General features: G+C 40.8%; 9 protein-coding genes and 2 long non-coding RNA genes across 19 annotated transcripts in view; 9 read left to right on the forward strand and 2 right to left on the reverse strand.

Annotated features, from left to right (window-relative positions):
- Positions 1–729: 729 nt before the first annotated feature.
- On the forward strand, positions 730–25,341 carry epha2b (eph receptor A2 b). 2 transcript variants are annotated; one of them, XM_061058749.1, is made up of 17 exons: positions 730–908; positions 1,531–1,610; positions 3,181–3,829; positions 15,920–16,075; positions 16,321–16,680; positions 16,856–16,986; positions 17,448–17,619; positions 17,722–17,821; positions 18,530–18,585; positions 18,679–18,804; positions 19,489–19,686; positions 19,791–19,852; positions 20,406–20,615; positions 20,743–20,892; positions 20,981–21,174; positions 22,441–22,596; positions 24,044–25,341. In XM_061058749.1, exons 1-17 carry the CDS (start codon positions 824–826, stop codon positions 24,150–24,152), a joined length of 2,994 nt encoding a protein of 997 aa, XP_060914732.1. In that variant the 5' UTR covers positions 730–823; the 3' UTR covers positions 24,153–25,341. The 2 variants fall into 2 exon arrangements, with proteins under 2 accessions (XP_060914732.1, XP_060914733.1); XM_061058750.1 differs by having other exon boundaries at positions 19,489–19,674.
- Positions 25,342–30,049: 4,708 nt separating this feature from the next.
- LOC132989810 (solute carrier family 25 member 45) lies at positions 30,050–34,467 on the forward strand. 2 transcript variants are annotated; one of them, XM_061057672.1, is made up of 6 exons: positions 30,050–30,105; positions 30,198–30,241; positions 30,332–30,403; positions 30,526–30,714; positions 32,198–32,432; positions 33,812–34,467. In XM_061057672.1, the coding sequence occupies exons 1-6, from the start codon at positions 30,069–30,071 to the stop codon at positions 34,090–34,092; spliced, it is 858 nt and encodes a 285-aa protein (XP_060913655.1). In that variant the 5' UTR covers positions 30,050–30,068; the 3' UTR covers positions 34,093–34,467. The 2 variants fall into 2 exon arrangements, with proteins under 2 accessions (XP_060913655.1, XP_060913656.1); XM_061057673.1 differs by lacking the exon at positions 30,050–30,105 and having other exon boundaries at positions 30,195–30,241; positions 30,606–30,714.
- A 13,344-nt stretch (positions 34,468–47,811) lies between these two features.
- fam131c (family with sequence similarity 131 member C) lies at positions 47,812–61,331 on the forward strand. Its single transcript, XM_061058215.1, has 6 exons — positions 47,812–48,059; positions 50,556–50,620; positions 51,831–51,915; positions 59,307–59,537; positions 59,815–59,904; positions 60,772–61,331. Exons 1-6 carry the CDS (start codon positions 48,029–48,031, stop codon positions 61,044–61,046), a joined length of 777 nt encoding a protein of 258 aa, XP_060914198.1. The 5' UTR covers positions 47,812–48,028; the 3' UTR covers positions 61,047–61,331.
- Positions 61,332–63,074: 1,743 nt separating this feature from the next.
- clcnk (chloride channel K) lies at positions 63,075–78,778 on the reverse strand. Its single transcript, XM_061058378.1, has 19 exons — positions 78,489–78,778; positions 77,213–77,344; positions 77,006–77,134; positions 75,568–75,707; positions 75,373–75,450; positions 73,731–73,806; positions 73,150–73,275; positions 72,276–72,360; positions 71,901–72,002; positions 71,093–71,177; positions 69,668–69,814; positions 68,885–68,954; positions 68,625–68,735; positions 67,902–68,118; positions 65,004–65,137; positions 64,525–64,595; positions 64,012–64,092; positions 63,695–63,781; positions 63,075–63,446 (listed from the first exon to the last, which is right to left on the reverse strand). Exons 1-19 carry the CDS (start codon positions 78,637–78,639, stop codon positions 63,408–63,410), a joined length of 2,061 nt encoding a protein of 686 aa, XP_060914361.1. The 5' UTR covers positions 78,640–78,778; the 3' UTR covers positions 63,075–63,407.
- On the forward strand, positions 71,946–73,318 carry LOC132990236 (uncharacterized). Its single transcript, XR_009676024.1, has 3 exons — positions 71,946–72,097; positions 72,222–72,315; positions 73,124–73,318. It is a non-coding gene; the product is annotated as an uncharacterized LOC132990236 (long non-coding RNA).
- Positions 78,779–85,029: 6,251 nt separating the features above from the next.
- hspb7 (heat shock protein family, member 7 (cardiovascular)) lies at positions 85,030–89,346 on the forward strand. The gene is made up of 3 exons (XM_061057626.1): positions 85,030–85,412; positions 87,860–87,984; positions 88,149–89,346. Exons 1-3 carry the CDS (start codon positions 85,247–85,249, stop codon positions 88,326–88,328), a joined length of 471 nt encoding a protein of 156 aa, XP_060913609.1. The 5' UTR covers positions 85,030–85,246; the 3' UTR covers positions 88,329–89,346.
- Positions 89,347–90,972: 1,626 nt separating this feature from the next.
- On the forward strand, positions 90,973–101,001 carry zbtb17 (zinc finger and BTB domain containing 17). The gene is made up of 15 exons (XM_061057375.1): positions 90,973–91,144; positions 92,650–92,901; positions 93,092–93,271; positions 93,740–94,075; positions 94,188–94,277; positions 94,566–94,861; positions 95,080–95,222; positions 95,310–95,610; positions 95,739–95,826; positions 96,497–96,613; positions 96,723–96,843; positions 97,521–97,651; positions 97,769–98,032; positions 98,173–98,262; positions 99,721–101,001. Exons 2-15 carry the CDS (start codon positions 92,697–92,699, stop codon positions 100,074–100,076), a joined length of 2,718 nt encoding a protein of 905 aa, XP_060913358.1. The 5' UTR covers positions 90,973–91,144; positions 92,650–92,696; the 3' UTR covers positions 100,077–101,001.
- Positions 101,002–101,940: 939 nt separating this feature from the next.
- Positions 101,941–107,126, forward strand: ddost (dolichyl-diphosphooligosaccharide--protein glycosyltransferase subunit (non-catalytic)). Its single transcript, XM_061057100.1, has 11 exons — positions 101,941–102,204; positions 102,938–103,048; positions 103,136–103,222; positions 103,307–103,410; positions 103,497–103,591; positions 104,010–104,103; positions 104,576–104,724; positions 105,632–105,779; positions 105,889–106,009; positions 106,097–106,198; positions 106,453–107,126. Exons 1-11 carry the CDS (start codon positions 101,970–101,972, stop codon positions 106,605–106,607), a joined length of 1,401 nt encoding a protein of 466 aa, XP_060913083.1. The 5' UTR covers positions 101,941–101,969; the 3' UTR covers positions 106,608–107,126.
- Positions 104,996–106,604, reverse strand: LOC132989453 (uncharacterized). The gene is made up of 2 exons (XR_009675914.1): positions 106,453–106,604; positions 104,996–106,198 (listed from the first exon to the last, which is right to left on the reverse strand). It is a non-coding gene; the product is annotated as an uncharacterized LOC132989453 (long non-coding RNA).
- Positions 107,127–107,809: 683 nt separating the features above from the next.
- Positions 107,810–126,513, forward strand: plekhm2 (pleckstrin homology domain containing, family M (with RUN domain) member 2). 5 transcript variants are annotated; one of them, XM_061056659.1, is made up of 21 exons: positions 107,810–107,900; positions 108,342–108,408; positions 109,858–109,964; positions 110,155–110,264; positions 110,373–110,472; positions 110,606–110,693; positions 110,786–110,960; positions 112,401–112,460; positions 113,789–114,083; positions 114,765–115,547; positions 115,632–115,701; positions 116,201–116,291; positions 117,053–117,117; positions 117,250–117,338; positions 117,588–117,720; positions 117,828–118,018; positions 118,881–118,946; positions 119,815–119,974; positions 120,830–121,009; positions 121,664–121,780; positions 122,320–126,513. In XM_061056659.1, the coding sequence occupies exons 2-21, from the start codon at positions 108,349–108,351 to the stop codon at positions 122,455–122,457; spliced, it is 3,078 nt and encodes a 1,025-aa protein (XP_060912642.1). In that variant the 5' UTR covers positions 107,810–107,900; positions 108,342–108,348; the 3' UTR covers positions 122,458–126,513. The 5 variants fall into 5 exon arrangements, with proteins under 5 accessions (XP_060912642.1, XP_060912641.1, XP_060912645.1 ...); XM_061056658.1 differs by having other exon boundaries at positions 107,814–108,408; XM_061056657.1 differs by lacking the exons at positions 107,810–107,900; positions 108,342–108,408 and adding an exon at positions 108,472–108,731.
- Positions 126,514–130,844: 4,331 nt separating this feature from the next.
- Positions 130,845–140,868, forward strand: part of ano11 (anoctamin 11) — a 20,772-nt gene continuing 10,748 nt past the window's right edge. Inside the window, exons 1-15 of one of the 3 annotated variants that reach the window (XM_061057807.1) lie at positions 130,845–131,060; positions 131,202–131,352; positions 131,854–131,980; positions 132,091–132,284; positions 132,386–132,493; positions 133,698–133,834; positions 133,934–133,991; positions 134,074–134,184; positions 134,280–134,445; positions 135,100–135,190; positions 137,448–137,544; positions 137,659–137,802; positions 138,324–138,461; positions 139,542–139,640; positions 139,828–139,930. In XM_061057807.1, coding sequence (XP_060913790.1) covers positions 131,221–131,352; positions 131,854–131,980; positions 132,091–132,284; positions 132,386–132,493; positions 133,698–133,834; positions 133,934–133,991; positions 134,074–134,184; positions 134,280–134,445; positions 135,100–135,190; positions 137,448–137,544; positions 137,659–137,802; positions 138,324–138,461; positions 139,542–139,640; positions 139,828–139,930 — 1,705 coding nt within the window. In that variant the 5' untranslated portion in view covers positions 130,845–131,060; positions 131,202–131,220. Of the gene's footprint in view, positions 131,061–131,198; positions 131,353–131,853; positions 131,981–132,090; positions 132,285–132,385; positions 132,494–133,697; positions 133,835–133,933; positions 133,992–134,073; positions 134,185–134,279; positions 134,446–135,099; positions 135,191–137,447; positions 137,545–137,658; positions 137,803–138,323; positions 138,462–139,541; positions 139,641–139,827; positions 139,931–140,868 lie in introns of all 3 variants that reach the window. The other 2 variants (XM_061057808.1, XM_061057806.1) reach the window with 2 other exon arrangements.

A 140,868-nucleotide genomic window follows, 5' to 3' on the forward strand; every position in this document is an offset into this window, starting at 1 on the left:
GTGTGGACAAGATATCATCTAACTTGCGTGCAAAAGTGAATATCTTGTGCAGAACATTATCTTACCTTGGGGTCTTTTGGTTGTGGGCATATTGGGACTTTTAGTTCCTTATAACAAGATCTGAACACACCATTGATTTTTTTTATAGTTATCTTAAGTGAAGTTGCATAGCAACGTGTAGTTTCTATGAAAACAATAAGGAGCAAAGGACAAGATAATGACAGGAGTACTTATAGAGAACCAGTTAATGATTCACACTGTAACATATTGTAGTCTTAATGATATTATCCTGCAGGCAGCTGTTGTTTCACTTTGTCCCTGGAAGATCGGCAGATAGAAACGTGTTTGAACAGGTCACAGAGCTGGTTGCTATTGTTTAAAAGAAAAATAAAGACTTGCTCAATAGACTTGCAACAGTGGTTTCTGGAATTTCAACTTTTACGACTTGTTCATGTGCCATGTTCCCAAAGTGCGACAAATACTAAAATTTCCAACAGTCCCTGAAGGTTGCAAAAGTTTCTCATGCGCTACCCTCGTCTCTCCACCCCCGCATGCACACACACACGCGCACAAACACACACACACACACACACACACACACACACACACACACACACACACACACACACACACACACACACACACACACACACACACACACACACACATTCCTGTAGGCGGAGTCAGTGACGTGGGGCCGTTTGTGAATGAGCAGCGCAGAGTGGAGCTCACCTCAGAGCAGAGCAGGGTCCCGGCAGAGCCTAGGAGCACAGAGAGGGAGAGAGAGAGAGAGAGAGAGAGAGAGAAAGGAAAAGTTTGCAAAATGGATATCTTCACAGGAGTTAGACCTTTATTGTTTTCATATGTTCTTATTAATGGTATTCTTATTACACTGCAGACTAAAGAAGGTGAGTGCAATTGTTAATTTATTTCCAAAAAGTTTCCTTGATTCTGCTAAAGTTGACGTGAAGCACGCATGCCATGCGGGGAGCCTCCTTTAAGAATCTTTAAAGCAGGAAACACACTTTCTTAAGTCTGTGACAGCCTAAAGTTGGATTTTAATATTGTAAATATTTTTGTTGTTGTTACAGTTATATGTGCTTTATTGACAATCAATTAAGTCAGAAGTTTTTTCCCTGCATGTGCACCCATGATCTAAACTTTGTAACTCCAGCAGGTGAATTCTGGAGAGCAATTTATCTCTGATATTTAAAAAGACTTTTTTCCCCCTCTAACACGAATTACTCACGCCTTCATAATTGTGCATGCAATGGCTATTTTATTTATACCCATATGTTTAATATAACTCAAGGGACTAGAGTTTTAAACCACCATTGTTTTAATTGTATAATGTTTGTAGTTTGGAATCGAAGCTTTTCAGCTTTGGGGTAAAACTCACTTCATTTTGAAAATACATTTATTTCTGTTTTTTTGAAGAATATCAGAGGATTTCTGTTATAGTCTAAATGAAACTTTCCTGGCGAGTTTGGTGTGTTCTTCTATATTTACGCTGCTCTCATGTCTTCACAGAGGTGCTTTTGGATATGAAGGCAACAGGAGGTGAACTGGGCTGGTTGACATGGCCCTTAGACCAGGGAGACAAGCCTGGGGTGAGTATCGTTCCTTCTTGTCCTCCAGCTCTCATGTTGCTGCTTGGAATTTGCCTTAAGGATAAATCTGCATGCAGAGAATGCACAGGAAGGGGCTCTTGCTGAACTTAGAGCCTCCTGTGCAAAGAAATATTTGACCATTCGACTTGTGTGGTTAGCTCCTCTGTGTTTGTATATGTCAGGTTTCTATCAAATCTGGCAGGAAAGCCTAATGGTTGCTTCATTATGGATCTGAAAAGGAGTCATATTAGGAGTTGCCTGCAGAGCATGTCTGAGCTACACCAAAGCGTAGGCAGACAGAATAGCTCCTAGCTCTCAACTGGGAATACTTGTGGCTTTTTGCGGTTTCAAGGCTTCAGCTCCAGAATTGTATGTTAGAGAGCAATTAACTTTTAGTGAAGTTTGCAGCATGTGGTACCTCTTTTTAGAGGGGGAGGGGTTTCAGACAGAGCCAATCACTCAGAGCTACCTTTTTCCTTAAGGCAGAATTAAATATCCACTTTAAGAGATGTGTCCAGAAGAGAGTTTCATTATTGCAGCCAAATGCTGCAATTTCCCTTTTCCAGCCTACAGGAGGAATATGTGCCTTCTTCTACAAAGAGGTTTCAAAGTAATTGACCAGTAGTGCTCATGCAAATTCTCTGTAAATAGCCACATTTCATGTGCTGATGACTCAAAGGCATGTGCAGGCATGCTGTTCACAGTAGCTCACCCAACATTTTCCAAGTTTCACTTCTTAAATTAACACTCTATTTTCACTTTTTTCCACTAATAAGCATCAGGTGTAGTTTCTTTTTCTATGGAAACATGGTTTTTATTGTGCCCACTTTCTCATGAAACTACCATCAGAATAATAATAATTATTCTAAGTTTTAAAGGCCACTTATAAAAAATGTTCACCAGCTGTTTAATAGAGGTGTCGTTTCTGCTGTTAGACATCAAGTTTACACACAGAGCCACACACTTAGCCAACAAAGCACATTCCTTTAATTAATAGCACAGTGGCTACATGCAGAGAACAAACCACAGGCTCTGCCCCTGTGGGGGCCGGTTGGTTCTCAAGAGCTAGTGTTAAAACACGCTGTCCATTTTTTTAGAAAAATATTTGTGGCCACATTTAGTATTCAAGCTAAAATAAATGGTTGGGAGAGATGACAGGAGAAGCAACAGTCCGTGAAAGACTGCATTTGAAATAATTTTGTATCTGCGAAAAGTTAGAAATTCCTCCACATACAAAGTCCTTGAGGATTCCTGTAATGTTTCACTGGTTCAGGGATTGGAGTTCTTCATGTTGTAGAAATGAGTAAAAGCTTTGAAGGATGGTTAAAATATTAAGGGGAAGTAATTAGCAGTATGTAAAGCCATGGCTTCCCCTACACACACACACATACACACACAGTGTTTTTGTTGCCAGGTTCTGATTACATGGGTTTAACCCTCATATGAAGAGCCGGGGCCCTTTTGTTTTTGCTCCCCCTTATTGCCTTGGTTCAGCCCGGTATGCCCCGGGGCTCCCCAGGGATCCGTGCTAGTACCTCTAACCTTGTTGGTTTGTGTGGTTTTGTTTCAGTGGGAGGTCGTCCAGAGGACCCTGAACGGCTCTCAGTTCTACACCTACTCTGTCTGCAATGTCGCAGAACGTGAGCAGGACAACTGGCTCCGTACGACCTTCATCCAGCGACGTCCAGCGGCTTCACGGGTTTTTGTTGAACTCCAGTTCATCGTCCGTGACTGCAACTCTTTCGATGCAACCTCCCTGACCTGCAAGGAAACCTTCAACCTCTTCACGTCTGAGTCGGATGCAGATGTGGGCACCACCTTTCGCAAAGGCCAGTTCAAGAAGGTGGCCACCATTGCACCTGATGAGATCACCAGCAAGAATGAGCTACGCATTAACACTGAGACACGAGTGGTGGAGAACCTGTCAAGAAAAGGTTTTTACTTGGCTTTTCAAGACATTGGAGCCTGCGTGGCTCTTCTCTCTCTGAGGGTCTACTACAAAACTTGCCCAGCCACAGTGAAGAGCCTTGCATCGTTCCCTGAGACTGTGGCAGGAGGAGAGAACCAGGCACTGAGGGAAGTTAGTGGGGTCTGCGTGGAGAATGCCGTCATTGAGGACTTGCCCCGCATCTACTGCACTGTGGATGGAGAATGGGTGGTACCAGTCGGTCAGTGCCAGTGCAAACCAGGCTATGAAGATGTCAAAGACACGTGTCAAGGTAAGGCCATGCTGTTGAATCTTTGGTATTTCTAAAGGTCTTTCTGCTCCCTGGATTTTTTACTTTGTTTGAGTGTAAACTCAGTTCCCATGAGTGTCTGATTTTAAACGGACCATTTGGCATTACTCACCATTTACCTCTGTTTCAATTACCTTAGGTTGTAAAACAAGTCCATATGGCAGACTGCAGATAGTTATAATGGGTGTTATTATCATTGTTGAGAGGAATTCTCCCCTTGGCTAAAATGACTCCTCTGCAATGGAAGGAATGCTGAGACCTTCTTGTACAAGTCCCGGCATCATCCCTGACCTTGGAGCGAAACCTATAAAATTAGGAAATGTGCTGTTGAGTTTCAGCCGTGATTCAACCTTTGTGTAGTTTTGTGGAGACATTTGAATGGACTTTGAACATCAACTTAGTGTTTTAAAATGATACAACCTTTGTGTTTGAAAAGGTTAAAGATGGGAAGTGTGAACAGTCTTTAGTCTATATTTGTAAAATGCTTTAAACCACTTAATTTACACTTCTTCATTTCAGTGTTTTGCATTTTATTCACCCTCATGACTAGCTATAACTTATTTAAACAATTGTTGAGTGAATGAATGTACATGTTGACATCCCTCCTAAACACCTTTTATAACATTTCACATAAAGTATCGCTTTAGTTTATGACTTTCAGCCTGTTGCGTCAGGTGATTTCCTGAACCCTCATCTGCTTTCTTATCTTGATCTGGCTCTGATATCCAACTATAACTCAGGCCTTTGACTTTGTAGCTGCAAAGAAGTTTTGTTTTAAGTTCAGTAAAGAGAGTTTCTATTGTTGTGGGAAGGGCTGTCACAGAGACTGCAAGTGATCAAAGAAGCTAGAGGGCTACTACTGTACTGTGATGGATTAGCATCTTCAAGGCTGCTGGGGTGCTGGAGGCGGGGGGGGGGGGGGGGGGGGAGAGAGCTGGTTGACTTTGTTCATCTCAAGCATCAGAGAAAAAAGAGGCCCTCCTGTTGAGCGTGGGCATGCTGGATACATGTTCCCCTGTCTGTCTGTGCATCCATCTCTCCCTCTTACCCCTGTGTTTCTGAACTACCTGATCCTCGGCTTTGGGGGTGTACCGTGTCGCCCCAGCTGTGTGTGTGAACACACAACACAAGCCAACATGTAAGGGCCTGTTGAAATCTGCTCCATGACAAAACATCTCAGACTCCCATTAGACTCAAGAACTCCACATTGACTGCTTTTTCTAAAACTCTCTTTTGGACACACAGTTGGTATTTATACCTTTAAAGCCACTTGAAACCCAAATCCACAATAGCCTTATAACTGTGTGATAAAGGGGCTGTTGTGTCCAGTTGAAATTCAAAGTATTGTTGTTCAAAGCCCTTTTCACACTTGCAAAAAACTACTGACGGTTTCTGGGTGAGCTGCTTGTGTGAACGCTAACAGCCGAATGTTTCACTCAGATTTCATCTGGAGTTTCTCCTGCCAGTCCCCTATAGTACTCTTTCAGCATTCAGTTCTAGTGAGCTGATGTGAGAAGGTAACATGATATAATCAGAATAATTCACCTTGAGTGGGTGGGACAGTGTGGTGAAGTGTATTCCCTGTTTTCACACATGCACTCCTTAAATTCTCAAACTTTCAGGAATGCACATGTGAAACCGCCACGAGTTTCTGCTAGGTTTCGTTCGTGATATTTATCACCTAATTAAGTCCGCAATCCAATTGCCCAATCATACGGAAGATATTTGGATGTTTACACCCAGCATTGGCATCATATGCATTTTCAAGCAAATTGAGGGTGACTGTGTTGATTACTTATGGCAGGTAGACACGGGCTATGAAGCCACCACAAAGCATTGCATTCATAACATCTGAGCTAACGAAGCAAATGTATGCTAAATGCTAATTGCATGGCTAGCAAAACATTTTGCAACTCAACATTCAGTCACATCAGATGTCAGCTTGATGTCATACATGTATTTTTCCATGTTAAGCCATATTTCCGGAGACTTTCATCACACCTTTAAACAGAACCTGGAGTGGAGTTGTAAATCCACATGAAGCATTCTCTATAATAGATTGCTTTCCCACTTAGTTTTTCCTCCCATTGGTAACGAAGCGATAAAAGCGCTGACGTTTTCTGTCAGTACATCATTTTACAGCTGCCAGGTAAGATGATTAGGCAGGAGGAATGAAAGAGGAGTCATACAAAAGCGAGAGAGAGGGTTGTGTTTAGCGGAGGGGTGTGATTTTAAAACAGAAAGAGGTGAGGAATGGAATGTAAAGGTAAGAGAACAATGAAGCACTGTGTTTCCCCCCGGTGAGGCTGGAGGAGCCCACCTCCATCTCCACCTCCACCTCCACCTCCTCTTCCCTCTTGGTTGGTACATTCCTGATCAGTTTGCTGAGGAGGAGCCTCCCTACATTACTCCAGACCTGAGGAATTCCCCGAGGGGGGAAGAGCAGCTCCGGGTCAGGCCCTCACATAAAAATGACTAAACAAAGCAGCCAGAAAAACCACCGAGATGAAGTCAAATGAGAGGTCGGGAGACGCATGAGGGCAGTTGTTGATGAAGGTGGAAATGAATCACAGGGTCGCAGCAGTGCAGGGCCAAGATGAATGGTTGGACGGGCTTAAAGAGGAATCTCATACCGACACACAGTTAATCATTCTCCCCACTTCTTTTCCTGAACTGCGTGTCAGTCCATGGAGAAAACCACAAGACTTCAACTGCGGTGTTTTTTCTTACTTAGGTTGAGAGTTTCCATGTTCACTGATGTGTTCACTCAGTTTTATGACTCCTCTGCCCAGTGAGACCTGTTAAAGTAGAAATCTGCGACGATCTGGTTTTTGTCAGTGTCTCCTCATCAGTCTCAGAGACCATTCATACGTCAGACTTTATTTCCAGGAGCTTTTTCTGTTTAAACTCCCGAGCTGAGGTTAATGTAGGCGGCGTATGGTGCATTTCTCCCCGTGACCGTCATCGCTCATTTTAACATGAGAGTCCATCTTTTTCACAAACAAACGCTAAAGATAAAACGCATCACTTCCTGAGCCTGCAGCCACCTACCACAGTGCGGCAAATGTAAAAGCTTTTATGAAGCGGTTGTAAATCATATCAGTCAGCTGTGGCGAGGAGCAGAACGGGCTTTTGTTTTTCATGGACGCAACACAGACTACAATAAAAGAGAATTATTTTAGCTCTCAAAATACATCAACCTCAAATGCAAAATGCTCTGGAACCAGTTTAAGCAGAGTTCAAGCTGCTCATAAAGTTTATGTTTATTACTGCAGTCAGCACATGAAGAAGGCCTGAGGAAATCTGTCACATTAATTACTTTCTTGTTTATAATATATGCAAGCTGTGTATATCTTCCACTGCTCTACAGCTAATGCAGAACTTAAACTATTTTGATATGGATAGAAATGCACCAATAAAATAAATATGTCCTAATAGGAAAAATATTCAAATTGTTCAAGTAGAATGTCAAACAGTGTTTTTCACACACGCACAAAACACCTGAAAAGGTTCTGAACATTTTAAAGGTTTCATCTTTTGCCCTGACTTTACCCAGAATGTGTCCTGCCAGCCCCCTGGCACATTTTCTGCTTGAAGTTATTCAGGAAATTATTAAAGAGTTATACAAGTGAGCAAGTGGGACGAGGATGATGACATTAATTTACGGCGACCAGTGCAGGACTGGTGCGTTGTCCCTGCAGGTAGTGCAGGGACAACGCCCCCTGAACGTCTCCTGCTGTGAGGTGCATGTGTGAACACGCAACTCAGGAAGATTTCCGGGGCAGCCTACCTGAAGTGTACTTTGAATTTTCAGGAGTGCTCATGTGAAAACAGCCAATACTTGTTAAAGTTGTGCATTCAGAATATAACCTTGTGAAAAACAGAAGTTTATCAGTAAATCAAAGTATCTAAAGACATCTTATTCATAATCCTGAACAAGTCTTACAACATACATTATATCACATTACTGGATTTCTCTCAGTGAACATAAAAGCAACATTTTCTAGTTAGTTTAGGTAGAGTATGGTTTCTATCAATTTTGGTTTCATATTAAAGACAATATTTATACAAATTGTAACTATACAAGTACAATTAGCAGGTTGCTATGTTTGATTGCAAAGCAACATAACATATAAAGTACAATCCCCTTTTAAATTAAACTCAAGCACAGCACTTAGGTATTGAAATCATTTTCCATGACTACACATTGGTTGTGTAAAAACAGATTCAGTAAATAACGATAATCGAAAAACAAGGTGGAGGCAGCTCTCAGTGTGTGTTCTATAAATTATTTCACTCAGCGTCTGCTTTATTCCAGGATTGTGCGCCTTTAATCTCTTCAGCGAGAAAATAAACGTTCTTATTTTTAAATTCTGGAAAAAAAATCTCAACTTTTGTGCAGCTAAGCAATTGGCTTTGCAAGGACAACAACGCTGTGGGTTTCCACTTGTGACTCACTGTTGACACTGACACAGTTTTTACTCTGTTCCCAATCACGCCCTTCCTTACCCATAATCCTCCCCGGCACAATAGAATGGCATACCATGTGTCAGCCCACAAAGGACCAGGGGCTGCCCTGGCTGGTCCTTGGGTTTGTGTTCAATGGTCCAGGTCCACACCTCACCAGCCGCTCTAATTCTTCAACAAATACGGCTTAATCCCAAATCATGGTTCGCACAGGCCTGTGTTTGAAAAGGGAGACACAATGTGGCATATACGAAGCACTGAAGACACTTTTTGTGTCTCGATGGAACGACTGTCCACTCAGAAGTTCCAGTAAAGATATTTTTCCTCTCGCTAAAAGAAGTTCCAGTAAACTCTTTTCTCTCTCCCCTCCTTCCCTCTGTGTCCGTGTCTCCGTCCTCATCCTCAGCTGATGTAACAGTCGGTGACTAAGTTGTAGCTGCATGACTGTATGCTGCGGCGAGTCATTTGTATAGGTAGTAATTGACTTGGGTGTGTTTGTGCTTTTTAAGTGAAGTAACTACAGGCTGTGCATACTTTTTTTCGCCTTTGTGTCGTCTCTTTTGCCCTCCTCGCTCTCTCTCTCTCTCCCCCTCATCAGGCCTGTCCCTGAAGACTCTTTCTGTTTTATCCCCAATTTTCTGCCTCTCATCTTTTATTTATTTGATAGTTTCTAATCCCAACACATTATTCTAAACATCATTCTTTACCCAATCACCTCAAGAAATGTACCCCGCTGTGCAAGCTTTCCAAGTACAACAAACGGACAAACAAGCAGTTTTTCCTTCGTGCGTTGTTTTCTTGTTGTGCATGAAGTCACATTGATACTGTTTTCTCTGGCTGCTGTGCAGGTCATGAATATGACACCAGTAGAGTTTAAACATCCCGTTTCACATGGCCCTGATGGGAGTATTTAGACTGTGCTGCGTTCTCCTCTCTCTCGATGGTAAATACATTTGTCCAAGACTGACTCGTAAAGATAAATAGAGGCTAAATTTGAACAATGCTGCCAGATGGAGAGTTAAAGCGGACAGACAGAGAAAAACAAATGGCCTGGTTCACATAGTAGTTAAGGCGAATAAACATTTAGTGAAGGTGAAATGTAAACTTCAGCTGTGAGTTTATTTTTTGTCTTTATATTGGAAGTTTGGATTAGGACACATTCTGCAGAGAGCTACATGTTGACTATGACAAGGCTTCAGTCCGTCAATTAGTTTGTACGTGCAGCATTCTGCTTTGTAAACCTTTTAAAACCAGTCTTGTGCAATTTCAGCCCAGCTGACGTTTAATATTCTGAGAGATGTGAACACAGCACCACACCTCAGTTTGACAGTGTTCTGATTTAGTTGGCTTACGCTGGATTTCACGTGATGAAATCGCCTCACTCCTGCAGGATAATCCTTGCATTGACATTATCTGCTCTACCTAACATCCTCCAATGTTGATCCCTGTAGCTCGTCTCCAAAAAAAAGGAGAAGCTGTAAGTCACTTAAACGTATCGGAAAAACGCTGCTCATGTAGCTGCACAGTCTGGATATATCCTCTCTTTAACTCAAAGCCGCCCTGATTACTTTGAATTTATGGTTCCCTTAGATCTCGTGCCAAGGTATCGTCTGCCTCGCGGGGCTGGACTTAAGGGAGTTGGTTAGATAATGGGGGGACTCTGGAGAAACTTTCAAGTGGTGTCATGCACCGTCTTGTTGGGCAACATTTGCAGAGAACAGTACACTGGTAATTACTGCGAGCAAGATGACAGGAAATGTAGCAAAGAGGAGATCTGGTGGCCCTACAACTATTAAATGTGGATTAGAGCAAATTGTATTCTTGTGGTTTAAGAGTGTGATCGGTGTGATGCTGCATCCTCTGAGGTGTTAGAATATCTGGAACACACTCAGTATGAGTTTTTAGATCAGATAGGGTTTTCTTTGGGTTTCTTTGACTCTAATAATTGTATTATGCTGTGACTGTATATTGTCCGTATCATGAACGCAGTTTAAGGCTGCTTTAGTTGATTTATTCATTTATCTTGTGTATGTCTGACGTGTAGTAATGTTCGTATGGCCAACTTGTTGATAACATAGTTAGCTACTTTTCAGGCCCAGCGGACATTAAGCATTTTTTTGTTCTTTATTGGATGATGGGTGGTCTAATATAAATGCCTCTTTCAGCTGATTTCCCAACACAAATTAAAAATTGTAAAATATCTGGAACTTCAGCTTTTGTTTAATAAACTGCTGCCGGTGTTGAAGCATGGAGTTTGTGTAATGAAAAGCTTAACATTGAACTTAAAATCGGAAAAGAAAAAAAAAATGTCGAGAATGAAAATAGACTTGGATTTATGTCAGATCTATCCTGCATATGACACCTTTAATATTTTTGCCACACATTTGGTTGATATTGAAGTAAAAGATATTGAGTAGAGCTCCATTTGGTGTTGTTTCTGTCAAATTTGAAGCACATGTAACCTGTTTAAATCCACTTTGGAACTGTGTTTGAATGCAGTCTGCAAATGTAGTATCTAAATCTCTGCAATTAGTTAAATAACCGAGCCTCAGCATTTCTTGGCTGGTTTGAGTGTGTTTTGGTTGTGGTCAGGAAGTTGGGACATTTTTCCTCTTTGTGACATTCCAGAGCCTCGAGGCTGTGTGTATATGTGTGTTGTGTTGGGGGAGTCCAGAGAAATGTGAGGCACATTGTATTGTACTTCTGGTGTGTGAGGTCAGCACTTTACTTCCCCCCTGTCAGTCAGTCAAGCCCCCCCCTCTTCTCCCATCACCACACAGCACCCACCCATGCCTTCACGGCTAGCATGACGAGTCCGCAGCGGAAACCGGAGGTCACCTAATCCCTGGTTGACTCCCCGACCGGTTGGCTCAGGGCTTTCCATTGTCACTCCATGCCGAGCGACCTCGCTCAGCCACTTTCCATTTTGTTGTCCTGCCTGATAAGTCTTTTTGTTTATGGCTGCATTTGGTCCCATTTTTGCCTCTTCCCCTGTCCAGGAAGCAGACGGCTGTCGGCATGCAGTGTGTGACAAGTCGGCCTCACAGTTGTGTAGTGAATGGTGTTGTGTTTGCCACCTGGCTGTCTGGGTTCAACCAGTTACATGGAGTCCAACCAGCCAAATGACCGACCAACTGAGGCGTCTGAAAGCTGTGACCTTCATGGCAGCCAGGATCGGTTTAAAACATCTTCTTTATCACATCTCATAGTGGAGGATAATCTGTGTCGCACTCTCACATCTCAAAATACTAAAATATTTGGTTTTGTGGGGGTGGGGGGGGGGGGGGGGGTTCTTTACTTATGGTTTCTTTTTCTACAGCCTTAGGACGTTTCCACAAGACAAACAGGTGAGCAGTAAATAGTAAAAGCGAAACTCCCCTACAAGCAAACAAGGTCATCACCCCTCCCACTTGCTCAGAGTAGATTTTCCTGAACATTACATCTGCTCAACACAATTTCTTGCAGGAATGTAACAATGAGATTTGCAAGAACAGTTGGCAAAAAGTTGGGGTGTAAAAATGTGTCTGTTTGCGTTCACACATGCAGCCCATGTGGATAATGTCCAGAAATTTTCCGAGTGCAGTGCATGAGTAGAAGAGGTTTATTTTAGACCATGTTAAATGGTTTTTTTAGCCTTTTTGACTCCACTTTTTTTTTCAACCTCTGTATCACTCCCTGTATCGTTGAGCCTGAGCGGACAGAGGGAGTGAGGGGAGAAAGGGGATCAGGGAATTTATTGTGTTTGTTAACAACCCCAGATGAAAGCCTGAGTGCAATTGTAAAACAGATGTAATGCCCTTACAGCTGCTCCATTGGCCAGCTAATCCTTTTGACTAATGTCCCCCTTCACACACATGCACACACTTCTAACAGCCCCTACACCTTTACTGCCCCCTGCCCCCCCCACCCCCTTCCAGTCCTCTACCTCAGTGACCCCTGGCTCATGTTACCGGCTCACCTCCCCCATCAGAGAGCCCCATTGTTCCACCACAACTCAACTCCCCCCAAAATGCTAATGACATGTTGTCACCCTCCATACAAACAAAATGACATGACATATTGCAATTAGGGTTCTGACTGACTCGAGGAATGAAAATAGGGGGTTGGGGAGGACAAGGTGAGGTAGACAAGGGTACGACCAATGACAGGACTAACTAGAATCCTGATTTGTTTGGGTAGCTGATAAAGATTTAGACATTGTATTTATTTCTAAAGGATTTATTTTTTCAAGATGTTTCGTGTTCCAGGCCGTACTTCTGACTTTAACTTCCACAGTCAACTCTTCCTCCCTCCTCCTCCTCTTCCTCCTCCTCCTCCTCCTCCTCCTCCTCACTGCGAGCATATGTTTGTTTTACTTGGCCACTGACTCCTTGTAAGCCATGCACAGTTTAACTCACATCTACCCTCAGGCAGACATGACCTTTCTGCCTTTTTAAAAGCCCAGTGCCGGACTCGATTGTGGGGGCCCCCCTACCACTTACTCACTTCAGTCCTGAGGGCGATTTGTGTTGTCAAGCCACCATGTTACCCCATTCATCCATCTATCCGACCATGCATTCATCACTGTCGCCATCTCATCCATCTTAACTTCTGCTGACAAACCCAGAGGGGGGGGGGGGGGGTCCTTGGGGGGGCTCCCACTCCAGAGCCACTCGGACTCCCAGAATATAACAGGCCTCTGCACTCAGTCTCAATAAACAAACACAGAGCCACTCAAGGCACACAGGGCCTCTCAAATGACAAACAGTTCCTTACTCCGAGGGAAAAATGGATGTTTTAAGTTCGTCATGTTTCACCTCAAAAGAGCGAGGAGCCCCACCTTGCATTTAGGACCCACGTTCATGTCAGGTCGACACATTTTGGCTTCCTCTACAGTTATTATTCCGTCTCAGGACTCTGGTTGTCTCAGCACTGGTTCGTCCTTTGGTCGCGCTCCGCTGTGTTTCCATGCTTTGATTGGCTGCTGAAGGAAGGAAGGCTGCATCAGCCTCGCACTTCCTGTTTCCTGTTGTGTCCAGCAACAATCCGCAGCCGCGCTCCACCTCCCCAGTGGAACCGAGAGATTTCCTTTCACCGGACTTCGCTCCTTTGTCGAGGAATCCTCTCGTTGAATACCTCAGCACAGAGTCATCTAGTCATTTCACTGTCACTTTGACTCGTTAATACACAAACACAGTCACCTTTATTACAGAGGACTTGGGCTGAAAGTGGAGCTGCAATAAAGGCGCTCTGCTACAGGGCTCCTGTTGGGTGGTGTGCACTGGAATGCATCTTGATTATAGAGGCGGCTCACAGTGTAAGGCCATCATCTCCACAGTCCTGACCACGATGCATTGCAGCCTGCACTGTAGCGCCAAAAAGAGGCTAGTCCGCCTCTATTCAGTTGCCATGTGGCATTTCGGCTATTCCCATCTGCAATGCTTGTGTGTGTGTGTGTGTGTGTGTGTGTGTGTGTGTGTGTGTGTGTGTGTATGTGTGTGTGTGTGTGTTTTCTCTTTCAGCACTTGAATGGCATGGCATTCTCTGTGCCTGTTGGTCAGTGGTGAATAGCAATGTTAATGGGTTAGCTGGGCGCCTTTTTAAGTGAAGACTGGGAGGAGAGAAAGGAGGGGAGGAAGGAATTCGGGGATTACGAGGAGGAGAGGTAGGGGTATGAATTGGGGTTTGCAGGCAGCAGCTGTTGCCCCTTCTCAATGGAGGCGCTCGCCCTGGCCTGTCTCTTTTCTTTCTCCCCTCTTTTCTTCAGTCCTCAGCAGGATACAGTATTCCTCTCTCTCTTTCTTTCTTGAACCTTCTGTTCCTCCACAGCTCCTCTCTTCTGCCTCGCCCTAACCTCTGCCTCGTTCACGTTAATGAGTACCAGTGGTTGTGAGGGGAACAGCTGGGCAGGGAGAGAAGAGATGGTTTCTTGAAATGAAGATTGAGTAACATGCAAGCCTATTTCAGAAACGAACTAATTCTTCTCATGCTGATTGGGGTTCTTTCTTCCATTGTTGTCATGCTCTTCAGTTAAAACACACCTCTTCACAGCCGCTCTATACGGCAACAACAATGAACCGCAATTATAGAAAAAGCTGAATAGATCTGAAGAGAAAGTCATGGTCGATCGAGTAAATCCCTCTGATATGACTTAAATGGAAGTGGAGCCTTGTGCTTTCCGTCTTGCGTGAGGTTTTTTGCTGCTTCCAAATGGACTTCATCTCAAATGAACCGCAATGAAAGACCAAGACAGTATCACTGAGTGAATCTGATATCGCCTCTGTCCTTGGCTCTTTATTCAACTAACCTCTGTTGGAATCTGACATAGAAGATGTGTGTTTGACTCTAACTTTTATTGCTCTGCCTTCATTTGAGCTGGCAACTGGTCCCTGTGTCTACCTTATCTGATCTTTCTCAAACCATTCTCTTCTTTGGTTTCAGTTCATTCCCGTCTTTTCTCTCTTGCATGTTTGTCTTCTATCTTCCTTGGCCTGCATGTTGGCTCTCATTTGCATTGTCAACATCTTATGACATGAGCTATGTAAACACTCCAGGCAACTTGGGCGGAAGGAAATGTGTGTGTGTGTTTATATATGTGAGTGTATCTGTGTTTCTGAATTGACTTGGCAGAAGGACATGAACAGGTGACAGGCAGCGGACATAATCCCTCTTCTGATGTCAGAATTACCCATGTGTCCACGGGTGTGCTTTGCATACATGTATGTGTGTTTTGTGCATACAAATGCATGTGGGTGCATGTGTGCAGTTCATGCATGAACTTGAATGTGTGTGTGTGTGCGCGTGTGTGTGGTTGGATGAATGTGTGATGGTGTGAGGACATGGAGCAGCAGCCGTTGGAATGCTCTTGCAGAGTTAAAGGGGGGCCGTCTCATTTTCACTCTCCTTTGTGGCGCGCTCTTTCCAAAATTTCACACCGCATTAAGTTCATGTTTCACCACCGCTACGCACAGCTGGATCTTCTACCTGCATTTCTTTATCCTGGACTGGACCTGTGAAATCATGTGTCATCGTATCTAGGTGATACAGTTACAAAGGCCTGCATGTTGGTCCCTGAAAGACATAACATAATAGACCGTTAGGTGCAAAAGGATTTTTGTGCAAATGAGAGCTGCTTCACTCCGTATGTCCTGGCCCTTTTCTGATTTTTGTTGTCTTTAGTTCTGACTGACTTAGTGTCGTGGAATGTGGGACGACTGGTTGTGTTTGCTGAGAGAGACACTGCATGAAAACAGAATCAGAGGGGGGTTGGTGCTTGAAACAGTAAGAAATAGGAGTGCCGATGAGGAAAGGAGTCTGCGTTCTTTCAGGGTTGGGCTCATGTGAGCAGTGTCTTAGCTTCTATGGGAAAAGTTTTAAAAGGCAGAGTCAATACTGTGAAGAGCTGTGTCTCTGCAACTCGTCCACTTAGACCTTTAACCTTGACATAGTAACGTGTCAGCTCAGCCTTGCTGGGTTGCACTTAAGTTAAAAGTTCAGCGCATTACTGATGTTTCAAACAGGCTCTAATGATCTGGAGAAACTGGCTGTGTGTTGTGCAACATGTTGCCTGTGGCCACTATTGTCCTTGTTCACCTGCTCATGTAAATATTTTCTTTGTCTCTGCAGAATGTAAGCCTGGCTTCTTCAAAGCCGAAGCGGCCACTGACAACTGTGAGCCATGTCCTGCAAACACCCAGAGGCTTGACTCAGGGGCCTCGTCATGCCCCTGCATGGATGGCTTCTACCGGGCCCCAACAGACCCCCCTATAGGACCTTGCTCAGGTAACCCTTGATCTCTAATAAGAACCTTGCACCAGAGCAAGCAGGAAACACATTTCTCTGCAAACATCTTATTTGATTTATATAAATGATCCCAATCCTGAATTTCTGGACATCCTTCAAATTCAATTTTTTTTGGACTTTGAAGGGTTCCCATTGACTCAGAAAGGAATACCTCATGATTTGTTCCCCTTGATCGCTTCTTTCCTGTTTTAAACTTACATCCTTTCCCAACCTGTGTCCATCAGGCTTCCCCTCTGCCCCACAAGACCTCATTGCCACCACCACCCAGCTCTCCCCAGGGAACCTCCTCCTGTCCTGGAGCCCGCCTGAAGACACCGGAGGACGCAGTGACATCACCTACAGCATTGAATGCCAGCGCTGTGAGGGCACTGTTTGTCAGCCCTGTGGAGAGAAAATCCGCTACGAGCCGGCCAGCTCAGGCCTGACTGACACCAAGGTTTCAGTGAGCGAGTTGGACGCTCACCTCAACTACACTTTCACTGTGGAGGCCCATAGCGGCGTGTCAGTGTTCGCCAGTCAGGCGATGCCTCGTGCTAATAAACCACCATCCACCAGCTCCCTGACAACATCTCTCCACTACACAGGTGAGTGCTGCCTAAATGAGGAGAAGTAGTGATGCTATCTGGGCTACAGTAACGACAGATGCTATCTTTGAGGCTGCATGTCCAGTCGTGCTGCAGCTCATTACAAAACTGCGGCCATGTTTAGTGAGTTTTCAACCTCCACTTTACTTTTTTCTTCTCTATCATCTCTCCTCAGATCCCCCAAAGATTACCACGATGCGACTGGTTGAGAAGACCTCCAACAGCTTGTCCCTTTCCTGGGACGTTTCCCCTCGACCAAGGGTCCAACTGCGACCCATCCGCTATGAACTAACCTACCGCAAGAAGGTCAGTCACTTTTGTTTCTTCTCCTTCCCTGTGTAGAAATAACACAATTCAAGTCGGTTAATTTTCTGCATTCACACGTTAAATTATCTACTCCATGATGTTAAATTTTAAAACTGGGGTTTGCGGTGGAAAAAAGTAAGACGGAGCTACATTTCTAAAGTATCCAGGGAGAGAAATGTTAAAGCTATTACCCAAAAAGAATAAAAGTTGCACAAAGACTGAAGCGATGTGAGAGTGTTTGAAAGGGAGCTCATAAACTGACTATCACTGTAAGCGTGATCAGAAATATTCACAGGTCTGACCATGAAGGAAAGAGCACAGAATGCAGGACAGAAAACTTGCCACAATAAATCAATAAATTATTCCCACTGACTGAGATTGTAACGTTTGATATGTTCAACAGTAAAACTTCTCTCCGATACTGAACCTTTCCCCATGGTTTTCCTTCTTGTGTCTCCCAGGATGACAACCTGGATGTGACGACCTACACTGTGCTCATACTCGAGAAGAATTCGGTGACGATCAATGATCTGTCTCCAGGCACAGCCTACCTGTTCAGGGTGCAGGCCCTCGGCAGCGACGGGAGCCCGGGAGGCTCCAGCATGGAGGAACAGTTTGAGACCTCGCTTCAAGGTACAGAGAACAACCACAATGAAAGAGCATCACAAGCTTTTTTTTTTATGAATTCACTTTTTCTGATATGTGACTGTATTGTATTTTCTTTATGTTCCCCAGAGCGCCTCACTCAGAACAACACAGCAGTTATCTTCAGTGCAGCAATCGGAGGAGCAGCCATGTTGTTCATTGTGGTTGTGGTCCTATTCCTCCGCAGACGGTGAGTATCCGCTCCCCGCCGCTGCTCTCCCTGTTTGTCTGTCAGGTTGGTTCTGTTGATCAGTCAGAATGGACCCTGCTTCACCGGCTTCCTCTCTCATTCTTCTGCCTTTCCTTTGTGGGGCCTCCAAATGGCCTTTGCATTCAGCCTTTCCTCACCTCTCTCTTTCTCTCTTCCTTTAGCCAACTTTCTCTTTCGCTCTATCTGGATCTGTGTCCCAGCACTCACTGGGGAAGAATTTGTGTTGAATGCGCCTTGTCATTGCTCAGTGGTTATTTTCTAGTAAGTGTTGGAGCCTTTGAAAGGAAATTGGTCCGGGGTGGTACATTGTTGGCGATAAGAGGGGCTTGGTTTCTTTCTGTAGCAGGCTGCAGGCACTTTGTAGAGGTGACCTGTGCCTGCACTGAGGCAGACTGTAGCCGGTCTGTCCACCTCCCTCCTGCCTGCTTGTCTCCCTTTCAGTCTTTAAAATCGGCTCAGCAAACACGGTCTATGGTTAGCCTTTTTTCTAAAAGCCCGCTGGCGTTTGAAAGGCTGATTGCACCAGTGTCGGGATCCTTTTTAAGCCCCAGAACATCTTGAAAAATGGCTACAAAGGTTGCTATGTGCTATTGATATTAGCGCAGGCAAATGATTTAAAGATAAAGGTGCATTTGTTCTATGAAAATGGGATATTAATTTGCGGATGTGTTATATCTTTTTCTACAGGAAAAGAAACTCTCACACCAGGCAAGGACCAGAGGACACCTACTTCTCCAGCTCAGGTAGAAAGAAAACCTCTTTCATCTCTTTATTCCTCTGTTTTCTATCTATTTCAATGTGTTGAATTAAATGTTCCTTCCCTTTTTCTCTCCCAGAGCAATTGAAGCCTCTCAAGACCTACGTGGATCCGCACACCTACGAGGACCCCAACACAGCTGTCATGAAGTTTGCCACTGAAATCCACCCCAGCCACATAACCAAACAGAAAGTCATTGGAGCTGGTGAGTGACAACCCCGCAGAAACAATCTGCTGAGGGGCTTAACTCGGGAGATGTTGACAGATTTTTCCAATCCCCAAATTCGCTGTTTATTTTGTGCGTTTTGTCCACCTCAAAAGGCTGACTAACAGTGGTTACTTTAGTGAGATTTAAATCCATCTGGCTGAGTTCTCACACAACAAGTCGAGACATTTTTCTTGGCTGTGTGATTCATGTTTTTTTGGCTCTAGGACGAACCAATCACAAAGAGAAAGTGTCGCGGAAGACGTTTTTATAAGGATATCAAAGCTCCTTCTCAGTACCTTGCCAGATCTTTCAGTAAAGGTTTATTCAAGTGCGACCACCTTTACCCCTTGAACTGACCGTCTATTTTCTACATACACCCCCTACTCAGTTCCCACGACCGTGCCCCCCCCTCCCCTACCCTTCTCTCCTCATGTGACAGCTGATTCCCATGCTACCACACCACAGGCCATCCACTAATTAAACAAAATAGACTCTCCCTCAACACCCAGCCTGAACACACCTCTGTGAGTGAGCCTCAGGCAAAACAGCCGCAGAGACGTCCTTCTTCGAACACTTAAGCAGAGGAATCCCCTGCAGCTAGAAACCTGAGAGCTCTATCAAACACATATTTATGTGCTATCTCTTTGAATGTCTCATTGATCTGGATTCTTTTCCCTTCAGGGGAGTTTGGTGAGGTGTACAGAGGTATTCTGAAGGCTCCGTCAAGGAAAGAGGTGGCAGTGGCTATCAAGACGCTGAAGCCGGGGTACACAGAGAAACAAAGGCAGGACTTTCTGAGTGAGGCCTCCATCATGGGTCAGTTCTCCCACCAGAACATCATTCGTCTGGAGGGGGTGGTGACCAAATGTAAGGACTTCTGTGAGTTCTGTGGCTTCTTTTTACTTTGCTTACTTTGCTTAATGCATACATATTCTGGCCCAGTCATGGCAATTAAAGTAACTTGTTTTTTTTTGTATGTGCAGTCAAACATGCAATGATCGTGACTGAGTACATGGAGAATGGCGCACTGGACAGGTACCTCAGGGTAAGTCTGCAAAATACACGGTCTTTCCTTTTCCTGTTCAATCTGATCTAAAATATAGTATTTATTAACATGGATTAATTGGCTATTATGTCTGCTGCATTTTTCGGGTCACAAGTATTTTTCGATCGATCATCAAATCAATTAATCAGACTTTATTTGAATTTCACTTTTCATACAACAAAAGTATTCAGCAGAGGTCAAAAACAAAATGAATAAAAGGCAAAAGGGGCCACCCAAACCCACAATCCATTCACAAAATAAAAGACAGGAACTGACAAATAGAGGAAATACAAGATGTAGAATAAAATGTTAAAACTCAAGATAATAAAAGAGAATTATAAAATGAAGAAAAATGTTAAATATTGAAACACTTTGAGATAATGCAATTTTTATTTTAGAAAAAATATGATGCTTTGGAAAAAATGAAAAAGGTAATTAAACACAACACACAAGAGATGGTCCAGAAAAATGAAATAGAACAAGATGATAAAACAGTTAAAGATAGTTATTTATACGAATGAGAAGATCAATGGTTTTATTTTTCTTCCACCAGGACCATGATGGTGAGTTCGGCTCCTTCCAGTTGGTGGGCATGCTGCGTGGCATCGCTGCAGGTATGAAATACCTCTCCGACATGAGCTACGTCCACCGTGACCTCGCTGCCCGCAACATCCTCGTCAACAACACCCTGGAGTGCAAAGTGTCCGACTTCGGCCTGTCCAGGGTGCTGGAGGACGATCCTGAGGGGACCTACACCACAAGTGTGAGTTTATGTTCACAAATGTAAAAATGGAGCAAGATGTCGAGGAACAGCCATGTTGTTTTTATTTTACTACAAGTCCTGCTTTTATTGTTCTGTTTCTAACATTAAGCCTTTTTATCTTAATCAGGGAGGGAAGATCCCCATTCGCTGGACTGCTCCAGAGGCTATAGCATACAGGAAGTTCACCTCAGCGAGTGATGTGTGGAGTTTTGGCATCGTCATGTGGGAGGTCATGGCCTTTGGTGAAAGGCCGTACTGGGACATGAGTAACCATGAGGTACTTTTCAGTGTTTACATCTATTGCACTTAAGTTATTCTTGATAGTAAGAGAAGATCTAATTCGTCACCTGGTAATGCCGTTGCAGGTGATGAAGGCTATCAACGAGGCCTTTAGGCTGCCGGCGCCGATGGACTGCCCCTCAGCCGTTTATCAGCTGATGCTGCAGTGCTGGCTCCAGGATCGCTCCAAGAGGCCTCGCTTTGGAGACATCGTCAGCCTGCTGGACAAGTTACTGAGGAGTCCAGAATCCCTGAAGACCATCGCTGACTTTGACCCACGGTACGATTTATTTGCGTAACAGATAAGGGCTACAAATGCATATTTTTCCAGGGCTGACTCTTCAGTTGTTGCCATTATAAGCAAATATTTCTTTGGAATCAACCCCCTCACCAAAAATTTGGCAAATGAGGCTGCGCTCACACTGCAGCCAAAAATGACCGGCATCTGACTGTGACTCAGATCTGATTATTTTTCATGACAGTGTGAACAGCAAAAATCAAACGGTATCTGATCTTTCAATATCAGATTTGAGTCACTTTCATATGTGGATTCCCACATCAGTCTGATACAGGCCACATTTAAAAAGCAATGTTAACAGCCAAACAGAAAAAAATCAGGTCTGAGCAAAACTTCAGCATCAAGGCTTGCAGTGTGAACGCAGTGAAGAGTCATTTTGGTCTAACTCCTTTTGTACCCTTACAGTTTTCTATACTAGTTGTTTAAATGTACCTTTATTTAGCAGGGACCCTTGATTATAAGCACTTGCATCCACATGGTCTTCTCTAAGATACTAAATTTACTTTAGACTCTCACCTTGTAAGATACCCCTGTGACACATCAGTGATGTTTAATAGTTGTTCTGCATAATAAGAGATTCTAAATCTTGAGCCAAGAGCCCTGAACAAAAAAGTGGTATGCTTTTATGCAAAAGGAATGGCTTGTGTGTCTTGTACATTTTCAAATATTAGGCCTGAGATGACTTGTTCTAAGCCATGTGCAAACATCAACATCTCCTTCCCTCAAACTTGTCTTGAACGATTAGAGACTCGACGTTTGCCGATCTCAACAGTCTTGAGTCTTGACTGGGACATGCTTCAGAACACTTAAAAACCAGCTCTGGCACCAGCTCCCCTTTTAATGAAGTTATAAAGAGGCCGGGTGTTGAGGGTTGTTTGGGGGAAGAAAGGGAATAGCTTTAAGATGTTCTACTTAAACCATTTAAAGGACACACTGACACCTTGCCTGCCAGGCTAATGAAATAAATGTGTGTGCACTCTTGGCAAAGGAATACAAAAGCTCTGTTGTATGCGTGTGTGCCTGAATGCATATTTTTCCTTTTGTGAGGAAGCATTAAAGCCAGAAACGATGAGAAAGGACAAAAGACTGTCGTGCTCGTATCTTGATCGGCTTTCGCCCCGACTGCTCCAACTGGTTTTTATCACCGACTGGTTTCCTGTTCAGTAATTACAGACCTCAGTCTTCTGTCTTTGTTGTGGGAAAGCCTGCAGAATTTTATCATTTGGATCTACTTTTCTTTACTTACAGCGTATCCATCCGCCTGCCAAGCACCAGCGGCTCGGATGGGTCCCCCTTCAGGTCGGTGTCTGAGTGGCTGGAGTCCATCAAGATGAGTCAGTACAGCGAGAACTTCACCTGTGCGGGGGTCGTCACCATGGACCAGGTCTTACAGATGAAGAACGAGTAAGTGGGCATTTCTTAATGCAGTTGAATTCAAAACAGTTTTCAAGAAGGCGTTTGGCAGAGAGAGGATATTTACTCATCAAATTATGCCATGAATTTAAAAAAAGTCCCAACGAGTAATCCATCATGCACATCGTCTGCCCCAGAATACATCAGCACTTGTAATTTACGACTGTTTTACTGAAAAATGTTGTCGGCAGAATAGTTTGCGCACAATATAATCTTCGACCTCAGTTACAACTTGAGAAATGTTTAGAGATGGAAAAAGTAATGGAGGGAAGGAGAAGGAGTGGGCTCATTTGTGGTAGACTGGTGGTGGTGGCTTGTGGTCGCTGCAGTCCTTATTCTTCTTCCCCTTCCCCTTCTCCTTTCTGTCTCTTATCCCTCCATCCCACGTACACACCAGCTGCTCTGAGCTGCACTTCTGCTAGAGCCCCGACAAAAAAACCACCAGTTATGCCTGTTAAGGGCAAAGGCCCGCTGTGGCTTTCTTTAACATTAAAGGAGGGAAGGAAGAGGAGAGAATTGCCTGTGGAGCAGGAGCAACTAAAGGAGATTAAGGAGCTGAAATAGATTGACGACATTTGAAGCCCCGTCGTCGGCATGTCTGTTCTTCTAGAAAGATTGAAGAGGTGCGCTGACAATGTAGCCCCTGAACTCATCACAAAGGTAGTTTAAGGCAATTGGATCTTCTCACATGTGTAGGATTGCTAAGGGGGTAATTTGCTGAAATGGACTGAACCTTTTAGGGGGGGAAAAAAGGCTCTGTGAAGCTCACAATATAGGGTCATTTTGGGGCATTAACGAGAGCCAGAACTTTTTCTAACCGCATGACCAGCCAAAAGACACCCCGTTCCCCCCGGCAGTATCTCGGCTTGTCTCATGATTTGGGAGAATTGGTACAGTCTCAGGCAGACAACCCTTTTGAAGTATTTGTCATACAGAATGGTGTGATTTCATCGCCCCATGTTTCCATCTCAGGGCATCTGGAAGCACTCTTAGTAAAGAAAAAAAAAGAACGGCAGTTATTTACGACACACCCTCTGCTCGCCAGACGAGTGATTCATGGTCAACGGGGAGAATCCTCGTTAAGTAATTAAGGCTGTAATTAAGAATTCTTGCTGCTGTGTTGCAGGGCTGCATTATGGCTGGTGAAGAAGAACGCTCTGTATCATCCTTTAATTAGAAAGACGTTGAGGAAAATAAACCTCGGGATGATTAATAACTTGGAACACAACCAAAGTACTGGTTAAACGATCAAGCTTGGCAAGTGCGGAGTCAGCTGGCACTTTGTCATGTTTGATGAGTGACAGATTACTACAAAGCTTGAGGGACAGGAAGGATGTGTATAAAGGTGTTGGATTGAGGCCAAAGTGTAAACTTACTTACAGCTCTCTCATATTTCTTCATGTCTCTCTCTCTCTCTCTCTCTCTCTCTCTCTGACAGGGATATAAAAAACATTGGGGTGAGACTGCCCGGCCATTTGAAAAGAATCGCCTACAGCATCTTGGGTTTGAAGGACCAGACCAGCACTCTGAGCGTGTTTGCAGTTTGATCCGCAAAATGAATGGGAATGAACTTTTACTGCACTGAAGCAGGCGGCCCTTTGGACTCGAAGCAGAGCTGGAGCGGTACTGCCGGGGCGGCTTTGGATCAGCAGGACCAACAGAACTAAGCCATCCTGGGGCAGACTGAATCATAATAACCATCTGTACATTTTTGATTTCTTTATCTTATTCACACAGGAAAAAAAAAAGAAGAAAAATATTCAACAATAGAAGAATCAAGTAGACTCTGTATATTTAGATATTATTATTACCCATGTCGTCTGTACAGATATGATTCACTGCTCATGCGTTTTTTTTTTCCCTTTATTTCGCATTCCTGCTTTATAAAAATCAACAATCCAGCCAGTTCTGGGAACGGCTTCAACTTTACAACATTGCACCCCGAGCTTTGACGCATTCAGTATCCAACGAGCAAGAGAGGCACAGCCAGCATGATAATACAGAGGCAGAGGAGTCCCCGCCCCGGCTCAGGCTGTGGTTGCTGCTGATGTCACAGCGTCTCTCTTTAATTGGCACTTTGGTCCCTCTTCCTGTTGGAACAATGAGGATGGAGAATTTGGAGGGCTGGGATTAGCTTGAGCTGGCCCAAAGTTAAAGAGACTGTGTTTGCCAAGGTGTATAAACACAGGTGGGCTGGGTGATGCTTCTGGCCTTCTGCTGGGTCCGCGCAGATATTAAGCTATAATCATGTAAAAATGATTCTTATGAGAAAAGAGAGCATATATATTCGGTACTCAGTTTGTACAGATTCACTTTTTTTTTTTTTTTTTTTTTTGTGTGTGTTGGGCAATTCTTAAAAAAAAAAAAACCCATTGTGATTCTTTTTTATAATGTAGCACTTGGATCAAGAATCTCGTTGTCTTTGTTTGTCTCTGGATGCATCTTAAAATCACACAAAATCCTGAAAAAGATGTAAAGGTTTGAACTGAGAATGAAATCAGTTTCAATTAGAAAGAATAACTTCTCTAAGAGGACGTGCATCCGATATTTGATTAATCAGTTGTTTTCCATGATAACGTCTGCATTTTGGTTGTTTTGTCAAGATCCGGACTTCTCATATTCTTGCTGGTTTTCATGTGAAAAGTTGAAAATGTCATTGTTGTTTTTTGAGATCTTAAAAAAGGGTCTCATTATCACAAAATAATCGTTGTAGTTATTTGGAGAGAAAAACATAAAGAGGCCACGATCTTGAGAAAATAACTACTCGTTATCACGGGAAAACAAGTAGTTAAATCAAGTGTTTAGATGTATGTCCGCTTAGGGCTTCTGTACTGTTTGTAGCATTACAGTAATAGAGGAGGGTAAAGTTTGTCGACGTTCAAACGGCCCTGCAAGAACAAACAAAAAAAAGGTTTTAATGATGAGTTGTGGTTGAGATGATTTCATACTTAATAATAGTTGGGTTTGCGATTGAAATATCTCATTACGTTTTGTAGAAGTTATACAAATATCCATTATAATTTCTGTGGGTTTGAGCAACACGTGGATGGGATGAAACTATACGCTTTGACAATTTAGAGCTCGACTCGTTCCAGACATTCAACGGCATTTTTAAGTACCTGTTTGAGGAGCATTAGAGAGAGTTCCCTTCGGCCTGTTTTTAAAGAAGTGTAGTGGGAAGTGTATAGTGGACGGTTTCTCCAGTGCTCTTAACTGATGACTGCAATTTTTTTTGTGTTACTGATGTACACCTTCTTTTACTTGAATTTTTACTGTATTTTCAAATGTATCTACAATTCTTCTTTAGCCCATAGATCCATCTTTGTAAAAGGGATTTTTTTTCATTATTACTCTGGTTGACTGGTTGCAATGCCTTCTTTTTGTATGAGTTCACTTTGTACCATAAAACCAAACTGATTATTTTTCTATAACTTACCATCATTCTTCTACTTTTGCTGCCTTTCCAAACATTGTGAGAGCTCCTTCAACAAAGAGCCGACTCCTTCCTTATTGCCTGTTGTTTTATACTGTATTTAATAGCCTATTTATTTTTTACCTTTTATTTATTTATGCTGATAAACACTGAGCTGGGATTTTAATTGAAGGTTGTTCTCTCATTCTCAATAAAGTAAAAATATAAAATTTTCGGATCTGATTGTTTCATTTCTGAGATTGCCTCTGTTGCATGTGTGGAGCAATAATGTATTTTATTGAATTTGTAAAGACTGCTACGTCATTGACGTCAAAGAGGGCAGAGGAATGCTTTATTTATTTAAAAAGCTCCAGGATGTTTAGACTTCCACCTGGATCTCCTTATAATGCTGCTGGATGGTTTAACTCCAGAGGGGGAACCTGTAATAAGCATGATTGTGTGTTTCATTACCTGAAGGCGGAAACTAAAGTTCAGCCATAAACATTCACAGAAACACACACACACACACACACACACACACACACACACACACACACACACGCATGCATGCCTATAATACCAACAGAGGACTCAATAAACACACCAAGTGAGGACCTCTATTTCACTTTTCAAATCTCTTACTGTAATATAACTGCAATGTAATCACACAAATGTAAATTCCTTTTATCCAAACCGTGGCCTTCTAAGACACACAAGGCCCTCTATTCTACTTTTCAAGTATCTTAACCATAGACTGGAAATAAACATAGGAGTCACCAATTGGGACTTGTGGGGGACTCTTAAAGACCATCAACAGCGGTCACTGTTGGAACAGCTGTCTCAAACAAACTTTCTTTCAACTTTACACCAGGCAAAAATCTTGAGCTGAGGCAAGAAGCATCCTGGAAAACAGCTAATCTGCGTCTGCCCATCAGTCAGGTCAGCTACTCATCTTGTTATGAATAACTCATATTCTTCATAAAATAAAAACAGATGAGTAATGGACAAATTCAACCCCCGTACATGGTGTGCTGATAAAGACATCTTAAAGAGATCTTTTTTTTAACCAGGCTGTAAACATCATTATATCTGCCGTAAAGACAGAAATTGATGAATGGGTGTGTATGTGACTTTCAGGACGATGCAGCTAGCCTCAAGTGGACACTCGAGGAACTGCAGGTTTTTGCACTTCCGCATTGGCTTTATTTTTTAACACCAGAGTTTGGTGCTTGCTCGTACCCTAAAACAACTGCAAAAGAAACAGTCAATGGTTTCCCATCATCCCAACAGATCACTATCAAGCCATACCAGCCAAGTGAGCATCAATGTTTTGATTTTCATGACCAATAATGTGTGTTTTTAATTTTTAAAAGAACAACTGATGTCCAACATGAAAACACTTACACCCATGTGAGTGAGGACCTCTGATTTACTTTTCAGGTCCTTTCCAAGAGCACAGCTGCAAATGTGTGTGTGTGTGTGTGTGTGTTTGTGTGTGTGTGTGTGTGTGTGTGTGTGTGTGTGTAAGTGGTAGAAAAGCTCAGGGATACAGGTTTCCATTTGGCTTTTTAAAAAATTAAACAAACAAACACACACACACACACACACACACACACACACACACACACACCCACTGTACACACTGTACATACATCATCATTTCCCCGTCAGCATCAACAGAAAACATTTTATTAGATTTTTCTTCTCTAATCAAATCAGACAGAATCAAACCGTGAGAGAAAAGTTAAACATGGAACATGTCAGTGGGCTCTGATGTTTGTATTTATCAAACAGAGAGCACACTGTCATCTGCTCTTTGATTACTCTCGCTCTGAGAAATGATCCCGCTGCGTGACATTCGATTTTCTTCTCCCATGAACTTTTCTGTTGTGTCACACTCAAACTACACTATTAAAACGTTTCTGTGGGAAATGGTTAAACATTTCAGTGTTCCTTTAACGTGTCACAACATGTGTTATTCCAGGTGTAGGCTATATTTAATGATTTATTTTAATTTCAAAATGCACTTTTTGTTCTGCTCCTCTAAAATCTTCTCCACGTCCCTGCGTTCCTCACTTGTATATCCAGTCATTTTGGATCCCACTACCCACTAAAGGGTCAATTGTGTTGTAAAGGTAGATGCCTCACTCTTCCTTTGTTCAAGGTTGCCAGGTTTGCTTATTATAAGCTACCTTTGGCTCGTACCTGTAAAGTTACCTATACTGGTAATTGGTTTCTGGGATGTTTCTTAAGTGCTGTGGTTTATTTGGACTTCCTCTCACTATGAGTCCCTTCTCCCACCTCTTTAAAAAAAACCTTGAGCTTATATTTTAAACATTTCATTTATATGTTGTACATTTCCTTTTGCAAGTTCAGCGGTCAATTTAGACCGTTCAATGTAAATGTATTTTGTTTTTAATTACCAAAACTTGTTAGCAATCTCCTGCACACTGCCTAAAATTGTTTCAATTAATTGGCAACATTTCGGTACAGAAACATCGCCGATGTTTTTATACAAATAACTAATTCTCCTCTTATGCACCTTTCTTGAAAAAATGGCCGATGTTTTCTTCATTTAGTTTCAGTATTTTTTTCGATATTGTTGATTATGAAAATAAAAGAGATGTGTCCTTGCAAAATACTTGGCATCAAAAAGGATTGAAGAAGGACAAATTTGACGCTCTTTATTTCAAGCTTTTAATGGGTCTTTGTGTAATTGAGCTGTTGTTATGGCATACTGCAGGTTTGACTGAGGCGGTGGGGGAGTAGCCAGGCTGCAGACTTACAGTCTAGAGAAATCCTAGGAACACCCCTGCATTCAGGTCAATCATTTATAAAACGTTTCATCAAATAAATACGAATATTTGATTACACATAAAAATCTTTTTAATACATGCAGTGTGCAGCAATGTTTTTATCCCACTATGTAAGTTGCTTGTTCGAGGCTACCTCCGTCTTTATTTTGGGCTGGTTTCCCTCGATCTGATTACTTATTCTCCTGCAAGATCTGGCAACACAGGTCCAGAGGAGGCGGACATTCATTCAGTGATCGTGCAGGAAACATATCAGTGTGCAGGACTCTGCTTGGGATTTCCTTACAATGTGGTGACGCTAACTAAAGGTGGGCAAAGTGGTCTTCTTTCCCAAACTTTTGTACTTGTTGCACGATGTAGCCTTACACAAATGCTAATAGCCGAATGATAACCCTACGCATGTTTTTAAGGTAGTTTAAGCTAGGCTAACGATGCACGTTTACGTGGTAAAGTGAAATGTAGGAATGTAGAGAATACACCCAAACTGAGACCCCCACCATGCAATGTTTAATCCTCTACAGAGGAGGAGTGGTGAACTTCTAACAGGACGACTTGTTTGTTAAATCAGTTCACTTTGACATTGCTATCACAGTTGAAGATCTTTAGTTAAAACTTTAGTACCTGACTGTCAGTCATATATTAACTATCCTGTGTGTCCTAACATACCATCAGTTCACTTTACAGCTGCTGTAAAGATGCACTGAGGGAGAGGAGACAGGGGGGGGGGGGGAGCTGTAACAGAGGGCAGAACATTAAATGAATCTTTAATTTGCACAGAGCCAAATCATAACAAATGTTCTCTCAAGACATTTTAGGAAAGAGCAGGTACTCTTTGTAAATACATGAATCCATCATGAGCTCAAAGCAACATTTAGCAAAGCTGCAGGGCCAAGAGAAACTTTCTTTAAGAGGCAGAACCAGACTCATGTTCAACAGACATCACCTGAGACTGTTGGACTTAGAAAGAGGGATTTAGGGAGATGCAGGAGACAACAACAACAACAACAACAATGATTAAGATAGATTTCAGCTACAATGTATGGTATGTGTAGTATTATCAGTAACAGCTAAGTGTGATTATTGGCTGATCAGTCTGACATTATCTGAGCAAATGAAACAAAGTAATTCATCCCATTAGAAACAAGTCAGAGTCAGCTGATGTGTTTAAATATCCTGCTCTCTCCTCACTGTCTAACACATGGGTCTTACTTTCAGGTTTTGAAGTTGTGACTTTTATCATGCCTTTTCTGGAATTCATAGCTGGAAGCGTTTCAGGTAGTACAACTTTGATTAAACATAGGAGTTTATTAAACCCAGTACACGTTTCTCTGTTCATGAGGAATAATCAGTTTCCTTTGTGTCTGCAGGTGCATTGGGACTGGCAGTGGGACATCCTTTAGACACAGTGAAGGTTGCAGGACACACACACACTGCACGGTGTTTATTTACATGATTAAATATGAAAACTCGCCTCTTACTACCTCTGCTATATTATTTGTAGGTGCGTCTGCAGGCCCAGTCTATGTATAAAGGCATTTTTCATTGTGTGGCTAAAACATACTCCCATGAAGGGGTAGGTGTCATTTTCTTCTAAACTTTAAACATCATATCACTTTGTAGGCCCAACATCCCAAAACAAACCCACACACATCAGAGAGTTATTAAAGTTGTTGATATTATTTATTTATGTTTCAGCTCCATGGATTCTTCAAGGGAATGGCATTTCCGGTGCTGACAACAGGCATCACAAACTCTGTTGTGTTTGGCTCTTACAGTAATGCCTTAGATTACCTCAGTCAGTCTCGGCGCAGTGACCGCAGTCAGGGCACGCCGGCCTCTATGACACACGTCTTCACTGCAGGATGCTTCTCAGGCCTGATGCAGGTAAGAACACCTGATGTGTGATGGGATGTTTTTTTAAAGGTTGTCGAGATACTTTGTTTGTCATGACCTGGCTCGGCTCGCATGTCATGACAAAAAACAAGGTAAACATACAAACATCAGCAGAACACACATCAAACAATCAAGCTTCAGTATCTGCCAAAACTTGCATGAGTGCTTGCGTGCTTCAGAAAAGAGTTTATCTGCATGTAATGAGTACTGATATTTATAATTTATGGCATTCATTAATTTTTTTTTCTGCCCTAATAATTACTGTTTTCATTTTGGAACTGATTCTGCATTTCCTCTACTTCAATAGATGAGGGGGTTATCATTTAAAAGTGTGTCATCCATTCATTAATAAAAATCCTTTGATCAGATAAAATTACATATTTCTGTAGATCCTGAGATATAAGTGTAAAGAAGCTCTGCCACTAACCATTACTTACATGAACAAGGTTATCTTATTGCTGCCCCAGTCTGTGATTTCCTCCAGCACGCTGGGGTTCAAAGGAGCAAAAGAGGTGTGAGGTTTAAAGTACAGCGTCAGCGCCACACTGTCTCACATTTACAAAGCCGTCTATCCCACTGCTGAAGCATTAATGATATCTGCTCCATTCCGTCTTTGTACCTGAGCAACAAAACCTCGAGTTGTCATACCGGCTCACTCACACTGGTCTGGATTGAGCCGTGTCAGCAGTTATTAACTCTGACCCAGCTTTGTTCTGCCTAACGATTGCATATTTATGTGAAAGGGCTGAAACAGAATGAGAGGCTACAGTTGTGTTTATGTCTTGATCAGGTATATTAAAACACAGTAGAAAAGTACTTTGCACAAAAGTACTTATTTGCATATTGTGCATCAGTTGGTAGAGTCGTCGACTCTCAACAGGAAGGTCAAGAGTTCAATCCCCAGCTCCTGCAGCCACATGTCCGATGTGTCCTTAGGCGAGACACTTAACCCCGAGTTGTTCCTGCTGCTTCGTCGGTAGTGTATAAATGTGCATGATTGGATTCTGATGGACACCTTACACAGCAAACTCTACCATCAGTGTGTCAGTGTGTAGGTGTGACCTGCAGTGTAAAAGCACTTTGAGTAGTCAGAAGAGTAGAAAAGAACTTTACAAGCACAAGTCCATTTGCCATGGTATTGCCATAAGAGCGGCGTGTGGGAGGGGCGTGTCCCAAAACATTGCAAACCTATTTGTGCAGTTTAGATGTTGTGAAGGAGTTTTCTTTATTAGGAAATGATTTCCCAACATTGGGTTCAGGACTTCTATTTTAGTTGTGTTGGTATTGAAACAGATAGGCCTAATGATATTGTTTGATTTATACCAGTATGTTATCTACATTTTACATTCTGGTATCGTGACAACCCTGATAGTTAGTGTTTCTTAGGTTAGGTGTATTTTATTCTTTGTGTACTCATGGATTTTCTTCTGCAGGTTAAATTGAATTTTTTTTACAAAATGTGAACTTCTTTCAGGTGTTGGTCTGTGCACCCATCGACCTGGTGAAAGTGCGTCTACAGAGTCAAGCAACAGTTGTGCGATACCGTGGACCATTTCACTGTGTTGCTGTCATTCTGAAGGAGGAGGGTCCCCGCGGTCTGTTCAGAGGAGCACTGGCGCTCGCTCTGAGAGATGTACCCTGCTATGGACTCTATTTTCTGCCTTATGAAGTTATTCGAAAGGCTCTGACTGAGGACGGAAAACAGCCAGGTCGGTTTGGAAGGCAAAAAGTAAAAACAATTTTTTTTTTAAAAGGTGGGGGAAAACTTAATACCAAAAAACATTGTTATAAATGATCCAGGTCCAGGCACTCAGGATGGTTTGAAAAATATGATAGGCCTTTAATTCATCTGGCTAGAAACATCACAGCAGCGCGTTGGTGTGATGTTTGTTTGTGGTCGACACACTGAGACAAAAAAGTAAAAACAATACTTTACGATTTAGATCATCTTTGTTATGACTTTGTGATTTTTTAACATCAATGAGTGTAACCTTTCCTGCACAGAGTCTTACCTGCTTTTTAAAAATGTGTTGTAGTGTTATTATGTTAGGGCAGTAGGAGCTCAGTCTGTAGGGACTTTGGACCCTGTTTTCAGTTGCTGGTTTGAAGTGTAGAAGTTAGTCTGGTTGCTTGAGATGCCAGGTCACTTAACGAGTACTGGGGGGCCCTTGAGCAAGGCACCAAACCCCCAACTAAACTCCTCAAAAAAAGTTTGGAAACGTTATTTCGGTCACTTATTTCCTCCCTTTAATAATACTAATTGGTGTTGTATTTTATATCGTTGGAAAGCCTGATTAGTCACCTTTACAACGAGGTATAACTTGTAAGGATCATGCATTTGTGGAATGTGCAACACAGCTAAACGTGTGAGTAGCGCCCAAAATAAATGTGCCAAAATCCCCTGCAATCTTCTCCTGTTAGTATTCACTCCTGTTTTGAGTTGCTTGGTGGAATGGATGATTGCACTCTCCCACAGTAATAAGGAAAAAAAACAACACATTGGCCATTTTTACACTAATCATTTTACACTGTCAGGGACCTCAGTAGCGTGTGGATGATCCATACACAGTCACAGCAGCTTGGCCCCTCCTCCTCATGCTGGTCACCAGCCTGGTCACATTCTACTGTGGGATGGCATCCCACTCCTCAACCAGGAGTTGTTGAAGGTCAACCAACCCAAGATGTTCCCACAAGTGCTGTCAATAAGGTGCCAATCAGGTGCCAGTCATACACCTGTAACTGGCACACACCTGGCAGGACTTGAAGCTCAAAACAGGAGTGAATACCAACAGAAGGAGATTTCAGGGGATTTTGGCACATTTTTTTGGGGCGCTACTCACGTTTAGCTGTGTTGCACATTCCACAAATGCATGATGTTATACCTCGTTGTAAAGGTGACTAATCAGGCTTTCCAACGATATAAAATACATGTCCACAGGTCCTGTTTGTGTATGTGTGTGTGATTTGGTCCTCAAAGGAGGGTAAAACCAGAATCTCTTGTTGAGGGTTAATAACGTATGTAAAGAATATCTGATAGGAGGTTTATGTCGATTATCTTTGCAGTAACATGACATTTTTCTCTCCATAGGTACGTTCGCAATATTGATGGCAGGTGGAATTGCGGGCGTGGTGACCTGGGCCTTCGCCAACCCCATGGACGTGGTGAAAGCCAGGCTCCAGCTGTCGGGGGCCGGAGGGCGTGAGTACAGGGGGGTACTCCACTGCATGAGAGTCAGCGTCAGAGAAGAGGGACTAAGGGTCTTTTTCAAAGGGCTTCTACTAAACAGCCTCAGGGCCTTCCCGGTCAACGCCGTCACTTTCCTCAGCTACGAGAGTCTGATGAGACTTTTTTATCAACAACAGAGATGACATCACTCTCCACACCTGTGACCTGAAGACTGAACACACAGAGATTCATGCTGTCCGAATGTTGGTTCCATACTTCCATAGTGACTTGAAACAAAGTCGTTGGTCTACCTCAGTTGGGACATTTTTAAGATCCAGAATGTAAACTCTGTTTTAAACTTTTTACAGGAAGTTCTTTGTGGGTTTGTGTGATCCAGTTTGAGAAACCTTGAGCACATTTGAAATTGAAAATGACGCTCCATTTCCTGATAAATGAAACACTTTGACAGGGACATCAGTTATTCTTCTGTTTAATTGAAATCAAATCCAAACTAGGCTGCAAAGCATTTTGACACATTAAATGGACAAACAGTTCTCAATAAATTCCTAACAGAAATATTTCAAGGATTGTTTTTATTTCAATAACAGTAACCATCGAGACGTTCTCTTGAAATGCCTCCTCCATATAACATTCAATAGTTTAGGCAAAATAAAGAGTGAATAGGTCACAACATCTTTGCATGATTAAATGTCATATTCAGCTGCTTTAGTTTTATTGCACCTCTTGTGTATTTGTTGATCCTGTAAGAGGCCGTCTGCACTCTTGTTTTCCCGCGATAACGAGTTTATGTCGGTAGTTGGTGCCGAGGTCCTGCAGCACATTCTCACATCAAATAGGCTACACTAGTGCTGACAGTGTTATCATAACAAATGTGAGTGATGGTAGAAACCTCAAATCAAATCCAAGTTGTAATAAACTGGAATTATTCTTTTAATCTGAAGGATTTCCACTGGACTTTAGCAGAAAAGCTAAAGCTACAAAACCCACAAAAAAGCTGTAAACAGACTTAATGCAACATTCTCTTCTTTTAGTACTTATTTGGTGTATTTATTTCCTAACACTGAAGCAGAGTTTAGAGCTGTATTTGGGAGCTTTTAGTGTCTGATTTAATAAATTCTTTCAGTGGACAGGCAGGACAGATTGCAGCTGTCAGCGTCATCAGCTGGCTCTTTGGATCGTAACACTCACACCTGCTAAAGACAAAAATGCAAATAGAACACAATGAAATAAAAAATGTTCATGCCAGGGAATTCAGCAAGTCGGGACATGCCCCGTACTCGGTTAGTGCTTCACCTTGACGGATCCACTTTGCCTTATCTCACTCACTGTGACCTTGTAGTTGCAGGAAAGTCCCCGGCGTCCCCGGCGCCTTGAATTTAAATATTATCAGCTTCGGTTGATTGATGTAAGCGACAAAGCCTAGCATGCATTCTTAAGATAACAGCCATACACTACAAAGAGGAATGCCAATATTTAGGGCTTGAATTAATCAGTAGCGAAAGAAAGCACTGCACAGAAGGATCATGGGAAGTTGGATATGACACGAGTTCCTTTATGAGTCTTTGTCCTTGACTTGCAGCTGGCTGGAAGTGACTTTCTTTAAACTGTTGGGATGCCTAGAAATAGTCCTGGCTTTGTGTGGCCACTGTGAACCGACAGTCATCCACAATTTTCCATCCGTTCCCTCTGTGCTTCACTCTCGTCCATGATGGAAAAAGAGAAGCAGAGCCACACACTGTAGCTGCTGACTGTACTGTTTGGATTTATGCAAATCCACGTCTTGAGTGCGTCCTAAGTGAGTGCAGGAGGAGTTTGGTTTATGTCCCTGTCGTCAGCTGTAATGTGATTATCCTCGCTCTGCGGGGGCTGAATGTGTGGAAGTTTGTGTCTTGTCATTAGGACTGTAAATGACAGGGATGCATGGGGAGACAGAGAAACAGCAGGGTGGGGGCCGAGGGGGGGGGGTTAGCTGGAGATGTGAGCCATACCAGGGCTTTACTGCAGGCCACAATAGCATGTGCGGTGATTGTGTTGAAGGCTTGGCGTCCAGAGAACGAGCCTCCCCCTGTGGACTGTTGTATGTGGGGGCCGCGGCTTTCGCTTACAGAGATTTTTTTCCCTCTTTCTTGTGGCTCGTTAGATGTCTTTGTTCTCAGGGCGAAGGTCAATTTGAAAAGAAGTAAGGAAGAAGGAAAACATTACCGTGGCTCTGTTCATGTATGACCCCTCCCTACACTGCGGCTCTTCCATTTCTGTATTTTGCTTTATGTTCTCCTGACAGGCCTCTCTCTCTTTGTCATGCATGGTTTTTTATTTTTTTTAAACGGCAACGCTGAGGAATTTACATCCCTGCTAATTTTAGGGACGGGTTCCTGACCAGAAAACACATCCTCCAATTTCTGTCTATATTGGTCTTCCTGCGTCTTTCCGCTGCTGTTTCTCTCACCAGCGCTCCAGGGCTCTTTCAGATTATTCTGCTCCCTTAATCTCCCCTCAATTTTCCTATTTTCACTGCATTCCCGACTAAAAGATTTCTCCGTTCTTATCCAAGATTACACTCTGAAAGCTGCCAAAGCTCCTCTCGAGGTTTAATCCATGTAAAAACAATCTAAGCTGCTGGAACTAAATGCTGTAAATAACTTATTTAGAGATACCGAGGGAGGCAATAATTATTACCAGCATTTTGCATTTCCCAAACGGTGCTGCTGGGATCTGTTTGATGTCAGCACAAGGCGACATGAGGGGGAGTGGAGAGCAGAAACACAAGCCCCTGTTGACATAAGCCTCGTCCGTCTGCAGACTCTCTGTATATTTGGAAACCCCGGCCTAACTCAATCCATACTTCAGCTAATGACACCCCTGATGTCACTCAACACATTAAAATTCTCACATGTCCATCTTTAAAGGATCCCATAAACATCTCTTGAGTGCTTTTGTGCCTGCTGCCGTTTACAAGAAAGTTTAGTTCAGGAGAGACTCGTCAAACTGGATCAGTAGAGACCAGTTATACACACACAAAATAAAACCAGACCTAAAATCCTCCTTAAACTGTTGGACAGCAGTGAGAGCTACAGCATGACATCATGCTGTTCGGATTTCAGTTTTGTTTTGAGGAAAAAGATAATGATCCATTGAGGCCTGCAAATCGCTTAGAGCTTGTTTTAACAGCACATTAAATTTAAATTGATGCATTTATTTATTATTTCAGCAGTTGGTTAGAAATGGTCGGTTCTCTTTTCAACGATCATGTTACCCTTTGCAGTAATAACAGTCAAGAGTTACACAGCAGTAACTTTATTCTTCCTTTTGGTCTTCTTCTCGGTCTGTCTGTGTCTTCTCCTTTATCTTTAAAAAAACACAAACGTCTCAGATGATTTCGAGATAATCACATGATTGGTTCAAGTTGTGGTTGAAAAAGGGATTTCTTATTACACTGAGGTGTTTAAACATGACTGACAGAGAAAAGAACAAGACAACACAAAATACAATGGACTGAGAAAATAATATAATAAAAAATCCTGGATTCAAAACGTTATTCAAATAAAAGTTCATGTAAAAGGAATTAAAACTTTAAGTACTGCAGAGAAGAAATGGTCCGAACAGTTTATGACAATCCAATATGATGGATTCATATTATTGAATGCATGCGCTGAAGTGTAAGTTGCTTTAAGGTCAAGCTCCTCTCTTACTGAAGATAATGTGCACAGTACAGCAGTGCATGATGACATCATCTGTCACTGTTGTCCCATGAGAAACATTTATCTCATAAATAAGCATTTCTTGAGCTCTGAAAAACACTTTTGGTTCGAGCTTCATGATGAGGCATTTTTTCATGTAATGCAAAGAGGTTTTAGATAGCTTAGTTTGGTTTAAGAAAAAGTAGAGTATTCTCAATCCACGGAGAAAAACGTCATCCTTCAGGTTGATAAAAAAAATCCTAAATCAGTGCATTTGACTCTCATGGTTTTGACTGGACAGAAGGGAAATGAAACTGTGCAGAAAAAGGTAAAGGAAGCTGGCAGACAAGGTGCAATGACTATTTGGATCTGACATGTAGTGGAGGAGAATTATCAAGTTCAACCAAATGGAAATATTCATTCAGAATGTAAGTTTAAGTTTTACATGTAAATACCCAAAGTTATTTAGTGTCAACTTGTTCTGTACCAAATGACAAAGTAACATATTGTAATCAAACTAGAAGTCAGGACACTCTGATGCAAGTCACTGAATATATCTGAATCTTATGAAGAGCGTGAATGTGTGTTTTAATTTCAGTGGGTCAAAAGAGAAATATCAAAAATAACTTGTGAGCAGCCAACGTGAAAGAATGATTACAACAGAGAAGGAGAAGGGAAGGTAGAAGGTCGAGAAGCTGATGATGCAGTGAATGAATAATGATGTATATTTTACAAAATCACATCTGTTATGTATGTGATCTCAACCATAGGTTTGTGAAGAGAGATGTTTTAAGTCTCGGTCCGAGTTGACTGCTCACTGCTATTGTTGTAAACTACCAGAGCTAAAAGTCCACATCTGATTAAAGAGCAGTGAACATGAGACGAGCAGTCTGACACGTTGACACGTCTGTGATCGGACAAAACTGCTCAAATCAGAGTCAACATCTGGCTAAATATGGTGACATAAATATACTCTGTTTATAACTTAAGACACAGAAAGTTACAGATAAGTGATGAAGCTAAATACAGAAACAATGTTAAACAAAGATAAACAAGCATTATGTTCCTCCATGTTATACACTAAATACAGTTCAGCTGGTACTGTATACTGTATAAACATGTAGTCTGACACTGTGCTATACAAACAGTGCAGGGATAGGGTGAAAATAAATATGCATACAATGATCTACCCACAGAGGTAGATGCATGTAGCGATGAACAGAGTGTACAACCCAACCTACGTCGAAGTGTACCTTTGATTCTCAAATCTTCACCAGGAGACTCAAACTACTTCTAAATGTTAAAGAAAAGTTATTTAAATGTTTCTTTGATCACTTTGATGTTATGGCCAAAATAGTGCGTGTATGTACCAAGCGTCAACCTCCAGTCTTGAAAAATTAAGCCGATGAGGAAGTTCAAAATCCTGCAGTTCATCCAGTGTCCACTAGAGGCTGGCTGCAGGAACACCTGAAGTCACAACCGGTAAAAAAAAAACGGTTTACAGCAGAAATAAACATGTTTACAGCCTGGTACAAAAAACAAAATAGGTCTGATTAGTTATTGTCCTCGTTGGCACACACTGTACGGGGGGGTGAATTGTTTTAAAACGTTTCAATTTTGAGAACGATACATGTTATTCATAGTTAGGCGTGTATCTGACATGATGGACAGGTGAGTGAGATGTAACGGAGGCTTAAAACCCGCCTCACTTAACTTAATAACTCTGATTTGTTGAATGTAGGTTGAACAAAGACCAACAGTTCCAGTGATTCTCAAACTTTTCAGCTTGCGACCCCCAATATGAGAGTGCCAGAGACTGTCGACCCCCAGTGTCCCTTGAGGGGGTTGAGACATATGATGTACTGCACAAGAACAAGACAAAAGAATACAATTATTTATGGTTTATCGATTTAATTTATTTATCTTTTTTATTGTAAGTAGGCTGGTGACCCCCCTCCCAATCACTCCCAGCCTCCACTTTGGGAACCACTGAATTAGGCAACAGTTCCATGGTCTTTAGGAGACTGTGTTGGACATTCTTCACATCATTTTCCAACATTTTATGGAACATGTGATGATGTATTTACATTAAATAACAAGTAGTAGAATAGTTGAATATTGTTTGAAGTAAATAGTTGCAGATTTAGAGAGAAATTCCCAACCTAACTTGGACAGAAAAGTCATTTGTTATGTTATACAGTCAGAGAGCTTGTGGAGCCAGGCCCCTAGAGGACATTAGTGTTACTACAGCTTAAATCATTCATCCTTCAGCGTCTGTGGAATCTGCTTCTTTATGGAGGTTTTCTGCAGCATTGTAAAGTTCCCTTTACATGTTGAACTACATGGGTGGCACGTCCTCTATAGGTCCATATGTGTACCTTCGATTACATCTCATTAAATATTTCGAAGAACAAACAAGCCACAAAAGTTAATACAACATTTTAACAACACAAAATACCCATAAAGAAGAAAAAACCAGCACCAAAGCGCTGTGTCATTATTCTATCTCTCTAACCCAGCAGGATGTGTCTCTTTCTGCGACTTTATGACTCTTTTTTTTTTCCTGCAGAGCTATTCTTTGTATCAGCGCACCCCTGCCCCCTCTCTCAGTTTCCGCCTGTCTGCATATGTTTTGGAGGCCATTAATCGTCCCGAGCACAACATGCACCCCAGCAGATAATTACGGTCATTAAACCAATTAGGGAGCACATGGAGGGGAGGCTTCAGTCAGAGCCCCGAGGCCTCCCAACTCCTGTTCCTCTCTAACCAGGACGGCCGAGGTGGTCCGCTGAAACTTTGGCAGCGCCTTGAATAAGAAGGGAGTCAATTACTTCAGCCCAGCTCGGGATTAATGCAATTTCCTGTTGGTGTAGCCTTGAGAGACCTTGCCAACTTTGCTGCAGGCTAAGTAACCAGAGCCATTAACCAGCAAAAGTCCCCCCGCATTTTCACATCCTTTATCTGCAGAAGCCTTCAGGTTGGTGTCATCAAAATGTGTTTGCCACACAGCTGAGTGTTTTTTTTTGTGCTTCTGCTGCTGCAAAAAAAAGAGCAAAAGAGAGAAGAAGTGGCAGGAAAGGGAGGGCGGACTGGTCTGCAGACGGTGGTTTTCAGCATGCTCAGTCTATCATGTGATTCTAGAGCTAATATTATGTTTTCATTCTGCCTGACACAGTGGGAGTTCTTGCAGAAAGAGGCCGTAGCATGAACAATACTTCCAAACTAACATGGGGACAAATGGAACTGAGATTTCCAGTCAGCGTCCACATGTGCATGCAGGCCACAGAAAGTCCCTCGCACTTCCTCAGAGAGTCTCTCATGGTTAAGAGATGTTGGACGACCACTCAGTCCCTTGTTGAATCTGCGAGATATTTCCCAGCATTCTTCATGTTGTGCTTGGCATGCATTTCGCCAAACTACGAATAGAAGGGGAAAGTAAACGCCAAAACAGAACAAGGAGCTCCATACAGCAGGTTTTAAACGCTCAGTAATGAAGGACATGTGAAGTGAAATGTCCATATTGTGACGTCTCCAGAATGAATAAACAGAAGAGGAAAGGATTCAGATCCTGCTGGTGGAGGATCATGATAAAGACTTTTAGGTCCAAACAGGGCTCTGACCAGAACTTCAACATCACCCGCTCCAACAGGACGCAGCCTCAAACATTATGCTGAGATAAGAAATCTGTAAACATCATATATTACACATTCCCCCTGCTCCTAGAGCTCACACATACATCCACAAAAGTGGATTTATGCAAACGTCAGGATCAATCAAACTTCCAAAACCTTCCCCCCCACCCCCATAAATCTGTAATCCATTTGAAGTTTATACAATTCCTGGCTGAGAGATAGTACTTGAAGCTGAACGAGAGAAAAAGCTCTTCACAGCAGTTGCATTGGATTTGTCTTATGATAGAGTAGGTTCCCTCAGATAATGGACCAATGGGGAGGTGGAGGTGTACAAAAGGACATCATGATTAACTGAGAGAGAACTAGCAGGCAGGAAAGTTGTGACAGCAGTAACCTGATGGGCGAACATCGAGGCTGTGTTGCATTTCTATTGGAATCAGACTGACAAGCTAATGAGGAAAGCTGATTTCTCAATCGACGCCCTCCGACACTTAAATCTATGAGTCAGGAGTGAACACAGAATCAGCTATTCAAAACCTGACTGAACTTCTGCTGGAGCTTTCAATTACTCTGGTCTCCTTTATTTCACTTTAAATGTTTATCTAAATAATTTAACCGCCTGAATCTGAGTACATCTTAGTGTGAGATTTTAGAGTAAACAGAAGGTAAGAAAAGGCCGACCTGCTGACTTGATGTCATAATAATCATCACATGGGGGACAAAATATGTTTTGTTAATGTTAAGATTCTTTTTATTACTTCACGTATTGCACATCAACTTTTTGCTGAAATATAACTCGTAACAGTTACATTTACACATCTTCTTCTTCTTCGTAGCATCCAGGATATTTGTTGTCGTTGTTACAGCATTCCGACTTTCCAAACTGAAATAACGTGAACACACTGAAGTTGAAACTTCCAAACTGGGAAACTGGGACCTCCTGAAGAGCACTTGAATGCAGCATAAGTTATATCAACATGAAAAGCCTTCATTAGTGATTGGATGCACCTGTGGAGGAAACCACATGAAGAGAATCTCAACGCTTTGTGAATAACTTTAATTTTTTACAAGGATCCAGTCTAAACTTAAAGTGTTAAATACTTACAAAATGTCACAAATCTAAGAGTTTTCTAAGAATTCTGTCACTAGGAACAACTCTTAGTATTTAGGAGGCTTTGTGAATACGGCCTCAATGCTCTGAACAACTATACACACGTTGCTATATTCTAGATAGAGAACTTCTAGAAATGTATGGAAAGTCAAAAAAATCAAATCCCTGTTCCTTAGGTTATTATTGGTTTAAAATGTGACAAAAATTTTGGAGGAACATTTTGAACTTGATCAATGAGGTCACTGAGAATATATCAGTTATGCTTTATTTTTTACGTTTTGCATGCAAAAGGCATTTGACTTGAATGTGCAAATATGCCATTTCAAAAACAAGGAAACACATTTACACTGGTTGGCACATTTTGGCTGGCACTGGTTCGCTGAAAACACACAAAAAAAAACACGATGATAAAAAAACTCATATCAGATGCAGCAGGTGAAGCTCAGGGGGAACAGATTTCATTAGCGATGGTTATGTTGCATCAGCGTTGCAGTAAGCCATGACAGCGAGCTCACGTGCACAACACCACAGGAACCGGAGACTATCTCAGCTGAAAGGAATGAAGCTATTTTAACCTTATCAATTACACCTGCACTTTTCCTGCTTTGACACGTTGAGCTGTGAGAATGTTTATTGCCAACTGAGCCTGAATGAAATCATTCATACCTCTGTTATCAGGTGGTGCTCTGCCAGTCACGATCAAAGCACTTTACGACCCTAAATACAAGAGAAAGAATCGGTTTGTTTATCTGGATGTTTAATGTTGAGGAGGATTTGTATCTGAAATTCTAATGTCATATATCAAATGTATGAGAAGCTGCTTTAAGGACCTGACTTGAAGAGTTTGACTTGAATATGGTTAAAGTGGCCTTCTGCATACAGTTAGCATTAAACATATTGCAAGATTTAAATTACTATATTGAGGTGGACACTTTGGATATGAACCAGGAAAAGAGGCTCTGCAAAAAGCCAAAGAAGAACCAACTCTCTGAGCAGTTTCCCATTTTATGTCTGAATCTTGTACCCTTTGCCAAACAAGCCTTCATCAGAGCCTCATCAGGGCCGGTTCTGTTGTTGCATGTGATCCTCCAACCTCAAGCTACTGCAGCCAAAACCGTGTTGCTTTTCTATTTAAAATCTGCTTCTCCTTGAGGCGCTGATATTTCTCTCAGATTGTAGTGGGCAACTCCAACTGTGAAATGTGGAGCTGTGTGAGTTTGAAGCAGGGTGGGTCTATAAAAAGCACGGTGGTCTGTCAGCTTGACCTTGTGAAAAGGTTTAAAATATACCTCCAAGTACGTTTTCTTTTCCCTTCACATATAAAGGGGGGAAAGTCCCTCAGTAGCAGACAGCAACATTTCTTTTCTTTTTTTGTTTCATTTCCCCTGAAGCTCAATCATTACTCATTTCTCCAATCATACTTGTATTGTATTACACAATAAAAACAGAGTATCATGTATGATGTGCATATAAATTACAATATTTGACAATCACGCTACATTGAAAAGCATCTAAGTGCGTCTTTTGGCTCGAGGAAACCACAGAAATGATAGTCGCTTGAATGTCTGTGGCTTCCCAATGAAGAGCATCGCTGTGTATGTGTGTGTGTGTGTGTGTGTGTGTGTATGTGTGTGGACGTCAAACATTCCTACAGCTCCCTTTTCAGCTACTACACAAAATCCCCAAAAATCTCATCCTCTCAAATTCAAGATTTATTTTGTCTGATGGAAAATCCAAACAGACGAGAGACAGTAGATATTTGGAGAGCATGCAAGGACAACGAGGCTTTCTGCATCTGACAGCAAATGTGTTCAGCCAACAGGCAAGGTGAGAGGCCGGGACAGACCCTGAGGGGGTTAGGGAAGCCTTTCTCCTGTACAACTGAATTATTGATGAAACACCTTTCCTATGCTCTTTTCTGTAATCCTACTGACCCACCTGAGTTGACCATGTGGCTGTTTAAAAATCGATCAAATGCAAAAAACAACCCAGAAAAAAGCGTGGGTGTTGACATGGTTGATGTGCACGCTCAATGTCACACATGATGTAACTGAAACTGACCTTTAGACCACATTTAAAATAAATATGTAGGAGTGCTTTGGAGCCTTTTTTCCAGAGTTATGCACAAGGCCCATGAAATATATGATTTTGGCCGCTTTTAATGTGTTTGCCAAGTTTTGTGAGTTTTTGAGCTCCTCCAAAATTTTCCAAAACTGCCATACTAAGAACAATATCTCTTTGAATTCTAATTGGGTCCTCCGTTCTTGGCTATGATTCTGCCGTAAAATGAAGAAATGTGTAGCCTTTTGACTTTTGCCTTGAAGGTGTTCTTCTTTAAGATATGCTGCAGTTTCGCTTTTTCACCACAAGAGGTCAGACTGCTCCTTTACCAGCCTCCTCCTCTACAGCAGCGGTTTGTTTCACTGTAAAGAGTCTGAATAAACAAAGGTCTCCAGACACTTAGAATATTAGAGTGAATTCACAATAACATGAAATGGGAGGGGGGGAGGGTGGTATTTCTTAAGGTTTTAAAGGTTAGATTAGGTTTTTGTGGTTCCCTTAGATGTTTTAGTGAAGTCCCAGAGGAGAAGTTCATGAGGCCCTTGATGCTTTTCCAGGGTCTAAAGGCTTTTATAGGTTCTTGTTTACTTTTTTTGGTTTTGACTTCTTTCCACAATCATTTCAGAAGTACTCAAGGGATCTTTGAGAGACCCCTGCTTCTTGAAAGTGGTCCTGGAATTCAGCACATTTTAGATTTCAGAGTTTCAGTAGTCCTGTGGGGATTTAACACATTTAACACACTACAAATTTTTCACCCTGGAATTATTCGAGCCAGCCCCATTTCCTTGTGAAGTCAAGGTGAGTCGATGTGTGAAATCAGCACAAAATATATTCAGGAAAACTCACTGCGAGTGAGTGGGTCGGGACGATGACATCAATAAAACACACGACAAGTGAGAAACTGATGCCATCGCTCTGAAGAAGCTTCATACTCTTTTCGCTTGCTTGTTGAATCTGGAATTATATAAAATTATACAAAACATGAATATAAATTCAAACAATGTCATTATAGTTTTAAATTCTGTCACTTTGTCCACAATCTTGGATTTCCATTTGCCTTTTGTATGTCATGTCTTATCTACTGAGACCCCGCCCATTGTGGACCGCCTACCTTCCAACAGGGTTAACTTCACACTGTTTGAAGTGTGAAGCAATATGGGAAAATTTCAGATTGCAGCCTGTCTGGGAATTGTTGGGAGTGCATGTCTGCATTCTTAGTGTTTGTAGTGATAAAAAAGTGCTGAAAGTAATATTTTACACAATAATCTAAGCCCAGGCCAAATTAAATTACAGCGACATATTAATCAACACATCACTCAGCTCTTTCTAATTTAGTTGAGACGTTTTTTTAATTTTTAAACTTCTTTATCTAACTTTATCAGCACCATTCTCCCCTCTCTCTATTAATCTAATGTAACTTTGCCTCCTTTCTCCACCTGTTAAATTGAGAAAAAGAGGCTTTTAGAACCATGGAGTGACACGGTCGCCATGGCAACAGGATTTTCCTCCTCCGAAGAGGCTAGGGCACAGTTGGAGGAGGTGATGTCACCAAAGCCCTCATTACATCTCCCAGCATTCACAGCAGGAGGAGTCTGAGACAAACAGAGACAACAACCCAGGGCAAGGGAGGATTAATGTGTCTGATAGTTTTATTACAGGTGTGTGTGTGTGTGTGTGTGTGTGTGTGTGTGTGTGTGTGTGTGTGTGTGTGTGTATGTGTGTGTGTGTGTGTGTGTGTGTGTGTGTGTGTGTGTGTGTGTGTGTGTGTTTGTCTGAGCGAATGAGGTCAGGAGACACAGCATGCTATAAAAGTATGTTATGATGTCCACCAGTGTGGATTTTATTGGAAGTAGTTTGTATGTTTATGGAGGGGAGACATCATGTGTCTTGCATCCTAATATGTGTGAAACCTGTTGACACCAGAGGCATCGGTGAAGCATAATAATCAGATTTAGGTCTCCCGTTTTATTTAGTGATACATGCATCGAAGCCTAATTTTGACATATACATTTTTACTTTTAAAGGTTATAAGAAGTCAGGTTATTAAACACTTTTTGTCCATTTTCTTTTCTGCATAGCTTTGTTCACACTTGTACAAAACTCCTGAACAACTCCTGAAGTTTTCAGAGTGAGCTGCACAGGCAGACAGACAGACAGAAAGACATTGTCTGTGATTACATCATGCCTTGTGTTAGTCATTATTACCCAGCTCAATATAAGACCACAGACAACATCCCAGGCTTCTGAATCAAAAAAGGATGGTCTGTTAGTGTGTCAGTAGGCCTACATATGTGTCTTGTTGACTGTCATGCACACGACAAGTTTGTCTGTTCTAGAGAGCTCCTGAAGTCTTCTCGTCCCTACATATTGAACCCAGTGTTAAAGTCAAGCTGCAACCTCCAGTGCTGAAGCAAAAACTGGAAGTGCATTTGAGGTTGGCTCCAAAAGCCAAGGAATCCCCATCGGAGTCTATATTAAGGTCATGTTTTCCTGCAGATATAAACATGGTTAGTTGTGATCTTTAAAGCTCATTTCTTTATTTGTCAAATCTGATTTACTCCTCCTTGTTCTCCTCGGTGACGAGGACATTGGTCCCTTCAGGTTTGAGGTCATGGGACGTGATCTTCCCGAGGATCTCCATGTTCACGGAGAAATACATCTCCAGACAGCACTCCTCCATGTTGTTGTCACTGACCCAGATCAGTGAGTTGTAAAACTCTGGATCGATGGACTCCAGGTCTGTGAGGATCGGCTTCTTGTTCAGCATTCGTTTGTAGAAAGACAGATAATAAGGCTCAGGGTTATGGATCATTTGGCATGCAAATGCCTGTGATGGATGAATTTGCATTGACATGTGACATGGAAAGAATATATGGTACAGGTGAGGGTCTCCATTTCCATGTCTGACACTATTGCTGTCAAAATCCTGCTAATGTGCCCTCCTGGCTTCACATAAGATAAATAAAACATGCTTAAGATTCCTCTTTGGTGGCCTACTTTGCCAGTGGATAAAAATAAAGCAGACCACTCTAGGGTGCTCTTCCATTGGAAAAAGTTCAATGCATGCTGCCCTACATGAAGGAAAACAACTTGCATGTGATTCACCATAAATGAATCCATTCACAGCTTTCTCCATGTTGGCATCCAACTACATGCAGCTGGTGGCCCTTATTTTTGTTTTAACCCATGAACCCTTCAGTCACTCTGAGTATGCACCTGAGACTGAAGCTGTTATCCATCTATACATAGAAAGAGAGTCTGCTATAAACAGCAATATGGAGAAGAATAGAGTAGGAGGAGATTAGAAGAAAAAGAGGGGAGGGGATTTAAAATCGTCAGCAAACAGGCATTTGTGCTTTCTCCCTGATTCCCTCTCTCTCTCTCTCTCTCTCCATCTCTCTCTCTCCTCCCTCCCCACACTTTGTCTTTCTCTCTCACCTCTCTCTCCTCAGTGCCTCAGCCTACAGCTCAGTGTGAACCTGCTCTTTACTCCCCCCCCCCGCCTCAGCTCCTCACTTCTCCCTGTTCCTCTCCTGACTGACTGACTCCTGCTGCTCTCCTTCTTCCTCCTTGTCAACCACTCCTGATCCCTGAGGACACCATGGTGAACAGATAACCATCCGGCTGACCTGAGACCATGGGTGCCTGCCTCTGCAAAGGTCACAAAGGTCAGTCCCACCTGATTATGTGTCTGTGTCAGTGTCTGTGAATGTGTTTATTGTGTTTGATGTTTGGGTCATCCTGCAGGAAGTAAGTGTGTCAGAAAGTTGCATCATGTTTTTGGGGGATTGTGTTTATCCCTGAGGTGTCACAACTGAAATAGAGGGTAAGACCATCTGAGGCACAAACAGAAATGTTTATGGTGTGAGTCCTTTAGAGGAATTATAAGTAACTTGCACAAAATATGGCATGACATGACTCAGCCGAATTCTTGTTTTCATCTGCACTTTCCCTGCTATTCCTGCTCCGAGTGAATCCGTGGAGACGGCTTTAAATATGAGACTCAGAGGCGAAAACAGGTCGATGAGAGGGATTCTGAGGATCAGCAGAGGACAATAGTGGCTTCAGGATATGACAGCTCAATGCAAGGATCATCCCCAACTTTGTCATGACTGAATTACGTGGCTTGGGTTGCAATATTTTCTTTCATATTTTCTCAAGGCACATTTATGGTAGAGTGTGTTACATCGAAATCAGTCTGTGTAAAATGAACTGGAAGTAGGGCCTTTTAGGAAGAACACTGGCTTGAATTTGTGTTAAAAAAAAAACACGCACACACACACTACAGAGAAAAAAGTTCATTTGAGGTGACTCAGCTTTACCAGATTTGTCTGAAAAGTAAACGATGAGACAAAGGCAGCTTTTGTTCGGGATGGGTACCTCTTAACAAGGTGGAGGGGACTGAGTGTAACGCTTTCAAGCTGGGAAGAAAACAGGAAGGCAGCTGTGAGGCCCCAGACGAGCAGATAAGAGGAATATGAGAGTCTGTGGCAGAGGGTGAATCAGGGTGTTATTTAACCCCACAAGGACAAGGACATCAGTGTGCTCCAGCAATCATGACGTGTTTATTTACCAGCTAATAGCATGTGATGAGGCCAGAGACCACAAACGTGTGTGTGTGTGTGTGTGTGTGTGTGTGTGTGTGTGTGTGTGTGTGTGTGTGTGTGTGTGTGTGTGTGTGTGTGTGTGTGTGTGTGTGTGTGTGTGTGTGTGCGCGCTGGGGACTTAGAACTTAAGTAAATGGAAGGGTATCACGCTCCTCCTTATGCTGTTGGGTTTCCATAGCGACCGCCAATTGTCTTGACATCACCTCCTGAGGGAAACCCCGAGCATATGTGTGTGTCTGTGTGTGTATTCCTGTGTGTGTGTGTGTGTGTGTGTGTGTGTGTGTGTGTGTGTGTCCACTGACCTTTCTAATAATGTTAACTCTCCATCTCTCCGCCCTGCATTCATTCCCTCTCGTCATTCACATGAAACCCACCATCAATTATGAAGCAAATAAGCAGAGAAGATGCTGTTTAATGACTGTGTGAGGATTCTCTCTCACTCTTTCCCTTCTATTAAAAGGAAGCCTTGCTTGACCCCTGGATGACAGAAGAAACAGTTTTTTTGGTACACAGACAATTGGCCTCTTCAAAAACAATGAATAGAAAAGTGAAGCAAAAAAGAAAAACCTGGTATGGGTAATGTAATATTGCGCTGTGACCTTTTTTATAGATCAAAGTTGTGCACTAGACTGCATAGGTTCTGACGTTCTGCTCCTTTCGTGAACCACAGCACCGTCTTACCAATAAAATGGCAAAGATCCCTCAGTCCACAGCCAATCAGATCCTTGTGTCCATTTGAATCAGAAACTTACAGTTATGGAACGTTAAATAACTCTTGTGTTAGAGTTGTTGCGGTACGTTTTCTATCACCGCTCTACTCTGCTAATCCGGTGCACACAGTGATGCAGAAGCTTCATTTGTCAACAGAGCCGTCAATCATGGCATATGACCTCTTTTTATACCATCATAATAATACAATAATAATAAAACTAAACTTAGCTGAAAACGTCACACATGGACATGAATCAGCCAACCTTCAGAAAAATGAAGCCATGTGTGGTAGTGCAGATACTCAAAGTGTTTACAGCACAAAGAAATATGTTTAAAGGGAACTAAAGGAATCTAGTATCATTGGTTCATTTTTTAAATATTTCATCTGTTTTGATTGTATTAAACCTATTATTCATGAATATGCATATCTGTGGGTGTGGCTGGGTTGACTCACAGAGTCGACCACCATAGTTGGGCTTTAAAAAACCCTTGGGGGAAGTCACTGAGACTACATCCATGTTTTATAAAGTCTATCAAATCAGCATACAACCATGTATTGGTATTTTATGTAAAAATTAAGCACACAAACTAACCACCAGGCTGCCGGGGCCCCCTACGTCCCACCTGTTAACATGGAGACATGGAGGTAGAGCTTGTGACTTATACTGCAGCCGGTCAGTAGAGGGAGCTCCAAATGTCTTGGCTTGACTGTTTGGGAGCTGACATGTTGTCTATCTTTTTAGTCAATCCATACCACCATCTATGACCCTGGCCTAAAAATATCAACACACAAACAAGAAACCAACACGTGTAGAGTATGAATTGTTTGTTTCTTATTCCCCTCAGAGCTCCAACATCCCATGACAGTCCTGCAGGACCAGAACGTGGAGGGACAGCCATCCACTGCCAAAGTGAGTAAACCTTCGACTCGACTTGTAGTTCTTAGAGAGTTTGTAACTTTTAATGTGTGGGATTTAAGGGTTTTGTTTTTCCTCTGGATTATTCAGAGAAATGGAAAATTTGTTTTTAAGGTTTTCTTTTAATGTTATGTATGTATCCCCCTTCTTAGATCAAATCTTTAAAAGGATATCCTGAAATATGGGACATTCAAATGAAACTTTCTGCATTAATAATAAATAAGATATGTGAAAATATTCTGCCATGTGGATGAAACTGCACTTTGAGTGTTGTCTGCACAAAATGAAAGTAAAATAAGCACATAAGTGAAATGACACACTGTTTGGGACTGAGGAAAAAAGTTTCTGTCACTTTGCAAGTGGACTGTTTTCTCATTGTTGCTCGATGTAGGTTTTCAGCTCTTCAATAGTTCGGGGTCTTCTGTTTTTGGAAATAGATTTGTATATTAACAGATTCTGGTAGATTGTGAGATGAAGACAGTAAAAGATTTACTGCAGAATGAATTATTCCAAGTGTTAAATCGTGCAGATTATGAGCAGCAGTGTGCTAATATGAAAAACAGACAACATTTATTTGATTGAGATGAAAAACTTTGCTTGACTTTTTTGCTTAATTTAATGTCCGTTCTTCATTTGCACTGATTTTATTTGCATCAGTTTAAACTGGAACAACATCTGTTTGTTACCACATTTTACTTGAAACATCTTCAACAAGCTTGCAAGATTTTAAATCTCTGATAGAGAATCCTAAAGGAAGACAATTAAACATGAAGTGCAGTTTCTCTTTTCATTCTGATTGCAGATATTTGAGTGTAAGTAACATACGGCTTTGAGATGAAAATAAAACCTTTCTCAGCAGTTCATTCAGTCTGAGTGTGAATGCTGCAGGATTTTCAAACAGCTGCCTGTTGTTGTCATTGTCAATGTTTTTCCCCTGAAAGAAGAAATGTGTGGATTGAGCCGTCACACATTAAACGTAACTGACCGAGGAGAATGCATGCAAATGTGATCATATGTGTAAGTGTCTATGGTTATTAGTTAGGTGTGTTAAAAATCTAATTTAAAACATATTCTAAACCAACCTGAAATATCTCACACACAGGGACAACACGCTAAAACGAGACTTTTTTCTTGGTTCTCTGCAGAAAAACATCTATGATGAAGATGTAATATTCTCTTTTTTCATGTGCATCATATCATGCAGGACGGGCAGACTCCCTCCAACGGCAGTGTGGCAGATAAAAGCAGCCGCTATGACATAGGCGAGCTGGCCACCTCCTCTTTGATTGGTGAGACACACACACACACACACACACACACACACACACACACACACACACACACACACACACACACACACACACACACACACACACACACACACACACACACACACACACACACACACACACACACACACACACACACACACAAATAAACAGGTGTAGCTCATGTTGTGTTTCATTATGAATACAACTTATGAGACTTGGAAAAGAGCAAGCTTGGAAATTGCATTAGTAACCATGGGCGGTAGGTAATGTGATTTCCCTCCTGTCTCGTGCCCTTTTCGCTGTCACACGTGTAACAGCGACATAACCAGAGAGATATGAGGTAAACAACCTGCTACATGAACACATTTCCATCAAACATTTCAATTTCTGCTCCACTTTTGACTCTGCCTCCCTCTCTTCATGTTTGCCTCGCCCTTTTTGTCATCCCCTTTCCCCATCCTGAGTCTGCCAGCCTCCTCCTGACTGCTTCCCTGGCTCTGCAGGAGGTTAATTATGGGACTTAATGTGTTATGCCTTGCTGAACTTTCCCCAGTGAAAGGTCCTTTGTAGCCCTGACAGTGTAATTATGGATATGTTAGAGAAATACAGACATTCAGGCAGACAGCGGAGAGGCTGACACCTGCTGTAGGAGCGGCAGAATCAGTCCAGTGGAAAATATCAACGCTTCTTAGCGTTTACTCAGACTTAATCACCTGTCAGTCATCACTGTAATTGGAGAAGCAAGTTCTGGAGTTTGGCTGCCACAAAGTAGAGCTGACAACCTAACAGCTTGAAAAGAATCACATGTTGTTAACTCAATACTGAGAACCAATTCAATCATGTTAAAAAGTAATATCATGCAGACATGTTTAAGTTGTGCTTACGGCACTTAGAAAGTAAAATGTTCATCAGATTCCCAAAAATGTTTGTTTATTTAACCTAAAACAGAACACCCAAAAAGTATATTCATGTTTTTCATGTTAAAGTTTTGTCCTTATATTCACATTCCCCAGAGGATGAAGCCTTAAGACTTTTCCTTATCACCTCCAGCATGTTGACATTTGAGTCTTTGAAAAGTCTGGAGAGTTGTTGGATAATTGTCATGAAATATGATTCAAACATTGATGTCCCAATCTGGAGGAATTGTTGCATCTCTATATCAGACATTAATTTTAAAACTATTACATTCATCATGTGTCAATTTGTGTTTCACCACAACATCTAACTCAGGCTTTCCCAACCTTGGGTCCTGACTCCGTGTGGTGTCATGTGGAATTCAAATGGGGTCGCCTGAAATCTTTATTCATTGATCAATTAAATATATAATATGTATTAAAATATATTGAACACACAGGCTACTGTGGGCCATAGCCAGTACCAAAACAAAACATTTACAGAGTCTCTGTCTGTCTGTCTTTTAATGTGCAGAAGTGTCATCCCAGCCTTTCTTCCTCTGTCCACAATAATAAACACAAAAAGCCTAAATGTGCTCCAAAATTAATGTTTACTTGCAGCACAGAAGGGAACTTTTTTCGTGATTGAAAGCAAATAAATTTGAGCAAAAAGCTGTACTGTAGGTGTTTTGGATGTCTGGGTTCACCAGAGTTTAGTGAAGTCAAAGTGAAGTCATGAGCCAAAAAAAAGTTTGGAACCACTGAGCTAACTGCAACACATGGACCCGTTGCATATTTAAGCGATATCACACGAGAGCGAGTGATGTCATCACTGCTGTGATTCAGTCGTATAGGTTTTGCTTGACTGGACGTTGGCAGTTGACAAAAATGATGCAAATTGTGAATATTTGATTTGGTCACTGAGCTCATATAGTGATTATTAAAGGAAGAATTTGCTTGTGTATGCCCTGTGATTGTACAGGGCGAACCTGAGGAAGCTACAGATCGCTCACAATAAAAAACAGTCACGTTATTTTCAGTGTGCCATGGAGTTTTGATTTCTTTTCCTGAGAACGTATAGGCTGTGCACGGGGGGGTCCTATTGGCTATAATATCATTCTTACTGTAGTTCACTTTGTTGAAAACGCTGTTCTTACTCAGTTGAAGTAATCTATTTGAAAAAATAAGCCTGGAAGTGGAAAGAAAAAATCTAATTTTGCAATGTTGCGACAGCCGTGACCAAGATTTATGAGCCCATCAGTTTATTATAATACACTAGTTCTCTTGGTTGCCGTGAAAAATGATTGGATTTCCCAGGCGTGCAATCATGCTGTTACAGTAAACACAAAGGTTAGAAGTTTAATAAAGTAACCGGAGTCAGTTGGAAATAATTCAATCTTTATAGGAATATAACGTACTGTTAAAGTGGATTAAGTGAAGCATGACTCACCTCTGTGTGTTGAGAGGAAACAAACAGAGACAGATGGACAACATGCAATGTTATAAAACCTGTAGGAGCTGCTGTCAGTGCTTTCTTATCTGCCAGCCAACATGGGAATAATTAGCTGAGATCCTTTGAAATTAGCAAGAGTCTTCTTGTTTTTTATCAGGGAATCTTGGCTAGTGTCCTCTTTTATGCGGTGCTGTGTTGGGGTTGCAGCATCTGTGTGGATGATAAAAACAGGATCAATAAGCTGACTTAAAAAAGCTGGCTCTGTAATTGGCATTAGCCCAGACTCACTTGAGATCATTGTTCATAAGAGAATGAGGACCAAACTTAAAACTGTTTTGATCTTTGAAGGCAATCCTTTACATAGTGTTTTAATGGACTCCGAAGCTCCTTCAGTGAGCGATTAGTGATACACAATGTTCTCCTGAACGGCTCAGGAGCTCCTTTGTTCCTGCAACAGTCCGATATTTTAATGAAAATTTTTAGTTGTGTTTCTGACTCATGGCTGTACATGATTATTCAAATGGTTTCAGTGGTGTTTGTTATTTATTTACTTGTTGTGTACTGTGATGTACTGTCAATATTGTTTGTTGTGTGTGTTGACCAGGTGACAAATGAGTTTCCCCCCTGGGGATCAATAAAGTTTTCTAATCTAATCTAATCATAAGGGAGTACATTTGCAAAGTACTACATGTTGCATTGAACTGTTGTTGGACTCAAGCAGTGATGGACTTGAACCATGAATAACCTCCAGAGAAATCAAAGCTGCAGAGCAGTGTGGACTGTGGAGAAAACTAGATCAATGTGGATCAATTTTACAACTGATCGGGATACAATAATACAGGTTTGATGTGCTCTCAAACTTTATTCTTATCACTGTGTCAAAGCATCTGACACATTCTTAAGTCGACCAGTAGGGCTGTGGATCAGTTGGTAGATTCGGTCGTCTCTTAACCGGAAGGCTGGGGGTTTGATCCCCAGCTCAATACATTCAGAACATTAAAGGGGCTATATGTAACTTTCAAAGATACTGCGTTTGTAGTGATACCGCAGGCCGTTAGGTGAACTCTCCCTCGCATGCTCGTCATACGTGCTCGTACGTACACAAAAGAGCATCATCATCGGCCGTGAAACACTGGATATTTACGGGCATAAAGTTTACAGAGGAGGTAAGTGGTCATACACGTGAAAGTCTGTGAAGGAGTTTGTGTGTCTATATTCATTCTCCATCCTACAAACGACAGTCTCTGCAGGCACTGGCTGAGAGCGGGAGTGTGTGATGAGTTTGTCCGTCTTTGAGAGCTCCTAGGGCAGATAGAAGTGTGTGGAAGACGACCTCTGGCTGTGGAGTTGAAGACCAGGAGTGTGCGATCAGTTTGTACTGTTGACCTCTGTAAGCGGAGCAGAGTGAGGAGGACGTTGAGAACGTGCATAAAATGTCACTTCCTGGAGCAACTTTTTATACAGGCAACACAGATAGACAGTGAACATCTACTTTTTCACATCAGTTAACCGTTCGCTTATTAATGGTCAATAAAAAAAGATTTATACATGTAAAAAGTTACATATAGCCCCTTTAACATGCACGATAAATTCAAGCTACAGTTACAGCTTGATTATCCCTTTAAACTGGAGTACTGTCCCAGTATACATGCACCAAGGGAGGATGGATTTATTGACTCCACAGTAGGTGGCGATATGCCCCCTTTCAGGTAGTTAAAGTAGGACCTACTTCCTGTTTAGTTAGCAAACGGCAAAGTGGTGGTTGTATGTCGAACGGTGAAACATGGACAACCTCACAGCTCTGTACATTTTGTATATGATCTTGACTTTTAGTTTGAATGCAGTGCACGCTTCCCAACTAGCTTTTGGTGGTATCCAAAGGCAGACGACAATGCGACTTCTGCTTTTCTACGTATTTATGCTGTTTGACTTCCCAGGCAAGACAAAGCGTGGGGACTGTTGGACAGGGATCAACCATGTTAACATGCCTTTTAAAAGTCCAGTTTTTAGTCGGACTGACACAATACATTGAATTTTTCTTACTGCAGGTAAACAAATTGACTGCGACTTTTGCTGAGTGCTTCTTACAAGGGAAAAACTCCCACTGTGAGGGGCATGTGTGAAAGGGGAACTCTTGAAACTGTCTGTGGCAGGCTGTCCTGAAGTTTTCTTCAAATTGACAGGAGTGCATGTGTGAACGGGGCTTATGTTATATTCTTTAATCAAACATAAGACACAGAAGGCGTCTTAAATACTGTTTATCTTCACCAAGCCCATGAATCCAGAGAGTGTTCTCCTCTCGTCATCGTCTGCATCAAACCAAACACATTCAACACAGGATAATTCTGTAGTGTTCTGAGTGAAATTAATATGATTTGATCCGTTTCACTGTGCAAGGTGGAAAGTCAGTCCAGAATCTCCAATTTAAAAAGAAAACAAATGGGATTTTCTCCTGCTGCTTGCAGATAACCATAATGGATGCAGAATGGCTTCCTCACCATCCACAGTCAACCACGACAAAGTCACGTTCTCATAGGTGTTAAGTTCAGATGAAAATAACATGTTGTGATGTTTTTCTTTATTTCTATTAGCACCGGCTACAGGCTCTCTCGGCTCCGTCTTTTTTGTTTCTGCTCCTTGTTTTTCTCATCTCTCGGTTCGTTGCCCTCTCTCTTTCTCTCCTCCTGGTCCTGACATTTTCTCCCTTTTTTTCGTGTACTTTTCTTCTTCCTCTCGTTCCACCTTTGCCTTTTCAAACTTTGGATAACTGACCTGTTCTGAAATATGACCTCTGCTCGCTGTCACGCTCTCTTCATCTCTTTATTTCCCTGGACCTCTCTACCCTTTTCTCTTGTGATGGTGGTTTAATGAATGATGGAGAACATATTACCGCAGAGATGCAGGAAAACAGAACTTTTATTAGGTGCTGCTCAAAAAGAGTCCATTAAGGACAAAAAGAACAGATAGTAGATTTAAATTTGAATAATAATGTCATGATTTGGTATCGTTTAGTTGTGTATTTCAGAGTTTATATTTCGTATTTGTTTTAGTCATCCTTCTTCCCTGGTGTAGCTTTTTTCCCCGTGTGTGTTATTTTAATGTTTCCTAGTTTAATCTTTAGTGTTTCCTGTTTTATTTTATAATCTGTTATAGTGTTTCTCTATGTTCTAGTGTGTCTTGATGTTACATTCTTGAGTTTCTCTGTCTTCAGTGTTTTATGATTCATGTTGTAGTTGTCCTCAGTGTTTCTTGTCTTGTGTTTATTCCTGCCTCTGTGTGTTTCCCTCAGTCTGATTGCCCTCATTGTCTTCACCTGTGTCATTAGTCTCACCTGTGTTTGATTACCCCTGTGTCTAGTCTCTCTGTGTCAGATCATTGTTTGTCGGATGTCATTCTATGTCAGTTGTTCTAATGTTTCCCAGTGTTTACTTACCTGTGCTCTACTTTGTTCCTCCTAGTTTTTGCTTTTTTTAGTTTTAAAATAAATTGTTTTCTTTTTTGGTTACTGTAGTTGGGTCCAGTTCCCTGTTTTCCTCACACCGTGATGAATCAGAACTGTGGGTTACATTTGAATTTAAGACTAGGACTCCCTGAACACTTTACTTGGCTTTAGGGTTTAAAACAACAATAATATTGATCCATGTTTTAGTTGTAGTACTTGAAATGAGTCTTGGTCTCAAGACCGGTTTAGAGAGCACTTTTTGACGGTCTCGTCTCGGAATTGGACTGAGCAGACGGATTATAAATTAAGAACAGGGGCGCTGGTGGCGCAGTGGTTAGAGCGCGTGCCCCATGTATGGAGGCCCTGCTCCTACAAGCAGGCGGCCCAGGCTCAAATCCCACCTGTGGCATGTCATTCCCTACTCTCTCTCCCTGATTTCTGAATCTATCCACTGTCCTAGCTCTCAATTAAAGGCACAAAAAGCCCCAAAATAAATCAAGACCAGTGAAGATCACCACTGATGGCTATTTTTACACCTCATTACTGTGATTAGAAGGAAAATGCCTCTTTCTAAAGGGGACGTTATTACTAAAATTATTAAACTCTAATTTGAAGATTAGATTTTTGTCCCCCAGTAACAGCCGCAACCTTCCTGCATACGTGAGTGACACGTCTGCTGCAGACAAGATGATGATTTTTCAGTGATATTTATAGTCTTGGTCTTGTCTCAGTCTCGATCCCTAAATGTCTTGGATTTGTCTCGGTCTCGGTTACTGTGGTCTTGAAACACAACAAGCTCTGACCTGGTACATTTCTGAGACTAAATAAACCATGATATTCACTGACATATAAAAAGAAAAACATCCATTTTGGAATGTATCTGCTCGTGATGTTCCACGGTACATATGCTAAAGTCAGCACTAAAAGGACACAAATGTTTTCATACCATGAAAAAGGACTGAAAGGCCTTAGATCATTACATTGTTTGAGTATTTAAGCTTAAAATTGTGTTCAGTCAAAAAACAAGGAAAATATAAAGGGCACTGTAACTGCGTCGTAAAGAGACAAAGGATGTAGAAAAAAAAAATGGCAAGTGAACTTCAATCGGGTAATATTTTCCATGAGGTTTCATATCCAGCTGAGCTTTATTCAGTGCTGTCAGTAACAAACATAAATATGAAGAATCCTCCACAGATTCCCGGGGTGCAGTCGCACTGGTTTTTTTTAACTAATTTCTATTTTTCAATTGAGCTCTACATCAGAAGGCAGCAGTAGATGAGCTCATTTCATGGTTCAGGTTATGCAAATCAGGAGAATATGCTCACCTTCAAAGTCAAAATTATACTCAAAAGATATAGAATTTAATTCCAGGTATAACCATTTCATGATTCTTCCTTTTCTAAGAGCCCTTTTTCATTCTAATATTCCTGTTCCATACTGTGGCATTTCTTTGCCCTTCTCTTTCCATTTATCCACCCACTTGAACTTTTCTTTTCCATAGATTATCCCCTTCGTTTCTCTGCTATCACACAAACTGTATTCCCCATCTTTTCAAGCAGGTTACCTGTTATTTAATATAAATTTATCAAGATGTATTCCTCCCTCTCTCGCCCATACGTAGGACTGGTGGCCACGATAAAGGAGCGCATCACCCAGCCGACTGCGATGGCCCAGGGGCGAGTGGCCCACCTGATTGAGTGGAAGGGCTGGGGCGGAGGTGGCGAGGCCAGAGGAGGTGGGGGCAGGGGTAAAGGAGGCGGAGGCTGGGGGGGGATCGGGGCTGAGTTGCAGGAGGATGAACAGTTCTACTCCCAAATGACGGACGAGATCAAGGAAGCTCGCTTCGCTGCAGGTGAGACAGGAGGAGGAATTTAATTCAAGGAAAACAAGCTGTGTGTTTAGAGGAGGTGAAGTGATGCTCAGATCCCTCTGAGTGCTGTTCTTGTTCGATTGCCTTGTTCTAAGAGAACATCTACAAAAATCAATATGGAACCTGCGACACAGACTTGAATGTAGTGCACTTATTGGATTTCCCCTTGTTTGTGATGGTGTTCGACATGGAGGTTAAAAACAATTTGACTTCAGAGAAGAGCAGCATAAAACGAATCGGTGTGTGTTTTGTTCCACAGGAGTGGCGGAGCAGTTTGCTCTGGCTGAGGCAGCTATGAACATATGGTCGATGAACGACGGCTTAGAGCAGCCGTCCACCAGCCTGCAAGGTGGGTCAGGTACATAAATGTTCAAAGTTCCTGCTTTGAAACAGACTGAAATTAAAACTGTTGCCTCTTTGTGACTTACTAAAGCAAAAAAGAACAATTATGTCCTTAGTCCTTGTTGATACCTGGAACCACTTCTGGATGACATTATGGTGGATTGTCTTCCCCCCTTTTTACGCTCAACACAGACTGTTCTGCTGCATAAAGCCCTCTGCACGTTTATGATGCCAAAATCCATTCCTGCACCTTCATTTATATACAGAATTAATAAATAGAGTTTAACTTCATTCATACATTGAGCAAAGTGAAAATGTAACATTTTGGCTTCCTTATGTTTCTCAGTAAACATTACTTTTAAAGTAAAAAACAGTGCTGTAATAAACAAACTTTTCTTAAATTATGGCTTACTTTCACCACCTTGCAACTAAATTGAGAGTCATCAAAATTGCCATTTTACAGCCCACCCCCCTCCCCATTGACAGTGACACTGGCTTTGCCCCACTTGTAGTATTCCCACATTTTTCCAAATGACCTCATCATCGTGTGTTGGTGTTAAAATGATGCTCCATGTGAATTTTAAACGTTTTTTTTCTATACTTCAATACATTTCTTATTAGATTTAAAGCCATTTGCAAAAAGGATAAGAGCTTGAGGCCGTGCAGCAGGTGGTTCAGAGTAATGGTTTCTTTTTTATTTAATCCATAGTGCCAAATGGATGTGTAGTGTTGATATTACATTTTTTAGCTGCAGCTTTTTTAAATCTATACCATCAGGCTGAGGTGAGAAGTTTAGGACTCGGCTGCCCCTCTATACTTTTTCAGTGTTTCTTAAGAAGCACCATTTGACTGATATACTTTTGTCCTTCAACAGCTGCACAAAATCACTACCTGTCTCAGTTCCTGCTGGACAGTGGAAGCATCAGCGTTCCTCAGCACCTGTACAGCATCCACCCACACGCTTACGGTGACAGCAGGGTGTCCCACTTGGTCCCTGTGCCCCAGGCCGACTCCTTCATTTCCCCGACGTCCAACTCTCAGCAGGACAGAGATCGACCCTTTGGGGACAGAAGCCCTGCGACTGGAGAGGCTGCTGTCAGACACGTGGACAGCAGCTCGCTATCAGAGGATGACGTTTTTTATAACTAGACTCAAAATGGAAAAACAAGCCAGCAATCATGGTGGCAATCTCTCAAACGAGACTCCCCCAAGAGGACGTGACCCTCAGCCACCAGCAGACTTGTATGAAATATCTCAAGAAGCAATTTGTCAGATGGCGGGTCTGAGAGGGTTGTAAAGATCTCTGGTGTACAGATTTAAAAACTGTTCTCTCCCCGAGTGAGCTGTCTTCTTCTGTGAATGTACATAGTTTCTCTGTTACATTTTGTATTCAGTGTACATAAGACACTTTCATATTAAAGGTAGAACCAATGAGAGTGTTGTAAATATCTTGTTATAAAATATTTTAATGTATGTGCTATAAAGTCCTCCAGTTGTTTTTTTCTATCGCTTCTTCCATACCAAAGAACAGGACAGATGAATGTGGATAAGTAAGAATGAAGACTCATGAAGACTGTTGAGGTAGAAATAATGTGACAAAAAGAAATCGAAAATGTCTTCTTTTAGGTTTTCTGAATCCAAGAAGCAGAAGAAGTGTGGTGTGACGAGAGCATACAGCCAATTATCTGCCTGAGCCCAAGCTATGATTAGCTATTATTCACACTTTTTCAGTCTGAGCGCGACACTGCAGGGGAGGGGAGAGAAAAGAGGCGCGCAGAAAAACACATGGAGCCGTGTGTGTGTGGTCGTGTGTACAGTACATTCTGCACGTGTGTTAGCATGCCTGAGCGAGAGATTGAAGGTGTTTTAGTGTTTCTTTGGGGCTTTGAAGCTGCGCTGTGTGACAAGTCTCGCTTTTGTTATCTTTGTGCAACTCTGTAGGGTGCTCAATCAATGCCAACAAAAAGTCGACAAAAGGCTGGGCAACAAACAAAACCCTTGAGCGGGACAATCAACTGATTTGAGCGCTAATTATTTCCGCAATGCAACAACAACTGAAGTAGTTCTGCTCTCTGCAAAGAAATGTGTCAGCAGAAAAAAACGGTTTATAATGATTGTGTTCAATTACAAGTTGTGATGGTGTTTCAACTTGATGTCTTCAATATAAAGGTGTCAGACACTGACTTTTGGTCTAAAACCGTTTTCACATATGCACTCCTGAAAAATTGTACAGAATTGCAGGAGTCTGGTTTATGATGCTAAAATGAGAATATTGGCCTTTATATCAATGCTATGTGTAGTTCAACGTATTCACACAATATCAACAAAAGAGTGGAGAAGAACATACTGACCAACAGAAAACATAATGCAGACGTTTCATTACAAGCACAAAGATTGCAACAGTCGCATGCATACAATCTAAAAAGTCGTTCACTGATTGCAGGCCATCAAAGTCATCACCCCCTCCCACTCCCTCAAGGTGATTCTTCTGATGCATTCTCACATCAGCTCACTTGGACTTTCTGCAGAAAAAAATACTAGGGAGCTGTCAGGAGAAGCTCTGGATAAAGTCTGGGTGAAAAACCTCCCGCATTGTTCTTTTTTACATCATGTTGTGACTTAGGAGACCCCCTCCCCGCTCCCCTCCTTTCAGACATGCATAGTCTCCTGATTTGAGGTGCATGTGTGAACAAATAGAGATAGAAATTCTCTAGAAATGTCCAGGAATGCATGTGTGAAAACAGCTTATGAAGCATGTTTGAGCCTCTAAGTGAAGCATAAACGAACTACAGGAAGCGACGTCTTACCAGTGGTAATACAGAGCTCAGAACAACAAACCCAGAGGGAGTTTAACTTCACTTTTTTTTAATGACCTGACTTATTGATATATTTAGTAAGGATATATTTGATATCTGCATTGTAGTATAAATGTTTAAAATGTCACATATAGCTTTACTTCCACCTAAGAGACAGGCCAGTTTGCCTATGCCTGGAACAAGGTAACCTAGGAAGCCCCCTCTCCCCCCCCCTTGGAAGAGGGGGTGGGGGGTCTTCCTAGGTTCCTTGTCTTTAATATCTTATCTGAAGGACATTTTTTGTATTTAAAAAATCAGTGTTTAACCTGTGCTCCGCTTTGTAGTAGTTCAGTCGTTTGAACTGTTTGACAAGCTTTTGATTTGGTCCTGTTTTGTTTTTGTTTTCATCCTGTCTGGATATCATTCTTCACAATCGTAAAAACGTCGTAACCAAGTGCAGATCGGTGAATGAGATAGGGAAGATAATTTGTAATCTCCTCTGTGGAAAAGATCCTGCTAATTATCATAATAATCTCTGACAAATGTTTATTGTAGGAGTCTTCAGCTGATGGCCGTTGTGTTTATGTGCAAACATGGTTATGCTTGGGCAGTGAAGAAGCCGTATCATTATTAGATGCAAGCTAATCCGACAGAGATGGATCCATGGTTGCTTAAAAAGGTCAAGGCATGGGCTTATTTCCTGTGAGCCTTCTGCTTAGATTTCTTTGGCTAAGTCCTCTAATATTCCCGTCATCTGGAGGAGGAGGAGAGAAGAGAGAGACACTGCTTTGAATCTTTAAGTAGTCATTTTGCCTCCCACAGTCTGCATAATGTTAACAGATCTGCAGGGACGTGGTCCTGTTTGTAAAGTGCATTTGGATGAGACTAAAGCCACATAGGGGAATACAACTCAATCAAGCTGAACAAAATAAGAAAACATTGCAGATGATATTTGTAAGTATTTGTGAGTGAATACACACACTACATGCACACACTTGTTACCTTTGGCCATGTGATGACCCCGACCAGCTTCCCCATGTCTGCCACAAACAAGGTGTGAGCTCCGAGGAGGTTCAGGATGCTGTGGGCCTCGGAGGACACAAAGGAAAGTGGATTTGAAGGAACTGATTTTGAAGCAGTTACCTAACATTTAATTTGCCTTTCCCCCCTCACTGTGCCTGTTTGCTGTTTGATGCTCAGTAAGAAGTGTAACAAAGGTTTTCAGAGCTTGTTGCTATGCCTACCTCTATTATTATTATTATTATTATTATTAGTGTTTTTAATTGATTTTTTTTGGATTAATCCAAAAGTCTTCTTACATCCTGAACGGTATTTTGAGGTGACAGCAGGACGGATGTCGGGTGAATGCTGCAGACCTCATCCAGGTGTTTCTCTGGAGTCTGAACAGAACAGAATAAACATTATTTTATTGTTGTACAGCAGCTTTCAGTACTATAAAACAAATTACAGATGAGTTTTTTGGTCTGAATCAACAAAACTGAACTGAATACATGCTCATCGTTTCTCTATTGTACTGTATCCTCAGACATCACTTCAATAAAATAACGCTGTTTTCTAAAAGCATTTTAGATTTTCATCTCTTCTCTCTTTTCTTTGTTGTCATTGAATGGGCTTTTACATGAGCCGGAGTCCTGTCTGTACAGCCTGCTCCCTCTATTTTGTGTTTCTGTTTAACATTCAGTCAATGTCAAAAGGATTGTAAAGACATGACCAGTTTTTCAAAGGAATGATCAGGCAGTTCTCTCCTCTACTTTCTCCTGAAGCCTGTAGCTATACCTGTCTGACTCCATCCTGGTTCTTTTTTTTTTTACCTCGGTCCTCCAGTGACGCAGGGATGTCATCAGCTCTGATCGGAGAACAAACCCCAGCAGAACCTTCGACTCTTCAACAGAAGGGAGGAGAGGAAATCAATTTTTCTTTGCCTCAATTGGCGCTACAGTTTAGATCGTGGCGTGCGGCTCTCCAGTGGGCTGTGAGTCGCCGATTTTCAGACAGAAAAATTCATCCATGTGATTACTGTAAGACTCAGCTGGCCATTTGACCATATTCTCACACTTGTCCGCTCCTTATTGAGGCACTTTCACACCGCTGAACTGCTGCAATTTGAAACAGTTTTCATCATTTCTCTCATCATTTTCCTCTCTAATGTTCTGAGTCTTTGTGGGGTTATGACTGAGCGTAGGACCAGCATGTGTCTGAGGAAGTCTCAAGGATCCTGCTGTCACAACATATGTTATTCACAGAAGACTTGGGTTAGAATTCAAATATCGAATATCTTTAGTCTGCATACCGTGTGAGTCCACCACAGGGATTTGTGCATCCGTGCAGGTGTTGACAACATGCAGAACCTCCACTGGCTCTGCTGCTTTTTGAAGCTGCACAGGATTCACTCTCAAAACCTGACTGATGGATGTGAAGGGAAGCCTGCACAGGAAATAAATCATGTCACTAAAAAAAAAGGCAGTAGGTAAATCTACTATGAGGAGATTTAAGATGATTATGACACAGTTTTGATTGAATTCTAATGGCACTATATGGCAAATAAAAGCAAGAAAAGACTATCACTTAAAGGATTGACTATATCTATGTAGTAAGATGATTAAAAGCACTCGTTGACGAGCCTTTCTTTACATTTTTTAAATCAAAGATGACAGTAAGAAGTACAAAGAGAGTTAATTGTGGATCATCTTTGGGGAAAACTAAGCAGTCATGTACAGGACTGAAAAAAAAGAAAAAAACAGCAAACACTTTTGACCATAAGAAAATGTAATTGGCATGGATAGACCACAGGGAAGAGAAACAACACAGTAATGATAAACCAGTGTCTACCAAGCTTTTTCCTGTTGTTGACTGATAATTAGAAAGACACATCACTGGTGAATATCTCTATCTACTGAGCTGAATCTAACTGCAGTTGGAAGATATAAATTGTTATGAACGGCTACAGGATAGTATCAGAAAAGAGGAAAATCTGCAAAATATTTGACTGCAGAACAAAAGAAAAATGAATTGTCAGTGAGAGACCACAGGTAAGAGACACCGTCTGTCAACAATTTGAATTCTGTGTTTTTTCACAGAAGCTTGAAACAGAATAAATCTTGGGCTACTTTTTTTTTATCAAGTACAAAGTATTTTCTGTTGTTAGCCGTCTGGTTCAATATTTCAGAATTCAAACACCCCTTTGTATGGAGGTTAAAGCATTTTCAAAAGTATTGCCTGCTTTTCAGGATTCACAAAACTTGAATCAGAGTGGCAACACAAAATGTTTGTTCTCATGGTGTTTAAGAAAAGTGAGAAGACAGCAGCTCCTGTTGTTAACACATTTACATGGTAGAGCCTCAAACCAGCACTAGAAACCGCTTGTTATTCCAAAGACCCTCAGGAATAACATTTTCAAGTAGTTCAAGATAGTAGGAAGACAATGAGAAGAATCCCTAAGGAGTCTGTCGGAGGAATACTCAAAGCCATATCAGCCTGACTGCTGTCAACAATGAGCCGTGGGAAATGAGGATTTCTCTCTATTATTGGGGGATGACTTCCTCGTGGTGAGGAACCGATAAGGAATAAAGAAAAATGTAAGGGGATGCTGAATACGATCACCAAGGCAGCATGGAGAAAAAGTTATTGTTCACAGCACAGGTTCACTCTATGTTTCTTAGTAATAAGTAAATGTGTCCTGATGTTTTTTTTTATCAAAGATTATTTGTTTTGGATAAACTGTTCTAAATCGAAAAGTGAGTGAGAAAATTAGATGTATGAGAACATAACCAGAAACTATTCTAAATGCAAATGTTGAGAGGAAATGGGTGATTTGAGATGAGGTTTGAGGATGGATGATTGAGTCCTTCACACCAGGGGGACGCAGCATTTCTTGACTCGCTTGCTGAGATTTTTTAGCCGTTAAAAATCACAAAATCCAAACATTCATCTCCATGTTTCAATCATGATTTAGGAACACTAGCTGTGCTCAGTTCAGACAATCAGACAAAAATCAAGCAGAAGTAGAGAGTGCACACTGCACACAGGAAACAATATGGTTTTATTTTTTTTAATTTATTTTTTATTTTATTTTTTAATTTTATTTAATTTTATTTTTTTATTAGGTGTTAATAAAATGTTATTATTGCTCCCTGCTTGCCTGTTTTGTCTTTGTCTATGCTGTGCATCGTATCGTCGTGTCTCCCCTGTCTCCTACATACTTTTGCTCTTGTCATGTCCCTTACTCTATACAGACAAGCAGGAACTTTGGTAACCAATAAAAATGTTTCCAAGTCATGAGACTTATATGGGGGAAACAATATGGGGAAACAATATGGTTTTAAATGTATTGAACTGAAAACGGCTCAGTTGAATGCTGAATGTGCTTTCATATGCTAAACTAAAATGACAAGTTTCGCTAGAGGACGCATGTGCAGCAAGAAAGAATCCATTTATAAAGAGTAATTCAAGATACAGCCAATAAAAGATAACAGGAATTCTGTCAGAGTTTTAGCTGTTGTAAACTGCAGTTTTGACGTGGTGGTACTTTTGATAGACAGTAAAGACAGTCCATTTATTTAGCGACGGTCAACATGGCTGAAAGTTAATTATCTTGAACTCCAGACATTTATCCAGTTCAGGCATATGTGTCCAAGACCCTTACAATTGATTTTACAATCTATGGAAAAGATAAGTTTTGCCTGGACAATTTTTTTGAAAAGTCTCATGACTTGGAAACATTTTTATTGGTTACCAAAGTTCCTGCTTTTCTGTATTCAAGAGTATTTCAAAGGTTCAGTATTATGTGTCATAATGTAAGAATTCGGGTTTAAAAGAGCACCAAAGTCTGCTGTTATTTCAAAATAAAACATGAACATTTTTTATATGAAGGCTCTTATTATTGGTCATGTATTATCTTCTGCAGCAGGGGCGTGTGCAGACTTTTTTGATTGGGGTGGCCCAACTGGGGCGCTGACTTCTGCAGGGGTGGCCTGATGTGTGATGTTCGCACAAACACACACAAATGAAAATCAGTTATTTACACTTTCTAACCTGACAACATTAGCTGAATTTTTTAATGACACAAAAAAGAAGATTTATGTTCAAAGTCATAATTTAGGGTATAAAATTATGACTTTGAACCCCCCCCCCCCCCAGGAATCCCTCTGGACCCGCCCCTGTTGTGCAGTCTGACTCTGTATTTACTCACCGGGGAAATGCTTTCTTCAGAGAGCGCAGGTGTGGGAGCTTTTTGCTGATAGAGATTGCATCATAGAAAGATGGGCGTTGCCCCGAGCGAGCCAGGGCATTGGCCAGCACGGTGGCGAGGAGGATGGGAACGGCGTGGCTGAACTGGCCAGTTAACTCTACAGCCAGGAGAGCTGGAGACAGGCTGTGTGTGACAGCCCCGGAGAGGGCTGCTGCACCTACAAAACAAAAACACTACAGGTACAAATACTGACATAGACTACATTGTGATTGTCACATTTTGTTCATCTTTACCAATATCTAATCAAACATGATATACTTTTATAAGGCCACCTCTTATCTGATGCTGCTTGATCAGTATACTACAATACTTCTGGAATAAATCTAGTTTCATATAAAGCAACGTTTTAGTGTGATATCAATTTCACATGTTCTTTAAGAGATGTTTTACATTCTGACACAAAACAATACTTTCTATTTCTGCTGAAAACATCTTGCATATAAAAATAATCCATTTCTAGAATTTATTCATTTTGCTTTGCAACAACATTGTGGGTAAATGGTACAAAAAACACCAGAAGTTTTACAAAATCTTTCGCTGTTTTGTTCATCATTTTGAGAACAGGCTGAGGTTCATGGAAGAGGGATGTTAACATTGAAATACAGGCAAGCCTGAAGGCGTGTCGTCAATTAATCAACACTTAAGTGTTATTGATCTGTTTACCAGCGAGTGCGTAGCCCCCAGGATTTATAGAAGCCCAATGTTGATCTGTAGTCACTCCAGGGGAACAAACATAAGCTACTCCTTCTCCAAGCAAACGACCCAAAGCTGCACCTGGGGAACAAAAACTTTAAAAAATCAATTTACCTGTGATCAGCAGTTTATCTACATAACAGTGACAGGATGTAAGACTAGTTTCTCACAATTTAATCTAATCTGTCACCCGGGTGTTTTGCAAAATGTAGTCATTGCCCTCCACTTACCGTAAATAAACACTGGCATGAAGTATCCAGCTGGCAGAGGCAGAGTGCAGGCGAGGACTAACATCCACATCTCAGGAGCAACACAAACACACACACACACACACACACACACACACACACACACACACACACACACACAGACACACACACACACACACACACACACACACACACACACACACACACACACACACACACACACACACTGTTAAATCTCAGCCAAAACAGCTCTACCGGCACATGCAGCACAGTATGAGTCAATCTGTTCACACAGAAGGGTTTGCAATGTTCTCAAGTCAAATCTGCGAAAATAAATATTGAATCATGCCAATTTAAATGACCATGTGCATGCTGTAATGTGAGAAAAGAACACATTCATGAAGAGTGAATCTCACTGAGAAGAAGGTGAGCTCATTGCATTTCAGATTATAAACTTTCACAGGTGTGAGGATGAATGAACCCTAACCCTCCAATTGGACTACAAATGTGTCTAACAGATGTGTGTGGGGAGATCTCAAGGCATGCAAATGACTTCTACCGGCAGCGTTGCCATGAGAGAGAGCATCAGATATCACAAAACATTTCATCCTCAAAGGTTAAACAGTCTTTAGCTCGCTTTCTCTACATTGAAAATGTAAATTACTGTACGTCAATTATGGGCGGCTGGGACACAAAGGAACAAGAGGAGTGGGAGCCTGAGCTGGGTGCCGTGTTACCATTCAGGCCGGTTATCGGTGCACGGATAAGAGAGTCCATAATTAGCAGCTTCCATTGTGTGTATACCTTCATGAGCAGAAAGACAGCCAGAGACAGGTAGACAGGACTCCCTGATGAGCTCCACTCTAACAAAGGCTGAACAGATGCATTGTGGGATAGTGAGATCCACTGCCTGTCATCCAATAAGGAGGTGAGAAGCTTCTTCATGGAGAGCTGTGAACAGGATTACTGAGACTCAGATTACTGCAGCAATACAAGAAAAACTAACAGCAAAGGATCAACACACGATGGGGAAAAGGCTCGCATTGTTTTATTTATTTCCTTTTTCTCAACAAATCTCATGAACAGACAAAACAACATGTCGGTCTGTGTTTTTCTGAATGCTCCTGCCTCGTTGTGGCTCTGAATTCTTTCCTACTTATTATGTAAATCTTGAGTGACGGGTCATGTTCAATTTTGAACAAAACTGAGTCACGCTGTCAGCATTCTCGCAGCTGTGATTCAGCACATGCTCACAAGGCTTATCTTTAACATTTTATCTTAGTATGTCGGCATGCAAATTAGCATGCTAATGAGCTCTGACAAAGACAAAGGTTGAGGCCGATCAATCTCGAGTATATTCATTTTCTTGTGATATACATCCAAAAAGCTATTCTGCCAGCACGGCTGAATGTCAAGCAGCAGCCGCCGGCCTTTTAGCCCATTCAGGGAGACAGCTCGAGCTGCACTGATTTCTCCCTCTGCTCTGTCATTGCTTTGCTGTCCAGATGCTCAATACTCAATTTCTGCAGGTCAAATAAATCTGCCAGGTGTTATGATGTCAGAGCCTTTAGATGCCAAACTCAAACTATGTTCTGCTGCTGCAATAAATATTTCAAACAGTGTTGAGGATGACTGAAGTTGTATTCACAGTTTGGTTGTTTCGTCATGTTTGCTTTTCATTCATGGCCAAACTAGGATGTAGACCAGGGACGTTCTAGCCTTAAGGCGGGGTCGGCTTTATAATAAGGAATATCCTTTTCACTTATATGTTGAGTATCAACTTCATTATTTTTGTGAGTTGGAAAACTTGAGTTGAGATGACGTAAACACAAAATACTGAATAATCACAACATTTACGCTAACTTCTAACTTCACCATCAGAGATAATGAGAGGTTCTTGCTGTGTTTCTTGTGTACTCTAGAAGAGTCTTGTTTTTATTTAGATAAGAGAGCCTTGTTGTCTGGCTAGTAACTTTTTGTTTTTTGTCCCCTCTTATTGAAACGCTTGCGATTTTAGTGCCTGCCTCTTGGATGACTTTCAGATACCCGGGGTCTGCAATTGCATCCCACTTTCCCAAACCCTTACATTGTGAGACTTACATTTTAATGATGATCAACTTAAGAGACAAATTGTATTTCTCCTACGTTACACATACATCAGCTATATACTTTAAAGAAATATATCTACAAAAAACGTATGGCATAGCCTACAGCTCTGTTCATTCTCACCTCAGATGTCATGTAGTGACCAGCAGAGTTTGGAAATGTCACACATGCCAGGAGAAAGACCACCATGCCGGAGTAAAGACCCTTCCTGCAGAGGAGAATTCACATATTTGGACAGCATCACAATGATGTTTTCATTTAGTTCATCCTTCTATCTAATATCTATACCATTTATACTATAAGGGGTCATGGGGTAAGGTTTACGGGGGAAGACTGGAGTCTATCCCAGCTGTCATTGAGTGAGAGGCAGGGTTCACTGAGGTCAGTAGTCAATCACAAGGCTGATATAGGAGACTAAACATCCACTCCCAGACTCACACCTAAAAGAAATACAGAGTCACTAATTAACCTAAAAAGTATGTCTTTAGAGTTTAGGAAGAAGCTGGAAGTAATTTTTTTTGAGTTTTAAGTTTTATTTCCAGGTTAAAATTGTAAAAGTCTTAATCAGCTGATTGCTTTCTTTCACCTGCGGAGAACAATAGCAATAGACCTACTCTTTCATTCTTCCAGACAGCCTGTTTTCAGTGTTCTGCTCTACTTATACCTGCCTCTACTCTAACAGAGAAAGCCATCAAATGAGAGATATGATTGCTCTGGCCTTCCATTTAAATGTGTTTGGAAAGGCGCCGCACTCTCATTAATCATATTTTGTGCTATAAATGATCTATTTTAAAGTTGTTTATGTTGTTGCACAGCATGAGGATGTTGAATGGATAATCCTCCTCTCAGAGGAGACACACTCTGTTTATCGCGTCAGCCCGCGTTACACGGCAGATGACTCATCCTGCATCACTTTGCAGAGAGCTCTCACTCTGTCGTCAGCATCCTGATGAGGAACGTGTTTGTTTTGGTGAGTTTCAAGATCCACCGGTGGAGGAAGAGGAAGAAACAGCTCACAGCTCCACACAGCAGCCTGTAAACAGACAAGTGATCACTCAGACAAAGAAGCTTATTTTAATCAGCGTTAGACTGCAGGAAGTCATCAGACATGGGGAAGTGATGGTGAAGGTGAGCCGGAGGCCAAGAAGTTATTGTTATGATTGCTGATTAGAATAGAGAGGTGACACGGCAGAACTACTCAAAGACTGGTATTACTTTGCATACTAAATATCAGTCTTTATTTGAAAAACAGAAAACAAGAAGAAGACTGGTGCGGCCGTGAAGATGAGGACATTAATTATCTCACCCCAGCAGAGCAAACAGAAGAATCTCCAGCGGGTGGAAAGGTGAGGACGTGGGGAAATTAGTTTTAAACATCGCCTGAAGAGTCTCTGTGGACACAGAACAAATCAATTTTTTATTGTTATTATTAAATTTTTTTTTTTTTCCTCCTCGTTTTATTGCTTTAAGGCTTTACTGAAACTTTCAGTCTGTCAGCTTAAATGTTTCTGCTTATTTTTGCTTAAATGCTGATGCTTCCAGGTAATGTCATGGCAGGTGATTTGAATCTGTCAGTATCACTCACAAGTCAAAAAGAACATTTTGTTACAAGACATTGTTTTTGTAGTAGTAAATATTTATTTTGGTCCATGACCACAAAGCATAAAACATACACGAACAATAATAAAAAAACAAACAAACAAAGTAACCTGATTTTACAAAACAGTTGTCAGTTAACCAAATCAAAACAATAAAAGGAAAAAAATTAATAAATGAAAAGCTTCCATAAATGATTAATTAAAGTCAGACTATAGTTAGAAACTATTATATGCTTTCTATACGTTTATATTCCATATTTCATAGAGCAACAATATTACCAGATGAATATACATTATACTCCAGGCTCCCTCTATACACAGTGTTATACATTTACTATGTTGTTGTACTTTGTTGAGCCTGTCTAGATGACATTATAAAGAGTACAGTCTAGACTGGTCAACTCACATGGACGGCTCTTTTATAAAGCTGTCTATGGAGTGGTAAAATGTGCAGCACACATTAACTGTTCATAAAAGCTAGGTTCAGAGTGTTCGATTGCTTTATCACTAATAATATTCCAATTATTTATATTAAAGGTTTTGTTTTTTTACACAGGTGCTCTGATAGGGGGTCGCCATTACCTAAATCTCCGCTCCACACTGAGAACAGGCGGAAGGTCAGCGCCCCGCAGGCAGCAGAGAAGAAACATGGGAAGTAATGCCTCAGGGTGAAGTGAGAGCTCATCACCTCCACACTGAACAAAACTCCTACAGAGGAGAGAGGGTGGGAAAGAGTGAGCAAGTTGTTTGGACCAACAGATTATGACAGCAGGAAGACTTATTAAGATATATTATTTTGTCTGCATGTTTATGGATGCTATTTAGAGGTAGGCATATTTTAAGAGTAAATTAATGTCCTTTGTATTTTAGGATCATGGCGTTTTTATGTGAGAACAAACGGGGCTAAAACCTTGGATATGTTAACCCCCAACAAGGATGCAAAAAAATGAAATAAACATTGAGATGAGAGCATCATCTGGAGGAGATGGGATCAAAGATGAGGAGGAGAGAGATAAGGATGTATAAACATGAAGGAGGTGCAGTAGAAGTCGGAGGGAGCATGAAAGGAAAGAGGGAAATCAAAGGGGGAAATGCATCGTAGTGACAGCAGATGTTTCATAAAGACTGATTCTTAAAGCTGAAGACATTCTGTCTCTCTTTACCGCTGACGGGAGCTCCGAAGCAACTGGCGACCCCGACTGCAGCCGCTACAACCAGCATCTCTTTGTCAGCCTTATCCTAAAAGACAAATATGTTATTATAATGTGCTGCCGCTTTTCACATATTTATATCCCAGTGAAAGTGAAAATAACATGCATAATGGATTTCATTCTTAATGCTCTACACCTGGGGGGAAATTCCCATGACGAGCCTTTTTCTCCTGTTTCTGACAAATATAAATCCACTGTATCTGTTTTTAATGAAGATGCAAAATAATATATAACTATGACTTCCACAATGACATTTACCTCTACCATGAGGGACCATGTCTGTTTTCTGATACATATTTATAAAGTAGAATAAGATGGCATTTTTTAAAAATCGTTGTCTTCACATTTCCTAAAAGCTTTATCGGAAAATGTTTTAACTTCTCTTTGGCTACTCCACATCATTTGACATTAAGTCACCTGACTGAGTTAAATGGGGAATGTTTAATAAGCAGCTTCATACTGACACAGTCAGAAAGCATGTAGCATTAACATTAGCATCCTGACAAAAGAAACAGTGAAAATCTGCTGATGTGTCCTCACTCTCAGTGTATGACTGATTGAAACATTGAATTGTAAAAGTTTATAAAATGTGAAACAGCGTGCACATTAATATTTAAAGTGCAGCACCTTTTTGAAAAGTTTTCAGATGTGCCTCTCTCCTGAAAGCTACTCCTGACTGAAGGTGTACCTGCTGCTGGTTTCTAACCGCATGTAATGGTCTTCACCAGCAGATGGAGGCGGAAACACCTTTCAAATTGGACACATTTTCTTTGTGCCAAGAATAAGGGAGGGTGCGTTGGCAATCTTAAAGGAAAGTCTAACAACATTTTTAGGGGCAGATTCAGGAAGCTCATTTCCTGACACAGCATGGGGACTCATTTGGAAAAAGAACATCCAAAAAAAACAAAAAAAGATTAACATCAATAACATACTCACTTTTCTTTCCTTGTGTGAAAAAATTCCATCCTCGGGAAAGTGATTTTTCAAACACTTGCGATTATTAAATCATAGTCCTGAGCTAATGGAGCTTATAATGAAGTGAATTAAGCAGGTTTGTAAATTGGTATGAAAATTAGAAAGACCTCGAGCTAAAGTTATTTGACAAAACTGATATTATTTTTGGGCCTTTTTGCCTTTGCATAACAGCTGAGGATAGACAGGAAATGTGGGGAGGAGAAAGAGGGGGATGACATGGAGTAAAGAGCCGAGGTCGGGGTCAGACCCTCTAGGCTCTCCGGTGACCCAAAACAGATATTTTCAAGGTTAAACTTTGAGTTTTGTTTTCATGCAACATTTTGAATGTGAATCCAACATTCACTCTCCTAACTCTGTTTAAATCTTTCCTAGGGCGTAAAAATATATTGAGCTGCTCAATGCTATATTCAGGTATGTGTTTCCTATTTTTGTCAGTCTACAATCTGGAAGTGTACCGTGAGTTTAGGATATCAGAGTTCAAAGGCTAGACAAACCAAAATATAGAGCTAAAAATATCTAGAAAGCTCCTCGGAGTGAGAGGAACTGCTGTGTTATTTTGTGGTGAATATTGGAATGTGGATACATTTGTGAGGTTTGACATACCTCACAATGTTTTTACCTTCTTGTTGGCTTGTATGAGAGTGCAGAGGTTGCTCAGGTACGCACCGATCATGGTGGAAAGATGCACAAATGGACCCTGATGTTCAGAGAAAAAAAACACAAACTGTGTCCATAACTCATATCAAAACAGACTTCTTACTTTCATATTCTGAGTGAAAAACAAACCAAACAGGAAGACTGCAGCCACTCTCACCACTTTGCCGAGGAAAACAGTGCTGCCAGCCGACAGCGTGCAGATGAGGCCGAGCAACTTGGCAAACATATTAGTGAGAGACAAGTAATGAGGCATTTCAACGCCCGACAGCATGGTCCTCACCTCCGGGATCCCCGAGCCTGAGGAGAGTGAGGCATGATTCAGTTCTGATTAGAATTTTTATTGTTTTCATAAATAATCACACAGTGTTCATGCTGGAGGAGGCTACTTAATGGAACTGGAGCTCTCATCAATGAAAACAAATTTCCCCTTTAAGGATTCCTTTTTTTTTTTTGCAGAAGAGGGGGAGAGTAAGGTCCCCTCTGAAAGAAAGATCGGAGCTCTCCTCAGTCATATCATATACTTTAAAGACATTCTGTGAGCCTGATAAAATCAGAGTTGACTTTTTCTCAATGCCATTTAGCTTGGAGAGATAGTAACCGAGAAAAAAAAAATCAGGATATCCTGCTCTTCATCTAATCTTTTCCCAGAAACCACATCTGACACTGAAGAGGAAACCCTCCTGATGATTCTGTATTTTGTAGCGTGCTATAAAATGACAATGTAGCCTCAAAAAGTTATGTAAGATAGCTAAATGTCCATAATATCCTTAATCCATAGTATCCATAAGAGTGAATACCATAAAAAATGAATGAATGTCACGAGGATGAGTGACTCATATCCAAGATCCAAAAAGATAGGAGAGCTTTTTATTTTAAAATATCAACTTAGATTTGTCCATCAGGAATATTTTTGACTGATATCTACTTAAAAGTCTCATAATGCTGGAGGAGAAACATGGCATGTCTTCATCAAAGGCAAGGAAGTCTTAATAAACGTCTCCACTCTTGTGTTCAGTCTACTCACAGAAATGGGAACAGACCTCATTTAGGGAAAATGAGAAATGTGCTTTCTGCCCCCAAACCTCCCAAACAATCTCTCACAAGATCCAGACTAGATAAGTAGAGTTCAAAACGAAATATAGAATTTATTTGACCTGTGCAGCCAAGAATGCCTGACACGGCCTCGGCTCAAGGCTCAGAGAAGGTGAACAGCTATTCATGAGAATATTAAACTGATCGTAACGCTGTGTAGATCCACACAGTCATCATGCTGAGCCAAACGTTCATTGCTAGAGATTAGAAATCACCTGATCTTCCTCCAATCAGTTTATGGATGAAGCAACATGGCACTTAAGAAACAGTCGATGTAGAGATAGTAAACCTTGAGGACCTATCTCTGTTTGACGCTCTGCCAACTCCTGAAGATAATATCTAACTCTTAAGCGACTACAGTAGCTTTTATAATTAATTTATCAAGGGATTTAATAGCAAGAAAAGTCAGTAAACTTAATAAAGGCAGAACCATTCTAACTTTCATGATAGCAAACTTAAGTTACAAACTTTATTTTATTTGGTATAACTGTTGCTGGACTGACCTGTGGAGAAAGGACAGATGTTGTGTGAGAAGGATGATGCAACGGCACAGAGGCATGCTGGGTAAAGTGTCCAGCAGAGGAATTGCAGCAGACTGTTTCCGTCCAGTTTCACATATAACCACTGGTGAGCTACAAGGGGAGTGAGAGAGACACATTAACAATCTGAGTTCTGTGTGTGTGTGTGTGTGTGTGTGTGTGTCTTAGTACTTTTGAGCAGCTTTGTTACACTGAGGTCGATGAAGAAGCTGAGGGTGGCAGACAGAATGCCCAGAGCAGCATAACAGTACCACTCCATCCCACACACTGATCCCAGACAACAGCTCAACTTCCACAGACACTCTGTGGACACAAACATGAAGGTGAGACACTCTACTCTGTGGACACAAACATGAAGGTGAGACACTCTGTGGACATAAAAGTTAAATTTGTGGTCAAGGCCGCCCATAAGGGGGGATAAAGGGGAAAGCTTCCTGGGGCCCGGTCGCATGGGGAGGGCCCATGGAGTTTACCAAAACAAATTTCCATCCAACAGTGACCACATTTTATATTACATCTAAATACTCACTATTCATTCTCAAAGCAACAAAAAACACATTTTATTTATTGTTGCTTCAGTAAAATGCCCCCTGTTTCAAAATGTACATATTTACATGTACATATGTACATATTCTTAAAATTATGTCAATTTGTTCTTGAGCTACAAACAAAAACCAATGCACTTTTGATACAACAGTCTTGTCCTGCGTCTGCAGATTCTCAATTGTTATGCAAAATATGTCAATAGAGATTAGATCCAATGTTATGGGGAAGAAGTATTTCAAGGATGTCCATGTGAAATGTGGTCAGATGCAAATGGTTAACAACACTGACTGAATGAGAAACGATAGAAATGACCTTGTAACTGAAGCACATATGGGGCAGAATGTGGTAATACAGCAAACAGAATTAATAATTTAACATACTTATATGCATGAAGTGTAAATAAAGTAAAACATCTTCAACAGTCAGTTTTGAGGAAACAGAGTTTTTTTATGCAGGTTGTTCATTTGTCTATGTCTTTACACATAGAATAGAATAGAATAGAATAGAATAGAATAGAATAGACTTTATTGTCATTGCACAGAGTACAACAAAATTTACTGTGCTATGCCTGAAATATAAAAATATAAATAGAATAAAAACAAATATATACATATACACACATGTATATATATACCTACACAAGTACAGTAGAAAATATCCAAACACACACACACCCAATCATCATTAGTTTGTAATTAAATGTGTAAACAAGGCACGATCACATTGCTCGTGTCGTCCTTGAACTTTTATCTTTGACTTCTCAGATTAAAGCTGCACATTAATAAAGTTCATGAATGATATCACATCCATAATGCAGATTGACTTTCAAACACGCTCCTCTCTGATGCATCGATCAGGCCGCTATAGATCACATCTGAATGATTTTCCACTTGAATCTAACCTTTGACTGTTGCCCGCGTCTGTCGGCATGGTTTCCATCGATCAGGAAGGAGCAGGGTCTTATTATGGGATGTCTCTGATTGATTTTCTCTCTCCCAGTCCTCGTTCTTTTCCGTGGCCTCACTCCCAGGAGACTCATCCAGACTCTTCATTTCGGTCTGAGCTGTTTTGTTTTTTTAAATATGATAACACTGATAACATTGATAACACTCAAAAGACACTGCAGAACAATGACTGGCTGATTTTTTTAGAAGATATTGCAAAATCCACAAAGAAGACAGGTAGCCTTACCTTCTATAGCTGCATCTGTCTGTGTTACAGGTGAGTTTGCACCACCATTGACTTCTGTTAAGTTATTAGCATAGTGCAGTCATGGTTGAAGGGTAGCTAATATTAACTCTTTGGAGAACATAGTGAAGTGCCCTTCATCTGTCTTTGGAGCAGGATTTCAGTATAAGAGATTTTATTTTCATGCTACTCAGCTTTTATTACATTTTTGTTGATTTTATCAGCTCTGCTGCAATTCATCTTATAATACCTGTTCCCATAGTGTAATCAATTTAATAAAAACTCCTACACCTGGTACATGATTACTTGATTATCACGATTTAATATTTTTGAGATATATTTTTGGAAAAAATTCTAGACTTGATATGTTAAGATGTGTTGTCTAATTGTCCCAAAGGTTTAATTTATTTCTGTTTTCCTGAAATGATTTGGCACATGTCTACAAACCTCTCAGCCCTGGAGATGCATTTTCTAATAGAGCTCACAAATTCAGAAAACAATTCAATTAACTTTCAAAAGTCTGAAACGCATCCAAACTTTTTAGTTGGTTTATCAAATTGAAAAGATGTTTAAGTTATAATAATGCAAAACAGCATCAACAAAGCACAGGAGGAATACTGAAAGTAAAATGAATGAGAAACAAAGTCAGTAAGAAATGAAATGGAAAGGTAGAGATAAAATATGGAAAATGTTTTATGCATCTGACTAAATCTATCCAATCAGAGTTATTACCTTCTGTGTGACATTTTTAGATGTAAGCTTTGCCTTTGATCGCTCAAGGTCAAGGTAATCATTGTTAAAATCACTCACACACACACACACACACACACACACACACACACACACACACACACACACACACACACACACACACACACACACACACACACACACACACACACACACACACACACACACATAATTGAGCTCTTAGTTAATGTTTATTTTCTGCAGTTCCAGCTGCCCTCCAGTCTTTCAATTACAATCTGTTATTTCAGAGATTTAAAAATCAGTATGCAGTGAGTGTCAGTCACTCACACACATTTACACTGTGGAAATACACACTGCTTTTCTCTGTATAAAAACATGTTTCCATGGGAACAGCACACCAAGGCGGCCAGAGAACCAGACAGGACGTAACTTTACCTCATACTCTTATAAACAGTCATCAGAGCCTGCGGAGAAACTTCTCAGATAAGAAAAAAATTAATTACTTTAACAGTTTCTAGATCCCCAAGCTGAATATTAATACATTTCCAAATAACACACAAACGCAATGTCTCTGTTTTCTTCAAGGGAACATTTTATTTTCTTCACATGCAGGGCAGTGCTACATTCATATGAAATACAAATGTTATTTTAGATTAAATATTAAAGGAACATGTAACTCTGACACCTAGTGTTTAAAATGGGTACTGCAGTCAAAATTCAAAAAGCCTAACCAGATAATAATAATTACAGAAAAACCCTAAATAAACCCTTTTCAGTTACCAGTTTGTGTCTCTCAAACTCTCTTCAGCTGTGACAGGATGTCAAAACTTCCACGTTTCATATAATTGACAACTTCTTAAAGGAACAGTATGTAACTCTGACACCTAATGTTTAAAATGGGTACTGCAGTCCAAATTCAAAACATTGGAGAGAGCTGTCTCCCCCCGCACCTTCCCGTCTAGAGTCAGCTTCAGTGTTTAGCCAGCTCTGCATGCTGAAGCATTTTGGGTAAAATCTGTTATATCTGAACCAGTTTGCTTGTCCACTTTCATCACTGCAACACCTGTTGGTTCGCTGTTTGCCTGACAGTTCGAGGAGCGTCCAAAACGGCCATGTGGTGTTACCCTAAAACCGCCTCCCTCCTCTGGTCACAACAAAAACAGACCATTCAGGATGAGAATCTAAACTTAGAAGGAGGGACATACTGGCTGCTGCGTTGTGGCCAGCACTTCAACCGAGCATGTTTCTTTAATGTCTGATGATATGGTAAGGTCTGTTTATGGTTGTAGATATATTACATGATGATCCTTTACTGTAATATTAATTGTTTTTTATAAATATAATAAATCAAACATGTCTTTATTATAAGTAGAAGACAGAATGTCATGTTGGCATATAATTATGTGCAGGAAAGTTTCATAAATGGATTTTTCAAGAGAAGCTTTCAATGCATGAAGCTTCATAAAGGTCAGAGAACTAAATGGATGGATCTCCAGACTTTGTGACTTGTTAGTCAGAAATATCTGCATAACTACATTTACAGTTATACAACTCAAAATAAATAAATGTATTCAAATATATGTAAATAAATGGTTAGCTGCATCGAGGTGACCTTCCAGCTCAGACACAGAAACAGTCTCTGTGATTTGTTTCTCTGTCTGCAACATAATGTAGCAGCTGTGGGACACAATGTGTGTGTGTGTGTGTTTCAGTATATTATGTAGGTGGTTAGGAATGCCCACACAAACACACACTCATATAGAGGGGACTCAATGTCAATGAAAGTACAACATGGATCAGTGACAGCTGGATCTCATTCACCGAGTGACGTCCTTCCTCCCCGTCATCATCCTTGTTTTGTTTTTTCTATAAACATAATTCCTGTGATTCTTTCCTGCTCGTTCCCATAACTTATTTTTAGCAAAAATTGTATTTTATGTATTTTACATGGACTCTCATATTTGTCTTGTTTCATAACATTTTAAATCATGCTTTACTTTATCACAGAATAAACATTATCCTGAAACCTCATACTAAAACGTTTACACTCTTCTTGAATATCCCTCATAAATTAAGGTGGTGATCAAACTGGTTTTTAGCCTGTTCTGCTGTCCTCTGTGATATTTATTCACAGATCTGATTTCTTGTAATCAACAGAAACACATCTCTTTGTCTGCTTATTTTGTTTTTATGTTAAATACTTTGATCGGTTTCAGACTTGTATAAGAGAATACAAGTTTATTTTCGATCAATTTGTATCTTTATTTGACTTTGACTTTATTAAGGCTATTTTCATTTCATTTTTTAATTCAGTGAGCTCTAACAACATGAGAGTCATCTTAATTTAAGCTCCAAAATCCTTTTGTTAGACTATAACAAAGCTCTTTCATCTTTTACTGAAAATACAGCTTTTCCCATAGGCTGTACTGTATATAAACATGGACATTGCCTCGGTGATGTCACCAATTGGTTTTTGAAGCACACTTTTTAACGCCATCGGTTGCAGACGCCATATTGCAAATGTTGTCTCAAAGTAGCGTTGGTCAAACTATAGTAACAGGCAAAGAGCTGGAGCAGAGGCGGGCTTTAAGCCTCCTGATGAACAGCTATAACGAGCTCGCCTGTCAGTCAGAACAGTCACACACTTCATTATTAATATATCTTATCCTTCTTAAAATCACAACAGATGAGTTATAAAAAATAAAACACACTCCAGACAGTGTGTGGCGATAAATAAATGAGCTATTTAGACCAAATTAATCTTTTGCACCAGACGGTAAACATGTTTGTTTCTGCTGTCAAAATTGGCTCTGTTGAATGGGTGTGTATGTGACTTCCTGGGCTTTGGCAGCAAGCCTCAAATGGACACTCTAGGAATTGCAGTTTTGTGCACTTCTGCATTGGCTTCAGTTTACAACACTAGAGGTTTCTGCTTTGCTTTTACACAATAATGTGCTATTTTCTGAAGAGAACAAAAATGTCCTTTTTTTTGTCCCTCCATCATCTCAGTATCTCCATCCCATCACAACCCCTCCCGACATCCTGTCATTTATGTCCAGCTATCATCATGTCACCCATTTGTGCTCATCCCACTCCCCACTGGTTCCCTGCACAAATCCCTCACTGCGGATCCATAATTTATTTATTCAAGACACGTAAGCTGGAGGAATAAAGCTGCCTACATTTTCTTCATTGAAAAGGAAGACAATCTTGATAATGAGTTTTAAGACGATAAATCAAGGGGTGATGTTTAACTTTCACATTATTCCATTTGAATGTTAAAAACCCAGGGAAGGGAAACTATCCAGAATATCCCCGTAGCATCACATGAACCTTCAAATGTACTGTGATGCCCCTTAATGGCTGAACTGACAGATCATGAAATATCTCATTTAGAATAAAATGACAGCGAAAAACACATCAGTATTCTCGTTGTTACTGGGGCGGGGGAACAGGTCAGTGTGTTGTCTGTGAGGGAGGTGGTGAGTTGCTGGGCTAGATTTAGACCTTCAGCAGGGAGCTGGGCTCAATGCACTGATAAGACTGAGAGCACATAGCACTGTGTGGTTGTGCGCTGTCATTTGGAAAACTGGGTAACCTTTCAAACACAGCTTCAAAACAAAAGATGGCAACCTTTGTCTGTTCACTGGAAACTGTCTTGAATTACAATTTAAGGATGTCCGCAATGGCTGGTAGCCTACTTTATGTTTGGGGTTAAGGTTGTAGTTCAGTAAATATGTTATATGTCACATACCGGTCATGTGATAATAATAGGCAACATACTGTTTACTGAAAACACAAAACAGACCTCAAATATGTCAAAGAGCCCATACATGGGTGGTAATGGATGAGCTGTCAGACTTCAGAGGAGAGCTGAGTGCGTTCTAATCATGACGGGCTGCATGTGCAATGCTCAGATATTTATAGCGACAAAGCAATGTCACTACTAAACCCCCTGCACCGGCTGACGGCTTTGTTTTGAAGCACATTCTTTCCATCTTTGTTTTGCTCTCAACTTATCCTGTGAGATAAGAAACAAGCCGCCACCCGCCCGCCCGCCCGTCCATTTTCACTTTTCAACTCACGTTCCTCTCCCCTTTCAACTCAGCAGGAGAAAACCTCATTTTCCAGAGAATTCTTTTGTGTGAATGTGTTCAGATGTTTAGTGTGCTCATTGAATAAGCAGGTATGGGATTCAGCTGAAAATTGGAGAGACAGAAAACTATTATAAACCATGCTGTGAAAAAACTGGACGATATGCCTTTTAATAGGAAACTTATGTGGATCCAATTTCAGATGGCACTTTAATTAAAGAAAATTTGAAATGAAATCAAAGTAGCCTTTATCACTTTGACATTATGCCTCCGACAGACAATCTTATATGGTTAACAAAGCGTTTTGTAACTCACCATGAAAGACAAATCGAGATTATTTAAAGTTTTCCTCTGACTCCAAATGCAACACATGTTGGTTCACCGTTTGCCTGACAAACCTGGCAAAAAACGGCCGTGTGGCGGTACCCTTAAAACCGCTCCAAACTAAAACGTTAAACATAGGCTAATGTTTGAAGCTATGCTCATTTAAAAAAAACACGACTGTAGTGGGTGGAGCCTGGAAACTGTCACTCAAAACTTGATCACCACCAAGTTGCAAATTGGGTGTTGAAAAATGTAGCGGTGGTGATGAAAACTGCAGTTCCACCACCGTCCACTTGAGGCTGCATAAGCCTCATTAACACCCATATTAAAATGCCCATTGTGACAGCATAAATAAACTTGTTTACAGCCTGGTACAAACAAGGATTTTGGCCTGAGTTGCTCATGTCTCTATTGGCACATACTGTATGAAGGGTGACATTTTTATAACTCCGTTTTGATGACATTAAGGCTAAGAGTGATGCATAATAGAGTCCTGGATGATCTGACCGACAGGCAAGTGCGTTGTAGCTGTTTGCTAAGAGGCTAAAGGTCCGTCTCAGCGTCCTTCTCTTTGCCTGGTGCTACAGCTGAAAGTCGATGTGAGTCAGCATTTCCAACATGGCGACTGCCATCATTTGGCTTCAAAACTAAGCTTCAGAGAAGAGTCAGTGACATTACTGAGATCACGTCCATGTTTTATAAAGACCACTCAGATTTTTGTGAATGCTTAATGAGATGCTAAACTTTGATGTCACATGACCTGTTTTACAACTTCTAAAAGATACAAAAAAAAACAGGAAATTAACAGACTGGTCGGGCACTTAGGTACAGGGAGAACTATCAGAGGAGCTATTTCAGGGATCATGAGTCTGCAATGACAACTGCTCCCCTCCTCCCCTTGCTCTTTCTCTGCCTCTCTCTCTCTTTTTTAAACCCCTCTCTCTCCCCTGATCTTCACACAACGGCCTTCAATGCCCAGAGCTTTTTCCAACCACAGAACTTTCTCTCCAAAACTTTGCCCGTCTCATGATAAATATAGAACACTGTTACCCTTTCCCAATGAGCTGTGACACACGTGCACATCGCCCACCCACTCAGGGGACCTAAAGGGTGTATATAAGGGTGAGAGGCTGCTGGAGAGTGGAGTTCTAAGTGATATTACATAAGACAAACAAGAAAAAAACGAATAGAAAGAAAGGAGGACAGAAGAGCTGTGTGCATTATTTCTTATATTTTAGCGTCTGGAAGACTCCCAGATCAGCCACAAGAAGAAGAAGAAGAAGAAATATCTCCGCCTCCCCTCACTCTCCTCCTCTGCCTCTCCCAGAACTTTCAGCCATCCATGAGTGTGACCAACTCGTCTGCCTATCGATCGGAGCGTAGTTTCCACCAGACTTCATCCACCTCCTCGTCCTCTGGTAACCCATACATGGAGAAGAGCCGAGGACTGTTCTCTGAGGACTTTGGCTCCTTCATGGGGCCTGGGAGCGACGCCTTGGGGTTTTCCAGTAAGTTGGAAGAACATTTAGAGCCTCTGTAACTCATTTTTGTATACAAAGTGGTTTAAAAAAAAAAAAAGAGAGCAACTGCAGGTTGAGGCGCCAGCTTTGACTGTAAAGTGGATTTATGTGCTCGCTTGGAAGGAATTTGTTGAAAGCGTGGGGGGTTTTCTTCATAAAGTGATAATAAAAAATGTCTGAGGCAGTTCAGAGGACGGAGAGAAATTGCAGGACTGAGTTCAAAAAGCAAGAAGACTGTGGTGTGGTTGATGTGTTTGGACAAATGTGTTTCCAAGAAAGATTATATCCATGCTGTTGTTTGACGGAATAACTGGTGTAAAAACAAAAGATCAAGAGCAAAAGAAAACTCAAAGTTGGAGCTGTATTTTGTTCAAGTCAAGGCACTTTCCAGCTTTCTCTTTCAGGTTTTCCAGGAATTAGCATTTTTAAATAAGCATTATATTAAAAAAGATATTTTTCACTTTTAAGCGCCCTGTTCAGGCTCAGTAATGTGAGGAGCTGGTGTGAATTGTTTTGTATCAGTTCACTGCTGGCACACACAGACCTGTGAATTTGTGACATCTGAACTTTAAATGGACTCAGAGTCCACGCTGGGCATGTGTCAGGAGCAGAGATGGATTGTTTTTGAGCCACGGGAGCAGTGGAGGAGCCTGGAGGGTGGGTGCAGCTATAAGAGAAGAAAGGAACACACACACAGATACACACAAACACACACACACACACACACATGAGAGAAGGTAGGGACTGCTGAACTGGAGCTGCCAGCAGTGTGACTTCATACACAGAGTATCTGCAATGACGCCTGCGTGAGGAATGACCAGATGGTTTCCCGGTGACCGGTGTGCACACAAAACAGAGACACACACACTGTTGGAATGATGTAACACACACACTCATGCATACACAGATGAACGCACTTATTTGGGTCTGGCGACAAGTGTGAGGTCATGTGTTACCACTTAGTTTTTTCAGAGAGCTTAGAGCCGCTGCAGACAGAAAGTTCTCCTCTGTGTCCTCTACAGACTAATGATCAATCTATATTTTATATATTTATTATTGGATATATTATTTTATATTTGATGCTCATCATAAAGCCTGCTATTATTTATAATTGTATATAACAATATATCAAATCTAAGATGGGGAAGATGTCGTTCATGGTGAGAACTAGCATTAGAATTATCACCTTGCTCAGCAGTAACCTTATAGCTATGAATCCCCTTTTACACACATTAAGCTAATGTTTTTGTTTTTGCATTAAACAACAGACAAAGTTAGAAACTAGCAGCTAAAGAGGAAAGTAAAACACAGAGAGGGCCTGTGATCCAAATTATAATAAAAGATACAATTAGCATCTCTATCTATAAATAGTTTTTGTGTATTTCATGAAGGTAACAAAAATGTAAACAAAACAAAGTTAAAAAGGTTTTAAGATAAAAAAGAAAGAAAAACTCGTACCAATACATTTGAACAAAATTGGAAAAGAAAATATTTGTCTTTTAAAAAGTAAATAAAAAACTGCAGAATGAAAATTTAAACAAAAGAAAAATCTGGATAAATGTTCATCAGGAATCTTTAGAGTTTGTGTATTTGAAACAGAGCTAAAGTGAGAGATTTAATATTGGATTAATCCATTTATCAAAAGGACAAAAAACAAGTTCAACCATATATATGAAGATTTATTTCTCATATATATCATATTATAGTGTATTTGTTTGTATTGGTGTTTCTTTTTTTCTATTATTATTTGAGTTTCTGCTGGTTTCTTCCTTTCAATGTTTTATTCTATTGCTATTTTATTGTATGCACCTTACTGTAATACTGAGACAAATTCCACACCTGATTTAATGATCATTTCGCTCAGTGACTTCTGGATGCATAAATCAGCATTTTATTTCAACTTACACGTTGGCCAGTAAAACTTTATAAGGTGATGATAGTTACTGTGTGCTGAATGATGGTCCCAGATTTTTTTTACTGCCCAGAAATGGCAAAAAATCTGATGCAAGCAGCTTCTTTTTTTAAAGTCAATTATTATTTTTTTAAATACAACAAAGGAAAATAATAATTGTTGCTGAAAAAAAGCTTCAGTTACAAAATAACGAGCCTGAAATTTTGATTTTAGAATTAAATTTCTGTTATTCAGTAGTTGAAATATCAGCATGGAACAAAGTGTTTCACATTGTTAAATATATTTCAATAGCATGATGTTATTTTGTAAATAAGGATATTCAGAATTTGTAATCTGTCTGTACCCAATCTTTAATAAAAAAAACATCACCACCTGCAGTCATGGTAATTATCACCTCTCTCTCATTATCATACCTGAGAGGTGAGAGTTAACTGAAGAATCTGTGGAAACTTTAGTGAATACAGATCTACAGATAGTTTCCTCCTGGGGTCTAACAGCCTTTGTTGTGTTAATGTGCGTTTAGGTGGAGCTGGAAATATCAAGACTCTCGGGGATACGTACCAGTTCACGGTTGACGTGCGAGACTTCTCCCCTGAAGATGTCATCGTCACCACATCTAACAACCAGATCGAGGTTCACGCTGAGAAGGTGAGCAGACATAGTTGTTTTTAGAATGGTTACACAAGTCATATAGCTGTTAGAGTAATATTTTAGTCTTCCAACGACAGAACACTGAGACTTATATCCTGTTACCCTGTGCACTTTGTTAGATACAATAAATGAAATCCTGAATAATATTCTGTTTGTTACAGCTGGCCACCGATGGTTCTGTGATGAACACTTTCACACACAAGTGCCAACTCCCTGAGGATGTTGACCCCACCTCAGTGACATCATCACTGGGCGCAGAGGGGACCCTGACAGTCAAGGCCCGGCGACACCCGGCCAAACACGAGCTCGTACAGACCTTCCGCACTGAGATCAAGATCTAGAGAAGGACATCCACATCAGGAAACCTCTGTTTTTGTGTTTTTTAGTCAACTTTCTGTATTTCCTGTCTTCACTTTAACCGACTTTTAATACTCAAAGAGTTAGCATTGTTCTTTATGAAGCCACGTCCTCCCTCTGTGACCTCAACTATGGCTGTTAAATCACATTTCACAGCACCTTTAGGTCACACCTGAACGTATTGAGCAGTGACTGTATATTATTATGGACAACACATCTCTGTCTTTTTCAGGGTACAAAAATGAAGCCACAATCCCCTCGCGATGGGCGATGACATATTGCGCTGGTGAAGTAATTTGGAACCAACACCTGTGTAAAAGGGATGTGGCTGTTGGAGCCGTGGAATTGATGCCACACCCCCTCCGCTAGCCAAAGCACACTAACTTACATATGTAAAGTCAAAAATCCCTAACGGTGGTTCAGTCCTCAGCAGAACAGATTCTTGTGTAGACACTCGTGGTTTTGGAAAAGTCAGTGACTATATTTTTAGTTTTTGTTCCTCTGCTCAGCTAATCTGGTTGAGGACGCTGCAGGAGCCTCCGTTGTCAACTGAGCTGTCAATCATGACGTTACATCCATTCTTTTTTTGCATCAAACCAAAATACTCAAAAAAAAGAAAAATTAACACTTTCTGTATACATCAGCATAATAATATCTGAACTTCACGACAGAATCCATGTTTGACAAAAATATATTTTGCCGTTACAGTTTGACTCCTGTAATGATGGGGGAGGCTGAGTTTATGACCTATACCACATCCAGTCAGCAGAGGGAGCTTTAAATATTTTGGCTTCACTGCGAGGCTGCTGTTGCTCTGTCCATCTGAATACACAGTCTATATTTAGTCACAGGGGGGTTGGACATGTACAGCTACTTACAAATTATAATTAATCAGTTCCTTTTTCCTAACTCACCTCTGAATCTGATGTTTGTAATTTATTGTACATTGTTATTTGTGTGAATAAAATTATCCAGCTTTGACATTAAACAACTTGCAACGTGTACGCCTTTTGACTGATGCTTTACATGGGAAATTAAATTTGTTAGAGATATTAGTTCTGGGGAAAAAAAGCTGCTTTAAAGTAAATAGAGGTCTAATAGTAATGTGATTGACTTGACATTGTTTTCTTCACCATATATCAACTGCTCTACTAATAAGAAATGTTTAGTCAATAAACAGTAAAGTGGGTACTTCTGTGCAGAGGAATTTATGGCGCATATTTTCCATTTTGACAAGAGAAGAAATTAAACGGTGTTTAGTCCTCTGTTATGTCAGTAAAATATTTTTTATGAGACATGCTCTATGAAGGATTCAAACCATGGCTAAATACACATTACTGCACAATCACCCTTAAGAGTGCTCTGTGTCATTGTTCTTAAAACACTGGGAGCAAATGTCATTAATATTCATTTGATAGCACTGTGCAATATTAAAGTACAATGTCTCCGACCTGTGGCTACTTTCCTGCATATCATTCCCCACTCTCTTCCTCTCTCTCTGATTTCCAACTCTGTTCTGTCTCTCCAACAAAGGCACAAAAAGCACCAAAATGAAATCTATCTCATGTGAGATGTTGGATGTATGCATTTAAATTTTTCAACTTTATTATACGCTGATAGATAAAGGTAAACACAGGGAGACTTTTAAAAAGGAAAGTGACAAAGAGAGTCCAAAAAAAGGTGTTCAAATGCTGCTATCCACTATACTCAATAAACAAAAGATGATTTTGGCCTCTCAGTTTTGTTTTAATCATGTCTCAATATATGACCCTTTAGGTTTGATATGTTATGTATAATATGTTGCACCAAAAAGTCTAATAAAAACATTAATTCAAAAGGACATTTACACTTAATGGCTCCCACATAAGTTTTTTTTGTGGTTTACCTTGAGAAATAATCGAATGGATAGGCCTATTTAAATTTGGCTTTAAATGGTGATCTAATAATTCCACAAAACGTATTTGAATTTGACATGTCAAAAAATGACACGCCTAAAAAAAACAGTTAAATCATAGACAGCTTTTATAAATCATTGAACACATAAAGACATTAGGCTACATAGCGTAACTAAGATTGAAAAGTTCAAATAAAGGCCTACTATTGGCCTGAGGCAACAAACAAGCATTAATAATTAAACACAAACATCAAATAGCCTAAATAACAAATAAGGGAAAGTTATAGGCCTACATAAAAGCTCAAAAGTTTGGATGCATTCCTCTTCTCTATACATTTTTTTTTGTACATTTTTAATTTTTCTTTTTTTCTTTAAATTGTGTTCTGTCTTCTTTGCTCTTTGCTGCTGTAACACCGTAAATTTACCTGTTGTGGGATAAATAAAGGATTATCTTATTTTATTTGAACGATGAGAAGAAGTTTCAAAGCTCTTTATGGGGATATTTATGTTAAGTTTGGTTCTGAGTCGTCTGTTTTTTGTGTAGAAATAATTATGGAATCTTATTTATCTCATGAAATGCTAAATAAGGGGTCGTGCTCTTTAGTTTTCATCCTGTGATAAAGAGCAGGGAATCCATCAGGTATTTTATAACGTGAGCAAACTGCGCCACCATGCGGCCAACGTCAACACAGCAGGTGTTCAGACTGCGCGTGCTCTCCTGTGGTACATCCGGCCGGTCCCTATCAATCGATCAGAGAGAGGAAGATGGCGCTGGATGGAGAGAGCGGGGTATGATCGATCACCGAAAAACTCGATTGGGTTTGTTTATCCTAAGAAAGTGAAAGACTCCCCAGCAGCGACTGCTCCAGCTGTTTACATCCGGACTTCAGAAGATACGACACGGAGGTAATTCAGAGACCCGTTTTTATTAAAATGGCGCTGACGTAAAGAGATAAAAGCGAGCTAGCTGTGAAAACAATACGCAATGAAGACAGGCCGGACTCGTCGGCCCGCCATCTTGGCCCTTCACTACATGCATGTCAAGGCACGCTAAATTAATCCCTGATAACAAAGCTACAAGGATTGAGGAATTGCAATCGATGCAGTGCACCGTCAAACCAAGCTGACAAAACTTTAAGATAAACCTAGTTTTCATAAATAATATTAATTATAAATACTTTTATTTTATATTTGTCATGTTAAGTCCCATACCGATATGGCTACATCCTGTTGTTGTTGTTAAGTTAGCTGCTTTTAGTTTAGTAAACCAGCTGTTGTATAAATATATTTATTTGTTTGTTTACAATAGTTAGAGGTTTTTGTCTCTGGTGGTCTTTCACGGAGAAGGGGCCTGATACATTTCTGTAAAAAAATAAATGCAGACCACACTGCTATTGACGTACGACACAAATATTTATTTTTTTAATTAACAAAAATAGTCAATATTTTCAAAAGGATTGATAACCTACTTCTTTTGTTTATAAAATAAATATGGAGCATATTTGTCGAAATATGAAGAGATTTAAGCAATATAACCCTCATATATATATATATGTATATATATACCTTAAACCACCTGTTTGTAATAGAACAGACTTAGTTGATGTTTTTTATTATAAGTATTTTTATTATAAGTGTGTTTTTTAGTGAGTTTAATGCACTTCAGTAGCTTTGCGTTGAAGGATAATATTATTTCTTTAAACCTTTTAAAAGTGTCAGAAACAAGCCTACATGTCATGACAGCATGAAATGACAACACTGAGAAACTTATTGTTTGTCATGTCACCCATGCTAGAAAGTGTAATATTCTTTGGTATTTATTTTAGGTATCAATACTGTACTTGTTATTTAGTCTTTGGAAAACGTTACAAATATTAACACTTTTTTTTAAATTGTTTTTTTTTTTTCAATCATTATTTTTAGAGGGAAATATTGTCCTTTATTTTGCACCATTATGTGCAACTTTTCAACATCGAGAGCAGATGGATCCGTGTATATGGATGAGAAAATAACACAAAAGACAGGTGTGCATCACAGATGTAACATAATGAAAACAACATTAAAGGTGTATCCAGATGAAAGAGTCAAGAAAGAGGAAACTCAACATGGGAGGAAAGGTTGTGACCTAAAGTAAGAGATTGCAATCAATGCTCGAAGCTTCAGAATAGAAAGACATCCGCTATTCAACTGATTAGGATGTTTGGAAGGGAAATTTGTGTTTTTAGTATTGAGTGTATTTAGTAGTTCCTTTTTTTAGCCAGAGCCTGTATTTCTTCAAGTATTAGTTCTTCTTTTTATCTATTTCTACATAGTTTCTGTACTTTCCCCTCCTCCATTTCACACACTGGAATGGTTACACTGGTCAATCATTTGAATTTTTGAATCATATTAGATTGCTTCATTTTGCTCAGGGAGATCCACAGAGCCTGCACCCCACCATCCTCAGACGATCAGGAGGATGGAGTTCCCCTGGCACAGCGGGAAGGTCCTGGAGCAGCTGAACCGCCAGCGCAAGCAGGGCCTGCTGTGTGACTGCACCTTCGTTGTGGACGGGGTCGACTTCAAGGCCCACAAATCTGTGCTGGCGGCCTGCAGCGTTTACTTCCGCACCCTCTTCCTGGACCAGAAAGATGTGGTGCATCTGGACATCAGCAATGCAGCAGGTGGGTTCCTGTCAGCCTGTGGACACATCTCTGCTCACTTCCACATTCTTAAATTTAATGAATTTATATAGCATCATATATGTTCTAATGCTGTTACTTTGTGGTCATGATGCATTACTTAAGTAATAGTAATTGTACCAACCATCACTTTAGTGTCTTGACCTGTTGTGTTGTGGATTTATCGTTGCAGGTTTGGGACAGGTCCTGGAGTTTATGTACACGGCTAAGCTGAGTTTAAGTCCACAGAATGTAGAAGACGTGCGGACTGTTGCCAGCTTTCTACAGATGCAGGAAATCGTCAATGCCTGTTCAGCGTATCAGTCGATGGCTACTCAAACTCCGTCCCTCATAACACTGGATTTCTCTGTTGGTGAGTCCATCTTCTCTCCGGGTTCTACTCATTATTAAAATTTGCGTCAGCAGACCTGAGAGTGCGGGTGGGAGTGTGCCATTGGAGGAGCTTGGACAGTTGGTGGGGAGTCAGGTTATGGAGGGCTTTGTAGGTGATAAGATACAGTCTGGTTTCCATACTTTAGGAAATTTAACCCGGTGTCCAGTGTGTCAGGCGTTAGATATAACTAAGAAGAAAAACAATCTTGTTGCTGAAGATCTATGTTTCTTATAAATGTCATAAAAGGCATTTTGTGGAAATCTCTTCAGTCTTCTCTGTTTATTTATTACTATTTATTTCATGTTCATGCTCTTCACTTATCTGACTTAGCTTCAAATGTTATTCCAAAAGAAAAACTTACAGTCCACGTTTGAAAAACAAGGCAGAAATCCAGTAATAGTCGATAATACAGCATCTGATTATGAATTATTTTTTTTATCTCATCAGATGAAAAAGCAGACGAAGAAGAGCATGGAGAGGAGCTGGACAGCGACTTGGCAGAAGTAGCTTTACAAGCAGAGGAGGAGAGTCCTATCGACGCCCCCTCGGAAGATACTGAGCCCTCACAGATTCAAGAAAACGTGAACAAAGACATCTCCACCGAAACAAAACACACTGCTTCTCAGAGCAACCCCAACAGATCCCAGTCAGGCCGAGGCCGACCGTCCAAAAGTGCTTCAGTGTCTGCTCAGAAGAAGATCTGTGTAAAGAAGGAGGACGAGAGCGCTGCACAGGAGGCCTCAGGGTGTCAGGACGACCCCTCAGACTCCGACTACACACCAGGTAAATACTGAAACATATTTAATGTGACATATCTGAAGTAGCAGATGTTGATCTTTTTACTCGATGTATTACAACATTAAACTTACAACGTTAAACTTGTCGTTATTTTCAGCACCAAAGTTGATATCAGCTGGCAGCTCGTCCTACATGAGCTCTCGTGGGAGAAGAATCAGAAAACCCCCGCGACGGAACTTCCCACCTGGTGAGTAATGTGCTCTAGTTTTCTCTGTTTGATAATCACTTACACACTTTACTCTCCACCTGACACGTGTTATGAAATTTGTTGTTTTTCATCAAACAAAAATAGATTTTAAGGCCAAAAATGTTCCCTATTTTCTTGGGAAGTTTTTTTTTTACTGTTCAAAGAATTGGCAATATTTTTGATAGAATGAAAAAAAAAGTAGGATAAAAGGTGCACTAGGTCGAGTCCGTGTCCTTACATCCAGGACAGTACGACATGTTTAAGACTTCTCTGTCGTCTCTCTGGTAGACAATGACTCCGAAGACGAAGGCCCAGCAAAGAAAAGAAACGCGAGGAAGGCAGCAGAGCCGGCAGAGACGGCTGAAGAACAGGAGGACGACCCTGTGGAGGATGGTGATGGGGAGGCTGACGATGAAGAGGGAATGGAGGAGGAAGATGGAGAGGCCAGCCAGCAGGAGGAGGAGGAGGAGGAGGAGGGGGGAGTCGATTCTAGCAGCGAGGGAGACAGCAGACAAACTCACTCAGCGTCTATGAGCAGCCGGTCCGAGTCGAAGCCTTACAGCTCTGTGACGCACAAGTGTGAGGTGAGAAACATTAGTCTGGGGGGGGGGGGACCAAATGCTGTTGTTAACGGAGGTTAATATAGACTTTAACTACTTATCACATGCAGTCTGAAGCAAATGAATAAATCATGGGCATGTTGGTGATGCATGAAGATTTAATGCAAATCTCACCATTTGTTCCAACAAACAGTCCTTGCTTGCTACATTTACATTACACTCACATGTGTTTCATTTTCCAGGATTGTGGGAAGAAATTCACCCACACTGGTAACTTCAAGAGACACATGCGCATCCACACAGGGGAGAAGCCATTCAGCTGTCGGGACTGCAACAAAGCGTTCTCCGACCCTGCAGCCTGTAAAGCTCACGAGAAAACACACAGGTGAGATACACACATTTGACTTCAGCTGCCCACGGGGCTCACTCAGTCAGGTTTGCGTACTGAAACAGAGGTCTGGTTGCCTCCTAGCCCTCTGAAGCCGTACTGCTGCTCCACGTGTGGAAAGAGCTACCGTCAGATCAGCTTGCTCAACCTGCACCGCAAGCGGCACACGGGTGAGGCGCGCTACAGCTGTGAAATGTGCGGCAAGTTGTTCACCACGAGCGGCAACCTGAAGCGCCACCAGCTGGTGCACAGCGGTGAGAAGCCGTACCAGTGCGACTTCTGCGACAAAGCCTTCTCTGACCCCACGGCAAAGATGAGACACCTGGAGATACACGACACGGAGAAGGGCAACAAATGTCCCCACTGTGACAAACGATTCAACCAGGTGAAAAGGTTTACCTCGACGTTAAGCACCAATAACCATCATGATGCATTCATTTGGATTGGTAGCTCAGTGTTCAGATATTTGCAGAGCGTGTTTCCTCATTAATAATTGTGTTGTGTTTTATTCAGCTGGGAAACCTGAGGGCTCATTTAAAGATCCACATCACAGACGGGCCTCTCAAGTGCAAAGAGTGTGGAAAGCAGTTTACCACCTCAGGTAAGAACAGGATGAACAAGGTTTCTTTGCTTATTTGGTGATTTTCTTTCTTTCTTTTGCATAGTAATCTGAATTTGTAAGAAAGATGCTGTTGTTTATTTCTTCACTGAACATCTGAAAGACTCCAGACTTGGTGCGTAAAACATTTCAATTCTACCAAAACTCTCTCAGATGAGAGGATTTGCTGTTTTTCTTCCTTTATTGTGATTAGAAAATCGACATATTTTGGCTTTACTAGATGATGTACTGTACATCAAGCTGCCTACACAAAACAGAATTTGATCTGAGTAACTTTAGGATTACCATTTTCATTTTTTAAAAAGGATTGAAAAACATTTGTGTTTCTCAGGACTGCTTGCCCCTATTCTTTCTTGCTTGCATTTACAAACATAGCGGTAAAAATAACCACATTTTAATCTCATCGCAACATTAGTGACGCCTCTCTTTTTAGTCTGGCTGTGTACATCGCTGTTACAGTCAGCTGGCTCCAAAGACGCCATGAGAATCAAATCAACTGTTTTCTACTCATTGTCAGTTATTATTAAGAAGGAGATAAAAAAAATTATAGGGGGCAATAATATAATAATGTCTTTTCAATATTTGAAGCCAGTTGACCTCTGCAGTTTTTTATTCGGAGCACCTTTATGTGATTGTATCTTCTTTCTTTTAGGGAACCTGAAGAGACACCTGCGTGTTCACAGCGGGGAGAAGCCGTACATCTGTATGCACTGTAAGAGAGCTTTCAGTGACCCTGGAGCTCTGCAGCGACACGAGCGCATCCACACAGGTGATCACATCAACTTTAGACTACAGCTGCAGAATGTGAATGTAGCAAGTTTCATTTTCAGTCCCCCACATATCTACATCCCAACATGCTGCATTGTGTCTTTAAACAGGAGAGAAGCCGTGTGTCTGTCCAATCTGTGGCAAAGCCTTCACCCAGGCCAGCTCGCTCATCGCTCACGTACGGCAACACACGGGGGAGAAACCCTACGTGTGTGATCGCTGCGGAAAAAGGTCAGTAAGGAAATAAATCAGTGCTGTAACAGAAGGCTCATCATTAATTCAGAGTGAAATTAACCAGAGAATTATCTATCAAGAAGGTTTGGAAATATTGTAGGAGTTAAAGGTTTATATTGATAGGAGGATTATGGGAATCACAGATCAAATGTGGTGCTTTGTTATTTATGTTATTATAAAAAAAAAAACTGCCACTAGAAGTTACTGGAAACCATCTTTTATTGCAAACAATTAATTTGATTCCTAGTCAGTGTTAAAGCTCCTGTGAGGAACTTGAGTCTGTGTTGATTTTGGCGCCCTCCTGTGGACAAAGTGATACCTCCTTGGCTTTGCAGATTTTTTCCTGTAAATGTGCAAGTTGTGTATTTTAACAAAAAGATCTCACCATGTTTTTTTTTTAACGGTCGATGGTATCACTCATCCACAATCTTTGCTTTGTAGAAAATAAAAAAGTCATTCTCTGCAGCGTGTTGTTCATCTCTTCCTCTCACACCTCCCTTGAGCCGTATTTACATAAATAATATTATAGAACTAATCAATAGTCTTCATGAAGGTCTTTTTATCCTTTGAAGGTCACATAGAAGCATCCGTTTTAATTTCAGTCTGTTTCATAGCCGGCAAAAAAAACTCCTGAAAGGAGCTTTAATGAATATCTTCTGTCTCTCTCTTGACAGGTTTGTGCAGTCCAGTCAACTCGCCAATCACATTCGCCATCACGACAATGTCAGGCCGCACAAGTGTCAAATGTGCAACAAGGCTTTTGTTAATGTCGGCGACCTCTCGAAGCACATCATCATTCACACAGGTGAGAACAAAGAAAGTGTCATAATCACAGAGCCTGACGGTAATGGAGGGACTCTGTTTTTTTGCAGCTTTCCCTCTTGAACATTTAGTAAGTGACCTTTCCTTTTCTCACTCTCAGGTGAGAAACCGTTTCTGTGCGATAAATGCGGCAGAGGGTTCAACCGTGTGGACAACCTCCGCTCCCACGTCAAGACGGTCCACCACGGCAAGGCCGGCATGAAGCGGCTGGTGCTCGCCGAGGGCAGTGGAGACGAGGGGGCGGATGGGTGTGCTGGTGCATCAACCTCTGACAGTGAGATCAACATAGTTACCGTTACTACAGAGGACATCGTCACCCTGGCGACAGAAGCCCTGGCAGCAAGCGCTGTTGCTCAGCTGACAGGTGAGATAGCATCTTCAAGCTCAAGGGGAAATGTAAACATCCTGTGATGGATGGCACACTGGACCTCTGCAAATGATTAAAGAATCATGAAGATGAATTACATGATAGATGTTTTCACCTTGTGTTGTGTTTGTTTACAGTCGTACCAGTGGCTGCTTCAGTGTCCGTAGATGAGACTGAGGCTCTGAAAGCTGAAATCACTAAAGCTGTGGAGAAAGTGCAAGAAGCAGGTAAGACAGCAGGAAGCTCCTTAATTAGCATGAAGACTGATTTTAGTCTTAATGCATAAAACATTTACCTCATCATAAAAATTTGCAATTTCCATAACTTTTACATAAACGCATAATAAATTTGTGAACACTAAAAAATAAATAGCTAAACAATGAACAGACAAATTCTTGACTGGTATGTGGACTTTCATAGATTGCTTTGATAATCAAAGCCCGCCCCCCTTGAAGGTCAGGTAAAAATATATTACCTATATATAAAAAAAAAATATATATATATATATATATATATATTTATTTTTTTTAAGATTTATTTTTGGGCTTTTTGTGCCTTTATTGTAGGGATAGGATAGTGGATAGAGTCGGAAATCAGGTAAAGAAGTAATTTAAGGATACCTTTCCGATAGAAAAGGACAGCTGTATTTAAAAGTAACGCATGAACACCAAGATTCCTTCAAGTGTTTTTGTCGGCGTGTTGGCTTGTCCCCACCCCCCCCCAACGCTGTAAACCTAGGGGAAACACTGAATATGATAAATCAGGAGTCATCGACTACATTGCACAGCGGGGGGGGGGGACTTTAAAATATGTTTGCACATAAACCTGAACGATGTCAACCCGATGTGAAGAAGTTGGTGTGATTTCATTTTAATATTTATTGTTTAATCACCCAAGATCATTTATATTCTGGGGGCCGGACAGGAAGCTTTGGGGGGCCGGATGTGGCCCGCGGGCCACCAGTTGATGGTGACCACTGTGATAAATGATCAGACTAAAGGGACAGAATGTTGAGTAAACAACCACATCACGTCGAGAGATATTTAACTGATTTAACTGATTTGACTGATTTGGTGCTTTTGATAAGACCAAAGTATTTCCTTCAGTCGGTACATTTCGTAGCTGTTGTGTGCAGTAAAAATTTTAATTTCCAGTAAAGTGAGCATTAAAGGAAACAGTTGACATTCAAACTTTTTCATATTTGATCTTGGAAATATTAACCGAGAGAACTATTTTTTTTTTTATTCTTTGTTTTGTCAGTAATGTTCACCAACATGTGTCATGTACATTTCAAGCCTCTTCATATTGTTTCTTAAAGAGTTATTAAAACAATAACTAACGTGGTTATTTTGGAAAGATATGTAACATCATTTATTGTTAGTGTTAGTTATTACAGTAAATATGAACAAACATTTTTCTCTAGTATTGACTGGACTAAATCAGAAACATATGAAGGTTTAATAGGTAGTATCATTTCTAACATTGCTGTTGCTATGACAATGTGCCAGTTGTTGTCAAATTTAAGCATGCTGTTATCATTGTTGTTTAACTTTAATCTTAGATAGATAACTGAATAACCCAGCAGCTCACAGACCGTCCGGGTGGAAAAGTCTTTCTCTAGAATCAACATAGTGTGAAAAATATAAATGAATGACTTCCTTTGTCAAATCGTCTTGTGTTCACAGACCCAAACACCCAGATCTTGTACGCTTGTGATTCCTGTGGTGATAAATTCTTGGACGCCAGCTCCCTCGCCCAGCACGTACGCATCCACACAGCCCAGGCCTTGGTCATGTTTCAGGCAGACTCCGACTTCTACCAGTACACCACAGCCAACTCTGCAGAGGGGGATCCTGCCACCACATGGCAACCCACAGCTGAACAGGTTATCCAGGAAGGAGAACTGATCCTCCATGCCCAGGATGGAGAGGGAGAAGGGGAGGGAGAGGGAGAGGGAGAGGGAGAGGGAGAGGGAGAGGGGGAGGGGGAGGGGGAGGGGGAGGTGGAGGTGGAGGAGGATCACAAGAAGAAGGATTCATGAGGAGGATAGAGAGGTGGAAACCCACACTGAAGACAGAAAAACGATCAATCGAGAGGACGAGGAGATGGGATGTCAGAGTTAAGAATAGTGCGACAGATTTGTAAAAGGTGTATGAAATATAACATGCAACAAAAATCTTTACATGAGGTAAGGACATTCAACCAGTGACTTGAGTTGAAGTGATGTGGAAAAGAAATCTAAACTGGATTCATTACTCACAACCTTTTGGAACCGCCTAACCGAAGTTACAAACCATGTTTTGCTGTCCTTTAAATATGAAATGAGATCGAATGACGAGGTAACATCCAGACATGGCTGTAATACTTTGTATAGTTTGTTTATTTTTAGACCTAAATGCAGGAATAATGCATTGTCTTTTGTATAAAATATTTAGGTTGCGATTCTATCCTTGTCAACCTCTAACTTGAAGAAAGAACGTGTGTTATTTTTCCACGTCACCCAGATGAGATATGTATTTATTTCTTTAAACAGTCAATATTGAGATAGTTTATTGTACTACTTTGATGTATTTTCATGAAGAGCTTATTATACAGAGATATCTACTTGAATGTTTGGAGGAGTGAATGAATAGGGGGGTAAATAACATTTCCTCTTTTTTTCCCAGAGTGAGACGTCATGTATATTAGTGCACCAGCAAACATTGTAAATGCTGTGCATGTGTAATATTTGTATATTTATGTTTTCCCTTAAAAAGTCTTAACACCTCTGATACAAGATAAAACGTGGTGGGAATCTAGTCAACAAGTCTCAGCTCTTTCTGTTTCTGTCTTGAAGTAGCATTGGCATGAGGACCGTTTCATAAGATTATATTTTCTGTTTAGAAAACTACCTGCAACACGTCCTGTTGACTATCCGTAACATTTCTTTCCTCACCTGGTAAATAAAGAATCTCCACACAGTGTGACCAGCCTGTTGTTGTGCTTTTATTTATTTAAAAAAAAAAAGATGATGCCGTATTGATGATACACTTTATTGTCCCCTTGCGTTCAAAGTGCTGTTGAACACTGATGCTTCCTTTAGAGTCTACAAATAACAAGACATTCGCACATAAACAGAAAGGCACATACTAATGCAAGAAAACACAACATATATTGCACAAGATCTACAAAAACAACATAAGAGATAAAATAGCAAAGGTAAGAAAATATGAAAAACATACAGTATATGAACGGTATGTACATTTATAATATGTATAAAGATCAAACTAATTAAACAGGAAATAGCATTCATATCTGATGCATCATTTAGGAACACATAACTGATCCAATCATATGACTGTTGATATTGGCTGTGATGAATGATTACATTTTGTCAGGATATGGACAGTCTCATCTGTTAAATACTAAACTACAGGAAAAAGATCACTTTTTTTCAAGCTTTTTTTGTTACTAGAAAAATTAGACTTCATATCAAAGGATTTAATTTACTGCAAATTAAGTTTTGAACTTGTATTGAGAAGTCTTTCAACGGATAGAAGCTTGAAGAGGTAAGGCAATTAAAACTATCATTTATTATTAATATGACGAATTTGTACATTTTGAACATGTGTATTATTTCCCCCTCAGGTCTGTTTTGGCCGGCCTTTGTATTATTTCTTCTCGTATAGCCTTTGGTTTGACAGTTTTGTATGTATACTAATAGTTACTCTGCACTTATCTTTTAAAATAATCAGTAAACACGATACAGATTGTATTGTCAGTCAGTAGACTCGTATTCTTCTTCCCATACTTCCGTGTTTTTACGTCTTATAATAAAGAGGTCATCTCATTGGAGGAGCGGTAGTCAGCGAGACGCGTTACTTTCTCTGATTGGCTCGATTCTTGGGGTCAAAGTTAACTCTCTGCTAACGCTGACGTCGACTTCTGCACCAAAATGGCGTCGTTGACAGCAGTCATGCAGACGAACCGGTCCGGTTCTTCATCAATATCCAAAAAACGCACAGGAATGATGACCCAACAGAAGTTTAGACTTATGGACAACAAAGTTATGTTGTTCCTCTCGTTGGCGTCCATGTTGCATTGCGCTTTGGCTGACGGTAAAACGCTGGTTCTTCTGGACAACCTCAACATCAGAGACACCCATTCAATCTTCTTCCGCAGTCTGGCAGGTCAGTACGACATTTGTACTTTTCTCATCCATAACTATCGTCCGTTCTGTTACAGAGCCCTCTTGTAATGTGAAATTGACTTCTTGAAAGAAATATTGAGCCTTGAAGGTTCACCAGGTTAACACCATGCAACACAGCGAGGAGGCTAATGTTACCTTAGCTACAGTATGTTCCGCCAAACTTCATTCAAGCATTTAGCGATTTAAATATTTTTACTAAATAATTATATTGTACGTGCTTTGCAATAGAAACTTAAACTTCAATGCATAGATACAGGACCACTTTTCAATTCGGCATACCTATAGTTTACCAATGCATCGTCAGCTGTTTTACATACAGGATTTAAAAGCACGTATACTTTTTAGTAGTAGGGAAAGTACTGCATGGGTCCTAACTATATTGTTTATATTATTTAAAAATTAGCATATGGACATTTATAGATAAGAGTTTAGGGTGCACATTGAAAAGAACATTATCTTTGAAAATATAACTTTCTGTTTTACTTGCATTGTTGTCATTGGACACTTGTACATATAATAACTAACTAAGAGAAATTGCATCATTTTTCATCTGTCAATGATCACAAACAAAGTGTTTAGGAAAGGGATTAATGTTACTGTAGAGTTTCTAAATGATTGCATTACACAATCACGTTCTTCGGTTTACTTCAAAAACATTAACAACAAGTGTGTAACTGTTGCGTTGTTGCTGTCAATACTTGTCGTCTTTTCAGATCGAGGCTTTGACGTCACGTTCAAGACAGCCGATGATCCCTCCCTATCTCTGATCAAATATGGCCAGTTCGTGTATGACCACCTCATTATCTTTGCACCATCAGTTGAGGGTAAATATCACACTCTTATGTGTAGGTAACAATATTGTGGTTGTGCTTGCCTCGTGTTTGTAATCCTTTTCTTTGTGTCATCTGCAGACTTTGGAGGAAATATAAATGTGGAGACGATCACATCCTTCATTGATGGTGGAGGAAATGTCCTGGTTGCTGCCAGTTCAGATATCGGTCAGTCAATTTCAAAAGCTTTTGCTCTTCCATTATGAACACCATAATACTGTCCTGTGCTAATGCTCCTCTCCTGTTACGCAGGGGACCCGCTGAGGGAGCTGGGAAGTGAATGTGGCATCGAGTTTGACGAGGAAAAGACTGCAGTCATTGACCATCACAACTATGATCTGTCTGACCCCGGAGAGGTAAACAGAGTCTGTTCAGACACAGCCTCTTATTATAACACATCTAGACCTGTTTGTATTTACACATGATGCTTTTTGATCTCCAGCACACTCTGATTGTCGCTGATCCAGAGAACCTCCTGAAGGCTCCAACTATTGTCGGCAAACCCACCAACAGGCCTGTTTTATTCAAGGGTGTTGGGTAAGCAAGATGTCAACTGTACCCTAGTGCAGAATCTGATAGGGTGCAAAGATCTAAAATCTCTTTACTGGCCAATATTCAGTTATTGACAAATATAACATTTTAATCATTGTTTCAATACGTCTTTATTTTGACACTGTTTATATTGAAAGGTAGCAGCAAAAACATTCACTCACTGTTTATCTTATTATTTACACTTTATAAGGTTAATATCTTAAATAAAATGTACTACTACTGGATAACCTTAAACCATCCTCTGAGATTAACTTTACACAAACTCTTTTTGGTACTTTTCTAAACGAGACATAGTTTGATTTCACACCTGATTCACAATATTTCAAAGATAACTTTTTTTTACTCTGTGAATGCAAACCATGTAATATTTGACTGACATGCTATGGCTCCCCCTTCCCCCCAGCATGGTGGCTGACCCAGAAAACCCTCTGGTCCTGGACATCCTTACTGGCTCTTCTACTTCATACTCCTTTTTCCCTGACAGACCAATCTCTCAGGTAACTTTTCAGATTATTCACTATACAGTATGGTGAATATATCTGCCCTAAAATGAATTAAAGGCATCCTGTGTCCTGCTATTCTGTCATGCCCCTCAAGTTACATAAAATGGGCTTAAACCACTGGACATCTACATGGAACAACAACTATTTTATTTGTCTCATCTCTGACTAAGCTTTAAAGTGTTTCTATTAAGGAAAAATCTCAAAATTGATGTTAGTTTCCCAGCTTTAAAATAAAAAACAGATCCTTTTCGGTTCAGGTAGACCATGTTCCATTTTCAAACAACCCTGATGAGTTCATGAAAGACGAGTCTGCACAACTAGGGACATATTTCACAAGTAGTTCCAGTGTCTCAGCGGAGACTTCAAAGTCATTGATAGCCATAAAGTCTCTTGATTTCAAATGAACTACACAGGATTTAAATAATTGACTTTGATTCTCATTAATATTGATTTTCAATCTCTTCAGTACCCCCATGCTGTTGGCAAAAACACCCTGCTGATTGCCGGCCTGCAGGCCAGGAACAATGCCAGAGTGGTTTTCAGCGGCTCCATGGACTTCTTCAGCGATGCTTTCTTCAACTCTGCTGTGCAGAAGGCCAGACCTGGGTCTGAGAGGTAGTCTCCACTGTTCATCACATCTGTCTGTTAACCCTTAAGGATTATATATTCCAGTTTAGAAATGTGGTCATTATAACATTTGTCTGTGAAAAGGTGTAATTTAAAATCTCAACCATGTATCCCAGTTAGGTTTTTTTTGGTGTGAAAAGCACCCACAGGTGCCAGCGATGTCGTTTGTGTCTCTTTGGGACATTTGCTCCAATCTGTTGAAAATACACGGTCTAGTGTTTTGGCAGACTTTAATTATTAGCTGTGTTTATTTGAAGCAGAGTGTATGGCCATAGACATGCAGCTGAGAGAGACAGAGGCAGTGCAATGTATCCTTGATCATGTAGACACTGCCTGCAGAGCTCTACAAACAGAAGAACTTAGTTACTTGGGTCTGTAAAGCACACAGAGGAATGTATGCTCCCTTCGACTTATTTCACCAATAATACTAATTTGACCTTCACAGTAGATGTGGGGAAAATCTCTTAAATGCATTTGCAAGTCTTTATAGATTTTTGAGATGTTCACAGTTTAAAAGCCCATGAAAGACTGCCTTGAATCTGCGGCTAAAAAAATCTCTGGTGAGATATGTCTCAAGTTTTCATAAAGATAATTTGTAAGACTGGAACATTAAAGATAATTTGTTAAGGCAGCATGGTTAGTATACAGGACAGCTGATATATTTTGCTTTTTAGAAGTGTTTTGGTATGTAGACATTTCAGGTTTCTTACGCAATCTGCCAAAACAAACCACAACAGGAAATGCCTTCCTCTGAATGTAGTGTGTGTATTTATTCTGATCCTCCTGCTGATAAAAAAGTAAAATATTGTTAAATCTAGAATGGAACTAACAGCTTTGTCTGGTTGTCACACTCCTAAAGTTGAAAGGCTCCTCTTCTTGTTGCTGTTTCTGTCAGGTACGAGCAGACAGGGAACATGGAGCTGGCTGAGGCTCTGTCTCGCTGGGTGTTCAAGGAGGCCGGAGTCCTTAGGGTGGGAGCTGTCACCCATCATCCCGTTGGAGAGACCACTCCCCCTGCAGCATACACAATCACTGACCTCGTGGTGAGTTTTATGTTTCATTGATTTAACAACCATCAACATCTAGCCTGAATGACAGGGTGTATATTTTTCTATGTCTATATTTCAATCGGTGTGTAATTTTCCAACACAGGAGTTCAGCATCGTCATTGAGATGTTGTCTGAGGGCCGCTGGATCCCCTTTGATGGAGATGATATTCAGCTTGAGTTTGTGAGGATTGATCCCTTCGTCAGGACGTACCTCAAGAAGAATGGTATGTTGCTGCAGTCAGAGAACACCTTTAAGTAATGCTTACATCCTAAATGTACCCAACATAAATACTGTTTTTTCTTTCTCAAAGGAGGTAAATATAGCGTTCAGTTCACGCTGCCTGATGTGTACGGGGTCTTCCAGTTCAAAGTGGACTACAACCGTCTCGGATACACACATCTCTACTCCTCCACTCAGGCAAGTTAATCACAAGGATTGTCTTCTACCTGCTGTACAGAGACCTCCATGCATAGAAAGTGATACATGCAAATGTAGGAATGTGGTGTAACAAGTATCTAAAGAAATGTAAGACTACCCAAAGCCTTGTTGTATTACTCTAAAATTGTGACTTGGTAGTTCAATGCATTTTAAGTGAGTGAAACCACTACTTTGACCTCCCATGCTGTAATACGTGCCTAACTTCTACTATATATATTTTTTCATTACCACAGGTTTCAGTGCGTCCCCTGCAGCACACACAGTACGAGCGTTTCATCCCCTCAGCCTACCCCTACTATGCCAGCGTCTTCTCCATGATGGCAGGTCTCTTCGTCTTCAGCATCGTCTTCCTGCACATGAAAGAGAAGGAGAAGTCAGACTAAAGCAGGATAAAAGAGAAGGAGAAGTCAGAACAATGCAGGATAGACGTAATGAACTTGTTGTGTGAAGAGTTTAATTTGTATGTCTGGATGGATTGAACCTTCATGCAGGGATTTGGACAGCAGTCCTTGAATACAGTACATGTTCGGTTATTGGGGCTCTCAACTAATTGCATCGTGGAAGGCACAAAGGTTGATGACTATAATTCAATGCAGTGGTTTTTTGTTTTTATTTTTTTTGTACGTTGAAATCACTAAAAGGCCTGTAAATGTTCTGAAGTCAGTCAGCCCTTTGTATAAAGTTGTATTACATTTGATAAAGTATCTCCCAAGTTGGGCACCTGCCTTAAAAATGACAGTAATACATGTTCAAATTTGACATACATTTTCTGATTGAGGTAAATGTTATTGTGGTAACTACACGCACTGAAAACTAACTGTTTATTTGATGAGACTGTGATTCCTTAAAAGATTGGAGTCAACAAGACAATAAAATACTGACATTCCACACAGACAAAATTTCATTTTCTTTCTATCTCATAATCGTGCTTTTAGAATCCCAGACTAGAGCTAAGTTTGTTTCCAGGACCTATGAATTGTTTTTTTACTTAGTATACTAAAAAAAAGGCCTAAATGCCAGACAGTGTTTCTGGTTGTAGGGATGCTGCTGCTGCACTGTCATGGAAAAAGTATTGTGAACAATCAACTAAAAACTGTTATTTAATTAAGCAGCTGCACTGTCAAAAAGGAGAATCGTGCATATGAGTTTATATCATAAACTATAAATAATTGGGTTTATATACGTAACTCTTACAAGATGAGCCCCCTCTACATTATTTGCTGAATGTCAGAATAGATAGATACTTTATTGATCCCGAGGGAAATTCAAAGCATCCAGTAGCAGGTTACAAGACGTACATGGCATGAAAGTACAGTAATACAATACAATAATGTCGCAAAAACACAGCCTTGCATATTAGCCGAATTAAGGCATTAGTTCTGATTATTCAAACCCACACATTTTTAAACTAAATGTCGTGTTCTCCTTAAATATCAAATGATACAAATTTTAAAAGTTTTTAAAGTTGTTCGGGTCCGCGTCCCTCCCACACGTCCTGAGCATAGGTTCTGAGGCTCGTAGTGACGTCACCCATACGTCCTGAGGCTCGTAGTGACGTCATCCCCACGTCCTGAGACTCGTAGTGACGTCATCCACACTGACTGAACTCGGTCTGCTGCACACAAAGTAACCGGAGCAGCTGTTACTTTCCACTCTTTTTCTGTATAACTTTCAAGGTAACTACGCGAAACAAACTGTGTACACTATTTACAATCACTGCACGGAGATATTTAAGTTAACTGTTAGTATGATAAACACAACTGTAACTAAAAGTAATGAATGGTTGGGTTTAAAAGTCGCTAGCCGCCTCCAGCCGGAGTGTAGCGTTAAAGAAAAGTCCAGCGGTATGCTAGCTTGAACGCGTAGCTAGGCTAACTTGACTTACCGGATCTGCTGAAAGACGTTGGCTTTCTCGCTGCTATCTAGGCTTTGTCATGTCGGCTTTTAACCAGCGGTGATATAATATTCAATGTGTGCATTGAACAGCCAGTGAGCTATGTTAGTTTGTCAACCAGCAGTATTGGCAGGGAATATAATGTTCGCTAGCTGAGGCGGCGTTAGCATTAGCACAACAAGCCCCGGGAGTCAGCTGACAGTCTGTTGTGGGCTGCCAACAGATCAGTGATGGATCAACTCAAAGTGAAGGATCGCATACTGGAAAATATCTCCCTGTCTGTCAAGAAGGTAAGCGCTTCACGGTTTGTCAGCACGTCTTAATATGGTCACAACATTTAGGTATTTGAAAATCTTTAAATTACAAATTATATCATGAGGTCATCTTTTGTCTGCCAGAGAGGGCAACTTTTAACTCGGGGGGGAATTGAAGCTCGCTATTACTGACAATAACTACATCAAAACCTATTTCAGTTCAGCTTTATGGTTGTACACCACCAATTAATGTTTTATTTTTCTTAACAATGGTGAACCAATGGCACCAAGCCCCTGTGTCTGCTCACTGCAGCATGTGGTGTAAACACAAGCAACCATACTGCGGAGCCAACATAAGGGTCAGTCAGTCGATCTTAACACCTGATTTCCAGTTAATTTGTGTATTATTCACATAGTTTGTCTTTCCTGCGTTCTCAAGAACTGCTACTTCATTTCTCATGAAGAATCAGGCACCATTACATCTTATACATCCTCTTCCCCGTCTTTGTACATTCCCTTCCCAACCCATGAGCATTTCAGTTTTTATTTTCATGGGCTTGGCTTTCCCCCTGTCTCTGTCTCAGTTATTTTCCATTGGTAAAATCCACTTGTCCAATAAGTAGATGATTGTATAAGTTAGCACCATCTTAGTTTGTTTAATGAAGTGAGTCCTATAACGTTACTGTTAGATACTCAATTTGATCCTGCATTTGTCTGAAAGATTTTAAAAAGTTATATCAAATGAATCTTGTCTATCTCTTTAATCATAATCATCACTGTGTAAGGGATGTGAAAGTGCTTTCGAAATAGTAAGCCCAAAGCTTCCAAGTGTAAGTGTACAGTGTTTACCTCTGACAAACATTGCTTAGTCATGTGAAGAAAGTCATGGGATACAAAATCTCTTTCTTAGGGTCACACTCGCTCAAAGCTCCCCCAACCTCCACTTGTTTTAGTCAAGTATTAGGGTTACTTTGTACTCTATATTTAGATGAAGTTCTGCAGGTCACATTAGGATGAACCAAAGTGAAACTCACCAAGGATCAACATGAGTAACTTTTTCCTTTCAGTAGAGCCACATGTGTCTAATATTATGCGATGTATTGGTGAGAAATCAAGATTTTTTTTCAATAATTATTCAAATGCACATTTGACACAATTTCCTCCATGTCTCCGAACTACAGAAATTAGCAGAGGTTTGGTCTTTCCTGATGTTCTTCTGTCAGACCTGTTCTGCAGCCAGCTTTACTTTCTGCAGCTTTTATGAGTTTCTGTTCAATGTGGTTTTAAGCAGTAAAATTCCAAGCATAGCAGTAAAACACATACTCTGCTGGATTAATGTGAGGAAAATTCCACTGCTTTGTACTAAATTCCTAAGTACAAAGCTTAAACATTGAGACCATTAGAACTTCTTCAGATATAGAAGCATATTTGTACCTGGAGTTGAATTAAAATTTCTCTTCTAACATCAAACCATGTCTTTTACAGTTGCAAAGTTACTTTGCAGCCTGTGAAGATGAGACCCCAGCCATTCGAAATCATGACCGGGTTTTGCAGCGCCTCTGTGAACACCTAGACCATGCTTTGCTATATGGGTAAGCTCACTAGAAAGAGGAATGGTGCATGGTATGCTCTTTGGGCAATTTTAGGACCACTTAGATTCCAGATCATGTATCTACTATCTAGGTGTGGATACTTGACAGTATCTGCTAAAAATGCAAAGTCACTTTATTCCCTTAGCCCTTTTGGCCCTGTGCATATAATCTTTTGTTTTTTACATGACAGGCTGCAGGATATCTCCTCAGGCTACTGGGTCCTGGTCCTTCACTTCACCAGGAGAGAGGCCGTCCGTCAGATAGATGAGCTTCAGCACATAGCAACCAACCTGGGCCGAAGTGAGACAACCTTCTCACACAGTCAAACACATCCAAACGATCAGTAAGACATCATTCATCGTGTTAGGAGTTGTATGCATTAAAAGGACTCTTTTCTTCTTTGTGTAGGCCGCGCATGGTTATACCTAGCCCTGAGTGAGAGTTCTTTAGAGAGCTATCTACGCCTCTTCCAGGAGAACCAAGGGTTACTACAGAAGTATTACTTCAAGTAAGTCAATTTGATCCTGTGTTACAAGTAGTTATTTTGCATGTCAGGAATTACGTGCCGTCATTCTGGAAAACAACTTATCATAGTAGTATTGAACCTGTAACTCACATTAAGCTAACTTTTATTCTGCTAGGAATGCACTGGTCTGCAGTCATGACCACCTCACACTATTCCTCACGCTGGTGTCCGGCCTTGAGTTTATTCGCTTCAATCTGGAGCTGGTAAGCCAATTTATCAAACTATCAATAAAAATACAGCTTTGTAATGTAAGCAGAATGCCAATGATGATTCTGTTTGTTTTTTCTGATTTCAGGATGCACCCTATCTGGATGTGGCCCCCTACATGCCAGAATACTACAAACCCCAAAATCTGCTGGACTTTGAGGAAAGGCTACCCAGCTCTGACAGTTTGTCCCTGCACTCCTTCACCTCCCTTACCTCGACAAACCTGGAGTGGGATGACAGCGCCATAGCTCCCTCCAGTGAAGGTGAGCTGTGAGGATGTGATTCTGAGTACTTGTAGGTTATATGTGGGTACAGAGTCTAATCCTATATTCACTATACTTAACTTGACCTTCATGTTGATTAAACCTCACACGCTGACGCCTTCTAAATCCCACATATGCTTATATGTTCCAATTCCTGATGTGATGTCATTGATTACATTTCTGAGAATGAATCCTGAACCTCATGTGACACAATCAGCCAAGGAGTAGATGTAAAGAACGTATCAGGTTTTGATTAATTAAACTTTAGCTGATACTGATCTATTAAAATAAGCTATAAGATTAAACTGGATTGGCCTGGAAACTGACCCCCCTGTGTTCAAAATAAAAAAGCTACATACATTTTTTCACTGGGCTCTATTGTTTAAATTTTTAAAGAGTTCTCGTCGGGCCAAAGCTGAAAAAAGAGATATTCTTGAGCTGAGGAATCCAGGCACCAAGTAGAGACAGGGTTCTGTTTTCTAATATATCTGGAACAAATATTATTAGGTTGTATTTGAATGTTATGTCAATGATGTTATGTGTATTGTTATTTTGGAGATCAGGTTGACCACAGGAAATAGCTGCTGCTATGCAAAAGCTAAAGGGGATCTAATTAGAAACAAACAAACAAAAACAAACAATGAAGTCAATCTCCACTTATATAAGTCGCTGGAAAGACAGGAATAGATGCAACATTTGCATCAGGCAATGCAGATTTTGCAACTAATGCAAAGGGAGAATGTGCTTCCTTTTTTGTCTGAACACTTAAAAAACATTTATTAAATAGCACATGTTTTTATTTTATTCCCTGCCTCCCTTTTATTACAGTGGATTTTCCAACCATATAATATATACATAATTATTCTACTTTTCATTTGGGCTCTTATTCGCTTTTAATTCTGAAAGGTTTGGCTGTCTTGCCAATCAGTTTTGCTCCTCCTTCAATACGGCATGACCAATAACTAGCGTCAGTTCAGACGTGAATGTGTGAGTTCCACTTGCTGAATGTCCGTCTTTATTTTTGGGTTTATGATTTCATCAGGCCCTGCTACAGTACAAGTACACACTCACATGCTTTGTTGCAAATTCATGAAGTGATGTCAAGCTAATGGCATGTGGAAGCAGAATTGGGATTGATCTTTGCAGACTGTTGTGACTCATAAACTGCAAAGTGCATTTCATCAAATGGATCATTTGGCGTGCAGAGGCTCATTGGTACAGAATGATCTCATCGGGGATGATTGCAGCACACAGTGAACGTTTCCCCATCACTTCCCACAAATGTTTTAGTTCCCACTTGTCTATTCTTTCTTATTGATTTTTGTTTTGTTTCATAAATCATATGTCATGTCATATTTTTCTGTTCCTGCCATTGTCTCACTTTTCTCTCCCCACAACATCTCACTCTAATGTTGAATGTTATCCCTCCTTTTTTTTTAGATTATGATTTCGGTGACATCTTCCCCGTGTTGCAGTCATTGCCAAGTGCAGACTGGGAAGGTGGGACATTGGCCAAGCCCTCCCCTCCCTGCTTAACTCCCCTTCCCTTTCTTCTCTCATATCTGGCATGGCATCCCACAGTTTGTTCTTAAAGCATGTTGGGTATCTAACCAAGAAACTGTTAAAGTGTTACAATGGGTACAATACATTAAAATGGTGCAGAAGACCTGCTGCTTGGAGGACATTATAACAAGGATGATCAAAGGGACATGGGGAAAAAAGCTTTGGTTTGGGGGAATGGGTTCAGTTGAAAGACTTTTGTGTTTGGATCCCAAGTTTAATTTCAAATGACTTTATAAACTCTACATTATGAAATTATAAAACCAAGTCAATGAAAAAACAACAACAAACCAGCTGAATTGTAAAAGGTGGATACAGACAGTCAAAGCTTCGTATTGAACAGCCAAGTCTGAGTAGGCTAAATACAATTCCCAGTCAAGTAGAGTCCTAAGGGTGTGATCAAGTTTTTGGTAAGTTTGTGAAGAAGCACAAATCTTTGGTGCAATGGAGAATCGGTATTGGGTGGGTTCTTGGTATTGTCATGTTTTGCATGTGTTACTCATCATGGGAATGATGCTAATGCTCACGTTGCTTTTTTATTTACTACAGCAAGAAAAAAGCCTGATGTAACTGGTACTCACATTGTCCAGTCTGTCTCCATTACATTGTGTTATCTGTTCGTCTGGTTCATTGTTTTTTGGTTCTGTCTTCTTTTCCTGTGTGAAATGTGGCACAGGCCTGGGTTCAGCTCGTTTGCAGTGTTAATTAAGAATCTAGAAGAGTCCATAGAGTGCAACAAGTTCTATATTACTTCAGCATCTGTTTGCAAAAAGATGCTGCATGAAACATGCACTTTTCCTTTATGCTCTAAATTTTAATTCCTGAAAGAAAGAAATAATTTCAGTCCCCATGATGAATATTTGTTTGTCATGACCCACCTCCAGCTGTAGAAGTAATGCTTTACTTAGGCTTTAAGCACTGCAAACGAAGCTGCTGTCTGTGTGCATACTTGATGTCTTCTGCATTGCATTATTCTCCTCTCTTACGCTGCAAAAGAACTACAAAAAACACTGCAGCTTCTAACATTTATGTGTGTGCGAAACTGATGAAAAAATACACATAGTTTTTGTGACTGTCTCATTGGTCGACCTTCACTGGTGATGAAATAATAAACAAAAATTACAACAAATAATTATACAGCAAATTAGATCTAAGTTAATCTCTCATCCAACCACGAGACAGTGCCAAACATTCTGTGTATTTTTAACCGAGTGTGGCTAACAGTTTTTATTATGATTGTAATTTGTGTGTTTGTGCCTTAATGGTAGAGGGGGACCTGACTGACCAGGCCAGCTGCCCACGGTCCAGTGGCTCTGATCCACAGACAGTCATCAGCGACACAGTGGTTCTTCCTTCAGGCACCGTCATTGTGAAAGGAGCCGCTCATCCCTCTGCACACAGCCCCACGTTCAGACACAACCCCTTCAACGGGGACTCGGACACCAACACTACCAACACCTCAGCCGACATCACACCAGTTCACGTGGCCATCCGCCATTACACCATCACCTCAACCAATGGAGATGACGCAGATAACGCCGGCAATGAGCTGGAGGTCATCAGGTACGGTTGCTACAGCTTTAGTGTCGGGCATGTAGGCTCGTGTTCTGTCTTCACTATTAAAGATTCACTCCAGCTAGTATTTCTTTTTGAAACTGTCACAGGGGTTTGGTTAATATTAGTGCTGTCAAACGATAATGTCTTTAAATTGCAATTAATAGCAACATTTTAATAGTTAACAATCACATTTTTAATGTTTGAAACTCAGTTATTTAGCATTTTTTAAAATATATTTAGAATTTTTGTACTGTCTTATGCTGAAAGTATCATTTTACTTGCTGTTTGAATTCAACCCTGCTTTTATTTTGAAATAAAGTAAGGACCTTCTGGTAGATCAAAGGTTAGGATCAATATGAACTATAAGCAGCTAAAAGGAACGGTAAAAAGTGAAATGTTTGATGTCATGAGGTGGATATTACTTTTGACTCGTCAGCTGAGCTGTCAGAGTTTTTTAAAGTGAAATGAGACATTCAAAGATGCGGCAGTGTTCTTTTCCATGACTGTGATTACAGGGAGACACGACGGAGGCTTAAAGCTTGATTAGCCTAACATCATCTTAATGTTTTTATAACTTAGAGCGAATTATTAAGGATTTTTTTCATAAAAATGCTGTAAATTCAATAAAGTGGGTCTTCAGATTTTATTAAAATGGAAGAACCACAGCAAACCTCTCTGATCTTTCAGGATGGCCAGACGAAGGAAACCGGCCAAGAAGCGACGAGGGAAAGGCTCTACAGATTCCAGCAGCAGTATCAATAACTCCATCTCGTCGGATCACATAGAAACAGAAAACAGCCTTCAGGCCTCAGAGGAAGTGGAATCACTAAACTGCTCGGCTTTTCAGCTGGAAGCTGACGGAGAGCTTAGGCGAAGCAGGGTGGGATCAGAGGCTGTGGAGGAAGGAGATGAGGACGGAGTGGAAGGCCTGCGGCTCCCAGAGATGAGAGACACCTCCATGGACACTGTGGGCCAACCCCTCCGTGATGTCATGGATCGACTCAATGGGGCCCTGGATAGGAATGGGGAGCCCTGGGAGCACCTAGTGGAGGATGTGGAGGGGAAAAATAATGACCATAGTGCCGAGCCCCCTGCACAGCAGCCCTTTCGAGAGGATACAGCAGGCGAGCCCCCTGACCGTGCAGAGGGAGAGACCTGTCTCTCTCCACTGGTCACAAGCCACAACTTCCTGCAGACCTCCCCTGCACCTACAGACGTATGCTGCTTTACCACCAACAGTCCAGACTCTGCTCCCACGGGTGGTGGCTACTATGACTCTACAGAGCATAGCCAGTCGCAGACTCTTTCAGGTGGCCTTGATGATGAAGGACAGGCAGAGGCGCAATCAAGACAGAAACCCGACATGACGACCCGAGGAGAAGACACAGAAGAAGGAGAGGAAGCAGACGCAGAAAGGCTACAAGAAGAGAAGCTTAGTTCCTCTGAATGTTCTCATCCTGCAGAGTTTAAGTAAGTTGTCCTTATAACATAAATCATCATTGTTTGTAACGTTGTTTAAGGGGTGCCTGATGTTCTTTAATATTCTTGTTTCAGGGTGGATAACAACCACTTGCTTCTTCTCATGATTCACGTATTCAGAGAGAACGAAGAGCAGCTCTTCAAGGTGAAGACTGAAGGACTCTTGAATATTTGGAATATATTTTTTGTAATGGCTAAACTATTTTAAACAATGAAATTATGAAAAATTAAGTGAATAAATGCAGTGTGGCAGTTTTGAAGTTTTAACAGAATGAATGTCATTGTGCTGAAACGTAATCCTCTTTCAAACGCTTTAAGCCACTTTCAGGATTGTTTGACTCGTGTTTTGTGACAAAAGGTTTGAAGACTGTTGCTCAGTGGAAGTGTTGCAAGTCTCTGTGCACCAGTTTCCCTTTTCAACCGCTGTAACAGGCTTTTATTACAATTACACATTTTCTACTGAATTTATTTGAACTTTTAAGAGAATAGGAATTGCATTGGTTTGTGAATCATGTAAAAAAAAAAGAAGTCTGTATCTATTCTGTAGTAGTTGCACCACAGCTGTCAGCACTGAACAGGATGGTTTGAAAGATGACCCTAGAGGTTGCAAACACTTGACCAAATTGTTTTTTTTTTTCCTTCAGATGCTGAGAATGAGCACAGGCCATATGGAGGGCGATCTACAACCACTTTACCTGCTGCTGACTGACTGTTACATTTACCTGCTTAGAAAGGGTAAGTTCCTAAAAAAGCATATAAAGATTAAAAATGCTGCAATAGTACAAATTGTTAGTAGGGATATTCTAATATATATGAAGTCACAACTTTTGAATTTCTTTCCCAAACTGAAGGCTGTGACTATAGTGTCGAGCACTATAGTTTCCTTTAGGGAAAATTAGGATGTTCAGTAAAGCTAACAGGCCAGAGCAGGGCTTAAAGTTGGCCTCTACTTCCACATTTAACTGTATGGTGTAGTTTAAATTTCATAAGCGAAGAGGCACCGTACCAAGTTCTCCGGACAATTCAAAATGGCTCTACACAAACAGAATTGCCCGATATAAAGGAAAGGATCAACTGTATTGTCCCCTGAGGGAAATTTATCTTGAACAGTGCCAGAAATAGCTGCAATCGTAAACTTTGTTGCCTGTTCCCATTCTCCCCTGCCTGCTTTTTCTCTGCAGGTCAAAATACTTACAGCACATGTGTGACAGCCTGCACGCAGCCTAAATTCAGATGAGAGTTTAATGGTTTGATAAAACACAGGCCAACAAGTGAGCAAGTGGATTACTGGCAAGCAATGGGCCTGAGAGTTTAATTCTTCTTTGAAAAATCCCAGGAGATCAGAGAGTTTTCTACTTTTGTAATTATCATATAAGATCCTCATATTGTTCCAGGAAGTAGATAAACATTCTAGATAAGGTTATTCTGTAGGCTAAAGAAACATAAATCAACGTGCTCATCTCAGGACTTGGTTGTACTTTTTTTTTCTTTCACAGGAGCTGCAGAAAAGCCTTATACAGTAGAGGATGCTGTACCTTATAATGAGCTGGACTATCTATCAGTGAGTATTTTTACTGATCCTGTCTTCTTGTGGCCATAGGGGGAAAAGAAGTTTAGTGTTGGGTAAATACAAGCTTTTGATGAACACTGCAGACTCAATCATACTATAACTGCTGATTCTTTTCTCCTTCAGGTTGGCCTCGACCAGCAGACAGTGACGGTGGTTTGCACCAACAGACGGAGAAAATTCCTGTTGGACACAGCTGACGCCTCTCTAACAGTGTAAGTGTACATGTATATATGTGCATCAGCTTTGTTGATACTCCGAAACCATAGAGCATCAGATACAAAGGATTGACAACTGAATACTTGAGTGCATTTCACGTTAATTGCTTCCAGCTTGTAACCTCGCTGCAACAATCTTTGTGTCCTTTTGCTGCCACATGCAACCTTCCAAGTCGCAGCAATTTGTAAATATCTGACATTGTGCTGTACAATACCCTAATCAGGTCCATTTCTTTTCACCTCCAGTTGGTTCTTGTCCGTTCTGAAGTCAGCCATGGTGAAGGGTTGTCGCGAGCCTCCTTACCCTTCTGTTTTGACTGATGCTACCATGGAAAAACTGGCTCTCACCAAGTTTGTCTCCCAGGAATCTTATTGTGAGGTAAAAAAACGTTAAACTTAATTTGATCTTTTTAAGTTGATCCAAATCTGGCCCTTTTTTTCTACTCCTCTTGTCTTTGTACTACTACTTGGTGTCTGTTTTTCCAGGTAGCTGACGTGTCTATCCAGCTGTATTCACTGGTGCACTGGGAGGATCCTATGGACATGGCTCTGTCACCCCAGGGTGGCCCACCTAGGGCTGGGGGACCTTCCAGCACCAAGGAGGGGACTCTACAGTACCGAGCTGGAACCACCTACCTGGGCAAAGAGTTGTGGAAAAGCTGCTACGTCGTCCTCAGGTAGGGGCTGATCATACACATCTCTGTCCCGTTTGTTCAGTGTGTTCCTTTAATTATACGCTCGCTGGATACTAAGACTGGGAATCTTTGGGTGTCTCACGATTCGATTCAAAATGATTCTGGATTAATTGATCCATGGATTCGAAGTATATTTATGAATTACTACATACTTCAGGATCTACTCCATTCATCTGTGATACTGGCTGAATTTATTGTTGCGCTATTTGGCATTCCACTTAGTTAAAGAGCTAGCCTTAGCGCTTAACAGGGAGTGACTGATTAGACAAAAAAATATAAATCGATTTTTGGAAGTTATGAATCAATGTTAAATCTTAGAAGAGAAGAATCTCGATTTTTTCACATAAATCAATTTTTTTCCCAACACTACAGGATACTTAACTAATTTAAGTGTAGAGGGCTAAAACAGTTGCTTTTATGTACCATACTTCCAAATACTTATATTCCTACATCACAGTTTTTCTTGAATATATCAAACTCATTTTATTTTACCAAATCTACTGCTAGCCATACTGAAAGCTTTAGCTCCTTTTTGTCTATAGAGCAAAGCCCACCAGAATTAAATAATGTATAATATAAAACATAAAGTAAAAACTGTAACATTAACATCTTCAAATGTCTTCAAATGAATGTGTGGAATTCATATTTGTGGCACTTAATGAAAATGAATTTAACAGGTCTATCCAATTCTTTGAAACATTTAGTGTACCTGACTTTGTCAGGCAGTTGCATTCTGTAAAGTTTAGTGTATATTATTAAGTATCAGATAAAGGTATTATATTTATGTGATATAATGGCAATCTTCCGTTTAAGTGAATATAAAGAATTGTTCTCTTTCTTGCAGCAACGGGATTCTATACCTGTATGCAGAAAGAACTGATGGGACACCTGTAATTTCAGTCACTATGGGGTAAGCTTGAACAAATTACCAAAAGAACCTGGATTTCCTGCTAGAGTTGAGTTTTACATTATGCAAGCCAGCCTCTTTGACCACAAAAAAATTAGCACAGCAGAAGATGCATCACAACAATTGAGATAGAGGAGACATAAGTGAAAATATATTTCACACAAATCACCTGTCCGCACAAGATGCTTTATGTGAAAGGGCGTAAGTCCTCACTAGGGACCTGTCTAATGGAACAAAACATAGCACAAGGAACTTTTCAATCAACAGAATTATCAAAGAGATAACTAACAGCAACAACAATAAGGGTGTAACAATAAGGTATCTTTATTGTGTGCAAAACATTTCTGCATATCAGAATCTAAAATATAGTAAAAACATCAAAGCTCTCTGGGTTAATCTCTGACAGTATGTGAGTCTCTGGTGAGCTCAGCGAATAATGGAGTTTTTTAATTCCCAAGGTATCCACTTTTTTCAACAATACTCAAACTTTATGCTCAGGTATGAAAAGGATTAATGAGCAGAAGTGGATGTTAAATGAAATAGTGTGCCCAATTGTGTATAGACTGCTAAAAAAAAATGACCTACTGAGTAAGAGCAGCTGCAAAAATTAACATAGTCTGTAAAGTCTTTTCATAGAAATAAAAGCACAGGTTGCTAATTACATTAAAAAATGGTTGTGTTCTATTCAACTGTCAAATTTAGCCATGACAGTGTCATTAATCTAGCATGCACAATACCAATAACCTGGAATTAAAACAGTGAAATAGAATTTGGTAATTATTCACCGTACATTTTACCCCCTGTTCCTTTTATACTATAAGGGGTCAAATATCCTCTTCTCTCATCTTTGTCTTCACTCACTTCTTCACAGAGGAGAGCACTGCGGAGGCTGCCGGCGCTCAAACAGCACAGAGCATCCCCACGCCTTCCAGGTCATCCTGACAGAACGCCCTCCACTGGAGCTCAGTGCTAACAATGAGCAGGACATGGCTGACTGGATGCAGCTGCTCTGCCAGTCCGTCTCTAAAGGAGTAAGCTGTTGCATAGTGCAGCATTTCTTTTACTTTTATATTGCGAGTATTTCACGTTTCACAACAACTAGGACAGGTTGCTGTGAATCGAAGCATAATTGTGCACAAGGCATTATTCTGTGATTGGGTCAGTAGGATGAGAGATCAGCAGCACACTCTCACCAAGACCAAACACATGATCTCCTTTCAGCCAACACCGGGAGAGGACAACAGTTTTCAACTATGTGTCTTTGAACATTATGTGAGACTACTACAACAGACGAACTTTTGATGTACTTTTTATATCAAACAAAAATAATTCAAACACAACCAAAGTGAAACAGCAGAGCACTGTTCTTGTGATAATAACACAAAACACTTGTGAGATCCCTCAGATGTGTAATGTGAACTTAAGGAGGACTCATCTTTTAAGTTGGACTGCCTTTCCTCATAGCTTTGAACTAGAAGTGAGCATGCACAAAGACTGTTTCACAAATAATCCCGTCAGGCATGTGTTGTGCAGCTTTACAGGCCAATTTTCTCATTGAAATGTTTGTTCTCATTTAGAACCAGATGAATCCAGTTCTCTCTTTTTTTATGTATAGATTTTTTTGTTGGGCTTTTTATGCCATTATTAGAGGGACAGGATGGTGGAAAGCGTGGGAAATCAGGGAGAGAGAGAGTTGGAGTGACATGGCGCAAAGGAGCTATAGATTGGATTCAAATCCAAGCTGCCCGCTTTTAAGGACTGTAGCAAACTGGGGCAAACTAGCCACCAGGCCATCGGCGCCACAGGCATCCAGTTTTCTTATTGATTAATTTAAGTCTTGTGTGTTTAAGAAAAATGTCATTAAACTATTTCTGCCTTACCTGCAGGTTATCCCCCAGGGTGTGGCCCCAACCCCGTGTATCCCATGCTGCCTCGTGGTGACAGACAGTAAGCTGCTAACTTGCCATCAGGACTGTCAGACCAGTTTCTTCCGCTCACTGGGCAGCGCTGACATCTGTGATGTCACAGCTGTCAGCACGGAGGCCAACAAGGAGTACTGTGTTATCGTGAGTCATTATATTAGCCTTAATTATTAGATTTTAATGTGATCTATAAGCCACATAGTTTTAATGTGTTAATGTTGCTATGCTGTCACATACTCCTGTGTCTGAGACAAATAAACTGTAAGCTATTAGTAGCATTCAGCTAACGGTGCCAGATGTCCAAAATGTGTGACCTGCAGCCTTTTGTTCTAGCTATACTTGGTACGTGTTTGCTTTGGCTAGGGTGCAAAGTCCACACAAAACCAGGCATCTCAATTAGTTTGCTTGGTGCTAGAGATGTGTCAATGTTTGGTTCTAACACAGAGACTGAAGGTTCATCCCAACTACTGTGGCATACACAATATATTGGTGCAGATATTGAAGTCTAATTTCCTATCGCAAACGTCCCATTGTAATTGTCTTCAGTTGTCTTTGAACACGATATATTGTATGACATAAAGTTTGAGTATTAATTACTCCCCCTCATACTTTAAGTTATTTCCAACTTTCCTATGAAGGGCAGTAATTGTGCCATTTTACAAAGAACTCCACCTGCTAAGATGTGGGTGTAAGATTTAAGATAGACTGAAGTTGCTCACTCTTCAGTTAAAAATATCTGCATCTAATATATTTTAGCTGGTGCTGCCCTTTAAATGTTAATATTTTTTCACTGTGTAGGAGTTTGCAGCAGATCGGACCCAGTTTCTTCCTCCTTGGGTTTTGTACTTCAGTGGCTGTGATGAGAGAGATCGGCTTCTGGGGGCGTTAGACAACACATGGAAAGCCATTTTCCAGGTAGGAAGATAATCTGTCTTCATCAGTGGATTAGAGGGAACTCTCACCACTATTTAACTGGATGTCCTCAAGGTGTTGATGGTAAATGTAGTCCATTGAAGCAATAATTACCCACCATGCTATAATGACTGTTAAAGTCTCTCAATGATAGTCTCTCAATGATTTTATAAACTACTTTTTTTGTCAATAACTTTTCTGCACTCTTGTAAAGCATGTTGAACTGCAATTTAATTTGTCTGAAAGGTGCTATATAAATAAAGTTTGATTGATTGAAAGCTGTGTTACCCTGCTTCTAGCTGTGCCTACATTCACCAGCGTCAGCCTCACTCTGCTCTTTGGATGTTTACTCTGGCTTAAACCAATATTAATATCCTAATCTGCTAAAACATTATTTTATGCATGCTGATCCAGAACATCCTTTGCCCTCATATTTACAACACATTTTTACTGTTTGTCATGAGCCTCGTCGTGAAATAGGAAAGATGGTGAAGAAGCTGAAACCTGGGTAAAACCCTCATGTTTGTCCTTCCTGCACACAGGTTGACCTCCCCCACAGAGACGTGTTCGATCCGTCTGTGCAGAAGCGTTGTGGTGAGGCCCTCGCTCTGATGAACAGCGCCTGGCAGAGAGCTGACAGTCTGGCCCGAGGCAGAGCCCAGCGCGAACCCTGGTGCTGATGGGCACACACATGCACACATACACATAAACATAACTGTGGTTAGCCACTGGAACAGACTAAACAGTCTTGTATAGTTCCAGGATAGACAGATTTATCCGACATAACAGTCTCTACTGACTGTTCAGAGTGGAATAAGCTGTAAGAATGAGATAAACCAATCAGATGAGGTTATTGGTTGCTGTACTACAGCATTACCCTGTGATGCACCTCTGATTCGCTGTTGAAATCCTTACATCATAGGAACTGCAGAAGAAGCTAGGTTTATGTTACAGCCATTGCAGTGATGCAAAACATTATTACTTGGAATGAAAATCAGTTGAACAAACGTCCACCAGAATGTTGTAACAAAGTTTGACCCTAGCAGACATTTTCATCGTTCCTTTCTCAGAGATTCTTCAGACAGAGCAGTGATGCAAAAATAAATGTGCTTAAAGGAACGTTGTGTTTCATATGATGTTATTTAGGATAAATCCCTGTAGGAAATGCAAAAACGGTTGTGTAGTGGTTACAAATCGATGCCAACATATACGACCACAAACAAGTCTCCAAAAGAAGTGAACATCCAGCTGTTTTCTTTAGAGGAGTATACTCTTGAAAACGAACACCAATAGAGAGAAGCATTGACTTCCTCATGTGGACAGACCAGAAAATAATCAAACATAAATCAGGTACACGGAGTAATCTAAGTGTGGAATAAGACATGGAGCCATAACCAGTAGCTTTCCTGCACAGTGAAGTGAGAGAAGTAGTATTTATTGAATCTCAACAGTAACTCAGTCAGAATAAAATCATTCTTGTGATATTTATGAAGAAAGCCATACATGAAGGGAGGGGAACTTACTGCTTGTTCGCTTCACGCTCCCTTTGCCTTGCACATAAAAAGTGCTTTCTCCTGCACAACTCTGAAATGATACAAATCACTCCTTGCTTGCAAACAATTAGCAGAAGCTCTGCTGAACCCCTAACTGTGGCACATTTATAAAGCCAATTCACAGCGCTGTACAGTATCTATGAGTATTCACTGACAGCTGCGTACGTGTCTGCTATTCAGTTATGGTTCGTCTAATGACTCGTACACTGTACGAAGAATATGTGGATATTTAACACTTGCACTGTTACATGACATGCTTATACCTGTGTCGTCTGTTTGATATCTCGTCGTCACACAGATAAAAGAATATCAGGAATGCAACAGACTTGCCTTTTTTCTCCGCTCAAGACAAGTGGAGGCTTCCATGCTGACTTGCACATCGTTAGTCTTTTTTTAAAGGTACTAGTTGTAGTTTTGTTTAATATATAACATGCTCATTCGTTTCCATTTCTGAGAAAGTGTGAAGAATTGTTACTAAATTATTGAATCCAGTAGTAACATTAAGATGGTGTTTACTATGTTACCTGCATTGGCAGACCTGTACTTCCCTTTAGTGTGGGGGAGTATCGAGTAAAGGCCCTGACACACCAAGGAGATCATCGGCCATCTGTCCTAGTTGAACCGTTGGTGAGCGGTCATCACCCCAGATTGTGCGGTGTGTCAGGCTCCGTCGGCCCCCGTCCGCCTTTTTTGGCCGATTCGACATGTTGAACCGGCGGTCAGTGAGAGGAATCTCTCTGATTGGCTGTTCGGAGGTTTCATTTATCTCCAGCTCTCGACACAGGTTTAGGAAATCCCCTTGAGCATGCCGCTGTAGTATCCATGCTTTCACCCATTAGTGCGGTTTCTCCTTATTTGTCTTCTCTGCCTCTTCTTTTCTTTTTCAACTAAAAGACCAAGGGCTGACAATGCCAGCGCCATTTTCAACTTTTTATCAGACATTATTCTCCATTAGTAGGTTACCTGTAATATGAGTCGTGACCGACAGCGGTGTGGAAATGGTCTTCCCGTGTCATAACAACAGACTACCGCCCCCTGCTGGCATGGAGAGTTATTTCCTCTCACGCATGTGCAGAACGTACGTGGTGGTTGGCCGTCGGCTGAAGTCTTTGGGGTGTGTTCTAGTGCAACTTTTTGGCCAAGACGCGGGGCGACGTGAGGCGACGCTACAGGCGGCCTTCTTTACCACTAGTTCTTTGCCGTCTGCTTGGTGTGTCAGGGCCTTAAGAATCAGAAGAAGCCTTTACTGACTGACAGCTTCAAGTGCTTTTGGCTTTACAGTTTTATTCCACACCTAAAGGTTTGTGGAAGAAGGACATCCCTATATATGTTAGTCATCATTTGTTTATGTTCACCTTACAATTCATAGCGTATACACTGTAAGCCTGTAATATCACCTTAAATTTAAAGGTCACATATTATCCTCCTTTTCAACAAGTTTAAAAGAAAGTCTCAGAGCTCCTCAAAACATGTCTGTGAAGTTTTTTTGCTATAAATCCTCTCTGATCCTGTATTTGATCATGCCTATAAACGCCTCTATTTCAGCCCTACTCAGAACAGGCTGTTTCTGTGTCTGTAGCTTTAAATGAGCTGTGTCTGACCACGCCCCCTCTCTCGAAGGGCTTGTGTGGTGTGAGCTTTCTTGCTCCATGCCCTATTGTTTACGTTGAGGAGGCATACTCAGAGGGCAGAACAAACACCTAGCTGTGGGAGTGTCACCCACCTGGGGGAGGGGTTACTGCCCTTTGTGATGTCATGAAGGGAAAATCTCCAAATGGCCTGTTTGAGCACACATTTTCTGAAAAGTGGAGCCAGTATAAGACGGAGAGGATGGACTTTACTCATCATGTTTGTAGACAAATTAGAGACACATATTAGTGTTAGAGAAACCTGGTGACGTGTATTTTGCATAATATGTGACCTTTAAACAACAGTATGTGTGTTACAATCTGTCCACATCATTAACCCTGCTTTGATTGCTGCTGCTTCGTCAATGATGGTGTGTAACATCTCTCATATCCACTATGAGAAAGGAGGGAGATTTGTGTTTCGCAGTGACAATGTTGCCTTTTTGATAATCTCTAGGAATATAAATCTGCATATGAATGCAGCATCTGAAGGCACTGGACAAGAATGTGATGTTAGAAGTTGCTTTGACTAATCACTTTAAAAAAAGACTTTTGGATGCATTCAAGAAAACAGTTCATGTTGATGGCATACTCCCTCAGTACAGACACAACGCTGTCTGTAAGAAATGTTTGTGTTTGTATTCAACAAAGTACAGAAAATAAATCCTGCTTTGATATGTCTACCAAAACTAAGAAAACCTTTAAGTAATACCCAACTCTATCAATACGTCACTACATTTAGAAACCTGTTCCTCTGAGACACTGTGTTACCTTCACCTTCATGTTAGCATGAATCAGTGCTTTAAGATTTTCTAAGTGCCACTTGTTCTCTCTCATCTTCTGCTCTTTACACAGAAATCTAATCTCAGGTGAAAAAGGTACTCCACTTCAGAAACCTTAACACTCACCATCATTTTTTTAATTTGCTGCCTAACCTAAATCCTCTTTTATACTTTGGTTCCTCCCTGGTTAGATGCAGCATTTTACACACACAGAGACAGAGAGAGACAGTTGCAAATAACTCTAAATGTGGGTAAAAGGTTTGACGTAAAACTTAGTTAATAATTCATTGGGTTCCAAAATAGGACTGGTGGGCTGCTTAGTTTGAATCCTCGGCCCCGGTGGAAAACTTCAGCTCTTTTTTTTTTTTTTAACCAGGGAGAGTAAAGTTGCAATATTTTGACTTACTTGAAATGTTTGTCGGATTATTCATTTTGAAAATTAACTACTTAAAATTGTGGCCTATAGAGTTTTGTTTTTTTTGAGCAGTGTTTTGAATGTGGGGCATTGCTGGCCAATGATGGAAGACCTCTTCTAAAAGATGTGTTGTTAAAGCGCTTTTTGATTTTGTTAAATTCATGTATACTGCATGTAATATTTGTATAATGTTTAGCGGTTTTATTGAATTGTAAATAGAGCACTAATCAGTATAACATACTGTACACTCACATGAGAGGGGCATGTCCACAAGGTTTTATACTGCTCATAATGATAATGAATGTACAAATACACCTTTGTGATTGGACGGCATAACTGAATAAACAGACATAACTCATCTTGGCTTCCTTTGTGATACATTTGCTGATGTACTGGTATCTCTGTTTTTTGACTTGTACATTTCTTTTCCAGGTTAAAGTAATGAAAGAGAGTCATGGAAAACATCAGGACAGTCATGTTAGAGCAGGGCCAGAGAGTTCACAGGTAAGCGAGTAGCTGTATGTCAGGTAAACTGTTCTTATACTCAAAGTAACAGATATCTTTATTCTGTATCTTAAAAGACACCAGCTTAGATTGTTTTCATATAACCAAGAACAACATACCTGCCTAACAAGGTCATGGTTAATGCCAGTCATATAATAATACTGTTATTTAATTCTTGACTTTTTAAGTTCATCAATATTATCATCATCCAACTTCCATTACTGGTACACAAAAAAAGCTTTGGTGACTGGAAGGTTTTGTTTTTAACTAAAAGAAGAAAAAAAAAGTTCACTGCTTCATGGATGTCTTTGAGATGTTGCAATAACTCCTAGTCACCACTAGAGGTCATAAATGATGTTTCTTGAAAGGATGGTGTTGTTCATATGAGAATTGCCTCGGCCTGCTTTATATATCATTTCTGAAATAAGGAACATACAAAGTTAAAACTTAAACTAAATGTTCTTGGTCTGGAAAAGTCATGAAGTTAGAAAATAATTTAAGTTTAGGAAAGGTCCTGGAATGTAGGTGTTTCATGTGGTTATGTTAATATGTTTAAAGCAATTTCTTATAAAGACTGTAAAAAAATACTCTAAAATACTTTAATTAATACTAATAAACGGAGTAAAGAAATGAAAACACCACTTTGGGAAGTGTGTAAGTGAAGACAGGAAACTGCTTAAAGTTTCCAAAGTAAGAGTGTTCAACAAAGAAAATGTCCCCTGTGACGGATAAACACTAATTCATAATATATTATAATTCAACATAATATAGTTCAGTTGTTCTCAACTGGTGGGTTGGGACCCAAAAGTGGGTCATGGGGTAGATTTCAGTGGGTCATGGATGTGTGAAAAATGAATCAAAAAGTACACAAAAGTTTTTCATCGTCTGAGGTCCAAACTGCACAAATGGTCATGAAATAATCTGATTGGTTGAAAAAATGGTTGAACTTAAATTGGACTGAAACAGTTTTTTCAGACAGACACATTTTATAAAGTACTCTATAAGTAGTTGTAGGTTTTTGTCATTACATGTCATTACATTTTTATTTTGGTCCTTGAAAGTCATTGAAAAGTGTGAAACAAAGTCAATAAAAATGTGGGAAGTTTGATGACAACAACTACAGTGTCCTGTCCAAGGTGTTTTGAGAAAAGGATTTTGTTGTTGCCAAGGAAAGAAAAATCTACCCAGGCGGGGTCACCAGAAGCTTCAAACGCCCTTTCTGTCTTTATGTTCTGACTTCTCCCCCTGTAGCTGCACACCAGTGAGGACCTCTGCTAAAGAGTTTAAGATTTAATCTGCATTAAGGGCTTGTTGACCAGAGGTTTTTAGACTTAACTTAATACAAATATATTCACATTTTGTTTTGTGATATGAAAAGAGCTGTAATTAAATTATTGTGCTCCATTTAGTGTTTTCTAGTGAAATAAAAATCAATCAGTCTGTCTCTTCTCTGGGTTTGATTTTAAAGTTTCGAGTTAGGAGCACCACATAAATTCTGAAGTTTAATTTACAGTAGAAGGTATGGAGGCCACTGCTTCTAATAATCATCTTTTTTATATTAAGAATATATATCCATCATCAAAGAGTTGAGTTTGTGGTCATTACTTGTGAAGATGTTCGGTACCAGCTGTAATGGGCTCATAATATAAAGTAAATATGACAACATGCAACACAGCTCAGAGCCGTTCATATTCCCAAGCCTCTGGTAATATTGATTATCCTTTCATAGTTGCTAGGACAACAAGATACTGCGGGCCTTGTTGAATTTCAGTTTTATTATTTTTGCTGCGTTATACAGTCACCTTGGGTGTACTTGTGCTGTTACCATGGTTTCAATGAGCCATGAAATCCTCTCCCAGTCTGTTGTTTTCTCTGCACACAAAAATACAAAGCGGATCAAAGATGATCATAGCAAAGTGTTTGTTGTCTCCATATTCAAAGTCAAGCTGCAACAATGGCTGATAGTTCACAGAGAGTTTAAAGAGCTACAGAGAGGGAGTGAGGGAGATCACCTGCAAAAGTTGATATATAGGAAAACAAAACAGCAGGAGGCGTAAGGAGACTGTGAGAGATGCAGTTTGAAGTTTAAAAAGATGATACCTAAAAATAAAGCTGTGGGTTAACCTGTTAGCATCCAGAGAACTCAGCAGAACCCAAGACCAGAAGGGAAGGGAGAGAGGTCTAAAGAGACTCGTTGCACTGCTGAGCGTGCAGCGCCTATTTGTGGTGAAAACAACCCGTAGTGTAACTTATGAATGACTCAGCATGCAGTAGAGAAATCAAGTCAGATAAGACACACTTTCAGATCGATAAGAGGAGGTAAGAGGATAAGAGGAAGGTAATTACAGGAGTGTACAGGAGTCCCTTTGGGAGGTTCACAGGAAACCTACGACTGAGCCAAAATTAAATAAAAACGGCATCGACAGGAAAAACCCTCAAAGACAATTTAAGCATCCTGTTGGTTTGATCGACGTATGTAATGATGATACAGCTGATCATAAAGCTTTGGTCAGGAGAAAGGATCATCACCAGCCTATTAGGTGCTCCTTTTTAAAAGACAATTATGAAACTGCAGTCTTCGTCTGGTCAATGACATATTCTTGATTTGATTTGGTTGATGACAACTGCAGTCATAAAAAAATACCTGGTAATTAAGTGTTACTCCAACAAATACTTGAACCTGCCCTTCCCATAATGCATTTCCAGGTCTATATCTCACAGCATGATAAAGCACATGTATTTCATTAAAGAGCCCACTCTGATATGACTCTGATGACATCCTTATGTGTAAAGAAAAGGTGGAGTGTCACCTTAATGTTGCAGGATGCATTTTAAAATGTCAGATTTTATATAACACATCATTTCTGGACTTGTGGATTCAGGCACAGTTTTGTAAAATAAGAATCCTAATGAACTGAAATGTGTTAGTGTGAGGCTGTTTGTCAGCAAATTTCTGGTCTTTTAATTATCCTTACAGCACACAGTATTTCTCCTTATTAAGGGGAACTGGTGGTGAAGCTGTGCTTTGCATGCCCTTGTTTACTCTGTTCTGCACTCTTTCACCTAATACAAATTTAATGTCTCTCTCTTCATTGGTCTACATTTTCCTGCTTCCTCCCTCTATATCCCTTTCCCCCTTTTCATTCAAATATGGTCACAGCTTGCAGACTGGAAGAGTGTGTGTTTACATTGATCAAATCAAGTTACAAGGTAATTTGTACAAGAAACTGTGAAAGCTGAGTCGGGCAAGATGTTGTCCTTAGAGAATACTTTGCATGTTTCTACAGGACAGGATCAACAAAGAAGCTGTTTTGTCCACAGGGGCCACCCATATTGACACAAATTGAAAGATCCTCAAAGCTACTTTAAAGGACAGATATTATTCTCTTTTTCAAGAAGTTTAAATAAGTCTCAGAGCTCCCTAAAACATGTCTGTGAATAAACCCCTCTATTTCAGCCCTGCTCAGAACAGGCTGTTTCTGTGTCTGTAGCTTTAAATGCAAATAAGCTGTGTCTGACCACGCCCCCTCTCTGGAAGGACTTGACAGGCTTGGGCTTTCTTGCAACATGCTGTATTGTTTACGGTGAGAAGGCAGACTCAGAGGGCAGAACAAACACCTAGCTGTGGGAGTGTCACCGACCTGGGGGAGGGGCTACTGCCCTTTGTGATGTCATGAAGGGAAAATCTCCAAACAGCCTGTTTGAGCACACATTTTCTGAAAAGTGGAGTAGGCGAAAGACAGAGAGGATGGACTTTTCTCATAATTGGGGGGTTTGCAGACAGACTAGGGACACATATTAGTGTTAGAGGAACATGGTGAAGTGTGTTTTGCACAATATGTGACATTTAAATAACGATAAATATGATTTGAAAAATAGGTTAAAAACCTCACATTTTTTAATCTTCTATTACATTAGTCTTGTAGCTTATAATATTCATGTCAGCATATAAAGCGTAGTGGGTTTGATCTTCTCTTTTAGTGCTGTAAATAATAAATGTTAATTGTGTTTACGTTTCAAAACCTATTAAGAGAAATGTGCGAACCAGCTCGAATGGATGAGGGACTACCCGTATAGCAAAGAGGAGATTCCCCCTACACGTGTTACATCCTGCATAATGATTATTTTAGAAAGAGAGCTCCGACTTCACTCTCCTATTCTCTGCCTCTGACTGACTATTACATAATTTATGAAGAGGGGATGAGCACTGTATATTTCCTGTGCTGAGATGCAGCAGCTGCTGCCTGCATGCTAGGTCCATTACGGTATTCTTAAAGCTATCTCGCTGTGGGGCAGAGGAGCTTGACGGATTCAGAGACAGAGAGGAGGGAGAGGACGAGGGAAACACAAAGAGCTGCAAATCCAGACCTGAGCAGCAGGCTCATTTTCACCAAATCAAAGGTACATCATCAACCATTTTTCTCCTCTCTCAGTGTCTCTCTTTAGAGCATGTCTGTTTTCATCCTTTGTGAACTACTTTGGTTATTGGCACAGATTTCTTCTGCAGCACACTAATATGACAGTGTATGTGTCCATCAGTAGAACCTCTCTAGTCCTCATCATGTTGAGGAAGGGCTCGGAGCTGCTGAAAGGGGACAGGGAGGTCCTCCTAGATCTGGACTGTGGAGGAGACGCACACCACACAGACAGCTATGGGAGTCTACACAACGGGAGCTTCATCCCGCCAAGATATGTAAGCACTTTTTTAAATTAAATGCTGCAGCATGTTTTTTCTTTCACATTGACATATACCGCACACAGTCGCCCTAACTCTGCTGCTTTGCTCATTCCTTCACACCTCACTGACTTCTCTTACATGTTGCAGTGAATCTGATCCACAGTAGTACACTGTGGTGTGACGTTATGAGTGTCACTGTGAAAATGCAAAACGTTTGTTTTAGCTACATTGGACTTTCCTGCATTGAATGCTTGTTCTCACTCATACTGTGAAAAAGCTCAGTGATCAATTTCCCTCTTATCTTTCTGGACCCATTATTGCACAGTGGAGGCTTTTATAATGCCCAGTAATGGCACAACATTTCGCAGTTAAACCTCATTAAAGGAAAGGTCCATATACAAAGACAAGGGATTGAGATCAAACAGGAAAGGGAGTCGGTTTCTGCCTGCACTCACTGGTGTCTAAATAAAATGTGTCTACTGTGTAATTATATCTTATCTGTTTGGATGCTTTAAGTTCTCAGCCGCACCTGCTGCCGATGGCACCATGGATGGTGATGATCCCATTTATGTTCACTGTAATACAAGAAATCAGCCAGCTCCACAGCCGGGGAATTACTTCAGAGATGGAAGAACCAAAATCGGTAAGCAGCATCAGCAGATTTCTATGCTTTAGTTCACACAAGCTCGCTGATTGATGACCGAGTCAGTGCTTCATTTAACCCTCTGACCTCCATGCTCCATCTGGGTTTAGACTTTGTGCTGGTGTGGGAAGTTCGCTCCCGGAGAAAGCGGCGAGGAAAGGGGAAGCACTTGGCGACTGCTGAGGAGGGGGAAGCTGTGCCCACTGAGGAGAACAGCAGGTCTGAAAGAAGGAAAGCACAGCTGGCCCAGTGGAGGGAGAAGTTTGTGCAGAATCTTGAGAGTGCAGGATTGCTCATGGAAAAGGTATGCTGATGAGATAACACATACACAACATCATTTCTAAGTATATACATATTTTTAACCTTCTGTTGACACTGTTTGCACCCTGTCTCTCTTTCCTTCAGGAGGAGACGGCAAATGAAAAGAAAACAGTACATTTTCTGAAGCTAAGCGCTCCTTGGGATGTGTTGGTGTGTTACGCTGAAGAACTCTGTGTGAGAGCTCCATTGCAGGTTAATGCATCTGTTAATAATTATGATACATTTAATTTTCAACATAGCAGTCCGAAGGATTTTGGTGATCCTCTGACGTTTGATCTAGTGCTGCTAGCTGGTAAAAGTTTGTACTTACCCTGTGAGAAAAACATCAACATGTTTGTGAGGAATTACCATCGAAGTTTGCTCAGGCATCTAATGTCCTCACACAATGTTCCTTCAAATTCAACTTTATTGTCTCCGAGGGGAAATTTGTATTTCAGCCAGGATAGAACAATAATAATATAGAAAACACAGCACAAAGACTCAGACAACAGAAACAACAAGAACCCTGTTACTCACTATGCCAAGTCTCTGGGTTACTGTGAAGTAGTTTTCATTATTGTCACAGTCAAGAATCCCTCTGATCACTTGACCTTTTTCACCACCATGATGCTGATTTGGGCCACGAGTAAAATGATTATTGGATTGATCTCAACGAATCTCGTTAGATTTTTCATGTTCCCTTCAGGATGATTGGTACTATTCATCTGGTGCTTTCGTCAGGTCAATGGCTGGTTTCAAAACAAAAAGCTGCAAATCTAATCATATTCCCTTTGGTCCCAACTGTGGGCTTCTTCATGTTAAGTTCTTAGTGTATAGAAGCATGCTAACATGCAGAGCTAAGATGCTAATTACATGTAAACACAAGACACATTTTACTTTATGAGGATCAGTATCATAGCATTGTCATGGTGCACATTGTAGCATGCTAATGGTAGCATTCAACCCTGAGCAATTTTTTGCTAAGCAAAACCCTGCTGAGGTGTTAGCATGAAAGTAAACTGTGAATATTTTAAGTCACTGGTGGAGGTCGCCTTCCCTTTAAAATGTGTACCTACATGGACAACGACTCGTAGGACAAAGCTGCTGAGTTGTGAATTCAACATTGACAACTGTGCTTAAGTTTGAAATCACAGTGCCGTGATTTATTGTTTGATTATGTTGCTAACAGAACTAGTTGTGCTTCCTCTCTTTGATTACTTACAGAGAAGCTAGTTCCTGATTGTTGGGATTGAAACCCACAAATACTTGATTTCATACATATAGAACAAAAAAACAGGACTTAGATGCTGAAATGTTCTTTTGACTTCCACAACCACAGTGACTGAAATGTAAACGACAAAGATCAGGATGATAGAGATGATTTTTCTTTATACTAAATGAATGTGTTTTTTTCCAGACACAGCCAAATCTGGACTTCAACACATCTGCTCGGGTTCTAAGTAGACTATGCATACCTAACGTCATGAAGGAGTCTGTGCCAAACAGGCCGCTGGACTATTACACATGTGCCTTTCGCAAATCAAAGATGAGCAGGTGAGGTCAAATAAACAATGGGGGAAACAATGTCAGTGTAAATGTTTTATCACAGTAAATAAAAGTGTATCTTCCTGAATGGATATCTCTCCTCTGCAGGTTCCTTGGCTGTGACGACCACGAAAACTACTTCACAAATACACAGAGACATCGCATCGTGAGTAACAGGAATTCCTCTTCTTCTTCTTATTATTCTATTTTTATTTTTTCATGGAGTGAGTGTTTGCACATCATTTCAGGTGTATGAGATTCTTGCCAGGACAGTGTATGGAAAAAGGAAGAGGGCAGAGGTGGGTGTGGACAGACTGGTCAATGAGGGAGTGTACACAGCAGCTTTCCCGCTTCACGAGGTGAGACATTTTTTATCTGATCTTCACTTTCATATCAAACTTGTTCTGTTTTCCCTCTACAACCAACACATCCGTATGTATGTTTGATTTTTCAGGGCCCCTTTGAACTCCCGAGGCATGAGATCGGTCCTGATGAGCTGAACCAGAGGCAGGTTCTTTACCAATACTGGGCCCGCTGGTTAAAATGGTTCAAGTACCAGCCACTGGACCACATCAGGGAGTACTTTGGAGAGAAGATTGCATTCTACTTTGCCTGGCTGGGTAATAGAAATTCTACATCAGAAATTTTAGGTGCTGGGGGTCTATGAAACTATTCATTTTAGCATTTCCATTGTGAGGATTAAGGCTTGTGAATGTAATAATCCCAAGAATCTTTTGAATCATATTTTTAATTCACCCTTCGTATTTAAATGGAACATGATGAAGAAAAACTACGAGCTAGTATTTCACACCTCCATAAATCTGTAATGACTGAACGCACAGCATTTTCATGTGACATCCTGGATAATAGAGTAGTCCAGTCTACAGCCAGAGAATATTTCACTGTTCTAAACATATGCCTGGTTGATTTATCTGGGACATAACTCCCTGGTGTACAGAGAGATCCAGGTTTTACATCCCTTCTAAAACAAACTACTCAAGTTGGTAATGAGCTGTGGAGGTAAGATAAATGATGTCTCAACAAAGAGAATAATGAGGCAGATAGGAATCCTTAAGCAGAGTTATGAGAATAAGCTTGAGACAATTACAGTAAATCACCAACCCCAACATGAGATATACATCTTCTGTGATGCCTACATTACTTTGTTTTTTTATTAAGGACATCCCAACAGTAAACAGCAGAGCAACAGTAATATCGCATAACCCTCCCATCAGCGGAGAGATGCAGCCTAATGGAGCTTTTTATCTCTGCAGGTTTCTACACAGCCTGGCTGCTACCGGCAGCAGTGGTGGGTACTCTGGTCTTTGTGTCTGGAGTCATGTCGATGGGTACCAACACACCAGCGTGAGTCCGCACACCACACCAACAGCACCCCAATACATTTAGAATAAGATCACATTTGTTTGCAAAGCGTCTCTTGACATTCACAAGGTGCAGAAGCTAAAGAACAGATAAAAATGTAATATGTCAAATATTAAAAGAAACTGTGCTACCCTACAAATGAACTCAAAACTACCAAGCAACAAGTGAACAAATAGCACCGACGGCATGTCTTGTATTTGTGCTGGGATGACTCTTCTGAATTAATGGAGCATTCTGATACTTCAGAATAAACATGAAGGTCAGCCTATTCAAACCTTGAGGATTGGAATGACATAATCTTTCTTCTAGAAATAAAAATCTGACTTCACAAGCATAAAAAAAATCAACCTATATTCAATACAGTCAGAGCTTTGGTTGCTATGTCCTCACCCGGTGTGATTAGTAAGCTAAAGTGGCTATTAAAGGTCCCATATTCTGCTTTTTCTGGTTTTATATGCTCTTTAGTGTGTTTTCCAAGTGTCCTGTGCATGTTTAGGCACATCTATGTGCAAAAATACAAAGTCCGCGGAAACGCGGCTTCTCCTACGTCCTCCTGTTAGCTGTAGCATTAACTCAGAGCGTAGAGGGAGCAAGGAGGAGCAGTACATGAAAACAGACACTTTTTTCAGACTTTAGCTATTGTGAACGTACAAAAGTAGGTACATAAGTACAGTAGGGCATAATATGGGCTCTTTAAGCAAACGCACCTCACTGACACCCGTATATCATGTCACATTAAGGGTATAACATAGGGGCGCTGGTGGCCTGGTGGTTGGTGTGCGGAGGCTGGGGTCGTCCAGGCAGGTGGCCCGGTTTAGGGTCCGACCTTTGGCTCCTTTCCTGGATGTCTGTCCCCACTCTCTCTCTCTCCCCGGTTTCCCACTCTATCCACTGTCCTATCTGTAGGTGGAGGCATAAAAAGCCCCCCAAAAAAAAAGTACAACATATTTTCAAAACAATTTAAGTCATCAGGTTTTTACCTCACCAGCTTTCTAAGTGTTAGATACTAAAGGGAAATTTAAAGTGTCATTAATTCACCACCCCTTATTCTTTTTAATTGTTGGGTGTTAATAATATTGTAATTTTTAGTTTTATTATGGAGCCATTTCTTAGTCAACCCCAACTGGACACATTGACTTGCTCAAGTCTCCTTTCCTAAGAGAGCTTGCTATGTTTGGTACCATCATGCCTGAGCACCAATAACAACACCTTGACTTATTGCCCATTGCCAAAGTCCTACACTAATGAATGCAATCCAGGAGATTTCTTTCAGCCCACTCATCGTCCTCTCAGAGAGAAAGCTCTTATTCCCCAAAATGTTAAACTATTCCTTTTAGGGACACCAGGACGCCCCAGAATGTAAGACTCTCCTCACGCTTTTCCAGCCAAATTATGCTAAGCAAGCACTGTTTGGAAAACAAACAGACCCAAACATCAAAGCACAGTCTGTTCTGCATAAAAGCAACCCCCACTGGGCATGTCTGTGCCCAATTAATTATGCATTATTCAACGCCACAGTGGGCTCTGCTCTCCCTACACAGCGCTGTGGAGTCACTTCTCTAGCAGGGTGTGTATAAGGTATTTGGCCCCTTATATTGCCTTTCTGATTGTTTGGGTTTTACATTCTGTTTTTATGGCATCCTACTGCTTTCAGTGACAGAACATTTATGTCAGTATAAAGCAAGAAGGGACGCTAGAGGGAATGGAAGATAAGTCGATATTTCAGGATAGGAAAACGCCAAACGTGTGAGATTCATGAGGTTCATTAGTTCACAATGAAGATTAAAGCCATTGATTAGTTTAGAATGGATGGAGAGCAAGATGTGGCAAGAATAAATTGCAGTAGCCTCAAGTGATAATGGACAATTAGTGCCAAATAAGCCCCACATCATATAATTAACAAAGAAAGAGCCCTCTCAGTAGGTCCAGCCTTTATTTGTTTAGCTGATCCCATGTGTAGATGTTCTTTCAGTAACTCGCTTTCTAAGCGAAAGTGCTTCCAGCTAGCTGGGAGAATGATTTCACCACCTCTCATCTCTTCTACTTTCCCACTTGTTCAATACACCCTGGTTTCATTTGAGTAGTTTAAAAGATTGAAGGCCAAATATCTCTGTTTCTTTCAAATCTGCCAGGCAAGCCGGTGCATCACAATCTGAATACTTTCTTTGCCTGAAAGCTTTGACATGTTCTTCTCTGCTTCATTTTTTTTTTTTTATGTCTCCATGTGTTTTTTCAACAGTAAAGAAATCTGTAACAGTGGAGCCACGTACCTGATGTGTCCTCTCTGTAACACATGCCAGGCTTGGAACATGTCTGAGATCTGCACGATGGCCAAGGTAAGGAACTGTGAAATCATTTCACTGTTACAAAACCAGTTCATAAACATTATCAATGAAAGCTGATATAATCAAGGCTGACATTCACACATTGCTTTAAACTTATCATTACAGTTGGGCTACTTATTTGACCACCCTGGAACAGTCCTCTTCAGTGTGTTCATGTCCTTCTGGGCTGTCACCTTCCTGGAGTACTGGAAACGAAAGATGGCAACCCTGGCCCATCACTGGGACTGTATGGACTTCCATGAAGAAGAGGTCCCACAATCACTCCTTTCTTTTCCATACATATATATACAGTATCTATATATGACTTAAATGGTTTCTGGTATGTCATGATAAGGGGGCTAGAAATCCCAAAAGAGTCCATCTGCACATTTGCATTGTCGCATCTGGAGACCTGAGGTGTTAAAGTTCAGGGGCCGAGGGTGTGCTCCCAAAAAACATATAAACATTTATTATTGCATGTTATTTTGTTAAAAAAACATACTAAAGTAGCATGTTCACACAAAAGGACAAATTAGATGACGTTGGGTAAAGAGCAGGCCATTGGTCCTCTTTTTTCCCTTCTTCCATTGTTACAGAAAAGGTACACTGTGTCACGTTTTGGTGTTTTGTCAAAGTATTTACACCTCATCTCATCTGTCGGGAACCTCCTCTCCACCCTTTGGTTTGCAGAGCTTGGATTTCTTGACCTTAACTCGCCAAAGGGACCATTTTCAGCTAACCAGCAAGGAGTGTGTCCATCAATGCTGATGTCATCACTGTGTTCCCTTTAGGAGCGTCCTCGGCCGGAGTTTGCAGCCATGGCCCCGTCTATGGAGCCAAACCCAGTGACTGGGGTCAAAGAGCCGTACTTTCCAGAGAAGACGAGGATATCTCGCATGTTCACTGGCTCCATGGTCATCATAATGATGGTGAGAAGCTGTTTTGAAGAATGGAGAAACCAAACACTGGCTCTGAGGTGTTTTGGGTTTTGGCTTTCAATCTGTAAATTCACCTCTATATGACAGCTGGTGGCTATTACATTTCAAGTGTATGTTTTGATCATTACTATAGCTAAAGTTATGAGGTAGTACATTTTCATTAATCATCTTTTGATTTGACAAAATCTGATCCGATCCCATACCAATATGTGTCATTTTCTTTATACTTGGTTTCAGTGAATAGTCTCTGTCTTTTGAGCTTTTACTTTAGTGATGCCGAAAAGAAAGAGTGGTTGGGTTGACATCTTTGTGCAGTTCCACTGACACCTATTATAATGACTGAACCCTTTTCTTATACATTTATTCAGATCATTTTCACCCAGGGCTGGATGAGATCTGATTATCTAATCCATCCACTGCAATCTCAGTCTCATTACTCTGGGTATTGTCACCTATCTGCCCCAGGAGAAATGCCATCTAAAGCTTAGTCCATAGTAATAAAGATTGAGTGTCAGGTTCCAGACAAAGCACAATCTAATAAGGACCTTTGGTATAGAATGACTACAGATCACCACTAACTCCGAAAGAGGATGTAAGAAGAGGTCCCAAAATCTTCTCATTTTCATGTCATTAGATTCTGTCCGCCCTGTGCAAAGGTCTGTGTGTGGGCTGCAGTCCAAGATCAGACAGAAACCAAAAGTTACCCTCAATATAACCAGGGTCAAACTCTCCTCCCTGGACTACATCCGTGATGTGCAAGCAAAGTATAGCCTCTAAAAAGAGAATACATCCAATCCAAAACAAGAAGCTAATATTCATTCAAATAGCAACACTGCACCAAAATATACAGGTCTGAGGTTGACCTTTTTGCCAAAGTAATACACCACAGAGATTCACTTAAAGGGGAGTTATACTCATCTACAAGTGACATTTTGTAATGCTGAATCAGCATGTTCTTGTGCAGCAAACAGCATAGCGATAAGAACTACCTTGTTCTAAATTGTACCCAACAAAATTCACCCACCTACTGTGATGTTTTTTCACCCCGTGTCCCTGTGTCTCTCCTCTCAGCTTTGTGTGGTGATGATCTTCCTGGTGACGGTGGTCATGTGCCGCGGGATCATAAGCATAATGATGTTCCATACTGGGAGCCCCGTCCTACGTACAGAGGTATATAAAAGCTACACAGGATATCCATAGTGCATGCAGAGATTTAATTTATTCTCATTAGATGTTGTACTCTTTGAATGAATACTACATGCTCTACAGGCTTGCATCTCTAGCCCCACAGTAAATGTGTGATTATGTGTCTGCATTATTAACATTCATACATTCATGTCTGTGGTCTTGTTCTCAGGCCGGGACAATAGCAAACGTCTCCAGCAGCATCGTGAATCTTGGCCTTATCCTGTTGATGGGCCGTGTCTACACTGCATTAGCTGAGCAGCTCACTAAATGGGGTAAGAATCAATACTTCTCTCTGACAACTCAAACCTAAATCCTTAACATTGATATCAGCCTCTCATTGGATCGTGACTAACTGATACCTGAGACTCCTCAAAAAGCAAATGTCTCTTATTCGATACCAACATCCATGTTAAAAAATACTCCCTTAGTAAAGCAACCAAAACATTCTGATGAGTGAAAGACTTACTGCAGCACACATGTGACACACAGTGGCATCCTTCAGTAAATTACATGCACAATATACAGTATGTGTCTTGTGCATAAACTCTAATCCTGGAAGCCTGTGACGTGCACCTGACAAAACATACACAAATAATAACTCGATATCAAGAATTTTAGTTTTTAATAAGAAGAAATTACCCACAAAAAAAAGTCCAGATTTGTTTTTTAATGTACAGAAAACTATCTTTAGTCTCAGTGAAAACTTAAAAAGACCCTCATTAACAACATCTGCTGGGATTCAAACTGTCATATTTGGGCTTCCTTAGCTAGTATCAACAATACATGAAGTCAAGTTGTATTATTACCTCCTCTGTCATTTAACATATTCAGATAATTCCTCATGTCAAGCCTGGTACTGTTTGTATTGCTAGGTTTTAGCTTGTTGGCTTACAGCTAAACACAACAAGCGTCAGCCCGATAATCTAAGTTGTGATGCTAACATACATGTAGTTTATCATCTTGAACAACCTTGAAGAAATGAGCAATACATAATCTGTTGTAGAACACGCTGCTATACAGGCCGGTTGTGCTGCAACAACATTTCTGAGGTGTTGTTGCCCAGGAGTTAAGGACCTCTTCTATTGGCTGATAAAGGCTGTGATTGATCACCTCTGCAGTTGAAATGATTTTTTGTGTCTGTTATCATCCATCTTGATAAGACAGAGGAAAACTATGCATGAATAGTGTCGTCTAGCCAAATGTTCAGCAC

This window comes from Labrus mixtus, chromosome 15 (assembly GCF_963584025.1).
Source record: "Labrus mixtus chromosome 15, fLabMix1.1, whole genome shotgun sequence".
Classification (NCBI taxonomy): domain Eukaryota; kingdom Metazoa; phylum Chordata; class Actinopteri; order Labriformes; family Labridae; genus Labrus; species Labrus mixtus.

Excerpts from the sequence above, each read along its gene's own strand:
- ddost (XM_061057100.1), top strand. The coding sequence starts at position 101,970 with ATGGCGTCGTTGACAGCAGTCATGCAGACGAACCGGTCCGGTTCTTCA. Across the intron at positions 103,049-103,135 it reads CTTTGCACCATCAGTTGAGG|ACTTTGGAGGAAATATAAAT; the intron begins GTAAATATCACA and ends TGTCATCTGCAG. Across the intron at positions 105,780-105,888 it reads ACACAATCACTGACCTCGTG|GAGTTCAGCATCGTCATTGA; the intron begins GTGAGTTTTATG and ends TTTCCAACACAG.
- fam131c (XM_061058215.1), top strand. The coding sequence starts at position 48,029 with ATGGGTGCCTGCCTCTGCAAAGGTCACAAAG. Across the intron at positions 50,621-51,830 it reads GACAGCCATCCACTGCCAAA|GACGGGCAGACTCCCTCCAA; the intron begins GTGAGTAAACCT and ends CATATCATGCAG. Across the intron at positions 59,538-59,814 it reads GGAAGCTCGCTTCGCTGCAG|GAGTGGCGGAGCAGTTTGCT; the intron begins GTGAGACAGGAG and ends TTTGTTCCACAG.
- hspb7 (XM_061057626.1), top strand. The coding sequence starts at position 85,247 with ATGAGTGTGACCAACTCGTCTGCCTATCGATCGGAGCGTAGTTTCCAC. Across the intron at positions 85,413-87,859 it reads CGACGCCTTGGGGTTTTCCA|GTGGAGCTGGAAATATCAAG; the intron begins GTAAGTTGGAAG and ends ATGTGCGTTTAG. Across the intron at positions 87,985-88,148 it reads TCGAGGTTCACGCTGAGAAG|CTGGCCACCGATGGTTCTGT; the intron begins GTGAGCAGACAT and ends TGTTTGTTACAG.
- epha2b (XM_061058749.1), top strand. The coding sequence starts at position 824 with ATGGATATCTTCACAGGAGTTAGACCTTTATTGTTTTCATATGTTCTT. Across the intron at positions 3,830-15,919 it reads TGTCAAAGACACGTGTCAAG|AATGTAAGCCTGGCTTCTTC; the intron begins GTAAGGCCATGC and ends TTGTCTCTGCAG. Across the intron at positions 16,681-16,855 it reads AACATCTCTCCACTACACAG|ATCCCCCAAAGATTACCACG; the intron begins GTGAGTGCTGCC and ends ATCTCTCCTCAG.
- LOC132989810 (XM_061057672.1), top strand. The coding sequence starts at position 30,069 with ATGCCTTTTCTGGAATTCATAGCTGGAAGCGTTTCAG. Across the intron at positions 30,106-30,197 it reads CATAGCTGGAAGCGTTTCAG|GTGCATTGGGACTGGCAGTG; the intron begins GTAGTACAACTT and ends TTGTGTCTGCAG. Across the intron at positions 30,404-30,525 it reads AAACATACTCCCATGAAGGG|CTCCATGGATTCTTCAAGGG; the intron begins GTAGGTGTCATT and ends TTTATGTTTCAG.
- clcnk (XM_061058378.1), bottom strand. The coding sequence starts at position 78,639 with ATGAAGAGTCTGGATGAGTCTCCTGGGAGTGAGGCCACGGAAAAGAAC. Across the intron at positions 77,345-78,488 it reads GACGCGGGCAACAGTCAAAG|AGTGTCTGTGGAAGTTGAGC; the intron begins GTTAGATTCAAG and ends TTGTGTCCACAG. Across the intron at positions 73,276-73,730 it reads CTTCGGAGCTCCCGTCAGCG|GAGTTTTGTTCAGTGTGGAG; the intron begins GTAAAGAGAGAC and ends TCTCCTCTGTAG.
- zbtb17 (XM_061057375.1), top strand. The coding sequence starts at position 92,697 with ATGGAGTTCCCCTGGCACAGCGGGAAGGTCCTGGAGCAGCTGAACCGC. Across the intron at positions 94,278-94,565 it reads GCGACGGAACTTCCCACCTG|ACAATGACTCCGAAGACGAA; the intron begins GTGAGTAATGTG and ends TCTCTCTGGTAG. Across the intron at positions 95,827-96,496 it reads AAAGCAGTTTACCACCTCAG|GGAACCTGAAGAGACACCTG; the intron begins GTAAGAACAGGA and ends TCTTTCTTTTAG.
- plekhm2 (XM_061056657.1), top strand. The coding sequence starts at position 108,642 with ATGGTGAACCAATGGCACCAAGCCCCTGTGTCTGCTCACTGCAGCATG. Across the intron at positions 108,732-109,857 it reads ACTGCGGAGCCAACATAAGG|TTGCAAAGTTACTTTGCAGC; the intron begins GTCAGTCAGTCG and ends TGTCTTTTACAG. Across the intron at positions 117,118-117,249 it reads ATGAGCTGGACTATCTATCA|GTTGGCCTCGACCAGCAGAC; the intron begins GTGAGTATTTTT and ends TTTCTCCTTCAG.